General features: G+C 44.6%; 5 protein-coding genes across 5 annotated transcripts in view; 3 read left to right on the forward strand and 2 right to left on the reverse strand.

Moving 5' to 3' along the window:
- Window positions 1–9,875: 9,875 nt before the first annotated feature.
- LOC131281678 (cytochrome P450 4d1-like) lies at window positions 9,876–11,616 on the reverse strand. Its single transcript, XM_058311026.1, has 4 exons — window positions 11,454–11,616; window positions 10,995–11,378; window positions 10,286–10,918; window positions 9,876–10,216 (listed from the first exon to the last, which is right to left on the reverse strand). The coding sequence occupies exons 1-4, from the start codon at window positions 11,614–11,616 to the stop codon at window positions 9,876–9,878; spliced, it is 1,521 nt and encodes a 506-aa protein (XP_058167009.1).
- Window positions 11,617–19,661: 8,045 nt separating this feature from the next.
- Window positions 19,662–108,307, reverse strand: LOC131293501 (kinesin-like protein CG14535). Its single transcript, XM_058321577.1, has 13 exons — window positions 108,294–108,307; window positions 104,159–104,243; window positions 102,483–103,960; window positions 70,801–70,984; window positions 37,449–37,715; window positions 35,292–35,385; window positions 33,192–33,398; window positions 23,036–23,230; window positions 22,739–22,959; window positions 22,289–22,658; window positions 20,782–22,117; window positions 20,597–20,701; window positions 19,662–20,454 (listed from the first exon to the last, which is right to left on the reverse strand). Exons 1-13 carry the CDS (start codon window positions 108,305–108,307, stop codon window positions 19,662–19,664), a joined length of 5,349 nt encoding a protein of 1,782 aa, XP_058177560.1.
- Window positions 58,079–59,826, forward strand: LOC131284945 (cytochrome P450 4c3-like). Its single transcript, XM_058313838.1, has 4 exons — window positions 58,079–58,241; window positions 58,322–58,705; window positions 58,776–59,408; window positions 59,486–59,826. Exons 1-4 carry the CDS (start codon window positions 58,079–58,081, stop codon window positions 59,824–59,826), a joined length of 1,521 nt encoding a protein of 506 aa, XP_058169821.1.
- LOC131285051 (probable cytochrome P450 4d14) lies at window positions 72,462–74,218 on the forward strand. The gene is made up of 4 exons (XM_058313942.1): window positions 72,462–72,624; window positions 72,694–73,077; window positions 73,154–73,786; window positions 73,878–74,218. Exons 1-4 carry the CDS (start codon window positions 72,462–72,464, stop codon window positions 74,216–74,218), a joined length of 1,521 nt encoding a protein of 506 aa, XP_058169925.1.
- Window positions 108,308–138,101: 29,794 nt separating the features above from the next.
- LOC131293502 (uncharacterized) overlaps window positions 138,102–144,179 on the forward strand; it is a 7,460-nt gene continuing 1,382 nt past the window's right edge. The window contains exon 1 of the mRNA XM_058321578.1: window positions 138,102–141,848. Within this exon, the coding sequence (XP_058177561.1) occupies window positions 138,102–141,848 (3,747 nt within the window). The remainder of the gene's footprint in view (window positions 141,849–144,179) is intronic.

Here is a 144,179-nt window from a genome sequence, read left to right on the forward strand (position 1 = left end):
CTGGGTGGCGATTAATTTGTCAATCGTTGACAACGGTTCGCTCACAGTACAAAAAAAAACACGAAGGTTTGAAGAAAGATGAGGACACGAGGCGGGCGGACACGATGTTTGCTGTCATACTTTGTGAAATGGCTTTTCTTCTTCACTGCGGTTTTTTTTAAATAAATGGAGATTTTAATTTCGATAATAGAATCCTTGTTTGTTCTGTGACTTTCCAACGGAGGTAGCTCACTTAGTGCGGACGCTTTTCTTCTTTGACATCAAACGTTTACTCTGAAAGACTTTTTGCTGGTTGTTTGAACGACACTTTTGTCAACTTTCTATCATTAAGGGGACATGATTAATGTTGGTCAATCGGAATAATTTCACGGATTAGCGCGGAACCGGTTGAAAATGAGTCGACTCCTCAAATGTGCTCCCATAGATCACTTTCATAATGCGCTGGACAAACTCATTAACGAAGCGCGAAGTGGATTCCCATGAGTCCCTCTTTCTGCCGCGTCGAGGTGACAAGTGAGCGTCAATAAAAATTCTCTTACCCCCTGCCTTACGTTTTCCGAATGGATCCACTTAACAGCCCCCTTTTGATGGTCGCGGCAAGTGTGTATGTGTAAAGGGTTTTTTTCCTGCTTGCCATCTTCCATTTATTCACTTCATTATCATAAATTATAATTTCATATGGGCAAACAAGGTTATTGAATTATCGTTTTGTCACTTGTTTGTACACTCTGTCGCTCCTTTTTTCCTCGTCCGATGCGCGTTGGGCCATATGGTGGGCGTTTTCCCGGTTTACGGGCGGTGGAATTCGCGTTTCGATGGAGACGAGCATAAATTTCATGGTTGGCCGAAGCCGATGGGGAATGGCATCCACCCCTGACAGACCCCCCGATACGGTGGCAAATGTCGCTAAAATGGAGCGCATAGTGGAGCTTATGAATTGTGCATGACTTTCGATGATGGCGTTCGTGCTGGAGGGGGGATGGCAGGAATATAGGGAGGCTTCGCTTGATCTGCACATTATTGTCGTTTTACGAGCTGGAAGCATTATTTTGCCCGTAAACGCCAAGGCTCGTGTGCATGTGACACTTAATGTGTGTGTGTGAATGTGACGACCGTAAAATGATCTTCGTGACGTGCGGGCGACATTTGATGATGCGCTTCCTTACTCGGGAAAGTCAAGTTAACCTATTCAACCGACACGGGTTGTGTAAAGGTAGAGTGTAGCAACGGATAGGTAAAAAAAGCACCAACAGGAAAGGTTCAAGCTCAGGATATGAAGTGACGATGTTTATGAAAACAGAATTGCATGCTGTTATGATAACATCAACTCAACACCGGTACCGCATGCATTGAACTTTGTTAATAGTTATTCATGCATCCATTTATCTTTTTAACAGGTTTGTTAAATGGGTATATTTTGCACACTTTTATCAGATGAAATATGACATTATGTTGACAAGATCATTTTTTAGAGGTTCTGGGACAAGAAAACAAAAGAAACACTTTCAGTGAATGTTTTTTCATCACACAAGTGACAATAAACTGTTTCTTACGAGAAAAGATGTCAACAAAACAAAAGTTTTTTAAGTTTGTTAAACTGTCATTAAGTGTATAATCTACAGCTAAGCAATTAAATATATTCGTCAATAATGTCTTACGCACATAAAGAAAGATAAACAGAACGGTATAACAGAATTGTTTAGTTAAATTAAAATTAAGTTTTGTTTAGTTATTTATAACATGTATATCTTTTAAATATGCTATATCTAAATTCATAGTAATTCATTTAATTCAGTTTTCTTTTTGTTGAAAATCTTCGGGATGGAAACCCAGCATGACGAGCAGCATGTAAGCATGAGAAACCTTTCGAGGCAATTGTTATAGCAATTGGATATTTTATGCCTTCTACATACGGTGTGGTCGTCGACAGCTGTAACTAATCCACTGCATATCAATGGTTTCACTGGTTTTCGTCTCTCAAACTTTTTCTGCCTTACATAGGCATCTGCGGAACTCCCATTGGGACTTCAAATCATTAGCCTAATTATGTGCACTCCAAGTGACCGCAATCGTTCATTTCGAAGGAAGAAAAACTACTTCTGAAAGAAAGAAAACTTGGCAAACGTTCATTGACCGCCACGTGAATGCCATGGATGGTTGGGCTCACACTTTCCCAGCTCGGTGGAAGTAATGGAAATAAGTCGAGTTTTGACATTTCATAGCCATTCCGTAAATGGAATCCATAACTCACGCCCACTGAGCAGCCAGTGTGTGTGTGTGTGTCTTTGGGAGGCTTTAACGTTTCCGGAAAGGCGGCAGAAAAACACTCGACCACCCCGTGGCGTGCAAAACGACGTGGTTGGATGTGCCACAGCGTTTTCCATCTTGTGCATGCTCCACTTTCGATGAATGTTTTCCGATTGCCATCGATCCTAATGAATGCAGTTGGGTATATGTTTGTGTGTGTTCGTGCCCGCCCTTTTTACGCCTTTACTTTCTCGTCTTTACCGTGCACAGTGGAAAATTCCGAGACGCTAATGTGGAACGCTAACCATCAGCAACCCGGAGGGTCAGTTGCATAAATGATTGATGCTTGCCCTGGTCAACGGTGTTCCAACGGGTTTCAATTACACACATTTTAAAGGGCGAGTGGTGGTGCAGGTAACAAACATGCAAACGTGCAACCGTTCATCAATGATCCGATGAGGTTTGAAGCCCTTTGTGGTGGCGCATAAATCTTGCCGCTGATGGTTTTTTTTCTTAACATTTTTTTGTCCTCCCCAACCGCAATGATACATGAGCTAGCGCAAAACGTAACACGTTCGGACTGCATATATGCGTCAGTATATTCCGTGACGGGTTTGATGTAAGGAACAAGAAACATCACTACTTGAGGTCCCGGTAGCCACGACACGCAAACCGTTCATTAAAGATGATGGATGGTTTGGGGAAAGATTTGTGAAAGCATAAGGAAGTGGAACCGTCGTGTACCTTTCACCTTTTCCTGGGCTGTTTCTGTTTCACGCCATTACTGGTTTAATTATTTTCTTTTGCTAGGAATGACTACAGTTTTGAACTGTTATAGAAGAAACATTACCATTAGAACAACATTACAGTTGTTTTGTTTGAGTGTTTTTCTGTTTGATGTTTTGTCAAACCAAATGTATTTAAAAACGTTTGACGAAGTCTTTCAAACTAAGTGACTAGTAAATTTATTTTTCATTTGAAAAAAGCTCTCATGGATCAGACTTTTCAACGGGATGCAGGGGGTTACATTTTTTTATCTCCTTGTTCTTTTCCAATATTCCTGTTTTCTATTTAACTCTTCGTTAACAGCTGCACAAGTTGTGTTTGCAGAACTGTATCGAATCTTTCCCTCCATCTTGAACTGTTCACAAATACCCCTCTTAGTAAAAAACATTTTACAAATCTCCCTGAAAAAAACGATAGAGCAACACTAGCAGCGGCCAGAATAAAATCAGTGTTTTATTGTTTTTTCCCTACCTTTCGTCGTACTTCGTGCCTGGCTGACCATTTCCCTCGTCCCAATAATATTGGCCAAAGCAAGCGTCGTAAAAGCGAGTTTTTCTCTTTTTATTTATCAATCATTTGATAGCTTTTAGTGCTCGGTGCCAACTGCCGGGCGCGTTGAGTCGAAGGATATTACGATCGGAACATCCCTGATCCGATGCCCGATTTTATTGCCACCCAACGAGAGACCCAAACAATTGTACTGGAAGCATCGATTCGGCTTAAGTAGTGCCACCGATACCGGCAAATGGTGCCCCGTTTAGCCGGGCTTAATAAGTCGTGAAAACTCCAACCCCACACCAACCCCGGTGGACGCAGGGGACCGTTGGGTTTTTCGTTTCTTCCTCTTTATCTTTCCGCGAGCAGGATGTTTTCTGCTTCTCGCCTTAATCGCTCGATAAAGTGACGAAGAGCAAGTTTTTATACCACCTCGCCATATGGCGGGAAGAGCATCCGTGAGCGGCGGCCTGGCTATGACCTGCTTGAGTCTGGAAAATCTTTCCTCACAGCGAGAGAGGTTGGGAAATTTCATGTAAGTTTCCAACCGACGGCAGCAGCCGCTACGAGTTCCGAGGACCGGGGCGTTGAATTCACACTGCCACACAGTGGAAATAAATCAAAATGTAATAAAATACGCAATTTACGCTAGACTACTGTCAGCTGCGATTCGCGTAAATCACACGGGATGGCAGAAAAGTTTCGCCCGCCCGGCCATCGGGCTTTTCGGCAGCCGGCGGCCACGGGTAGCACCGTTGTCACCGGCTTACAGCAGGATGAGTGTTATGATGCTGTTAATTAATTTAGGAACTTTCACCTTTCTCCGCAGATGTGCCATTCTGCGGGGGTCGGGTCGAAAGAGGAATGACAGTGAACATCGGAACAAAAGCCAATTCTTTTAAACATTACCTTTTGAATTGAATCAAAAAAACTGATAAATGGTTGGGGTTAATCTGCGTAACGGCTCTTTTCTGGTGTGCTGGTAATTTATTATGGTTTTGGAAATTCTCTTTTTTTATGCGAAAGTCGGTAAGCGACTCGTACCATACGGTAGCAATTACTTGAATCGTTGAGACAACGAATTAAATCAATAAAAAGTGAGAAGATATTTAGGAACTCCAGATTGAATTCCTCCGCAGAAAATTTTATTTGCGAAAGAAAACGCTTTCAAATTCAAATGGCATCAACCTCAAGAAGAAAACCTTTATGCGCCTTCCGTTTTCTCATCTTCAGTTGCAATATTTCTTCTCGCCTGATGGCTTAATAAATTACCAAAAAGAGAAAAGAAAAAGTTAAACAAAATCCCCAAAAAGGGAGCGGTACAATACTTACAACAGATATAGAAATAAATTTTAATGGACGCAGTGCGAATGGATGGGAGGAAAAAAGAAATATACCGTGTCCTGTAATTTGATGCAACGGTAATGCGAAATCTTCTTCACCCGCTGGGGGAGTAGGCAATAATCGTAATAGAGAAAAGTTTTCATTTTCACTTGATGTAAAGTATTTTTTTTTCGTTTTTCCCGCATCGCGTCTTTTATTTTTTTTTGTTTAGGGATGGAAAAAACAACGATGACGAAGGTAACCAAAGGACCAATCTACCCTTAGGAGCAAAGTAGTGGAGCAAAGGGCAAAAGTTGGGCTATTCTTTTAAGAAAACGGTCATCCGGGTGTCCTACTGCAGGGGGAAAGGAAATGTAGGGAAAACAAAAATTAAGTGCCTATTACGGTGTTTAAACGAATGATAATGTTTGATAAGTGAAGGCAACGTCGGGATTGACGTGGGTTTTTTTCCTTTATCTGTTTCGTATTCATTTTCCTCTCGTAACGCCATGCGCTAGGTGGACGACGTTGGCATTCGCCGTTCCCCCCGCCCAATGGTCGCCCCAATTAAGCGCTCCCGCACACGGCGGCAAGCAGGAAACAAATATTATTTGCATAAAATTGAAATAAAAATATTAATAAAACGCGCGCCCACCGAAAAGTTTGCTCGAAAGTCTGCATTCATAGCTGGCACGTAATTGTTTCTGATAGACACGTTTGGCCAGCCGGTGTCCGTCCGGTCTTCCTACGCCCGGGAAAATCATGCCTCCCACCGGGGTGGTCAGCCAAAGCTGAAGAAAACTGTCGGCCTGCTCAATGGAGGAAAATTTTCTGAGCGGAAAAGCAACGCGTGTCGGGGGCAGAGAACGAAAATAGAGCTGCCTTTTACGAGGCTCATCATCATAAAAAAGCGTTCGTTTATGCGCCATCGAGCGGTGCAATCTTCAGATGGAGCAGAAAAATAATCAGGAACCGCTAGCACGGGGCGCAGGAGTACGACGACATGGGTGGAACAATTGTTATTAACGACTGTTGTTTACACTTCTATGAATCTCTAAGGTGCCACTTAAGAAGTCGACAGCCCTTCTTTTCTCGGAGTACGCTCGAGGTGCGGGTCGAAGGCTACACTTCTGCCAGCAAACAGCCAGCGACGGATGACGCTGGCCCAGTTTCCTACGCTCAGTATTATTTCCTCGCAATGACGCCCGTGAAACGGATTTTCTGTGCATAACCGTGCGCCGGAGCACGAAATGGAAAGGTGAGTAGTAGTAGTAGTAGAAACCGTATATTTGGTTGTAATTCAGTATGGTACATAATACAATTTTAGACAGATTTTTTAACGGGTTCGATCACATCTTTCCTCGTTATTTGTAATAACATTTGAGCTAGTCAGTTGGAAATGGTATGCAGCCTGACGGCGTATTGATGAAATTCAGTGGGAAAATTGGTTAGTTTAAAAACCCACATGACGAGCAAAAGAAAAAAAAAAAATAGTTATTTACTTCAATCTATATCCTAAAACCTTATACTAGTATTTGATTGGATCTTGATCGTGATCTGCCTTAAGTGTATACTTTTGTTTGAGGGAAATTCATAACGGTAATGGATGGATTGGGAGGGGGTGTATAGGACGAGGGAGATATATGAGGAGGGGAGGTATGGTATGGGGTATTGATTTTAACCAGTTGGGTGGTTTGAGTTTATGAGATTTCTGTTACTATAGTTGGATGATAATTTATTAATTTGTTGTTTGATAGTATTTATGTTGCAGTAACTGTGAACTTGAAGAGTTGGGTACCACGGTGGGACATCTAATATTGCCTTTAGATACTTGTTTTGTACGGTTTGAAGTTTTTTCTGGTGCGTTTTGGCACATGTTATCCAGACTTGGGAGGCGTATGTTATAATTGGTCTGATCAAGGAAGTGTAGAGCAGCAATTTGTTTTTAAAATTTAGTTTTGATTTCCTGTTTAGGAAACAGTACAGTACACGAAATAGTTTTTCGCATTTGATAACCGTATTATCTATATGGTATCGAAAAGTCAGCCTTTTGTCCAGAGTCAATCCTAAATATTTGATATTTTAAATGGAAAGGTGACAATGCAGGGTTAAGTGGGCAAAATAATGCTCATAAAAAAGTACATCCCTTGAAAGCACTTGACTGCAAGTGTTGCCATTAGCAGGATTGTTCAAATAGGGATGGGATGTTTAAATGAACATAAGGATTGGCGTTTCACGTATGATGGTTAAACTGCTAACAACAGTAAATTTGTCAAGGTTGTCTTTTTTATACTAAAATGAGTTTTTCGTTATGCATCAATACTTTCTAATATATTTTGTTTAACGGGATTGTTTGGAGTCACTAATAAGCTTCGGAAATCGTATTAATAAGTTAGATAAATTCACTAAAAGCCTCGGGCAATGCGCTAAAATATGTTAAACACTGTGGAAAATGTATTCGACTAAGGTTATTGATCTCACATTTTCAAAATATCAATTCAATTTACATGTAAAAAACAAAAGCAAGAGTCTGGAAAGTCGATGCCTCTGAAACACCTTTTGTTGAGGTCAAGTATACTACTTGAAATGCAAACAAGACTCCTCTCAAGAGAATTTATTAAACCCGAAATCCCTCCTATTTTCAATAAATCTCACGAAAAGTGTATCCAACTGGTTACCGGGACATTCCACCATTCTCGAAGATCGAGCGTATAATACAATGTTTCTACAGGTGAGCTGTCCTCTTCCATCCTTTTCTCACTATGTATGTGTGTACGTCCCCATTACGACTGCACTTATCTGCAATATTCATGTAGCCCGACAAAACCGCTCATGGCACGCTACGGTACGGACGGTTACTACCATTGCACATTCATCACTGCACTTGAATCGTCGACGATGTTTGCACTCGTTCGTTCGAGATCCGGCGCTTGCATTCAGGTGAGAAAATAATAAACAAATACATCCTGTAAACCCTGCAGATTCTTAGCGGTCGCTCCAGATGCATGGGAAAATGGGCAGAAGATGCAGATTTATCCCGGCTAGAATGGAGTCGAGATTCAGAGAACGAGCTTTACTGTAAGCCGTCGCGGAATGCTGCCAGGACCTCCCGGCGGGAGGCAGCTTTTTCGGGTATATACTAAGGTTGCGTGCCAGTGCTTGCGGTGGTAAAGTTATCTATAATGCAAAAAATGTACCTTTGCTATAAATTTTGCAACCTAAACCAAACCTGGTGCTGCCGAGTTTTGGGGTTTGCATTGCGAAAGGTTAAAAGCGGTTCTTAGCGCGTCCGGGTTAACTGTTCGTTTTCCGGAGCCTTCGCCGAAATAGTGCTTGGAAGGAGGTTGTATTTGAAAGCTACCAACACGTGGAGAAAACGGACGGAAGAATTAGAAGATGCCTAAGAAAGTGAGTACCGTTATCGTAGAACACTAATAAAATATTCACTACACGAAATGGCTCGTCGGCGTTCTGGAAAGCTTAGAAAATGGCGGCATTTTTCGAATGTGTGCGTGTGTGTAAGCCTTTTACGTAGTACTCGATACGCACGACTGCACTGACGCTTGGAATTTCAACGTTAATAGAAGGATGAGAAAAAACAAAACTTTCTTCACCGCGAGCAAACTGTGAAACAATCCACAATTATGTTATCCACTTTCGACTTACTTACGATCCAATCATAATCAAACAAATTGGATCAGAAACTTTGCTGTCGCTTATCATGGGAGATGCTCTTGATAAACACCGGGCATTCGGCACGCCCAACACAATTATATCAATCTGCAGTGTTTGGTTTTGTTCTGTAGGGTATCTTCTTCTGTTTCGTTGTACTATTTTTTAGCAGGTGTTGGAAATGGGCTGGAGAAAGCAATAAAAGATTTTAAAAACATCACAACCTGGAATGCAGCTTATGAACTTTTTTTTAATCTTTATTTATAATAGTTTTATTGAAATCCATTTTCGTACAAGAATTACTATTTTATTTTTGATTTCTCTTTTTATTTTATTTTATTTTTTCATACAACATTAAAACACATTTTTAGGCTACATAATCATTAGGATAACATATGACAATTATGTACAGGATACAAGTTGTTTTTTTTGGTAACAAACACCTGCAGAATCGTGATACTTCCGAGCATCGCCTCATGGGAGGATCGATTTCCGGGGCCGGCCACATGCCAGCAGCACACTTTGTAGCTACTCCAGGCGGAAATACACAATATTTTCATTCAATCAACCATCCATTCATCTGCCAAACCGGAATGCGGAATGTGGTTGGCGGTCGGTGGTGGTGAAAAAAGGAGACGAATCGGAAGCCGGAAAAAAGATGAAACTGCAAACTAGGATCCCTTTGATGACTTTCCGCTTTTGCCGTTGGGCGTTAGGTCGATATGTAGGGTGAAAGTAAGGAGAAACAAAAAACCAACTGCCGGGAAACAAGTTTTTGCGGACGTGCCGCACGCAACCGAGGCCGGCGACGACTGACCGAGCCCGAGAGCAAAACCTAACAACCTGACCAATTTGAAGCACAAACAGGCGCTACACGGGCAGGTTCGCCTGTCCGAAAGCCTCGAGCTTAGTAGTTGGTTTTGTGCGTTGTGCAAGAAGCGATATTAGCTCGGTGATGGGAAAAATGGAACTTGCGGAAAAAAGTTGATAAATTTAATTTACGAAACCGTTGTAGTGCGCTCCTCCCGGTCCCAGTCCGCGTGAGCGTCGTGTTTTTGCGGTTATTACTAGTTTGCCATACTTTTCCACCAACGACGTGTAACGTACGACAGCGCTGCGTACGCGATGGGAAGTCTTTTGACGTCGGAATAGTTGGGATTCGGATTGATTAATTAAATTATTATATTCCCTCCAGGTACCAGAGAGGCCATGCCAAAGTCTTATCGAGGGCGAAGCAAAGTTTACCGCGAATCGAAAAAAGAGAGGTAAAAGTTTCCCGCTTCATCCATTAACCTCTCCGGGGATCTGGGAGGATGGAGCTAATAAGCTTTTCTTTATTCCTGGATCGCAGTTTAACTTCTTTTCACAAGCTTCACCGGGATGCCGCAAGTCGGGCGAATCACGAGATCCGCCTTGTAGCGCACCTGATCGATGGATTCGCCGGGCAGGATGCGGTAGCTGGCCAGCAGCTTGACGAGCGTTACCTTCATTTCCAGCAGGGCGTACTTTTGCCCGATGCAGTTCCGCGATCCGGCACTGAACGGTATGTAGTCGTACGGGCCTCGTTTGATGTCGTTGTCGTCGGAGAAGCGTTCCGGGATGAACTTTTCCGGCTCGGGGAAGACTTTGGGGTTGCGGTGAAGGGCGAAGATGTTGAGGGAGATCGTGGTTCCCGCCGGGATGATAGTTCCATCTGATCGAAGCAATCAATTAATATTAATGTTTCAAAATTTAATCAATCTTTCCTTCCAGCACAACTCACTCATTTCCATGTCTTCAACAAGGGCTCTACCAATAAACGGAACGGGAGGAACGAGTCGTAGAGACTCTTTGATGACCATATCGAGATACTTCATCTCTTGCAGTAATGCGCTTGTAAGGAACGTCGTCTTAGCATTCGCGCCAAGCATTCCATTGATCTCATCGAACACCTTCTGCTGGATTTCCGGATGTTTGGCAAGGTTGAGAATAGTAAACGAGATCCCGGACGTGGTAGTGTCGTGACCCTCAAACATAAACGTGTCCACTTCCTCCCGGATGTCGGCCGTGCTCAGTGGTTTTCCATCGACCTTCACCTTGAGCAGCTGATCGAGGAACGTATCACGACGCTTGGAGTACAAATCGGTTTCGTCGCGATCGAACTCAACCTTACCAATCGCCTGCTCAGCTTGTAACTGTAGGCGTCGCTTTTCGATGACGGAGTTGGTGAAGTCGTGCAATTTTTTGATGACCCGTCCCTGCTCGCGCGCATAAGGGTACAGGAAGAAAAGTGACGGAAACTGGCGCAATAAACTGAAGACTCGTCGGAACATAAACTCCGACACCTTCTTGACACCCTGCGCATACTCATGGTTAGGATCGTCCTGTGCATTGATGTGAACTCCCATGGACGTTGCTATGCAGAAACGGTAAGAGTACATGAGTAAGGCGTAATCCTCGGTCAAAAAACAACGTTAATCTGCATGACTCACCACAAATGCTATCCAGTGCGTACAGGGTGATGTTATCGTAGATATCGAATTCTCCCCGGTTCACTCGCTGGGCCAGTTTGTCGACAAGAATGTCCGCCTCCTTGTTGAACACGTCCATGAACTGGTCAAGTATTTTGAAATGGAATGCCGGGGTGATGATCTTGCGCCGTTGGAACCATTTTTCGCCGAACGAAAGAAGCAATCCCGTGCCAAGCCAGGCCTCGAGGAAGTCGTAGGGGAACGACTTCTTTGTCGTCTTAGTCAAGAGCACCTTTTCAATGTTGCGGGAGCTAGCGAGTTGCAGTTCGAAATCGTTGAAGGGACCGATCAAACTGACATCTTCACCGTACGACTTATGGCATTCGTACAAGGCGTCGAACAGTTCTTACGGTAGGAAACCCCGTTGCAATAGATTATTACATTGTTTGTGATGAGGAATGGCAAACTTACAATACTCACCAGGGATCGATTTGCCCTTAAACATGTTCAAACACCCGAGAAAGTATTCCGGAAAAGGCCCATTGAAATGGCTAGCCATTTCAAGAATCTTCTGCCGCTTCCGGTGATAGTTTAGGAGCGCGTAGGTCAAGACGATGACCACAATAGCAGTGAGGACTAACATTTTGCACCGAAATAAGAACTCCGCTCAATCTCAGCCGATAGACACTGTCGTACTGCAGACGCGAATCAAAACACACCGTCCCACGGTTAAACTTCACAGTCGAGTCTCTTTTATACTTCTTATCGCATTTATGTATGTATGGTTCTGTGTTCTGTTATCTGCGCTATTGGTAAACGCTACGCTACAGTTTTGATTAGCGATTAGAGTGTTGTTTTGTGTTAGTGTAGAAACAATGGTGGTCGTGCTGGCAAACTGAATTCTCGTATGATGGTAAACAAACCATGAAAATAATCAAAATTTAACAATAGAATTCATTGCCTTGCTATGTACATATTCTCATGACCATGTCCGGTCAATTTGTTTGATTTTTTATTGTTTAGCTAGGATCTTTTTGAAGTTTTTGTGATCAGTAAACAGCAGTTTAGTAGATATTTATCGATTATTCACTGTTTTTTTTTATTTTTTGATACACCTTCCTTTCTTATGTGAAAAAGGTCGTTTAAAATCTAGGTTCATAATTGATGACTGTAAAATAACGCTGATAAATAATATTAAATTAAAAAAAATAGGTTTCGATTCTAGAACAAGGCTTATTGAACCATTTTTGAGGTATTCGAAACCGAAAATTGATAAGCGGTCAAATCGGTTGTAGTGCAAATTTACAGTTTTAATATTATTAATTTAATAATATTATATCTTGCATTCTTTACGCTACGTGGTATGAAACTTTAGCAATCTTTCTGTACTTGTAATGATAACTCTAATAAATGGTCAAAAATGCTAAGTAACAATGATATACAAAAAAGGTCTGGTTTAGTGTGTTTCAGTTTCTTTTTCATGCAGAAATCGATTCGTCATCCCGTAACATCGTTATCTGGTTGGATTTACTAACGTTTTGCAGACGAAAAATAGGAAAAAAAAAATCACTACAGGAATGCCGGCACTCCATGTTTACCCGGCCAAATCCCTTGTCTTCTCCCATTTGACCCAAACAAGCTGCTCTTGTGCTTGGCGAAGGACCCTCGGCTGCACCCGGGAATGATTGGGGCCGGGCACTTTTGGCCCAGATTGAGATTGCGACTGTGACCGGAACGTGACAAACCAAATCCAACATAATCCTTTTTGTCGTTCCAGCGTTGGTGAGGCAATCGGACCCTTGCGCCCTTGGTCAGCGGAGCCTGTCGGATGGAATCTGGTTCCAGCTTGGCCCCAAGCTTACGCGATGTTGACTCACCGAACGTTGATTCCTTTTCCGAGTGTGGGACACTCGAGATCGGAACAAGATAGTGCCCGAGCAGAAAGGATGCGATAAACTCCTCAAGAGCGAAATGTTCTCCAATGTTCGGAAATAGAAAGAAAGAACAAAAAGAAGTAGAGAAAAAAATCTCGACTGCTCAGCAGTTTAACGAGCCATGTTTTTAATGTCATTTCGTTAGGTTTTTATTTCGTGATACTTTCGGTCGTGAGGGCTAGGTGGCAGGAATGGGCCGAAGGTTGCGATAGAGTGGCCACTGATTCACATGTGCACATGTTCTTAGCTCGTGAAAAGGCGCCTTTGGGAAAGCGGTCGGTTGGTTACGGTGTTTACCACAGCCATTTCCGCAGAATCACCTCAAGAACACTTTTAATTCTCGGCCCACCACTTCCCCCGTTTCTGCTGAACCGGGCACGGTCGCAAACATTGTGCGACTATGGTAAGGAGCATGTTGGCAATAAAGGCATCTTTTGCCATCATTCCGCTGTAACAATTTCGTTCGTTTCCACCTATCGGTGGTTTGTATCGGAAATGGTTAACGTAACGTAACGTACGTTCGAGCTTCACGGTAGGGAGGGAGTGACAGAATGTCCTTTCCTAAAAACCAGCCCCAGAGGGTGTTGTGTTTTTAGATTTTCCGAGCGAGATTTACCCCCTGCCCCAGTTATACTGGGAGATGGTTTGTCTCATTTCTGGGAGGGGGAGCCAGAAACATTAGCTGCCCGTTATGCCGCTGCCCGGCATTGGCCGGGAGCGGTGGATAAAGAGCGTGAAACCTTCATCTTCGGCCGCTCGATGGTTGCGTCGAACGGTGTCGCCACGAAACCGGCAAAGTGCAAACGGGCGCTCGAGCAAATCCGCACGGATTAGTCGGGGAAGGAAGTGCTGCGTTTAATAGTTGCTGAAAGCATAAATAAACGGAGAGATAGAGCTAGAATCTATTTTAATTTTATTGTTTTGCAACCAACGATCCTAGAAGTGCTGCGTCTAGCGGGGGATTGTACACGGATTGTGTTAATGGGAACGATACTTATGGCAGTTGGGGGTGAAACCAAAAGTGCTTTCGTACGCCTATGATCTGGACGGAGGAGAGTCAGGGGTTCACTTTATGGCGCGCTAGTAAACAGATGTCCACCGTGAACGCTGAATTGCTGAACGTGTTATTTGAGGAGTTAGCGAGAAGAGGAGTTCTAATGACGATGAAAGTTTTCGTTTAATATTTCATACTGAAATGGGCGTTTGCTAAAAGCTTGTTTTTGTGGAGCACGGGGCATTGGAAATGAAAAAAACGGCAACTTGAACTTTAACACAACTTCACTGGCATAAAAGCATTTTGCTGAAATGTAAGATTGAAATTAAACTTGATCTCAGTTGTAAGGTCAAGTGAACCATACACAATTTTTATTTTAATGAACCTCCAACAATTCTCCAAACATTTAAACTAATTTTTTCAAATCTCCGGTATTTCCAATTCTCGAAACAGTATTTAACTGTAATCATTTGTAAACTTCACCTTTTTACTCAGATTCGATGCACTGGGGGATAGATGTTTATGAATGGGGCGAAGATGAGAAGTGTTTTGTGAGTTATAGAATTCCTCATCAAAAATCAGTTTCAGATTCATCGGTATATGCATCCTGTTGAATTGACATTTTAATTTAAAATGCTTCATAAATTCAAGAAGCCATCATTTTACTGAATTCTGAAGTTACTGATAAATGGAAAAAGGATGTTTCATTTATAAACTCAGACAAATACACCACTCTTTGACATGCTCCATCCAGTCGGCGACAGAAGTTGTCCTCCAATCACGATCGGAAGCCAATAAGCCAACCAATTCGTTCAATCGAGTACCTATTATCGTAATCACATTCTTTTCCGTGATCTAATTTCAATCCAGATCAATCTGAACGGCGGGACGCACAGAAATAAAGAACGGTCAAATGAACAACATGTCGTCGGTGGCAGTTTTTCTTCCTCGCCTTCCTATTTCCTCGTTAATCAGGAAAGGATGCCCAATGTTGAAGCGGTAAGCTATCGATCTCATCTCTTTAGCACCGGATGGATGTCGATTGGTTTGGGTTCTCGTTCCGTTTTGGTGGTCACTTCTTCTGTCGGTGACATCATTTATCTTTCACGATGATGACTAGTCTCGGCCGAGGAGCCAGACGCTTTACCGTAAGAAATTTGCCCCGTATGCCGGAAACAAAGGCCAACCGGAAGCGACGGAAGCGAGCATAAAGATGGGAAAGTTTCTCTTAATTACTATCCTCGCCACATTGATCACAACTAATGTGACTGAAATAACGTTTGCGAAATTAGATCCGATTTTATTATGTACGTTTGTGTGTGTGAGGATTGGGAAAAGTTGAAGCTTTCTATGCAAGAAGCTTTAATTGCTTTTGTGGAAGAAGATTTGGTTCCGGTTCGTGATGATGCTGAAGCAATATGGTTCCTTCTTTCGATCTTGTTATTGAAAGTATTTCATACATGACTAAGACATTGTTAGAAAAACAGAAAAACTACGAAATGGCTCCTTATTCTATTCATGTATAAAAAAATGGTTTTGTAAATCGATTTACTTGGTTTTGTGAGTTTCAGTTCAGTTTTTTTGTACGGCTTTTCCATCCCTTTGCAATGATATAGTCGACTAACAATATGCTTCCTATTTCTCTATTTTCCCATACCTTTAAGAAACATACACTTCACCCTTCGTGATATTATCTTATTCCCCCGGTTTATGCATCAGGGAGAGGAGAAAGAAAGTTTCACCGCTTCCGGCAAGGAACTCGTGTTCCGACCAAGGCCTAACATAAAACCATTACTATGATTATTATTAGCCTCAGCATTATGCTTCTTCAACTTTACATCTCGGGAGACTCCGGAGGGGAACCGAAACCGGAAGGATTCTTGTCGTGAATACGGAAGACCTGCATGATTCGTACAGGATCCGGGCGCTCTTTTTCGGGATGACAATAAAACGTAATAACAGGTGGACCCGACGGTAGGCTCGAAGCGAATGAGCATAATTCCCGCTCGAGCGGCATCGTATTTACATTTTTGTGGAAAACTTTTCCATGCGACAACGGTAAGGTTTGGGACAACGCTCGAGCAGATCGGTACTGATAGGAGCAATGCAATATAGAAATAAAAATAAAGCCCACAAGCAAACTTCGGTCTGTTTATAAACATTAAAGTTACATAAACATTGTGAGGAGAGTGACCTAAGCTTAAGCAGTTCAAGTTGGTATCTAATGCCCTCAGGCGGGGTCCTCATTACTCATTCCGCTTTCTCGCCGGGCTGGAGCACACACTTGGTTTCAAATGGGCTGTTCCTTTGATATTGGAAGTAGTTTACGGCCATCCCGAGGCAGTTGACTTTTGTCCGTTTTTATGACGATAGAATGACTCCAGGGGGAGCTATTTTGGGGAATAATGGTCCTTGGTCCAGGTAATAGGACTTGTCTTCCCACCGATGTCCGGAGCGGGTCCGAAATTGAGGTTATTTGTTGGTCCTTCAAATTATGAACATTTTTGAATAAATGTCTCTTGTAGTAGCATCATTAAAACAGCGAAATAACCATGCTGATAATTTGGAGAAATTAAATAACATAATTTTTATCACTCCAGTGAAACGGTTCCGTGACATGAACTCTTTGTCAAAACCAAAGCAAAGCACTGATTGCATATAATTAAAACATTTCTACAGTGCTTACCTTCTTTCATTAACTCAAGACTAATTAGTTACGGGTTACAAATCCTTAACCATTTTGTAAATTGTTATTTCAAGGAAATGTACTCACCATCCCCATTTCCTTACTTTTACTTCTATTTTATTCACTTTCTTCTCCCGAAAAGGATACTTTGTGTCGGGATAGACCAACCCCGTAAGGGCAGAGGCAAACTTTCGCTTTGTTCCACGGAGGTAAGGTTTAACTTTTAATTCCATCATAATTACACCGGATTCGTGCTTCCGTCATTGTCGTCGGAAAGACCCCCGTTCGCACCCATTTTGCTTCCGGTTTCCCAGGTTGAATCGTCTGTTTTAAAGACTTCTACAAATAGGTACTGTTTGTAGAAGGGTAGTATTACTTCCGTCAACAAAAAGGTGCACAAAAATGGTAGCTTACTCTCTCCCCCCTTTTTGAATGTAGGTCACTCGCGTGGAATGTTTGGATCGTCTTCAAGTATGTTTCATAGAATGAAATTGTAAATGAAATGAAAACTCTTCTAGATTGCTTCATTCTTCGACATCTATGACGGTGCTTCGTCGTAGTTTTCCCTCCTAAAGTCCCCGGTATCCCCCCCCCCCGGTTTACGGTCGATTGCCTTTTCCAGAATGCAGATAGCAGAAAGGATACAAAACGAGGCCACTCGAGAAGGAAAAAGGCTCAAGCCACCACATGCCTGAAGGCATTTGCTGCCCTCACCAGCAAAAGGCAACTGACCTGAACTTCCACCGGGTGAACTAATGTGGGAAAAAAGGACGAGTTGGAAAAGTTTTTACGATTGTCGTTTTTTCTCCCCATTTTTCTTCGAGTCGAATGGCATTGTCTTACCGGAGTCGGGTTCCGGTGAGTCTTTTTTGCGCGTGTCAGGTGTTGCTGGCAAATTACTATCGACAGCACGGGGAAGATGGAACGGCTGGATAGATGCTGATGAACTTTTCCTACGATGCAGATAGAGGAAGAAAATCACGTGCATCGTTAATGACGTTAATGATGCATGAAATGAAGGTAGAAGCAAATGGTGCCCTTTCTTTTAGCATACGAAAGGAAAACCGGGTTAACATCTGTGTTCACATTTGCAGCAGGTGAATAGTTGACATTTGATGACTAGTTTATTCTGTAGCTTTAACGAAAATGTTTGATATGCGTTTGATCTACTGATACCTTTGTCTGTAGCCTTACCTTTTGTTCGTATATTTGTGATATTTTTAATGTTTTCAAAATTGTTGAACAATGAAACAAAATAGTGTTTTTTGTATAAAATTATTTTCTATTTTGTAGATTATTTTCGCATTGCCGGTAGTGATTTTCCGCGTGGATGAATTGTCATCGGCACAAAACCCCTCACCCCAGAGTATCCGTAAAAGCAATAATAAAAGATTATACAATATGTCCATACAATGTAGTTTGCCGCAATAATTGTCATAATCGATATCGATACACGGTACACGGTCATATATGATATACGGTCGTAGAATATTCATGGATTTGGATAGCTAGCAGTTCCACCATCGAGCAGCCCAAGAGCAGCAGCTGCCTTGCCTATATACTTACGGCATTGCCTCTAGTGACATGCCTGGAAGGGCCCTGTTTGCACCTGCAGCCTTTGTAAAATACTCTAAAATTGTACCTGTAATCTGAACCGGGAAAATCTCTGCATCTCTCCCAAGAGTTGGAGCAGCTACATACTGATTGTAAAACAAATGTCGTTCGTTTGTAGGACAACATTTTCTCTACCTCTGTTTGTGCGGCCCGGGGAACATGGAAAGCCACGGTTTTGTTGGATTAAAATTCGTTTTTACAACTCTCGTGACGGTGCCTTTTCTCACTTCTTGCTCGCGTTTTTCGTTGCCTTTTTGGAAGTTATACCCTCTCGATTGCTGCTTCGGTTGAACATCCGAGTGCAACATCCTAACATAGTTATTTAGACTATTTTTATTTTATTTCGCTACTTAAGTACGCGCGAACTTAAATGGGCTACAATTATGGGCTGGCAATACATAGATTAGCACCATTCAACTGCTTGTAATCGAAATGGTTCCCTTTTTTCACTGATTATGTTCGGATTTTCAACATGAGATTTTCTTTTATCTCTTGCTGTTACTGGTATTTGTTTCGCGATTGTTGCTCACGAATATTATATATCTTTTTACCCTACCGTACCTAGCGTGAGCAGGCGTTATCGTGCAAATAAGATCAATAGCCCATTTAGCTGCGTACGGTTTGCGTAAAATGGTGAGCCTTAATTTGTGCCCCAATTAGAGCGTTAATGCGAGCGCCATTTATCATGCGTAAATGCGAGGCGGGTAAAATCCCACCAGGATGTAGTTGCACTGGAACACTTCATTCGATCAATAAATAGCCCATAAGCTGCTCAATTATGTAAAGACTTTAGAGGGAAAAACCCCGCGCTGCCATGCACCATGGCCATGGTATAATTAGGCTAATTTACAGTACTCCTCCAGTCTGCGAGTCTTTTATCGATATCGATTGGGTTTAGCCTAACCTAGTCTGTACAATTTACAGGCGGTGGATCATCCAATCAGATGAGATACCGATTGGAGGACAGGATTTAGAGGAGGGAATGAACAAATTTGTTAGCTTTTTTCGTGGAAGTAAATATACGATAACAATTTAGATAACAAACGATCAAAGCATGAATCCTCATCGACATCTGCGTAACGGCTGAGAGTAGAGAACGGGAAGTTGTCAGGTCAGGTCTAAAAAGGTCCATTAAAGAATTGTAGGGATTTTAATTGAAAACTCATAGAATTTCTGAGGTTTAAGCGAATAAGGGAAAAATAACTTGAGGCTTCAGCGAGTAGCTTGTCTTAGCGGATCAGTAAGATTTTGTTCTGTACAGTCGAATTGGTTCCATATCGGTTGTTAAGCGATCGTTTTGGGTTTATTGTCAGCATTAGGCAGTTATCGCATTTTTCAAGGCTCCAAAGCACACAAAGAGGGGCACATCGATCGAGGCGGTACAGTCCAAGGTTTGCTCGAAGAAAGCCTGAAGAAATCATAAAATTAGCTAAAGCGCTTCCTAGGCGGTCGGTTTGGCTCTAGAAGTCACTGATTTCACCCTCCGTGTCCGGGTAGGTACAGTTGAACGGATTCCGCAGCCAGTGGCAGAGTGATTTGTTATCAGCCCGGTTGCGTTTTTTCCCCGTCCCTGCACCGGACTTCTGGTGGGCCCGCGATGCGGCTGACCCGAAGCTTGATTCATCGCTGTCCCTCACCGTACCGACACTGTGGTAGCCACTTTCGGCGCGTCGCGAGATCCCGGAGTGTTTCGATGTGCGTGGCGTTGAATCATGTCCACTATCATAAGCTTCCGGTGTCGAGAGCGGCAGCAGGGGCAGCGTTGGAAGGTTCTGTTGGGGTAGCAGCGCGACACTGGGTCCTTTCATTTGCCCATCGTCTTCGTCGATGTTACACAACATTTCGGCCAGCGGATTCTCGCGGATATGTCCATGCGGTAGCTCCTCCACGTCCAGGTATTCGTCAGTTGTTTTCTCCAACTTCGGTAGGTTCGGATCGGAGGCTCCATCCGGATGGCGTAGGGAAGCGTACTGTTCCATGCCAGCGATCGCTACAATCCCCGTCAGACTTGGGAGGGAACTTTGGCTGGGCGTGCGGGACATCGTAAGCGATTGCCGACAGTCCCGGCAGCGAGGACTCGGTGGACGGTACGCCGGTTCACTGCAAACACTTGCCGGGCCCGCGTTGAAACGGTACGCCGGTTCGCTGTAGACGCTGCTGGTATCTCCAAGCCGGAAGGAAGGTGTCACCTCGGCCATCGCTAGCTGGGAGGTGAATATCTCACGCAATCGCGCCAGTTGGTCGAATTGGCTCCTGTTAGGCAAGAGTACGTTTTTGGTATATGAAGCGTCAGTTACCAATTGAACGACGGTAGGACAGAAGGGAAGACATAGGTAAAGGCAAGAAACAGGTAAAGGCAAATTCTAGGTAATTCAAAGTGATCTCCCCCACTTACCTCATACTATCGCCGATAACACAATCACTAAAGACATCACCTCCAACATTGAAGCTCGAGACGATAGACAGCTCTCCGTGACTGAGGGCACTTAACGGATGCTCTCTGAAGATGTAGGTTAAAAGGAGCATAAAAACAGTTAGATGAGTACAGGATATGTACCACCAAAATCTTGACTGACTTACCCCTTCATGGCCTTGGCTATCTCGTCCTCGGTAACCTGCAGCCCACAGTCCATCATACCGATGTTGTGACTGTTGTGACTGTGCACACTCATGGCGTCATCTCTGGAGGCGTGCCTCGAGCAGAGCATGTGAATACTCTCGTGTGATATTTCCCTGGATCCAAGTGGGTCCATCAAGGGCAACGCCGGTGGAACTTCCGAGGGTCCACTGTCCTGGTCTTCCTCCTCCTGCGCTGAAGCGGGATCCGTTTGTTGCTGTTGCGTGTGGGACGCCCTATCGCTGGCCTGCGATGGAGCGCGTGATCGTTCGGAGTGATTGTCGTGAATTGAACCCGCCATGGAAGCGACGTTGTTAGTGGTGGTCGCGTGAGATGTTTTGGCCGCCGTGCAAACCGAGGCGTATACCGGCTGATGTAGCTGCGGCTGGATGACGGGCTGCGCGGCCGGGACCGCCATTGGCACTGGGTTTTGCTCGGCGTCCAGGCTGTACGCCTGCTTCAGTCCGGTTCGCACGTGGCTCTCGGAGCTGTTGGCGGCGGTTGTGGACGCCGCGGTGAATCCTCGCATCGCTATCGGGTTAACGAGCTCTTCGCCCCGGTCGATCTCGAGCGTAAGGAACCCATCTTCGTCCGAGCGACTCGGTTTGAATTTTGGCAGGCTGTAGGTGGCGTGGTGCTTCGAGTGCATCGGGGAACTGTTTGCGGACATGGATTGCTGGAGCAGCTGGATGGATTGATTCTCTACCCACTGACGAATCATATTCTTCTTGTGCGTATCCATGAACCCGTATCCTCCAGCGGCGTTACCTGCTGCTGCAGCGGCCACTGCTGCAGCTGTAGCCGCTGCGGCGGAAGCTGACGAGCCCTGAGGATTCTGTGAACCGTGAGTCCTCGGACCATCGACCCACGTTTCGCACTTCTTCACGTGGTTGATTTCCCGCAACAGATGTCGCGCTTCGTGGACCTTCGATTTGGAAACCCGTGGCCCATCGATCCACTTCTCCTCGCTGATCTGTCGCGAAGGACTTTCGCGAGCCGAGGTAACTCCAACGGCAGCAACGGTGCCAGCATTTGTCGCAGGACCTACATTGGAGCGCCTCATCGGCGACCCCTTTGGCGTTGGGATATTGGAGCCTTTACTGACGCCAGACACATGCTTAAAGGCTCCCGCTATCACTTTGGGCGAGGCGTGCTGGGACGCGATCTGTATGGCGTTCGAAACCAGCTCAGGGCCACCCAGCGCTTGTGACTGGTGGCTGTACATTTGGTTGCGCTTCAAACTATCGGTGCGTCCGGTGCCGACACCACACGAGGTTGTAGGATTACTCGTTGCCTGGGCTGCGATTTTTGGTTTTGAAATTGAAAAGTGTATGAAATGGAGTTGGTTAGGAGTGGTGGATAGCAAAGTAGACCTGGAACTAAGGAATGAAGTTCCTCAAAAGAACTATAGCCGATCTTAAATCTGACATATCAACCGTGACATATACATTGTATCTGTTTTCAATATACCTTTCGAAGTGCTCCCAGCGGAAGTCTTCTTCTTCGGAGACGGAGTAGCGGTCGCCGGTTTCTCTGCCACCGTCCCCTTGAGCACCTTGTTCATCGCGCACCGATTGTCGCCGGAGTTGAGACTCGGCAGGTAGACCGGCGGATGTTCCCCGTCCGTCGGATCGTCGCAAGGGCCCATGTAGATGACCGTGTCCTGCGAGAAGTCCGAGCTGGACGGATCGGGACCCTCGGACGAACCACCCGACTGATGCCCGGATGACCCATTGTTCAGTCCTTTGTCTCCTAGCAGATGATTTCGTGGTCGCAGTCTTCGACGCATCCGATGGATGCGGGATGCCAGTTGGATGGTGGTGAGTGTGTCTGTATGAGTCTGCGGAAGAATATAGATAAAAGAGTGTTTCGATGAAACACGCTTGGAAGGATATAGAATAGTAGTTTTCCGATAAGTACCTGTGAGTGTGAAACATGAGCAACGACCGCCACGTGGCAGGTGATGGGAGCAAGGCAGTCGCGAAGCAGCGGCGTCAGTGGATGGTCCCTATTGGGAGGATGCTTTTGGCCGCTCAGTATCGCCAGCAGAACGTTCCCGATGCCGGACAGTGGAAGACCTCCGTTCCGATTGGCACAGCCTCCTAGATCGATGAGATGTAAGCGACTTCTTCCTCCCTCGACTGTTGGATTTTAAAGAGTACGTAGGAACGGGGTGAGTTTTGGTACTAGTATATTAAGTTTTTCATCATCACTTACCACCACGCTTCCCCGACAGGCTGTACTGGTACACGTGCAGGGTGTATATTAAGGCTGGTTCGAAGTTACACTGCGATCGTCCCGTTAAGGCCAGGTCGAGGAAGAGGGCCGCTCGTTCCGCCGTCGGTGCACGCAGTTCCGTGGGCCTGCCGAGAAAGTCTCCCCTCAGATACATGCCGGGGGAATCGTCCGATTCTAGAAAGGAGTGGCAGAGCGAAACGAAAAGGTATGAAGAACCTTCCCAATAACCATCAATTGCGAAAAACAAAACCCTTTTTTTGTTTTCCCCTACAAAGTTGGGCTATTATTTTTTGCATTGGTTTGATAAACGCTCCCCAACCTTATCGTAATCGATTTATGACGAAATTGAAACTTGTTCCCATTGTCCCAATTCTTCGGCTGGGGCACAGGCTGCATATGCGTTTCGGAGGGGTTCCCTCACGTAAGGTTTATCGATTATAGCACACGTGCGATTGGACAGATTTCTTTTTCCACCCTTTTTTTTCCGGGTTCCGCAGCGACATCATCACGTGCAGGACATTTGTCGTCCGGAAAACCTGTGCCAGCCTCTACGCTCGCTTAAATGAACCTTATCAAAATTCCAAACACATACTCAAGCCAACCCTCCTTTCCCAAACTGTTTAGTTTTTATTCTTTTCTCTCTGCCATGGTGACAGTCCCGAAGGGAGGTGGGTTTTTTCACATTAGCTTCAAGCCTATAGACGGATGGAGGAGCGATGATAGTAGACTAGCCTGTGTTTTCCGTTGGACCATTCGTTCGGGGCGTCAGGTGAGTGGAATGTTTCCCAAATCAATCGCTATATCGTTAAGCGAAATCGAAAAGGATCCTGGAATTGGGTGGAAAAAGGGATACCAGGTTTTGTTTGGGGAACCGGTGTAACTCATCGGTTTAGCGGTGGGCGCAGATGAATTACAATCCCTCACTGGCCTGCTTTTGGGTCAATTACTGTTACTCCAGCAAACTTTTTGAAACCTCACGCTCACCCCATCCCACCTCGACCGAATTAGTCCCAAGTCATTGGAGTTCGTTAAATTTTCTGAAAACTCTAGCCGAATAAAGGATGACTGGTTCGAGGTTTCGCTCGCAACACACACGAAAAAGGATACACGCCATCCTTGGTGGAGAGTGGAAAAGACTAAATCGTTTGACGATTATGAGGGTTCTAACGAGGGTCGTGTGCCCCTTTTCAACATTCCTGGCCTGCGCTCTATGGTGTCTTCAGTATTTACCGGAACACAAAAACTCTCGAGCACAGGGACACAGCTGGATCTTTGCAGCGTACAACGTTCATCCAGAAATCCCTAGGATAGCTTTCGGGATGTTTGGGGGGAAGGAAAAGTTTTTGTCACTGTAACCTTTTTTTGTGTGCTGTTCGAAACAACCAAACTGGACGTTTATAAATGATTTGATTGAAAGGCAACATTGGATTGTTGGATTTTCACAAGAACCGCTGGGGGCGCGCAAGGCCGGGAGAAGTAAAATCAATGCCATCGTGCAAAACATAACTTGCGATTTTCCAGACATTTCGTTGCACATGTGGGACCATCTGCAGGATGTGTGTCGTTTCTTTCGAGTGTCGCTTCCTTTTTTCGTACGTCCGGTATCCGTTTGTCGTCTAGATTGAGTTGTTTGTTTACGTGATTGATGATGATAGCAGAGCATTGGTCACCAATGGCGACAGTTGGGATCAATATTACCGGACAACGAACTCTGGAAGATGGCTAAACTAATGTATTTAGTTTGGAATGGAAGAGTGAACTCCGTAGGCAAAAAGTAACGGAAACAAATGTTTAAACCAACCGTACATCCTGGATTTTCAGCAAAATTATCGCTCTAACAAGAACAAATCTTGAACATACAATGGGAAATAAAATCGATGAAGCGATCAAAATGTCTGTGTGTGTGACGGAGAGAAATGGAGCTGTCAAATGACAAAATTGCAAGAGTTGCCCGTGTCGTGTCGTGTGCCATCGTGGCTTGGATAAGTCAAAAGGGGAGCAAATGGTGTCGAGGAAAATTGCAACAATTTTTTAAACGCTTCCGGAAGCGATAAAACTGTTGACTACGCTGCACCAAAAGTCAAACGTCTATCAAACGGTGATTTCATTGCGAACGATCCGAGGCCATTAGCAAATCAAAAAGATATAAATCTTCATTTTCCTCCCGGAACCCGCCTGGACTCGCTCCGTCGCTGGCCGAATTCCGGATCCTGCCCCTTGCCTCCTCCATCAATCGATCGACCGGGGTAATGGAGTTCGCGCAGACGAATGACACTGATGGTATTTCCATCGGTTTCGGGGGGTTTGATTTTTCATCCATTTTCTTTGGCCGCTTTTCTGCTCCTTCGGTGCTGCGAACACGAGGGAAAAGGAAAAGGGGGAAGAAACGATCCACAAATCGACGCTTTTTGTCGTACCGCTAGTGCTTCCGTTGGTTTTGTTTGGCCAATTTGAGCTCTTCCGGGCTATCGGTGAAACTGCGGCCATTATTGAGCTCTCTGCTGCTTGGAATGGGCCGGGATTGGACGCCAGTATGATAATAGGCAAATCATTACCATAATGAGTTGGGAATATAACTCACTCCGGGGCTCATTTGAATTATTGAATAGTAAAAGATGCTGAAAAAAGGCTATGGAAGGATATTTTTCAATTCACCATTCAGCAAAACTGGACTGAAATCAGTCTTGGTTGGTCGTGGAAGGAAAACAAGTACAACTCTCCTGCGAGCCCGTTCCCATCGAAGCAAAATTAACAGATTCCAAATTTAAATTCCTGTAGAATTAGTTCATGTTTTTCCGCCCGAGCACCGCACCCCGGTCCCCTTGTTCGCATTTAACCAGTTTGTCGCGGTTGATTTCCTTTCATTCGATTGCCACTCGCCGCCGTGTCCGGGTTGTCGCAAACAATTTCGTGGCATGTTGTTCGCCTCCGAAGCGACGCAGTCACAGCGCGGCGTCGACCCCGAAAAACCGATGTCAACAGTAATGAAATCGAATAAATACAATAATTATTCAAGCGTCCTGATTGCCACCATTTGCGCCGTAGTGCCCACCCGCGGCATTGAGCTTCCGCTGCCGCTCGGGAGAGCTTTATTTACGGCTCAGTTCCGGGAATGGCAGGATACCACGGTACTGTCAGAGACAAAAGAACACCGTAGGGCACCGGAGTGGACACATTTCCAAAAACACACGATGCAATCTCGATTGCCATTTTGCAGGATTGCATGCATTGCGTGGGCAAACAGAGGACGAGGCCTTGCCCTGGTAGGAGGTATGTCGCGACACGACGATTGAACACCCTCCGGGGGGTTTGTCCTCTTGCCTTTGGAACCGAACGCAGAGGACGGTGGAGCATTGGCCAACCGGGTGCATCCAGGGAAATGATAAATGTTGATGCTATTAGTGAATTATTAAACAATTAATTTATACTCTCTTCAGTTGGCTCATTGGCTCCCGACTCGACCTTTCGGTCGATGTGGTTGGAACGGTGTGGGCAGCTTATCTAACGAAATTGTGCGTAACGCTAATCCCCTGGTTCCCTCGTGCCCGGTCCGAGCGGTGATGTTTCAGCTTGTTTGAGCTGTTCCTGACAATGAGGGTCAATTCAGGATGTCACCGGATTTCGTATCCGGTTGTTTTGTGCTCGAAATGGCAAATTACGGTTGTTTTCAGCGACAAGATCATTGGTATTTGCAATGTGGTGGGTTGTGGTTTGCAAACAATATCGATTTTATTTTTCAGCCCTCTAACAGATGTTTGTGATACAACCCTTTTTTCATTTTGAAATAATTAAATTAAATTATTGTTTTTACTTCCACCAATCGTTGACCTACACAAAGGATTTTCCTTCTCTCTACCGTGACGTGCCGCTAGGCTCAATGTTTCGGGCTCTGATTTGATGTTAGCACGCGGTGGATTGGTTCATTCGCAGGAATGTGCTAACCGAGTACAAGTATTTTAACGCGTAGAAATTATCGTACGTGGTCGATCAACCTCCGGGGGTTGCCTTGGTGCAGTTGGACAGACCTGGATTTGCCTTCCGGTGGAGCAATTTTAATTGGAATTTCGTCATCGTACTCCATTCTAGTGGCCGAGTCTGGAATGTCAATTATCTACTGCTACTCTCCACCACCTTCACCATATGCGAATAATTGTCAAATATTTATCTCACTCTTTTGCAGCTCAGATCTATCCTATGGATTAGGAAAATGAGTATTTTCTATTCGATGTTCGGTAATACAAATCGTTTCTAATGTTCATAGACATAGCTAGTTTTTTAAATTGATATTAACTTTGAGTATTTCAACTTTAATTTGAGCGTTGTTCTTACTAAAATATACCTTTAGAATAACTTTTTACTATTATATACTCTTGGGTTGTGTCTATTCATTCTGTTCGGGGGATGCAAAGGAGCTTGTATGATTTAGTTTTCCGCCGATAAGTTTGTTCGAACATTTTGTTACAGAAATCGACAACATTTTGATAATTCGGTGCAAAAAAAGACGCCTACTGCCCGCAACGTTACTAAACGTCAACAATAAACACAGCACGAAAATCGTGCAGCACGAGTTAAAATCCCATTTCACGTAAAATCCGATTCATTTTACGACCGTCCGCACGCTCGGCGGAACAAGCGGAAACAAGCGAACTGCAATAATATTTTATTATCGCATGAATTCATTATTATTATCATTTCGCAGTTCACGCAAACCACCGGTACGATGCTTTGGAACGCACCCAGAGCCTCGGTACGGATTTTAACCGAGCGGATGTTGAAACGAGCTACTTTCCGGCGCGGTTTTCCACCCTTGCAGCGTTTGTGTTCTTTTTTTACCCGTAACCCAAACCGAGACAGAATTAGAAACCGGCGGCTTCCGATGCGGCGTTGCGAAGTTCAAACTCGGCTCTCTTAATCATTTACTGCGGGAGCTTAGCTTTGCCGCCGTATCAAGTGGTTTCCGTTTATGAACTTCCGACCGAGCTTCGACCGGATGCGTGCCGCTGCAAATACCCTGGTGGCTTTTCCATTCCCCAGCCGCCCACCCTGGAAAGCAGATGGGTTGAGTAATTTGTTGGTTTTTACCTTACTCGCGTCCTGTGGGATCTAAGCAGTAAGCAAACTCTCAGCCATCCTTGGGAACCGACGCTCGCTGTAACCGTTTGAAAATGCGGTTGAAGTATGATTTTGCTGCATAATTCATTTAAGCAAGGGGAATATATACTTTTCCAGTTTGTTGTGGGTTTGGTTTTAAATACCAACATACAATGTTCGCAAATCGTAAGTATAACAAAAGGTTGAAATGAAAGTTGAAAGACTGATTTAAATACAGTTTTAGCGATCTTTTTCTTTTTATAATATGCAAAACCCTTATCACCATAATAATTTCCAAGCCACTTGCAAACTTTTGCTTGCTTTTCTGCGGTCTACGTTAGTAATATCTTAAATTTTTGAGAGGCCAAAAACAATTATCGGCATTTAAAGAGCCGAGTTAAACTTCAAATGTCTGGCGAAACAATAAATTCGTTTTAATTATGCCCTGGTGCTTCTGATGAGGTACCACGACTCTTCTGGGCTCCGACGAACCCGAAGACCACATTATTAGATCATTTGTTGGGTTTACGTTGGCCAAAAGTGGGCAGTAAAATGATATCATTGAACCAACCCGATTGCATTTTTATATTCGCCGAAATGTAAACGGTCGTAAAATCCGCAATCGTAAAAATTATGTTCATAAACTTGCACGAGTTTCGCCGTGCGTTGTTGTACTTTTGGAGCGATCGTTTGTCATTAGTTGGATGATGATATTTTATAGAGTTTTAATCTGTTTTCGCTATCTTCGCGCTCCGTTGTTGTTTTTACGGTGCGCGGTAGTAAAGGGCGAAAGCCAGAGGCCTCACGGTTGTAGCAGAAAAGAGCTGCTAATATTTTGCCGGAGTTTTCTGTGGTCTCAGGATACAAGGCCCCATTGTTTCGACTGATCATTGACCGGCCCTGTGAAGCGGGGGGATATAAAACAATTGCTTAGGAAATGATTGTCACAAAAAAGAGGAAAGGATTTGGCTTCCGAGCAATACTCCTAGTGGGCGAAAAGTAGTAAACATTACTACCGTTAAAAGGGTCCTCTGATGAAGCTGATTGCACGGATACCGGACGCACTTTCCGGCGAGGTTTGGGTGGAATTTTGAAGAATATTTGAGCTGCCTGTGAATGTGCAATAGGTAGGAGTTTCCTCGCTCGGAGGACCCCCGGGAATCACGAGCACAATGAAGACAAAACGCAATTAAAAGCAGGAATAGAAACGGCAATGGTGTGAGAAGCTAGCAGAAACCGTACACAAGAAGGATTCAAATTTTACCACACACAATAACACGCGCACACACACAAAGACACATTCACAGTGGTACTCTGGAAAGTTTCTTCCCTACTTCGCACCCTCGAGGGAAAACGTCGGCCCGAGCCCGAGGAAAACCGGGATTCGGGCGTAAAACAAAAGGGAAAACACTGCCAACCGTTCTGACTGGAGCGATTTTTACCACAGAGAAGGAAACGTGGCATAGCGGCAGCATAAAAGCTAATCGACTGATGGTGCCTGAAGGCGACGATGCCGATGGGGCGAGCGGGGAAAGGAAAGGCCGCCCTGCCGAAGGATGCATAAATGAATAGGAAAGGGATTATCATTGGCAGCATAATGCTTATTGTTCGGAGCTAAGTACCGGAGCGGAGGCCGGAAGGAAGGCGCCTCGAGAAGCAGCGAGGGGTGGCTGAAGGTGTGGTAATGAAATAAAATGTTGATTTTATTCATTTCGCTACCTTCATCGGTGCGGGTACGGTTTGTTTAAAGGTTTCCTGGGAATTGATGAATAATGGCTCCCGGGAACATCGGAAGACCGGATCACATGCTCGGTGGCGAATGACTTTATTCCGTTCTAATCTGTGTTAATTTTTGAGAAATGATACGCCTGGAATGTTGGGGAATGTATTACAAGATCAAGGTGCCAAAGTTGAAGAGATGTGTTTTTGAAATTTAAATTTAAAAATATTTCAAAGACACAATAATTGTTTATGAGTGATAGGAAACAACGTTATTTGAGTGGAATCAAGCTAGGGGAAAAATTAAATTTTCCCACAGGTTAACACTAACCCATGCCTGAGGGTTCTGTACCACCGCTAATGAGTCGTTCGGAGTCTGCTCCATACAACGATGTACGGCTTGAACTTCCACAAACCAACCAGCTGTTTACGTCAATACGTCCCTACATTTGGCACGCCAGGCAGCTTAAAGTATTTAGTCTTGGCGAAAGAAACTAATTGAAAATAACAAAACTTGCCCTGCTGTTGGAATGGAGGAGCGAATCGTAGTGTCGGGAAGTTGTAGTAATCGGGGTTTCGAGGGAAAATAGCATCCGACCCGGCCAGGAGGATGCTATATTTTCCCGGCCACCCCGCCTTCCCGGTTCGATTGGGGTCTCAAGTGAAAAGGGAGAAAAATAAAACATGACTTTGGAATTAAAAACTTTTAATCTTTCGTCTGGCACATTGAGATCGTTTTTTTCCGTTTTCATTTGTGTGTGTTCTATTTCCCAGTTGTGTGAGCGCGCTAGTTGCAGTTTTTCACCGACGTACCACTTTAGCTAAGCTGGGGCTTTTTTTCTGCTTCACTCGTTGCTCATTTTAGTTTTCCAGTTTCATCCTTGTTTTTTTGAGGTTAACTTTTGCTACCGACCGGGAGTTACAGGCATCGGAGCAACGTTTACAGCGAGCATACTCTTTATCCGTGCAAGTTCTTCTTTGCTGTGAAATTGGTACCAGTTTCTATCCTTCCCTCGAGATGTGTTCCGGAAAATTAAAGCATACGTAATTTATGAAAATTGCAAAATGCAATTTTCAGCCCTGCAGTGCAGCAAGCAGGAAAGGATTTTCCGAGAAGATCTTGACCTACACTAGAGATGAACTAAGAAATGCACTATCTGGTTATGAGATAAACCAAATGAAGTTGTCTATGTTCGATGTTAAGCGTTATAAAAATACTTGGAAGAAGTTTGTAACGTACACCGGAAAATCAAACACTATTCACTTCCATTTTGTAGCTTGATCCATCAAAGTTGTCAGCCAGGAGAAAAGATAAAAAAATGGAACCGTTCTTGATCCTTTTGCCGAGCGCCAGGGGGAAAAACGCAAACGCTTTCGGGAAACCCCAAAAACCGTATGATTAACAGGATACATGAAAATTCACTTTTATCTTTGCCACTTCGTCGGTCGGCTTGCCGGCGGTGGTTGTCACTAATCCAGTGAGTGGTTGGCGCGTCCCGTTCATGTCCGTCGTGCCGTGTGCATTCTGTTTTATCGATGCGATGATGTTAGCCGGATACACTTTCCTTCAATTACTTCCTACGCCTCCGGAAGTCAATGGCCGTCGACGGTGGGCGGCATCAGGTACTTTCACTTCGGGCAAAACAACAACCGTACCGAACCCAACTGCGCACGAACGTTTGCTGCGGCGGTGTAGGTAGGAGGGGTCTTTTTTGGCTCGGATTTTTCCCCCATCGAAAGGGATACACCGGTACCGGGTCGGACGGTGGTGTTGGTGGATGAGTTAACATGTTTTTCGAGTCTGCGAGACGGTTGAGGCATAGATAAAACAGACGAGCGCTGACCGATATTGGGAAGGGTACACGGAAGCCCGTTTGCAGCATCGGAACAACATCGGGCCGGGGCCATGGCGTCGTGTTCGGTGTGACAGTTTTCGACAGAACATGAACCCACACGGCGTACGAAGCTCGTTCCGGTTCATTGTGTCAGCGTAATATTTTTGATGTCCATCCGGTGCCCATGTACCCGACCGTATTCCTACTTCTGAAGGACGGCTCCATCATGTTGCAACACTTGACAAATATTTCGAAACTGGCATCCTCTCCCCCCTCCTCCCCCCACCCCGCCACCCGCAACGGTAGTACAGCTGGCTGCATCGGTTTACAGCGGGTGTGTATTTTTTGGGTGAAACATAAAATTAAGCAAAAAAATACTTTAACACCCCATTGAAGTTTCAGCTTTGGCTGGGCGAGGCGTTGTCCCAGGTTGTTGTTGTCGTTGAGTTTCCCATTTCAAATGGGACATGTAGCATGTAGCAGACAGTGTGGGCTATAAAACCCGAGACTGGTCCAGGGGATGCGGAGTCCTATGGCTAACAATTTGTCAACGGTTTAGCCCTGCCGTCATGCGTTGCTGGTGTCAAATTTCTGACAAATACAACATTTACATGCCACAGAAATGTGATACCTTATTGGAAATGGGCTTACCAACCATGGGGAAAGGGACACGTTGTTGTTTCTTTTATAGGTATCGAGTCAAAAACAATGAGCCAGATGTAAAGTGTTTCGTCCCTAGGTAATTGTACACGATGTACCATAGAAAATCTACTCAATCCTGAAAAGCTCCAACTGTAGTTGTGGAACAAAGTTATTCCTTCGCTTTGAGACGTTTGGAGTCCTCTCATTGATAGGACATTTTCTCCTTTATGTCTTGATTGGCATATGATGATATCAGGTCACACTTTCATTAGTTGATTATTGCCAGACTGTCGAACGTATTGTTCCAAATTCCCACAAGCTCCATTCAGTTGCTACCGCGTTGATAGGGTAAAGACCGGACTATCTGATGTCTTCCGACATGGTGCTGTCGTCGCTTGAGATTTCATTATGACAAGCCTGTCAACAGCACGCTGACACGATACATCCTTGCTTAACCAGCTTCAAGTCAACGATGAATAAATTAGCCATCAAAGAGCGATTATTACGAACAATTTGCACTGGAAAGGAGGGATAATAAATGTAAAACAAGGTTTTGCTACTAGAGAAAGCAAGCCGTTGCTATTGTCTAGGGTTTCCATTATGGTGTAACATGTGTTAACGAAAATGGAAAATATTCGCCAGCCCGTCCGGCTGACCAACGTCGACAGCTATGAGCCTTCAGTCAATGGAAAGGCCCCAATGGAAGCTCCAACCAGTGGCTTCCCGGATGGGCCTAGTTCTATCACCCACGGGTTTTTTGTGCCTCTCCACCTCCACAGGAAATCGATGGCACGGAGTGGCTGTGAGCTTGGCGTTAGGAAGCCCCAGTAGGATAAGTGATTAATTACCTGTCGCATGTCCGGCGAGCAAGTCCCTCGACGACGAGCCCGGCTTGGTCGCGTTCACGCCGAGCGCGCTGACGCGCACGGAGAACCGAGCGCCCGATTTTTGACGTTTCTCATTAATGCCCTTGTAGAGCCACGCGATGGCGCACGGGATCGCGCCGAGGTCTCCCGGGGGAGACGCCACCGTGCCGAACATGGTGCGTGATTGGCCTGCAATGGAAGAGTACGTGTTAAGTCCGTGACAATGATTGAGCAGCGTATGTTTATTACGGTGATGTTTTTCATGTGCCTAGTAGTTTCATGTAAACTAGTAGACTAGTATCGAATGAACAGAAGAAATTAAAAAAAATAATTAGAGTAATTGTAAAATGAAGCGAGTGTAGTTTATTAAAATTTTCTCTTATAATTTGATGTTAACGAAATCATATTCAAATACATAGTAAGGAAATAAAAAAGTAAGTGGAAATTCTCTTCCTACAAATCAAATCTAATCAAATTGCTTTTAAAGCATCAGATGGATTCAACTCTACGTGACACTACACCGAGTGTGCATATCTCGTATCCGGACGTTATCATACCCCAAAAGGCCTACGGACAGAGTCGAGTTGGGGAAAATGAAACAATTTTGTTCGCTTCACGTTCTTCGTGAGATCGAAGGAAAAAATGGGAAACATAAAACAAAATCTACTCATAGGAAAGAAAACTCCCAACTCGAGCAAAGTGCCTGAGGAGACAGTTCCATTTCCACCGTGCCCTCAATGGTGGAAAACCACCACAGAACACGCAAAACCGAGCATCCGAGGAAAATCGACACAAATATTTGAAAATGCAATAAAAGTGGGGAAAAAAGTTTGGCACAACATCGGGAAACTTGACGCGCGTCTACGTACAATGCGCCCAACATCGATCTATTAGGTCGTGTATTTTATCACACGCCATCCCGGAAGCGATATATTGACATCCCTTTTAAATTTGTCCGGCCTACGCCTACCGGGTACGTTGTTTGGTGAATGTTTTGTTTCTGTGTATTTTCTGTTTCTTTCATCCCTTGTTTCATTGCGGACGCCCGGAGGAATGGGAAAGCGATTTATCTTGCAGAGAAAGTGGAATAAATTTCCATCGGTCACCAGGCGCCTCCACCATGTGCCACGTGCGTCGGTCGCACATTTTTTAAGTGGAAGCCGGCTTGACGGGAAGGTTCGTCGCGTGTAGCGGTGTACAAGTGTAATGGCCGCTGTGACAAACTTTTGCGTGGCAGAAAGCAGGACAGAAATGTACGAGGAAAAAAACTTATGAAAACTCGTGTTTGTGAACGAAAAGAACAAGAGAAAAGAAAAGAAACAAGTAAAAGGACGAGCCTGTGGAAGTTTGAAGTAAAGAGGTTTTGCATCTTGCACATTCCCATTTCATGTGACTGTCGTTTTGCGATTGGCTTGGGTTTCCAGAGCCTTCGTACGATCCTTCACGGGTTGGGTGAAACTTTGCGATCAAACTTTTCTCTGTCCGCCTCCGTCCTCAGTTTACTCCGTGGGGCAAGGAAAATCAGTTTTCATCTACAATTCTGGTGCCGGTAATTGTTCGGGAGCGATGGAGAAAAATCATAACACCATGCACAGACACCGTTGCAAAGTGTCAACGATGACGGTTTGGGACAAGTTTTACAGGGTCCTTCTTTTGCTCGAGCCTCGAGCTGCTGGAGTTTTCCCGCAGTTTTCCCATCAGAGTGGTACGGGAGCGAACGAAGGTGCATGCAGTGTTATGTCGCCGACTGCAGATGCACTCGAGCAACGGTGGACAATCTTGTCGATGCACAGCTCGCCCGGAAGCAGATGCTGCGTGGCACTTTGTTGTGAAATGGTTAAGCCGTTTACACGTCCACAGTTCAGACAAGTTTTTAAGTAGTTTGGCAGGAAGGCAAATGGACGTAAAAGGGGATTAGTTTTCGATGTCGAGAGTACAAAAGGAGTTTGTTCTCCGTCTAGGATCTTTTATTGCGGAACGGTCGAGAACTGCATTCTAGTCGGTTATTTTATTTACAAAGTAAAACTGCACACTGCTTCGGCTTGGGAAAATGAAATTTGCTTGTTGAAACATCAAACACACCTGCTCCAGGGTAGCCTAGCGAAAGCAAACATCCATCGGAGCCTTCCAGGACGGCAGGAATCACCTCCGAGAGCGCCGTTCCGCATATGTCTTGCTGTAAGTAAAGAGAATCGAAAAGAGGGAAAGTTACAATAAAAAAGACAGAAAATGCATTAACAGCGCATTAATTTAACAGCCCATTGGAAAGTGCAGTCGGTAAAAACTGTCGTCGATCGGTAGGATTATAGCTTTCAGTTTAATCCCCGAAAATTGGTAATACTTGCTAGCAGTGGCTATCAGAAATTTCCCCAACCACACATCCCAAGGAAAGATGGAAGCGAGTGGAAAGTTTGCACCATCTGTAGCCTCCATCGAACCATAGCAGGGGAGAACCATCCCGTGGCACACCTTGCCGACATCGACAGGCGGTGTCAATTTTGTAGTAAGATCACGTTTTTCATTAGCCAACTTTTTGTCACCCTGGAACGTTATTATCATATCGCTTCCACTGGACGCGAAACGATGCTTCCGAAGTGGATGGCGACGACGGGAAAAACACCTTACCGACCCGATGAAAGGGGCTTTGAGAGAGCGTGGGGGAGAACAAAGAGTTCCAGCTCTTTCCATAAATGAAAAATGTTCCATAAGGTTACCGCAATAATGTCTCGCCTTATCTTCTCCGGCTGGTAGCTTAGTTCGAGGATGCAAGGGAAGAAAGCGGAAAGGCATGCAATAACTCTGTCGGGCTCATTGCAGGTATAGCAACTGTGGACTTTTCTCAAACCTCTGGGAAGCTGGAAATCGATAGATGAACGTGCTTAATGTGGTATTGATGACATTCGTAGCACTCAGGGCTTAGCAATGGTTTACTGTCGCGATTACCAATGGAAAGGATTATGTATTGGAAAATGTTTGCTTTAATTTATCATTTGTAAACTACAAATTTAGACTGCTTTTGATGAAATTTTGAAATTTTCCTTTGAGTTATTTGTTTTCTGGGAATTCTTTAAAGTAATATTTTCCAGAAATGTATTCGTTAAATCATTTCACTCGATTTACAGAGTCCAGGAACAACTCGAACAGTGATTTATTAGTTGCCAAAATGGTTCGCCAGTAACATGAATTTTCGATTACATCAATCGACGGGCCGCGAGAATGCTCCCAAACTCCGGCCCCGAAAACATGGTCCACCGGAACCGGATGATTATTGATGTGTGCAATCATTGCTGTCCCCTCGGAATCGATGCAAACGTTCAACTGTTTTGACAGTGTTAATGGACGGTAACGAACGGCGCACGCGGGGGAGGGCGGCACGCAAAACACTCTGGCCGGCACATTTTATGACCCGGACACGATTTCGCTTTAAATAATATCTCAAATCGAGCAAACGTATGATACCATCGTACCGTTGCTCGTCAAAAGCCCTTTTTCCACCCGGACTCAGGCGAAACGTTCGCAAGGGTTCGGTACTGGACGCGTTGAAGGGAAAAACCATTTCGCTGCCGGTACGGTACCCGAGGGGAGAGGGGTTTTTACCCCATCCGGAAACGAGGGCAAGAGGGCAAGAATGTGGAAGAGTGGAATTGAACCACTTTCGGGACTCGTGCAGTTTACAGCCCATTAACTTTGCCGAGGTGTGATCAGTGGGCACATCAATTATGCACCGTAAGTAAACTGGCGATGTGGTCAGGACAAGTTACGCACACAGCTACACTCGTATACGAGGGTCAGCATCGAGGGGTTGTTGGTTGACTTGATTGAATATCGTTGAGCATCGGTAAGAACATTGACGTCGGTCGAAATGTGCGTTCTAGGGCAAGAGTGGACGTTCTCTAAACGTAAGCGGGAAATGATTTGGAAGGAAAAATCATGTGCTGGACTGCGGACCGTAACCACTTGTACAGTAGTGCTCTCCGATTTAGCAACTTTAAAAACATTAACAATTACAAGAAAAGGCAAAAGTAATTCATTCTCGTTAAGGGAAAAAAGGAATATAAATATTATATCAACAAGTAAAATCACCATTTGTGTACTATTCTTTTCTGAAATTACCCTTTTTTCTGCAAATGTTTGGCACACTCTTGTTGAGCAAAGGAAGAAGCAAAGCAAACCAAAGAGCGCCGGTTGATTAGTTGATTAGATTTCGATCCCGTCTGCCGTGCCGTGGGGCACACCTACCTGCGAGTCTTCGGTCGTAAATAATGCATCGAATGCAAACATTTTCGGTGCGGACACCATCGGCCCTCGCTCGGATTGAGCGGTCGCAGCGCTTCCGTGCAGTCCAGTCGTCTCCGTGAGCGTCACCTGGCGCTTCTTCTTGTCCACGGTCAAGTAGGTGGGTGTGGCCGTGGTGGTGGTGGTGGTGGATCCTGGCGCCGGCTGGTCCTGTGACGTGTCGCCCGGTTGCCGCGGTGGGTCATCGGACACGCGGAGCATGACTTTGACCTGGCGAGATGGATGGAAAGTGAAAATTCGAGGGGTGAAAACCTTTTTCACTCACAATGGGCGTTGGGAACACGCATACAAATACAATTAAAAACGCTGGATAACAGTGGGTTGACATCTTGGGAAACACACCAACACGTATAAATCGAGGATATTCGAGAGGGAAAACCAGACGCTGGCAAACCGTACCGGAACGTCGGCTGAGATTCCCCGCGTGTGATCTCACGAATTAAAATGTTATACGATTAATGTCACCTACCGAAGCGGAGGGAAAGTTTCGGTGAAAATGGGGTCGGCCGGGTAGGGCACTGGACTGCTATTCGGTGACAGTTTATTTATTTAGAAGCAAAACTCGGCTGGAACTCTCCCCAGAGGCATTTGGTCACTGGAGGAACCCTCGATTGCTTTCTGGGAAATGATTTCATATGCCCTGTTTTTGGGCAGCAAAAACTGGCCAAGAGCGGTCGACCAGACGGCACCCGTGGGTCGTGGTTTTGGTAATGAAAAATAACCACTTTACTCGATATTTATGACCCAGCCGAGGACCTGCTCACCATTTTTACACCCAGTGAAGGGATGAGGGTTGGTCTAGGGAGTAGAAAACTGTGTTTGAGTGCTTGGTGAAAGTGTGCCGCTTTTTAGAGGCGTTGGATTGTAAATTTATACGCAGCAGAACATGATCCAAACGACGAAAAGTTAAAAAAAAATTATAACACTAAAAATATATGAAAACTTGTATGTTTCTATTTAAACATGAAACCACCATTTCAAGCTAAAGAAAATTATCCTTTGAAAGACATTGTCAAGAGAATTAGAAAAATGTAATTTATTGCAAAAATAACTGACCCTTCAATTATTTTTGAAAATTATCAGGAGCGAGCTTAGCATTTCTCACTAATTACTCGAGAAATATCGAGCGAAGCTGCTCTTTTCATGAACTGCGATAACCAACATGTTGCCAATTAACAAGCTCAAATGCGATAAACCAAGGCTTCATTCTAATGATTATTTCACGGTAGTTGATGTGAAGGAATCTTTTTTCCCTCCTTTTACCGAAGCAATTTTTACCCCAACACACTGACACTCGTGTGGCGTGATTGGTGTAATTATGCTTATGCTTTATGGTTATGATTTTATAAATACCACCTGCTGGATTTAATGCCACCTCAGGATGTCAGTGACATATTTCTTCGAAGAAACAACGTGAGTTTCCCGTTCGTTTCCCACCCTTTAAAACCTTGAAGCTGACGGAGGCATAAGAAAAAACCTCAGTAACGAGTTTTCTTTCTGTCCGTCAACCAAAATGGCCATGAAATGTAGGTTTTATTTGTTTCCCCATTCCTACTTCCGTATCGGCACAAAGGAATCGGCACACCTACAGCGTTCGGCGGCGTTCAAACCATCGTGAATATGCTCTGATCAACTGGCGCCATCGTTAATGTTTCGAAAGAAATCGCGGCGCAATTTTATGCCGCTTTGTTTACGGTCGTGTTTATGGGCGTTACTTTTACGAGAGAGTGTTTACATATGAATGGCTATAATTTTATGTCACCTTCTCATGGATGAAGTTCGGTGGCGAGGTGGTCGCCTATCGTTTTATCGTTCGACCAGGAACAGGTGATTTGGAAGAAAAAGCCGTCTGGTGGATTGAATTTTTCTGGTAAGGCGTCTTGGCTTCTTGAAAATTATGCTTCCTTTACCGGATACCGCACAACACACTTGAGCTACCTCAACCACCGAAGCAACACGTCTCAATCGATGCATCGATCGACTGTCTCGCAAACGAAATGTATGATTCCTTTTCCTTTGAGCAACGTTTTACGATACGGTAGCCTTAAAGGTTGCGGTTGATGCGCGTAGCTTCAACTGATTCACTGAATCGTAAAACCCCACATCACCAGGCTGTGGAGTGGAAAGCGAGGTAAGACTGGATTGCATGATCGAACGATATTTTTCATACCATTTGTTTGCCCATCTCTGCTTTCCGGACGATGCAACTCTCACGAGACACGGTACGTAAGGGACCCTAACAAGCCGGAAAGATAACCCGCCCTTTTAAACTACCCTGAATTCCTTCGGATCGATGCGGGACGCGAACCGCCCATCGATGAACAATGCCTTTTTAGGCGAGGGTGATTCAGTTAAACAGCCGACATATTATCAGCTAAATGGACAAGAAGACTGTACTCGGATTCGATTTCCGACTACGCCTGTCTAGCCGAAGAAACATCCCACCGATGCGACGAAATAGATTGATTTGTCCACACATAATTAACTTAATTCAATTAACTTTGTGGGTTTTCTTCTTCAACGCTCCCGATTGGGGTGGCTTTCCCTACAGTTGTTAGAGGGGTTGGCATCCCCTTGTCGGTGTAGCGGCGCAATGTAGCGTAGTTCAGACAATGATCAATCTTCAAGGAATGCACCCCCTTTTGTGTTCGTGGGTCGGGGGTGGTTTACGGTAATAAACGCACTCGATGGAAATTCCTTCAGGAAGACCCAGTCTTACAGTCTTCGACTTTTTCAGGGTGGTGAGAAAAACTCGAGGGTAGAATACTAACATACCATTTTACCACCACATAAGCTAAGTTCGTGCATTAGCTTACATATTACAGACCACCCTTAGTTTCATCGGAAACTTGATTTCCAGTGAATACCAGTGGAATGTATTTTAAGAATGATGCAAAGTATGGGTAGATTATAGTGCGAGCTTAAGTGTTCAACAGAGTAAATTTTGATGCATGTCTGGATATGTTGTTTGTTTTTTGCTAATTCGTCCATATTAAACTGTTCCGTACTCGTAAAAATGGATGTCTTGCATGCGCCAGGCCCTTGTTTCTCCGTGTTATATAGAACTTTGGCGTTATTAGTAGCACGATTTTGTTCTGTAAATTTACTGCTGGTTTTTCTTTGTTTAATAGCTGTAGTGGTGAATGGGATGTGTTGTAAGGAAATTGTATGTATCACGTTGCAATTTGTTCGACTTTGGTCAACAATAATGAAAAACCGAGACCGGAGGGGGGGGGGGGGGGGGGGGGGGGCGGTGCTGTACGAGGACTGATTATGCACATACAAAAGGCTAACAAGCCCTTCATGTGCTGGGATGTTCAGCAGATCTGCAAAAATAGCAGTATTTTGCAAACTGTCTTTGAAAAGTGCAACAGATTCTTTAAAAAATTGTTGGTATTGAGGCAAACTATAGATACAATGGCACTCCTTTGCAACCTCTAGAGCTTTTTTCTAACATAATCTTCTTCCTTCAATCACTTCTAACAATCAGAAATTATTCGTTGTGTTTCCCTTTCATCATTTTAAATATATTTTACTCTCATTTTATGTTTTTCAATTCCCTAATATTTCGTTTAGTTTTTCCTATTTACACCTTTCATTCCTGGGCAACTTTGCAATTTATTTTCGATAATCCTTTACTTTGCCTTTTATTAAGTTTTTTATTATTTGCCCTTGTTAACTGAAAGTGTGATTTGACGTCGTGACACGTTTGCAAATAAATTTATGGAAAACGTCTACGTAGCCAGTAGAAGTTGAAAGAAATAAAACTACCGATACGCTGTGATGCCACTGGAAACGGCGCGACCATACGTCGAGAATTGAAAACAGTGACATTTAGAAGACCGTGGCCAAAACAGGTAACCTTTAGTAGAACATGTTGGATAGTAGGCAAGGATGGAGCTTCAAATCTGACAAGGTGTCCTTTAAATCTACTTGTTTCTTTTCTTACACCATCAAAAAGTACCCACGAAGGACTGAGTATACGAAAAGCGCGCGTGCCAACGAAGTCGTACTCACCTTAACGTAAAAGAAAATTTAAAGTAATGGATTCCTCCCACCCTTCGGTCGGGCTGTTTCACCGTTTGCCAAAGTATGCGATTCACACAAAACGATGATTTGCAGGAAATCGAAACAGCCACAAACTGCAGAGTTTCCGAGACACCGGAGTAACGACACAACCGACCGTCCAAGGTTGGAGATTTAATTCGATGTTTATTTAATTTGAAGTGAGTGGTTCGAACTTTTCCGTCACACCTTTGGCGTTTTGGCTCGCGTGGCTTGCATTGGTGGAATGGAGGGGCATGGAGGCAACAGAAAATTGACTTCTGGTGGGAAGATCTTCAAAATGTCACATCTCGGAGGGTGGTTGTAAGGGGGGTTTCAATTTGCGAGTATCGCAAACGGAGCTAACTGTGTCAATCATGAGTTGGTAGTTTACGAGTTTAGAATGACATTACGATCACGGTACTTGGTTGTGCTTTCGTTGTGCATTTTAAGTTCATTGTAAATAAAGAAAAACAATTGGCAGCGAATGCCGGATTATGAGTTTCAGGTTAAGGTTAGTGCCAAGTCAAGAATTGACAAAAAAACACTTCCTAAATCGATTTAAATTGTTGTAAACGAGTTATAAACAGAGTTTACCATTGGATTGGTTTCATTTCATTACCTGCAAAGTTTTTAAAAGAGAAGAATAATCCTGTTTTGCATTACAGCACAGTTCAATGTTAACTTTACATGCTAAAGTTGGGGCAGAATGATGTCATAACCATCTTGTACCTCAACGATGCTAAGAAAGGGAACAATCAGATTGAACTAAATATCCCATTCAGAAAGGTTGGGTCGTTGTTATGTTTTCTTTAGAGCTTATTATTTTTTATCCGTTAATTTTTGGTTCATGGCTGTGTTTTGCGGAACTATGATCAACTTTTCCATTCAGAACTTTATCTGCTCCCTTGGCCGGCTAGAAGAATGCCGCCCCAGGCAAACTGTAGTTCGTAGGATGGTTGAGTTTGGTGAAATCTACCAGGGAAGATATATTCGACTCAACTAGCTGCAACAAGACGAAACAAAAAAAAAACAGAGAGCACAAATTCGAGCAGAAACTCCTTAGTTAAACAATATTCAGGAAGGTTTTACTTTGAATAAACAGTAAAGATAATTTTCTCATGAAAAGCTTCCCCGGTTCAGCGCGGATGTAAACCTTCATGAAAAAAGAATGCGAGAAGTAACTTCTCTTTAGTAACTTTGCCCACGCGTTTCACAATCATATGGCAGAACTGCAGTTATTATGAACTTTTTACCAGTAGAGTGGTCTCGTTTTTCGCCCGGTTACACCAGATAGGGCGAGATGATGCAATATTTTCGGCTCTTTATAAGGTTGTCCCAAACTTACGTCTCAAGAATCCGAGCTGGTGTACTCGGAGCTGGTGTAGTAAGTTCAAGTTAGACAAGTTCGAACAAAAGAACACATTGCAACCGAGGGAGAGAGAGTGAAATATGCAGTTGAGGTTTCCCAACGGCATCTAAACTGTGCTACTGGCAAGAGCAAGTTTGTTTTATTATTACTAAAGTGAAATCATAAATAATAATTAAAACACATGTCGAAAGTTCATGGTGGTGCTGAAAGCTCCAGTGTCTGGTTCGAGTCAGAGTTCGGGATGGTTTGGGAAGTGATGTATGGTGATTCTTTGGTTAACTCTTGTGCTTCGAAAAAGCTGCTTAACACACTGGTGTTAAGCGCCGTGTTTTCTCCACTGCTCGTGGCTAATTTATGAACTTGCTTTTGTTGAGGTGAATGCATTTGTGCACACATGTTTCGTATTGAAAGAATGCGTTTATTCTTTTTAAATTTTTCCTGATTCCTGAAGCTAGCTGACGACGAGTGTGAACCAACAGAACATGCCTTTACGAAAGTTATTTAAAGTATTGTTTTAGAATTGTTTAAAATCTTTTTGTTGGAGACGAATATGTTCAACCTAAGGCAAAAAAGGTCCTACAAAAACGTACCTGACTCAGAGCGTTTCCTGATTCAGTTGGAAAGAAAACTTTTGCGGTAACTTTTTTTAAAAACCAAATCTGGAAGTTAACAAGACGCCCTGTCGAGACGTGGCAGCATCGAAGCGGAAGCTAAATGTAATCAAATCCCGTATGCCGCAAAGGCCGCCACGGTGAAATGTGCGCCGTAGGCCCCGTTGGCATCGATCCACTCGCAGTGATATGCCACGTCGTGTTTGCTCCACGCCAATGCGAAGCAAGCCGTGGAGACATCCAACGAGTTCTGGAAGAGTGCGGTGCGGGAGGAAAACGACTTCCCTCCTCGGTATGGCCTGATGAAGATTTCGGAAGTCTTCCCAATACCTGATCCGGCAGGTGTAACGGGGGCTTTCCGAGGAGGCAGGAACTTTTGTATAAATTAGCCCGTAGCGATCTTATCAAATATTCCAGCCATTGAATCAGGCCGACAGAGGCGGTTCTGTCGCGTGGCACGGCATACTAGGAGGCACAGACCGGAGGGAGTCGAGCGATAATAAGGAGGAAGGAAGAATGGTGACAACGGAGGGGAGGCGGATTGTTGCTCTAGCCAGAGTCAGCCCGTTTTTCGGCTTTACTTCCCCGAGGGCCTGCAACCTTTAATTTGAAATTTAAATATAAATTTTCGGCTTATCTAAACGACGTCAAGCTCGCGGAAAAGCGAAGGCACAACGGGGAACTGTGCTTCGGTTGCTCCTTTTGGGTAGAAAGACTCGTTCGTAGGATAGCTTCGGGAAAGCTTGGCCACCGGTTTTGGTGTTGTCAATGCCGTGCTGAACCATTTTCCAACCAGCTACTTGTGGTCGAGTGTGACCATTCAGCCACCGGTCTTGCCGTTGTTGTTGCTGTTTAAAGGTGTGTAAACAATCGGATTTATCCGTCACAGGTGCCGGAGATTGGTTTTCCGGGTGAAAGAAACGTTAAGCGAGCGCATTTAATAGTATGCAATTCATCAGGACGCCGGGCGAGTTAAGGTGATTGACTATGGATTCCTGGATGGAATTGAAGGATTTTGCTAAAATGTAAATTCCTCCTTTTCCAGAGTGTCTAAAGTCGACGTGAGAATCAAACTATTGCGTTGCATGTGGAGGGAGTGCAATTTTCACGGTGAGTTTAGCTCCTTCCATCGGACCCGGGACAAACTTTCAACGGGGTTTTCTTAGGTACGTCGGGATGGTTTTGTGGTATTTGATGCATATAAAGTGTATGTGCGAGCGTGAACCTTACGAGGCTGTAACGGCAGGTAAATCCCGCTTTTTCGGCAAGATAAATTCCCACACATTGAATGAACTTCGAGGGTGAATGAAAACTCTCCCCGTTGTTCGAAGGTACCGTTGCGAAACATGCCTTCCCGTTGGTAACGTTCAGCTGACTGGTAGCACAAGCATCCGACACTGGTGAACATGGCATCCGTAGCCGCAGAAACCTCTAGAGAAAAAGTACCGTGTGGAGAAAAACGCCCCGATGCGTACGTAAAAGGATAATGGAACCTGGCACAATCGAGATTTGTGAGGCACCCGAAGTCAAGGTGATGGGAACCCCTAGAATCATCTGGTCTGGCCAAATTCCCACCCTACGGATCAGGATAACGATCTACCTATTCAAGGGTAGCTAAAGCGATGTCGTGTTTATATCGAGGCATCCGCAAAGGATGGGGAACAGCGTTCTCATCACGAACGATAGCTCGGGAAATGTTCTTAAAATAATCAATGAGTGAGTTTACCGTCGTTTTTCGGAACTTCTCTAGTCTTATTTAGACGTCTTTGGAGATCGGATTGAAATATTTAACGAAATCTGCATGTGGTGAAATTCTGAGCCTGAGATTGTGGTACCATGGTGGAGGCATGAATTTTGCATAATCGATGAAAATTTGATGAGTTCGTCCATGCAGTTAATCCATATTGAGGTTTTAAGAATCTAATGGGAAGAAAATGTTCTATGTTGTCCTGACGAATCAATGTACAGAAAATGCTTTACGTTGGTGAATATTTAAAGGTTGTGTTCAAACGATTTTTAATTAAGTATAAAAAGTCTATTAGGAAAATAATGCATAATAATATGTATTACTTGTTTTGCTTTAGAAAAATATTATTCATTCATTTTTATGTATGAAAAACCCACAATTACTTAACCTTCCCACTACTATTGCGCTTCCATGGAGTTGTTTGTTTTGACGAAGTTTGTTTTGAACATAGGACGAAAACTAAAGTCCAAACTATCAAACAATCGTCTTGAGGAGATTGTTGTCTTCAAAGTTGTACATTTCCCAGCGGGTTTTGGTCGAGGGCAAACATTCCGCTCTTGAGGCACGCTCCACGTAAGTCTGCGTATCTGAAGTATGCCACGATCCGGAGCGTCGGCAGGAAGCGAGTTAACGAAAACTGGCATTATCTTCATTCTCGGCAGATTTGAAACTCAATGATGTTTGACCGGGGTAGGTGGTTTTTGTTTTTTTTTTCTTTGATGGAACGTCCATTGAGGGACAGCGAGAAGGTTTAGAATGATGGCTGCGCATTCTCCCAGGATCAAACGGTGAACTTTAGTAGAATTTGCTTGTGAAGATGAAAGCATTATCCTTCAAAACAGTGAGCGGAAATACCACCGCCGTGCATCGTGCGGACGGAAAGGTGCGCTTCCGGGTTTGTTGAAGGATTAGGGTTTTGATGGACGGTTGGAGCGTTTTCCCCCGTGGGGTGTGGTCGGCAAAAAGTTTTCTCTTCGATTGCTTACTCCAATGATCCCTTTAAAGCCTTAAAGGACTCGACAGGGTTCGTCGGTTGGCCAGCATTCGAGCAAATCATAAGCCCGAGTGGCTGCAGATAAAAACGGGTCAATCAAACCGAGACTAAACGTGCCGACTCTGGCATCCCGGTCGGTTTTAATGTGCCGTAAATAAAAGAACGTTCCCGACAAGTTTGACGATAGGGACGACGATGATGCTGATGATGATTTGCAGGAAAAGTCCGTCATTCAAGGTAATGAATTTTTAAAATTGACCCCCCGGCGGTGGACACTTTGGAAAGTTATATGAGGCCGAATTCGGTGGGAGACCGATTGTTATCCGCCGGAAGAGAAGTGCGCTGGTAGCTTTCCATACAAACGTCACTTTTGACAGCAAGTAATCCTCCACTTCGGCCCCACCGAGTCCCGGGAGTCTGGCTAGGGAATTTTCAAATTGATGAGGCTTATGGCGTTGTTGGGTAAATTTCCCCAATCTTCCAACCGTTAATCTACGCCTGGCATACGGCCGTCCCTCCGCCCCTTATGACCCTCCCTTCTAGGGCTCCCCACTCGAACTCCGACGTCACCGACTTTCCGATTTTTCCAGCCGAGAAATGCGTCAGAATTAGTAAGTGCTCAAGTTTAATTAAGCAAATACACACCGGGCAGGATTTATAGTGTTCATGATGCATGACGTGAATAGTCGTAAAATGGTGCGTTTTCCTTCCCGCATCTCATACTTCCATTCCCGTTTCCCTGCCCACGGATTCCTCAGAATGAACGAGAGGACGGGCCAAAAAACACCACTGGGGCAATGGTATTTCAGCGTTCTGCCGTGAGGGATGGCTTGAGAGGGAGAAAAAGAAAAGCCCCTCCGGGTGGAAAAACCCGTCAACGAACGGTCGACCAAATATGGCCATAAATTATTTCTAATTAATTTCCCTTTTCCGTTGGCAAAGCCGTCCTCGGACAGTCTGTACGGGACTGGACTGAATTGTTGTGAATGTTGCGGGTGCTTTGGGGGGAAATTTCGAGTGCTTGTGTTGGTACTACAATGTTCCTCCCGTGATGTCATCCGTATGACACGTTGGGTCCCATCACGAGGGTAAAGATGAGGAATGTAATTGCCAAAGTAAAATCAGAAATGGAATTGGGAAACTTTCAACTGCGTTACTGCGGTCGGAATTTACGATTCGAGCTGTGAGAGGAAACGAATAATTGAAGGTGCACGATAAAGGTTAAGTCAGCCTCGGATGACGTTCCCTTCCTTGGGGCGATGTGAAGGTGGATCAACCTTCATTAACGGTAACAGAATCGGAAGAAATGTATCTTCTGGGGAGATTGTCTGCACGTAAAATCACGCGAAGCACAAAAGTGCCTCGAAACCGTACGGTTGAATCTGTCACTGTGATACCAACCCTCTATTTTCCACCTTTTCCCGTACCCTACCGTATCAACTACCATTTCTTGCTTCCTTGCGCGACTTATCGCGATCTGTTTGCACTCAATTACGGGAATAAATAATACTTCAGAATGTAAACAGTGTCATATCTAATTGTCTAAGTGACGGAAAATCGTGCCTTCACATGTCGCACTACAGCCCTCGTAGGTTTTCCCCATCCACCGGAAGCTGGAAGTTTTTGATGGTCTTAAGACGTCTGTCTCGCACTGGGGGCCGTGGGATGCGCTGGTGGTGGTGGTGGTGTTTGAGCACGTGCCGCATCGTTCGTGGTTCGGGAAGGGTAATTTGAATAATCCGTTGTTCTGCTCGATGCTTGGCGCTTCAAGCGGCTTGTGGCGGATTTCCATACGTTCCGGATGGGAGTTTTAACAATGCGACTAAACGTTAGTCATTTCGAAGACTGGAGGGAAGAGTGCGATTGGAGGAACGAGTGCGATAGTTGTCCTAGAACATGAATATGAATAAAGTGAAGTGTGCTGAACGATTTCACGACTGACAAAACAACAGCAGATTAAAGTGAGCTTCCGAGATATGGAATTACATGAAAATATTCAACTTGAGTTGTTAATTCTTAGTTAGAAATAGAAAGATTTATTATGTTTCAATCGAAATTATTGAAAATTTTGGAACGAAAGCTAACTACAACATTGAATATTTAAATTTAAAACATATTTTTGCTCAACATCTTGCACGAACAATTACCCGTTCACAGCTCACCGGAACCGGAACCGGTACGCTTCTCGAGCGTCATTCGTGGCATATTTGCACTCACTTGTGGCCACGAAACTGTTTGCCGAAGGCTCACTTTACCAAGCGGCACCGCGAAGTGATATACGAGTCCATTCATCCATCCAGCGCGAAACAGTTACCCAGTGCCAGGAAGGAGGAAAATTCTCGAATTGTCATCGTTATCGTCGCACTCAGAAGCCACGGCATGTGCGAGTTTTCCACTGGTGGCAATGTGTCAGCCGCTTGAGGGAGTAAGAATTTCCTACCGTGGGTGGTAGGAAGGAAGAAGTGAGGGGGAAGAAATGCTGGGAAAAGTGCAAAGTCGAGAGACTTTTCGCCTCCATTTAATTCACGACTTTCGAGTCGTATGACAATCCTCCAACCACCCGAAGGCTTCGATGGCGTATGGCATCTTGTGTGACGAGCGCTTCGTACACAAAAATACATTTTCACTAGACACGAATGGGGAGAGCGGCCCCCTGAAAGCGAGCGGGGCTGAAGAAAATCGGTACACGTCTCGCTTTTCCAGCCCTGAACACCGAACGGTGAAAATGTCGGCTCATTCCACGCATTCGCGTCAACGCGCGACGATAGAAATGCGAACTCCTACTTCGCGCCATGAAGCACACTAAATCCTCACTTTCGCATTCTGTTTGTTTGGTACTGCCTCCCTCTCTCAGCCATGAACACAAACACCCCCAAGCTACCGCCCGCTCGAAAAAGGCGTACTGCAAAACTCCTTCGCGAACGAGGCGGGCGATTTTCTTCCCATCGATTTCGAAAACCCAGCCGGATTAAGTGTGACAATTGGAATAATGTACGTCGTCAATCAGGCCAGGCCACGCTCAACCGTGCCGGGTTGGGGATGCCCGTGGAGTGGGAAAAATGGCTCGGAAAATGTCACGTGTGCACCGGTGTGCGGGATTGAGTGGTCGGCGGTATTCGCTCAATTCCGCGATGCCATTAGCTGTATGCCGTTCATTGCACGACAAGTGCGTTATGTTTTCCCATCGTTAGAAAGCAAAAGTCTTAGCGCAAATCGTTGAACATGTAACTGGCCGAAGGACGCAATGCGGATAAGATTACCTTTTTTGCATCATTGAAGTGGAACAACGAGTGGAACAAAAGGTCAAGAGGGTGTGAAATGAATTAGTGAAGTGTTAAACATACATATACAAAAGTTCATGCTTTTAAAAATAATTTGTGGAAAAACAATTTTTGTGCTTTTAAATTACAAACATCTAAAACACGTTATCTTTTCGACTTTTATTTTTATTATAAACAAGAAAAAATTGTTTTTTGCAATATTCTACTTATTTTTTATGTGACTTAAGCTAATTAAATGAATATGTTTGGTTGCCATTGACTTGAGCATTAAAAGTTTTTTCCTGTTTACACCTGCCTACAATATGTCTACGCTGATTTTTACAACATTTTCACAACCATAGTCACTAGTAGATATTAGCACAACCAGAGACTCTGATTCCCTGAAGACAACTTTCTCCATAGCGCGCTGTGAATTGAACATTCCAACGCAAACCAGCCTTTCGGCCCTTACATCTGCGCACACCTTGAGGTCCTTCTGGGGAAATCGCGGCTGCACCGTTCCCGTTAGGACGAGCCCTAATTTATTCACCGACAAGCAGACTTTTCACATTATGATTAATTGGGACACATTACGGTTTTATGCTAATGACTTCGTTAGAAGGTCGGGAACTCGCTGCGGCAAGTTTCGGGCGCTACGGCCGGCCAGAACCGGGAACGCATCCGCAGTGTGGCCATCTTTCGCCCTTAATGGTATCGATAATGTGCCCGGAGAAACGGCTCGTGCCACGGATCGGGAAGAAAGTACGCGGCGTGGCTGAGGGGGATGGGAATGGGCCCGAGGAAAACTTCCCGGCGAGTAGATTAGACCGCCTGGCGCATCGGAGCGAGCCCGCCAGAAGATGCCGGTTAATGAAATCATAACGGGAATATGAAATGAGATTATTAATTTAAAACAATGCGGGATTAGAACATTAGTGGCAATGAGGTGGCCCGCGGGGGTGGGGTAACACATTGGAGGAGATTAAGAGATTGTGCGATTAAGTGCGAGCATCGAGTGTTTCACTGTCCATTCATTTAGGGCCGTTTTGCCATGTCTATTTGGGCATGTCGGAATAATGAAAATTGTTAAAAAAAAACATCCAAACCCGAAAAGGATATGGGAACAGACGGGGATTAAAATGTGCTCAGCTGTAAGCGATAGGATTAGAGTCGGGTACGTCGAACGGAACGCGTGAATGCGGACTGCCGTGGTGGGTTGTAATGGTTGTCCTGGGGATTTTCGGTTGCGCTAACATCCAGCCACAAGGACATTATCACGATATAGAGAATGGCTAATTGTCGTTATGCCTGCTGCGGACCTCGTGTCTCGCTACGAGTGAAAGTCTTTTCCATTTCAGTAGCTCCAGATTTTCGTTCATTTCGACAGGAAAATGTGCAGAACAATGGAGATTAATTTACCCAGATCTTGCTTCAGAACGGCTGCAAATGGATAACATAGCGTTCCCAGTTGAAATTGGTGCTGTTGAAAGTTGACATTTTGGATACATCTGAAGCATAAGTTGTGCGCTATACTTTTCTCTCTTAGACCTATGTGAGAGTTTTATGACTTCAATTGTGCATCCCATTAGAGCTTTAATGTAAACCATAGTGAAGCAATTCAATGCATTAAATGCAAGCTTGTCTAAGCTTTTCTCCAGTAATGGGCAAAGTTCTAAGCGTGGAAGGCGATAATCAGAGTGATACAAATGTTTCCTTAATTTGCAATAGTAACTCCCCGGACCATCGTTGTCATTTGCTGATTACTTTATTTAATTAGCCAACTTTAGAGCAATTAGCTTGCACTCTCCTCGAACGTGGCGTAGAGGAGATCTAATGTAACCCTTCTGCTTTCAGCTTTCCTGGAGAGTTTCCTAAAGTTGTACTGTTTTTTGCTGAAAATCGTGATGTACAAAAGCACAACAAAAACAAACAAACAAATAAACGACACAGAAAAAGGTTTTTATTCCTTTTGAGAGCAGAAATGTATATCTACTGCAAAGCATGTTAGCAAACTCCTAATTGTCCTGTCCCGTTTTTCAAACCAGAACATCGGTTTCCTTGGGATGGAAAACTTCAATCCTATTATGACTTTTCCAAACGACTCCAAAACCGCATCATCAAAGTTCCGTCTCGGAAGGTTGAAACGGGTCATCGGAGTGAGTGAAAAAGAGTTTCTGTGTGTGTGTGTGTGTGTGTGTGTGTGAAAAGTGCAATGGTGCACTTCGGCATGCACGCACAGTGCACACAAACTCCGACCACCTACCGCCCGCCGTTCCATTCATGTGCTCGTTAGCAGACAAACAATCCCAAAACACATCCGAGAGCATCATTCCGTCCGAAGGAAAGTTCAGAAAGTTCGCCCGGAGGAGATAAATGAGCCAACTTCATTTGATCACGTTCTTTGCATACCCCTCGCCCATCTTATCTGTGGCCACTTGCCTGTCCCCCGATCGACTCTGACGTACGCTTTTGGTGGAGTGTCACCACCCATAATTGCCGGGCGATGTTTGCTTTCCCTTCCCCATCACAGGACGCCGTTTCTTTTGCATTTCTCTGAAGCTGGACCGGTTTTTTTCCATCGTCCCGATTGTTCCCAATCACTGAAAATAGTCCTCGTGCGGCGAGGGAAAGACACACTGCCGACAGAGGGAGAGCTTTTCGCATGTCAAAATTTATTTGCCATCATTAGACGACCATCAAAAGCGGGTAGTGGGTGTGTCTTATGAGGTCATGTCCGGGGTTCGCTCGTACGGAGTTCGATTTGCTAGCTCCAGATGACCCCCATTATCCGGACCGACCCGGAGGACACTTAACCGAGCGCATTCTTGGAGGTCAACGAGCAACGGAAGGATCCCGCCGGTACCCCATGATTCCGACTAATGGCAGCCTAAGGGTCGTTCCTAAGTTTAGTCTCCACTGGGCTAACTTTATGACTGCTCAAGAGTGACCGAACTTCTGCGGCGAGCTTCTGGAATCGTCCTTCTCGGCGTGTTCGGTTAAATTGGAATCAACGTAATAATAATAACAATGACGAAGTTCGGCACTGAATCGATCATCGTCGGAACAGCGCATAAAGAGAAGTTTCAAGCTCCCATTTGTCGTGTGGACCATGTCAGCAAAGGCAGAAGATCGATTCAGTTCCGCCGGGTGAAGGATGAACCATCCCAGCTCGAGTACGTGCGTCCCGATGAAGGATGCTAAAGTGGCAAAAGTAGGTGGATAGAGAGAGAGAGAGAGAGGGAGAGAAAAAAATCATCCATCTTGTACGAACTCCAACCCTACCAGCGAACTCCGGACACAAATTATGCTGCAGTGCGGCGAATCTTCTTGCCGACTTAGCCACAGCCCGAGTGTGTGACGACGAGAATGAAGGTGCAACTTATTGATATTCTGGCTGCGGTTTGTGGGCACACTGTCACCCCATAGGCGAGTGTCGAGTACCGCCGGCTTTACTCTCAAGAGTTCGTACCAGAAGATAATAAACTAGTGGACGTCCTAGACGAGTGCACGGAGGACGACTTTATTTAGCCAATATATCAATTTCTATCGATTTAATCTAAATCGATTTTGAGCCCATCCGCAATCATCGGGGCAACCACGGGATGGGCACGGTGGGCTGGTCCGATATAAATTGTCACAACCAAAGGCTTCTCCATTCTAGCAACCGCATCGGAACAGAGAAAAGGGAGACCTGTATGACCGGAGTCTGTATAAATGATGATGTCCCAGTAGGCTCCATCGGAACGCGGGGAAGCGATTCCACGAATGTCAGAACAATGGACTTCTGCGCTAGTTCAAGAGTTCACCCGTGTCCCCCGAGGGTTAATCGTTGCACGGACTCAGAAGCTACTCGACCTCGACGATGTCTTAGTCTTGGAACTGGCTACCCCGGGCTTGGAAGCAGCAGGTAGGCTCTGCAACGGCCATCTCACGGCCAGAATCGGCATCCGGTCAAACAACAATGTCGCAACCAGGCCAGGAAATTACCGTCAAAACTTTGGCTAATGGATAATTAAACGCAATCCAATTAAAATGAGGCGCCGGACGGAAAATTGTGCGGTGCGCATTTTGGTTTGATCGGCACGTGGAAGGAAGCGGATAGGATAGCGAGGGGTGATGTATATCCTTCCTTGGTGGTGTGCCTTGGGGCCACTCTTCTGGCGCAAGGTGACAGTTGGAAGATTGGGAGCATGACATTCTTCGGCTTTTCGGTTTCATTTCCGTTTTAATGAACTTCGGCTCGTACCGAGAAATTGTGCTTCATTAAGGTTGGATGCGAGTTAGCATAATCTTTGGTCGGCGCGAATGCTTGTTGGGGTCAGAAGCCATGAAATGGAACTTTCGATTAAATTGAAGAGAAATTTAAATCATTCTCTCGATCCTTAAGCTTGAAGCTATCCATATTGAATTCATTTCATGTACTTACTAAATTTGATGGTGTTCATTGTTATGTCTTAAATTTCTCTTGTCAACGTTATTATTTTACCTGTAAATAGAAAAACAAAAAATTGAAATTAGTTTAAATTTACTCAAAGTTATTGTTTGATATGCAGATTACTGAAGAGACAAGCGATTATGAAATTCAATCGGAAAGTCATTACAAACAGTACTTCCGATGAACGGAATTGTTGTCTTAACTCTCGCTGATGCTGCACTATATTCTTAAGATTTTCATGATGCAACGTGCGTTCGGAGTCGTTAGAAATAACTGTACATATTCTTGAAAGCATCCTCCGTTATCTGATCGATTTCATTCAATAGTTTTCCACAAAGTGCAGATTGTTTTATGGATTGATAATTTCAATAACGAGTGTCCTACACGTCCTCTTGGATGGAACAAACCAGGCCACTGCGGCAACCGGACCCTTTTTGCTCGTGAACGCCGCACTGTTCTAGTTAAAAGGTTCCCCATTCAAGAGCTGACCCGTGACAGGAGTAATAAATAGAACCGAGCCAACCGGGCACCAGCTGGTAAGATGCTCGGAGGATACATCTCAAGACCTTCTTCACTGATTGCACAAAACTGACCCCCCGAGTGACCGATGTACGGGACGATGTTTTCAGAAGGATTCTCCAGAACATCCCCGCCTCCCTCGGCGACGCTCCGTCCGTTCCACTTATCAGAAAAGTGTATCAGTTTGCAGAACCCGATGGTGGTGCCGTCTTGGCAGTTGGCTACGGAGTTCGGTTTCGGAGACAATAATGAAAAAGCAAACGAGATCCTCAGGAAAACCCACGCAGTATGGAATGGGAATGGCAAACAAACGGAGCGATGCAACATTTGCCAGCTGAGCACGAGTTTATCACAAAAGCCAGGGCGGGCCAATAGTGCAGTGGAGATGACGTGGAAAATATCCTTTATTTTCTAATCCTTTCAATCTTAGCTCGCTTCTTCGGTTGGCCAGCCGTCCAAGAGGCAAGTTCTAGTTACCGATCCACTTTGACATGACATTAGACAAATTTTCCGATAGGAAGATTTGTCGCAGAAGCCGGCTCCGGTTTTCCATTTAAAGGGTGACGGGGGGGTTGTTGCATGAAAGGAATTCCATATCTTAGTCTACACTGGTTTCATGATGGCAAACATGCAACAAAAGCTGCACAAGTCCTTGATTTAGCTGCAGACAGTCGGTCGGTTGACTTCATCGCCTTCGGTATGAATGGACAAAGGATTTCTTTATCAATCAGGGACATGTAAACAAGCTACAAACAATCTTGGAACAACTTCACCCCGGTATTTTGATAAACAACCGTTCCATCCTTTACTTATGCAAATAGAGATCATCGGATTTCGGATAAATGTTTACCCCTGAAGGAACATCATTAATATTTCAAGCCGATCCCACTCGCAAAGCGCATCACACGGCTGATTGCTTATGGCTGGCTTTAATTATCGCTTGCCCGCCGAATGTTTGATCAACGGCATCCAATTTCCGGGGAACGGGAACCGATGTCTTAAGTTCCACCGCGCACAATGCAGCCTTTGCAAAACAAAGATCAACCGTGTGCTACCATAATGGAAAATTTTAAACCCGGAAAAGCATTCATCCCCGGGGGGAATGATACAACCGTGGGCGTTATTATCAAACGGATCCGTGCACTCGCTGATGATGCAGCCGCTTGCGGATTAATATCGAACACCGTTTTGCCGTTCCGGAAGCGCCGTAAATCAAACGTGAATAATATCCTCGCCACAAATCATTCCGATGTGTCTTCCACGTCACCATCACCCCAGCGTGGCCCGCGTGTTTGTAAAAATACATGCCCCGGTTTAAGCATTGTGTACCGAAAGGACCTAAGCGCATGGAAAGGTGTTGATGACTTTTTGTTTTCGCTGTTCGTTCGCTCGTTCATGTGTGCATTTTTGAAACAGTTTTACACCGAAAACAGCCGGCTCGAACAAACAAAAGAAAAATTGGTTCCGATGCACCACATCAACACACACACAAAAAACGGTTGATTCAAACTGCAGCAAGCGCATCATCTCGCACCGCAACAAAGGGATCCGGATAATGTGAAAATCGAGGTTTTTCACCCACCGTATATTCCGAAAGCCGCCCCGATATGGGTTGTGTTTGGTGGTTCATGTTTTTTAACTTCTTTTCTTTTCAAGGTAAAACGATCCTGCAATCGGGCATGGACAAAAAAACATAAAGCTAACAGTAGAGGTTGGGGCTGAAAAATGAGGATACAGGTTTATGCCATTTTTTGTTACCCGGAGCGGTTTCCCTCGGGGTGGGACCTTTTTTCCGATGCACACTTTTCCGTTCCTTGGAGCCGTTCGTCAAACACGCTCACCGGATAATGGATAATGAAAAACACAAACAGATGTACCGGGGCCAGATTTTCAATCTTCGGATTTTCTTTTTTATTCGCTCCTGGCTTCCACAATATGCCGTGTAGTATATCGCACACTTGTTTGTGTCTTGTTGTTGTTGTGTGCGGTTTGGTTTTCAGGCCTATCGTTTACCAGCCGAGGACAACAGACTGTGAGAGGGCGGGGATACTTTGCAAACACACTTTGCTGCTCTGCATTTATCATCAAAGGAGTAAACACGTTCGGTATCAGTGTTCCCGGTGGGTGCGTGTGTGAGTTCGCTCGGGTGCTTTGTGATTGCAAGATCGGGTACACCAAGTGCAAGATGAAAGGCAGCTGGAAAATGAAAATTAAAGAGAAAAATCTCCTTTCCCGCCTTCATCGCATAGGGAAATCGTAGCAGTGTCGATGCTCAAGCAGCAGTATTTCATTTATTTTTTTCAAGCACAAGATTTTCAAAGAGCTCCCATTGTATAGGACTCTCTCTGTGCACGTCGTGCACTCCGAACTGTTTACTGTAAAAATGGTTAAAATCTATTTAGTGGTCTATAAAGCAGTGGCAGAGCTGAGTGAAATTAAGAGCGTACTTTATGCGAACGCCGAGCGCATCCGTCGAGTGATTGTGGATAATTATGCTCTCGAAAGTGTACAAATGAGATCGTGTTCCGCGTTTTTAAGCATTATTTGTATCATTGCATCGTCGTTACTGGCGTGTGCGATGCTTAAAAAAATTACTTACTTCTACTATGCATTGCAATAAGGTCGGTTTACGGTGGAAAAGATTAAAGCCGTGTCTACTTGAGAGTGCTTCAGAAGTTGCTAAATTAATGGGTCTCCCCACTAATGGGAAGGAAATTTTCCTACAGACAAATCATAATGCAGTGCAGCAAGGACAAAGATCTCTCTTGCTTTAATTTTTTTGAATAATGATGAAGCATTTTTTTCAAATTCGCTCTGAGTATAATTAATGATATTGGCTTTGATTAAAGTGAACTCAAATCGTACGACCTAAATTAATTTGGTATCAATCTAAAAAAATGAACATTTTAAAACTACAAAATTGACAGATTTTTCCTTCAGCTAAATCTACCAAGATCAATTTGATTAGGAAAAGAAACAGAACCCAAACGCTCCAAATGCTTTGCAAACCAAAAAAACCACTTTACATAATTTTGAAAAAGGAAAAAAACTGAAAGTGGTAAGATTGTAAAGAGAGTACAAAAGTTATTTGAACATGATTTTGTCAAACATAAAAAATTGCATTAAAAATTACACTAAAGAAAAGCTGGATCTGCTTTGCACCGATGGTCTATAGCCCTTAAATATTTTATTTTCTGGGGTACTTTTATTGCACTGGGATGTCCGCTTACATCATTTGTTGATCTTTGTTTTCTTCAACACATTCGATTTATCGTGGCCCTATTAATTAATGCTTATTGTGATGTTTTATCTGGACTTTTATCATTGCTCGATAATCGAGGTTTAAAGTACTCTCAGTTGAGCGATAAGACGGATTCAAAAAAAAAGGTAAAAGTATGGCAGAGTTCCATTGCACTCTCGGTTAGGAAGTTGATAAGATGAACCCCGTTGAGGTGATAAGAATAATTAAACCACAAGTCCACAGGTTAACTAGCATCCCCGCAAGCGCGTCAAGACTCAGTTGATGAGTGATTCTCGTTGGAGTCACACCTTCTTCAGTTGTGGAAACAGAGTTCATCGCGCGCGTTCACCATGTTTTGGCTAGTCACGCTGCTGCTCGGGTACATCGCTTATCAGCTGTACAAATACCACCAGCACCGACAACAGCTGCTCGCGATCCGCGATAAGTTTGGCGGGCCCAACTCAGACTACTTTCTGGGCACATTTTTTATGTTTAAAAATAAGAGCATTCCCGGTAAGTAGGAGAGGCGTTGAAAACACAATGTTTGGTTCTGGAATTAGATGAATATTGACCTAATTGAAATATTTCCGTAGATATATTCGATATCGTTGTTGGATTACACAAACGGTACGGACCGGATGTGGCCATCATAGGTGCCTTCAATGATCTGGTGCTTGACCTGTCCACTTCAAAGAACGTGGAGAAGGTGCTGCTCGCCAAGAGCACCAAGAAGTCGTTCGTGTACGACTACCTCGAGCCATGGCTCGGCACCGGGCTACTGATCTCGTTCGGCGAGAAGTGGTTCCAGCGCCGGAAGATAATCACGCCTGCGTTTCATTTCAAGATATTGGATCAGTTTATGGACGTATTCAACGAGGAGGCCGACATTCTTGTCTCGAAGCTGGAGAAGCACGTTGGCAAGGGCGAGTTTGATATTTATGACTACGTGACGCTTTACGCACTTGATAGTATCTGTGGTAAGTGTTACTTGCAAATTGGCGTCTTTTAAATGTGGAAACATTTCAAAACTGGCTTTCTTTTGCATAGCAACCTCCATGGGAGTGCGCATTCACGCACAGGATGATCCAAACAACGAGTACGCCCAGGCCGTCAAACAGATGAGCATTTTCTTCCTGCGACGCGTGTTCAGCCTGTTGCGCCAGTTTCCGGCACTATTCTTCCTGTATCCGTTCGCACGCGAGCAAGGGCGCGTCATCAAGAAGCTGCACCACTTCACCAACTCCGTGATCGAGAGCCGCCGCAAGCAGCTGGAACAGGAGCAACGCCTCGGAACGCTGGAGTTCGACGTGAACGAGGACCAGCTGTACTCGAAGCGAAAGAACACCTTCCTCGATCAGCTGCTCAAGGTGACGATCGAAGGAAAACCACTGAGCACGGCCGACATTCGGGAGGAGGTGGACACGTTCATGTTCGAGGGCCACGACACGACGACGTCCGGCATTTCGTTTACAATTCTTCATCTCGCCAAGCACCAGGACGTCCAGCAGCGTCTGTACGAAGAGATCGACCGAATGCTTGGAAGTGAGAAGCAATCGGTTCCGCTAACGAACGCGATGCTGCAGGACTTCAAGTACCTGGATATGGTAGTGAAGGAGTCACTCCGGCTCGTCCCTCCGGTACCAATCATTGGCAGAAAGCTCCTGGAAGACATGGAGATAAGTGAGTTGCACTTTTTTTTCATTGCTTTCTTTCACATTCATGTTTTCAATCTTCATTCTCGATTCCACCCCGAACAGACGGCGCTACGATCCCGGCGGGCACGTCGATTTCAATCAAAATCTTCAACATCCACCGCAACCCCAAGGTCTTCCCCGAGCCGGAGCGGTTCGATCCGGAGCGCTTTTCGGAGGCGAACGAAATCAAGCGCGGCCCGTACGACTACATTCCGTTCAGTGCCGGCTCGCGGAACTGCATCGGGCAGCGGTACGCGCTGCTGGAGATGAAGGTTACCATCGTGAAGCTACTGGCCAGCTACCGAATCCTGCCCGGGGAGTCTGTCGGGCGTATCCGATACAAGACGGATCTGGTGATTCGCCCGACGGAGGGTATTCCGGTGAAGCTGGAGAAAAGAATTTGATGGACGTGTGGGGATGAATGATAGAAGCAGCGCCTGGTTTGGCCAAGCAAATGAAATATTTCGGCATTTCGGAAAACCAACTATATTCACCGTGAGGTACAAATACAATGTTTATAAATTGGTAGGTTTTGTATAAATAAATTATGAACGCATCTAATGAAACATTTTGGAAAGCTCATCAATAAATTCAATGATATGTTTAAAGCACGAACAAATAGTTTTCCAAAGCCATTCATCCATTTCCATTTGGTAGCGTGTTGGAAAATTCGAATCCCGACATGGTCGATTTGTTTATATTTTTCCTTACTACAGGAATAATTTCACCGAAACAGCGTCAATATTTACCGGGCCGTACCAGCGGGAAGATAAATATGCTTTTATTTGATTTATCCTGTTCGTAATCCATTACTTACGGAATGGAACAACCGCTTCGATGCCGCAGGGGTGGAAAGAGGCTTCGGTTCGGTTTTCCATCGGAACTGGAAAACTCACACCGCAGCTTTAAGCTTTCGCAAACACGAAAAGCCAGACGGCCCAGGTTGTTGTGTCTTTTTTTTTGCCAGAGTCCTGCCAGACCCCATTTTCTTTACCCGGTTAGTGGTGGTTTTTCGCTATGACGAGCCCTTCCCCACACGAACAGGAAGCGAAATGAAGGTAGTGTCACGCATCGCTATCGATCGTGTCAGTGTTCGTCACGCGCATTCGTCATTTGAGGATATACAATTTAACTCACATTACGCTCGAAAACTTATTACACCTGGCACATATTTATGACAAGCGGGACATTTTTTCCCGGGAATCCTAACGTTCCGGGGTCCCGAACGACCGTTTCCCGTAGGCCTGTTGTTGACTTCCGGTGGAGCGGTGCTGGAAAAATGAACCACCATCGGATTTTGGCTTGGGGCCAGAGCCGACATGCGACACGTTATGCCATTGCGAAGGCTATTATTTACCGACCATCGGCCAAACCATTGCTCCCCATGCCCACCAAACAACACACCAACCCAACCGGGGCCCTGGGTTTTCCCTCGAACCGGAAAGTGCGAACATCGACATTTCAGACATGATTATGAGCGGCTAATATAAATAAATAGAGGAAAAATATCGTTCCGGGAAATACTTCACATTCTTGGCAGGATCAAGGGGAAGCGATCCGGGAAAGGTTGGTTCGAAGACTACAGAGGGAAGGACGAGAGACTCCTGTTACATATTTGGGGCTCATCCGGGAGAGAGAAAAAAAAGTGAAAGAAACAAGGCACAGGGGATAGTTGTTGGAGAAAGGTACTGTTTTCCCACACGAAGGGGAAAGTCAACCACCCCGCAGGCATGTGGTGGGTGTGCATAAATATTGTGAAGGAGTAATAATGTGCCCCTTTATTGCCCATTGTTGCGTAACCCCACATGGTCCGCCACCCCGCAAAACCGACCCTCCTTGCGTAGTATTGGAATGGATGAAGCCAGGAGAAAAAGAAAACAGAGTCATCTTCCCTTTCCATGCGGTTGTGACTGGTCTAGTGGGACAGTGCTACAGTGCGTCCAGTAGCATTGCAATTTATGCTAACCAACACACCGAACGGGTCATTGTGTGAAGTACGTGCGAATCGATGTCGTTGTCCAGCCGGTGGGACGTTTCGCTATGGTCCAATTGTTTGCCTCGTTGTTCAACTTTGGAGAGGGTGGGCAGGGAGGGACAGGATATCCTTAATTTCCAGAATTTCTCCCTATCCCCCCGCATCATAAACTCCAACAATCGTGGTAATGATCAGGCCAATGATGATTGTGTAGCTCAAAAGATACCGTCCTCCTTTCCCTGGAGCTGATTCTACTGATTCCACTGCGATCGATATTAATGTTATCAAGGTAGGATTTTTCTTGTCTGGTTTTCCATCCTTTCCTCTGAATTCTTTTCTTTTCAGATAGCGAATCACAGAGGGAGCATCATCATCACCGCAGCAGGATCCAAATCTGCTCCTAAGAGTATGGTCTTTTATCGCCCCTGAAAGTCGTAAAGGTAACCCACGGTGAGCGTGGCTGCACGCAGGAGCAGCTTTCTTCAATTTTATTTGCCCACAGGACGTCACGGGGAGCCTCGGATCGATTGCCTGCCACGAGCTGAACAACTGGTCCGCCCGAATTATCCCGCTGGGTATGTTTACCTCCAAAAGTATCCCGCCGTGGTCCTATGTTTTCCTACCGATCTATTTTTATTTTTATTATTTTTGGATAGTGTACTTCATTCGGAGTTGCCATTTTCGGGCATAAGGCACCACCGGAGACACCGCAGGACTCGCACCGCTTGCTCTTGCGTGTGTCGGGCGTGTCCTGTGGCGTGCGGTACTAAAACCCGCGTCGGCCGCTCGCTGATGTGCTGATGTGTCGTCCATAAATTCGACTGCTAACGACTTTTCAGCATACGAACGCGCCATAACAATAACTTTAATTGAGTGACTATTTACCGGTGCCGTTTGGCTAGGAAGTGGTAAACTGTGAGTGTAAGTCTTTTTTTTTCATTTCTAGTCCTCCAGCACAGTGTTCCCTTCACGAATAGCAAAAACAATTCCCAACGGGTCGGAAAACGTGAGAAGTTTCCTAGAACGGTTGGAAATTCCACCACATACTTCCCTAAAGTGCGAAACCGAAAAGCCGCACGCCACAGCAACAGTGAACCATTACGCGATGCTCGACTCCTAGCGATTGCTGTTTTGTCAGTTGATTTGAAGTAGGTGAAGGCTCGACTTGTGGGAAGTTCTTTCCAAGCAGTACCGGGGAGTACAGAAAGTTAAAACCTTCAAACTTTTCTCGGGGGTAAAACCCGAAAACGGAGGGCCTGATCGAAATTTCCCTCCTTGGTCGGTGTGGTTTATTTTTCCGATCTGGGTCATATGGCCGTCACGCGTCGGACGAGCGGCCCAGGGGGAAGCCCGTAACAAAAAGTATGGCCGGAAAATGGTCCAGTCTAGACCAATTTATTTCACTACCAAATGAGTGTCTGGAATGTAGCACGGATTGACCGCATTCCGGGCCAGAAAACGTGTTGCTGGAGCTTGCCCCACTGGAACAGTGGGGAAGCTTTTTTTCGAACTTTTAACGACGCAGTTTTATTGTCGAATTTAATGCTGGAACACATTACTCGATGAGAGCGTTTGTTCCTTTTTGGGTTGTTGCAGTATAAAACCTCACTTTAGGTGCTGTAGTTTTAATTATATAAATCGGTAAGGAAAAGGAGTCCCCAAATGGAAAAGAAAATTTAAAACGAGGCATTTGAAATAATAAAACGCAATTGTAATGATCTTGGGTGGTTTTATGTCTTCCCGGAACTAACGAGGCCGAACGCCCAACGATGCCAACGGGGCTAGAGAAGAAGCTTTCCCAGGGCATAGAATCCCTTCAAAAGAGGATGCTCCACATCTGTCATCTGAGGGTCGACCTTCCAGTCCCCATTCGGTGCCCCAATCAACCCGAGATGCTACGAGGAAATAGGTCGTGAAGGGTATTTACAAACTGTGTGGCAGATAGCAAATTGAAAATCACATAAATTATTTATGACATCCGTTTGTGTGGCAGCTTCGCTTCTTTCTGCCTTTTGTGAGACCTGAACCGTAAAAGGAAAAAAAGCAAACGAGGAAGGATAACGAAAGCAGCGGTGTCGTAGAAAGTAACAAAAATGAGGAAAAAAATGTACAAAATGGAAACTTAGTTGGGCACAGCAGTAATGGCGGTTGCTTCTGCTGCAGAAGCTGGTGTCAGCTTTGGCGTCCGCTTGCCGTTGGGTCGATTCTCAGCTGGATTTTTTTTGTAGTTGCTTCCTCTAAATAAATAAATAAATAAATAAATAGACATTCCGAACCGGGGAGCAAATGTCGGTGATGCTAGCAAATGGCGTTATGTTGCGAGGACGCCAACGCCAAGTCACATCACACAACCGACGGACCGTGCCGGAGCCCCGGCAGGTAATGGCGGTGCCGGCCCACGGGTAGGAGGAGTTTTTCCAAGGAAATGGCCGACAGCTACCGGTGCAGTGAACCGAGTCCCAGGTTGCCCAGTTAACAAACGTCAACAGCGGGAGCCCGCAGGCGTTCGCTTACGTTTTCCTAACAAGTCTGTCACCTTGTCCGCTGGAGCTTTGTTTGGAGGGCTCGGGACCTTTTTTTCTTTCCCTTTCCTTAAATGCTCCAATTTTCCTCTCGCGAGTCTCGCTGTCGGGGTCGGTTAAAGAAACCGAGTAAAAGAAAATCGCTCACATGTAATGTGTTTTTGCTTTTCTATTTCTATGGTTTGGCGTACAGGGCCCGAACCGAACGGAAGCGGCAAATAAAGTTTCCCAATCGAAATCAACCTGTCGAGAGGCAGCCGGGAAATGAAGAAAATGTTTCACTTGTTTTACACCTGCTCTGCCGGGATGAAAATGTGAACGAGGAATGGCTATTAGGGTGGTCCTAGCTGACAATTTATTTTTTCTTTTCGTTTTCCACCACCCGAACGTTGCTTCAACGTGGAATTTTGGCAACATTCGTTTCGATGAAGACATCGTCTTCGGGATTGGGAATCTCACAACTTTCAAGTCTAGGGCCTCAGGGCAACTGAGTGGTGAATGTGGTGGTTGTGCTTTCGGTCGACATCTTTCGGAAGCATGAAATTAGCTTTACAACTTACTTGCTACAATAACAGCAAGGTATGGTTGGAATGCTGTTCGTTTCGTGTTCCGGTGCGGAAAATTGTGACAGCGAAATTACGTGGACAAGTTCCCGATGAAAAAAAAGATAAATAGAATTGAACAGTACTGAAAAATCATAAAAAAATATTAGTAAAGTAAAGAAACTCGACTGTATTGGACGCGCAGGGGACGGCATTAAAAAGGTCCAGCAAATAAACTGTTATCATCTGTAGTTTTTTTTTGGGAGTTGACTTTCATTCAGGTCACACTTTTCGTGAAGGAGAAATGTTCCTAATCCTTTATTTTCCCAGCAACCATCTTTAACACCGTCCGTCATGAGAGAAAGGAGCAAGGATGTGGTAATTACTATTAAACTGCAACGACCGTTGCTCCCAGAACGGATTACGGATGTAATTATTTTGAAGACTTCCTGTTCGTGCACTCGTTTTTCTTTCACTGCTACTCGTTAAGGTAATTATCTTTCGCACAATTTGAAGGTTTTTACACTCAGATTTGGTTTAAAGAAAAACCATTTCATATATTTGGACGGCGTTTTTCTTATGCTTGTACTGAACCACACGATATACTAAACAAAATTACAATGTTCTTAATTAATTGTTTATATTTAATTTATGCGTTGGCATTTCATCAACGTTTTTAAATATCAAAACATCAGATGATAAAATTGAATCAGTACTGGTCTTCAAAGAGCGTAATGGATTACATTTGTTCTTAATGATTAAAAATCGCGTAAATTTTGAAGCAAATAAAATACATTCATTTGAAATACACTCAATTTCAACCATGAACTGTCAAAACATATGCGAAAGATTACTTCTTCAAACAAATCTTTAAAAAATCGTAAATATTTGAAGATAATGTTTACACCTCTGTACAGCTGTGTAAATGTGCTTTATTCGTCCGCCCCAAAGCTCCATGGCTGGTCATATATTTGCACCAAATGCTGGTGGCAAATTTACTGTTTGCTCAAGCTCCTCCGGGTCATTTGCGAGTACATTGCCGAACGCCCAAGAATGACCATAACCCGGCGAAAGGAGGAATGGTCACAATAGTGCCATGGTTAAATTACGACTAGCCAGCGCTTGAAATGCCTCACGTACGGTTGAAGTGAATGCTGCAGGATGGTCCAACGAAATGGCCACTCCCTTGCACAGACCGAACGCCCGGCCGAAGTTTAGCAATTTATGGAAACGTATGTTTGCTCCTAATTTATTCTCCGGTGCTGGTGTTTAAACTCCAGGAATATTTTATACGACTGACCCCGTCCGCGCGAGCGGGTGTAACTCTCTGTCCACCGTCTTGGGCAAACAAGCTCCGTTTCTTCGCATTCTTACGGCGTGCGTTACGTTGGAGGTTCCGAAGCGTTTCGCACTTGCTTCTCCGTACCGTGGAGTAAGGCAGCATTCCTGCAGCATGCAGACTGTTGAGGCATTCCCGAGCAAACCATACTCAAACACACACATAAACGCTCAACCGGAAGTCGTTAGTAGAATCTCCGGAAACGAAATGACCGTTTTACACGAGACCAAAAGCTCGCACCGAAGCCCGGGAACACGCTGCTGAGAAAGAGGTTTTCCGAAGGATCCAAAGTAAGCAAGCCGGAGTAAGGGGGAAGAAACGGATACAAATCATTAGCTCAACTGGAACTCGAACTCTCGGACAAACGCCGGGCAAACAGTGGCACAACACTGGCTGGAAATGTAGTTAAAGACGAAGACAATGGAGTAAAGAAGAAATACGAGCCATCGGAGGAAGCAATGAAAGATGGCTGGATCATGGTTCCTGTTCTACCGGAATATACCGGCACGTCGTGTCGGAGACGTTCTTCTAAACATGACACCGGGTTGGAATTCATTTCGAATGGAATTGTTTGGCCAATTAATTTTACAACTTTTCACCAGGCGAAGTTTCATGGGGAGAAATAAATCAACATGTAATAGTTTCGGGTTTAGATTTGAAAATAAAGCATGTAAAGAAAATCAGACACGGCAATCGTTCCCCTTTTCTGAAATAAACATGTCCAAAATGTATTCGAAATGTCACAATTAGAGCCACCGGATTTGCATGACAAATCAATGTAAATATTTATCTTTACTGCACACAATTTACCCACAATCACGAAAAACACTTAATACCTCCATTCGATCAGGTGATTAGCCAATAATGGAAATATCACCCGATTACTCTTGAATGGTGGTCGTAAGAATTCCAGCCCATTTCCGACGTGAGTCAACCGGTTCGGCAATGGCATCATGGAACACTTATTCGCCCACTAAACAAAAACTACATCAATAATCAGACCAATAATCACGCAGCTAACGGTTGTGTGGAAATAATCATAAATAAAGCATTTATGCATCCGCCACCAGATCCGGGCGCCCGGCGCCGGAAAACTCCGCCAGCAAAAAGCTGTGGAGTGGTTTACATATTTTCTGTTCGACACCCTATGAACAATTGAGAGGAAACCCCAACCCATCGCTCCCAGTCCCCGTTTTTTCCTGGCATAAGGGCTGAATAATGCAAATGGCTCGGTTTGTACTGGAGAACTCGACAAAAAGGACACACGCACAATAAGCAAATGGCACCGAAACAAAAAACAAAATACAACAAAGAGAAAAAAAGGCAAGCGACCCGCCTCTTGTTTACAGTATAATTTCACAATAATTTAATATTTATTTCAATTATATTTAATCACGCATTCAGTCATCCATTCACCGGGCCGAGCGGGTCTTGCGTTCGCGGGAGGTTTGGCGCTTTCCCGGCAATACTTAACCATATTGTTCCGCAGTTAAGCCTGCTCGCTTCGAGCTTACGTCCGGTGGGGGGAGGGCGCCGATTTTCCCGGGACGCCAGCGGAGCAATGCTAAGCTGGTGGCCATTTCCATAGACGACGGGTCAACACGGTTGTACCAATTACGTTGACTACGGGTCAGAATTTTATTGGGCCTTTTTTTTCCTTCCCCACTTGACGCAGGGGTGAAAGGACGCGCGTTGGTGGGGGGACATTCGGGTTCGGCTTCCAAATCGGATCGGAAATTAAAAAATCAGCCCCATTTCGGTGCGACTCATTGATCCCTCTCGAGGGTGTGTGTTCGGAATGGAATCGGAAAAAGGTGATGAAAAATGTAAAATGACCGCATCGACACCTCATCCCTCATCGTAGTGAAGGGGGAAGGTGTGACGAAGTTGGCGGGAAGTGGAGATCAATTTATGTTGGAGCTTTTATTTTATTTTATGCTCCTTCAATAAGACCGGCTCGGATCGGGCTCAATTTCATCGGGCTACACAATGGAAAAGCTGGATGGTGAGGGAGAACTCACCGTGCCATTCTTTCATTTGAACCACCTTTTTTTCTCTTCTCCTGAATAAATCGTCCCCGTTGATGCCGTTTCGCATCAATTCCAGGATTAAGCATTCATCAGACCACTCCCGAGTGACGTGCTGACGACTGAACGATTTCCCGGGCTGCCCACCCGTACTGGCCGGGTAAATTTTAATCCTCTCGAAAACGTTTATTTCGCTACAGGATTATTGATTACCCCGAGGCCAATCGATGGGGCAGCTCGGGGAACAAGAAGGACAGAATGGAAGTGGCCAAAAGGGGGCTTCAAAAGGCCATCAGGAAAGGATTTCTTTCGCCGCGAACGAGGAAGGTTACTTCCTTGTGTTTGAAACGAATCGATTCACTCAATATAACGTCCTTTTCGTTCGCAATTTAAGTCACCGACCGTAACATTCCCTCTTTGCATCGCGTCAGAAATCGTCGGCGAAAGGAACGGTTCCTTGACATTAAAGTTCAGTCGGCTCGTGGCGGAAGTTGCCGGACGCCCGAATCTGGGTGCCTCAGATCTGGGTCATTGATTTTTTCCTTCGACACGGTCGAGCCCCAAAAAAACAACCGTCAGCTCGAGCCTTCTTCTAGCCTAATTTGGAAAACCGGCCCCAAAAAAGGTTCGACCCGACCTGAAGCCGCGCCAGTTTGCTTGCGGTAATGTATGGACTTTACGTGCGACTTCCGCCCCGGAGTTTTCTGTGTTGGTTTGAAATTCTTCGGCGCACGCCTCTATTTCCGGCGTTCCGGCGGTTTTTGCCCTGGGGGCAACAAAACTTCCTTCCACTGGAGCACTGATTGGTTGGGACGTTCGGGAAGAAAGTTTTCGACCAAACGACCACATCCATAATCAAACACGTCTCGCAAGACGTTACTCACACAAAGTTGATGTTTTGTCGCCTCGAGCTTTTGGGCAGGAAAACTCAAAGAGTATGTGAGTGTTTGACCTTGCTAAGGATCGAGACGATACGATGGAACAGAAGAAATTTGTCAAATTAAATCGAGGAAGTATCAGCGGCATTTTTCCTGCACTTTGGAAGGTACAGGGGCCAATTGCAGATGGAAAACCCCTATGCACCTGCTAGTTAAGATAATCTGGAGTAACAATAAAGATATGTGAGTAAATGATTCGAGGTACTTCTGACGATTTAACAAAATTAATGGATGTAATAGATATCCAAATAACGCCGCATGTTAAATGATGTTCAAACATTTTTAATTATTTTAAACCACGTTTAACAGGCTTAAACCGGGCCAGAGAAGACTTTTCTAAGAATATAACAGCTTGTTTAGTTTTAAGAAAATGCTGTATGAAAATATATCCATGCTATTTTTAGAGCCTGGACAGGGGTTATAAAACGAATGTAAGAGTCAATATAACGCAACATTTGCCAACCAATACACGACTTCCGCACCATGCGACAAGTGGCTGTCTCGAGTATCTAAATGGATCTAACTTTTTCTCCATCGGTAGATCTGCAGACGTCCCTCTGCTTCCCCGAACTTCATGTTCCGTCCTTCCCCAGAAGCCGAAGCTAAAGTGGCCTATCCAATGTATCGAATGCAGTCCGGAAATTGAATCGGTACTTTGGCCGAAGCGGGCGGTGTGGTTTCGAGGACGAAGGAAGACGGTCAGCGCAACACAATTGATACCGAAACGGTTCCATAATGGAGCAATTGATACCGAGGGCGTTCGGAATGGTTGGCGGGTTGGACGTTTAGTGGAACGGTTATTTGTGTTCGCATGTGGTGGCACGAGGGCGCGGAAGGAGTGGGAGTTGGAAATGCATTGCTGGTGGATGGAAAAACAGGTTTCATCTGCCACTGTCTGGTCGTTTATAACCCCAAGGCTGATGTGGATGGAGAGGAAATTGCACATTTATCCTGCTTCTCCGGTTGGGTTTATTTATTTGACAACAAATGTGGACCAAACTGCTGACCAAATAGGTGAAGTTATGAGCAATTGTTGATATTGTTCTTTTCTAGTCTATTTTTCGAGATGGTGTTTTATTTTAAAACCTCCGTGAACAGCCGAAGGAAACAATTTGAAAGCGATAAATTTAAATTGAAAAGCTACCCCTGAAAAAGTGATAAAGGAAAGGATAAATTATCCTTCGATCGAACATCCTTCCTTCGCAAGACTCTGCAAAGCCTTCCACCAAGGAAAAGACTGTAGCTATCGATTAAATCCAATTTTAGATCCTCTAACCGCTCGCTGCTTGGGCAGCACGGAAAGTGGAAAATGGATTGCGTTTGGGCAGGAAACGTTGCTCGAAGGAAAAATCTCACGTACCGCAAGCGAAATGAAAAAAAAATCTTTTCCTGAATCAGCCCTACGTGAAAAGTATTTCAAGGCATAGAAGGGCTGCAATTCCGAGCCAAACTTCTTCCAAACAGTGGTGGATTGAATTTTCACGAGGAAAAAACAGGATGGCAAACGGAGCTTCGGAGTCGTCACGGAAATGTGAAGTGACGTGAGTGATGGGCTCGTTGAGCAGAAGAAATTTAAACACATCGTACGTTGCGCTGGTTTGAGCACATCATTTTTCCAAAACCAGTTGTTCTTTAAAAATAAGGTGGAGAAATTTTCGTTTAATAAAAACATAGACTATGAGATTCTGCAAAAAATGACAATACAAGAATGAAATAAGGTTTATCAAAATTATCAAATAAGTAATGAAACATTTCTGAAAGTTTCATACGAAGTTGATTACCAAATAAGTCAACAAAACTACAGTAGCGATTTTGCGTGTTTTTTCGTTTAAAGAATCACTGAGCCTCCGGAAGCATAGCAATCACTACGGGAAATGAATATTGTTTCGATATATTGCACCCGAATCAACAGTTTTTCAGTCATTAAAATAACATATTGCAGTGCCCCCCGGAAGCGAAAAATGCTTTACGGCAGCGGCAAAACAAAATAAAAGCTGCCGGACAGAAAAGTACCGAAAATGTCGAACGCGCTTACCTTGCCGAGGCCGATGTTTTCCCGATTCGCCATCCGGCGAGCCAGTCCGGCCGGAACCGGCGGTGGCGTCCGCTGGATAGCTCCACAGAAACCGCCGTTCGCACTCATTTCGGTGGGGCCGTTGGCGTTCGTAGTCAATGCTGCAATTTCACTGTTACCGCCGGAAGCCAATCGTTGTGCAGCTCTGTCGGAGAAAGAGAGATAGAAAACGAGAACCATAAGCGAAATGAAGGAAAAAGGATTGTTAATCGAATCCCTTTCACTAGCGGAAGGAAGTGAGAATCGGTTTGAAAAAAATACATCTGCGTTGAACCAAAACCATTGCGTGCGATTGTCATTGTGGAAATGAAAAATTATGTTTTTTAATCAAATGTTAATTTTCCAATAGCATTCTTTTTCATTTCGAGCTGTCGACGTGCATTTGCAAAAATACAGCAACGATGTTGCGTTGTTGTTATCATTTTTGTTTTGACAATGACATTTTGTAAAGGCGTTTGCGGTAGTCAATATCAATTAACTTATTTCATATGCACTTTCCGATATTTCCCAATGCATAGCTTGTTCCATTATGACAGTTTTGTTTTTCTTTTTGGTGAAATGTATGCGTTTTTTTTGTTAAATGATTTATATGTCAACCTATTACATATTTTAGCATTGTTTTTGTATGGAGTTTTATGTACACTCAAAACTCGACCAATACTAAACAGACGATTCTGAAACTTTCCACACATTACATAGTTTAAGCACTGCATATGGTGTAGAAGATTTGTTTGATCATTTTTTAGGATAAAATTATCTAAATTTGACAACTGAAACTCAGTTTTACTAACACAAACAAAACAAGTATGTTCTCTTTTGTCAAGGTGTATCCACCATAGTTATACAACAAGGTTTATACATTACAGGAGTAATAAGCGAAACATAAACTATTTTAAATATGCTGTTATTGTAAATATTGAATTAAAACATACATTGCAACTATTGAATTAAAACAACTCTCAAGCAAAATTTTGAAACTATAATTCTTTTTTTTCAATACCTTCTTCACCGAGCCGGCGATGCATCAAGTTAGTAGTTAGTATCTCATAGTCTTATGAAAAGATAGTAATAAATATGGAGGTATATTTTAGTGGAAAAAACAAGCCACTAGTGTTTCTCATGAAATTCCTAGAGGAATGACATTCTTTTAAGATCAATTATTCGAAACATACGACTTAACAATTGCCTATATATATCATCTTTTACTGCCGGCGCAATACAAGAAATGGAACATCATCGTTGCATCAACGTGATCGGTAGAAATTTTTGCTGGTTATCTTCTTGAACCTTTGGATACAACTGTGACTCTTGAACACTACAATAACCATATTGTTTTTGCCATTGTTTTGGTTTCGTAACTTTTACTATCGTATTGAAATTGCAAGGTAAGCATGACTTACACAAACTAAAAGCAGGTTAAAAGATCGTAATTTAAATCGTACCAACACGTGCGGAGCTACTGATAAGAAACATTGAAGCCAGCTGATACCGGAAGGTTTAAAACCTCGAAATCATTAATCGTTGGAAGCAGTGTCGCAGTGCCGCACCCAGTGGAGTGTTTGTTGGCTAAGAGCTATAGTCAGTTGTGAACGTTTGGACAAGAAGACACATTCCGCAGCAAGATGATGCTCTACGTAGCCATAGTGGTAGTTTATTTAAGCTACCTTCTGTTCAAGTACCACCAAAAGCGGCAGCATCTGTTCAAAGTATCCAGCCACTTTAAAGGACCCCATCCGGATTACTTTCTCGGTTGCTTTTACCTGTTTAGAAATAAGTCAGTCCCAGGTAAGTGTGGAGCTTTGCAATAGTTTACTTACGAAGATGATTAATAGAAAATTTGTTAAACTATTTTAGAAATTTTCGATATGCTTTACAACATGCACATACAGTATGGTGCCGACGTGCCAGTGATGGGTGCTTTCAACGACTTTGTGATGGATATCACCGGTTCGGAAAATGTGGAAAAGGTGGTCCTTGCAAAGACAACGAAAAAATCTTTTCCCTACGATTTCCTCGAGCCATGGCTCGGCACGGGATTGCTTCTTTCGTTTGGTGAAAAGTGGTTCCAGCGGCGGCGCATCATAACGCCCACGTTTCACTTCAAAATGCTCGATCAGTTCGTCGATGTGTTCAACCACGAAGCGGACGTGCTGGTGAGCAAGCTGGAAGCGCGGGCCGGCAAGGGCGAGTTCAATATCTACGATTACATTACGCTGTACGCGCTGGATAGTATTTGTAGTAAGTATCGTGTGTAAAGGTGAAATGAACGTCATATCGCGAGTTCCTTATCGATGTGTTCTATCGCAAATTGCAGCTACTTCTATGGGCGTTCAAATTAACGCTCAGGAGGACCCCAACAACGAGTACGCTCAGGGCGTTAAGCAGATGTCGGAGTTTATCTTCCGTCGTGTCTTCAGTGTATTCCGGCAGTTTCCATCACTTTTCTTCCTGTATCCATTCGCTCGGGAGCAAGGAAGAGTTATCAAAAAATTGCACAATTTTACTAACACTGTTATCGAAAAGCGAAGACAACAGCTGCAAGCGGAACAGGCAGTCGGTCAGGTGGAGTTTAATGCCGATGAGGAAGATTTGTACTCGAAGCGTCGCGATACGTTCCTCGATCAGCTGCTCAAGGTGAAGGTCGATGGAAAACCACTGAGCACGGCCGACATTCGGGAGGAGGTGGATACGTTTATGTTCGAAGGACACGACACGACGACGTCCGGGATTTCATTCACCATTCTGAACCTTGCCAAGCACCAAGACATCCAGCAGAAGGTGTTCGAAGAGATCGATGGAATGCTTGGAGCGAATGCAAAGTCCACCGAGCTTACGAGCTCTCTACTGCAGGAGATGAAGTATCTCGACATGGTGATTAAGGAATCATTGCGAATCGTGCCTCCCGTACCGTTTATTGGAAGGAAGCTTCTCGAGGACATGGAGATGAGTAAGTGACTCAAAACGATGATGAACCTAAAATTCATGGTATCCATTAAGAATTAAACTAACATTCAACTCGTTTGATGAAATACTTTCAGATGGAACAGTCATCCCGGCTGGCACAACGTTCTCGCTCAACATCTTTTCCATCCACCGCAACCCCAAAGTCTTCCCCGAGCCAGAAAAGTTCATCCCAGAACGGTTCTCCGACGACAACGACGTTAAGCGCGGTCCGTACGATTACATTCCGTTCAGTGCTGGATTCCGAAACTGTATCGGACAAAAGTACGCCCTGCTGGAGATGAAGGTTACTATCGTGAAGCTGCTGGCCAGCTATCGGATCCTGCCCGGCGAGACGACGGATCAGGTTCGATACAAGGCGGATCTCGTTCTTCGACCAACTTGTGGCATCCCGGTAAAATTGGTTAAGAGAGTGTGAATGCAAATTTATTCCTAGGCCTAAGAATTGTTACTTATTTAATATTTTGTAAATTAATAGAAAAACATGTATTTGTTAAATAAAATAAGTCGTTAAGAAGTGAAAATTCACTGAGTTCTATTGAAACATTTTTTTCAATAGTAATTTTATTCAAACAATGCTTTCGTTTAAATATTTCAACTTTCCTTTTATTCAATAGAAAACATTAATAAAAAAATAGAACGTTAAAAGAAAAATCTTTTCCTAGACTTTAGTTCTCTTTTCCTGCGGTCACCCCCAGAAAGTAGTTAAGCTCAAGACACAGATACGCCACGAAGCAAAAACAAGCGTAACCTCAAAACATCCGCCCGAAGCTCTGGTGGCCGTTGTCGCCACCTCCGCTCAGCCCGAACCAGTTGGTGGCGGGCCAAAGTTCTTCCTCGGAACGAAGAAACTTTTCTTCAACATTTCTCACCACTCTTTTTCCCCGTATAATGCTACAATTGTTAGCTGTTGACACTTGGGTTTTTCTTCGTTAGTCCTGTCCGTCTTTTTGGCACCCGGCCGCACTACAAAGGCTCAAAGGAAGGAAAAACTGTCCTCCGAAAAAATATAAAAGTTTTCTGCTCTCGGGGGCAAAAATCTGTGCACTGAGAACGCAAGTGCAGCGTGGCCAAGCACAAGGGAGACTGCCGAAACTTTTTTCCCAACGAGGGCGAGTGATAAAAACCGAATGTTTTTGTAACAACTTTTCCGAGTTTTCTTCTGTAAGGCCTCAAAAGGACGACAGCTACCGAGAACTGGAGCCGGATTTTAAGAAGGTTTTGTGGCAAGCAATATCGCTTCCGAAAGCCCTTGCCAGGTTGGCGGGTAGAGGAAAATTGTGCCTGGTTTCTATATCCCTGCTCAATCTTTGACCAGTAGAACATTTTATACTTTCCCGCCGCGGCACGCCATTCGTTTCCCTTTCAGCGGGCCACTAAGCCGATAAGGATAATGTTAAGAAGCATGAAACATAACAAATAATGCCGCTTACGGCGCACGGGAATGGTCTGTATGAAATAAACCTCGTGGGCGAAGCCGATGCTACATTGTGGTGGAGGATTTGGTGCAAAGTGAGCGCGCGGGGTCAATCCGTCTTCTGTGGGCGAGCGAAATATTTCACGGAAGATGTACGACCGAAGCAGCAGTAGTAGTGGAGCAGCGTGAGAATCCGACATGAATTTATGTGCTCGGGTGAGTGTTTGTATGGTTTTACCAGCTACACACCACACATTCACCCGGTACATTAGGCTTGGGTCCTTTGAAGCTGGATGGGAAACCAACGTTCCTGGACGATCCCTAAGGACGGCAGAACACTCCGAGCGGAAGAAAACTCGTCAAAATGCTGAAAATCCAACCATTTTCGGAGTCATTTTTATTTAAGCTTCGCTTTGGTGAAAATGATGAAAACTACACGTGACGGATGATTTTCGCAACAACTCGGATGGGAGGCACTGGCTTTACAAATGCACTGCCGGCTTGCTCCCATATATCTCTACAATACAATCTTCTTTCTGTCCGCTTCCTTTCTGTACTCGCACATCGTAAGTTCACATCCGAGAGAGGTTGGGAAACCGCAGTGAAAGGACAAAATTAAAGGACGTTATCTCCTGTCGGGTGGCTTTGAGGTTGGGCGGGTTTTATAATTAAACTGTCGACTGAATCCTTGGCGGCTGTAAGTCTAGCATTGGGGACTGTTTTGAGCGAAGTAAAAAGAATTCTATAAAACTTCAAACAGTGTTTATAGGTTTTGTAAATTTTTCAGGGAATTTTGTTTCATGGAATCTTTCTAGTTACACATGTTTAAATTGTTGAGTTACTCTGAAAGGTTCCACAGGACGTCCTAGTATACTTTTTCTTGTTCAAAATAAATGAATTATAAAAGTGAACATCGATGTTGCATGAACATTTTAAAACATCTATTTCTACACTCTCTTCAATTATGACATCGTTTAGTGAGAGTATCAAGCTGTGCAGAAAAATCTCTTAAAAAACAACACCCCCTTCATCCCGACCACGTGCGCATAAAAATTGACGATTATTTCGTGAACCCTTATTAAGACTTTACACCGCAAAAACGCTTTTCATTACAATTATTTTACGGCCCACAGCCAGAAACACCCTTAGCACTCAACGGTTACGGCATGCTGAAATGAGCAGAAGGTCTAACGTGGACATGGACTGGCAGCATACCAAAAACACGAGTTGCTTAAACTGTCGTTTTCCGCTGACGACATCGCTCGGTTTTCCGTTGCCGGTAGTTGGTCTTTATTCTGTTCCTTTTGTTGCCAACCGAGGCAAACCAGCAAACGGGCGCGGCTGCATGCTGCGCGACAAGAAACCAGCCGGAACACTTCAGTGGAGCTGATTTTCCTTCGCTGACGATGATGGTATTTTTCCTCATTTACAACCAACGTTTGCAATGTGTGTTTGTGTGTAGACATGGGAAGGCATGGGTAGGAAAACATGTTTGAGAAATTTCTCATTCACTTTCACCTTCGTTGGCCTTTTTTTTCGTAAGGACCCGGCGTACGGTGGGGAACGGCAACGTGTCTCTAGAGGGTGGCCGAGGGACGAGACGAAATTCAAATGAAAGCAGGCAAACTCTCCAGCATCCCCTTCATTTATTTAATAAACGAAAAATGAAAAGCTTTGTAATTGCAAGTCAAGGAGCGAACTTTCGTCCCTTTCGGGTATGCTGAAAAACGGTGTGTAACGGGACCTTAGTCTCCTCAACGGTCCCAATGGCTTCGGTCTGCACACCTTGAAGTGACCGGAAAATGCTATCCTCCTCAAAATGTGCCTGTTGTTCTCGTCCATTCAGAGAAAGACAATAGGTGAAATGTTCACTGGGAAGCAAGTGCTTATTGCTTTCTAAAAGTGAGGGATAAAACACCTCTGGGGAGTTTAAGGGGAAGCTACGAGGATGAGGGAAGGGAGGAGAGAGAGGTTAGGTAAAGGGACTCTATGCAGATGGCTCCTTCCCTCGAGATGGAAAAGTGTACTGGGAAGAGCGACGGGCCCGGGAAGGAAAAGTACGTGATCAAGTGGAAAGGTTTCGTGACGTTTGGGAAAATCCTCCGAGCGTGGAGGTGGGAAATATTTTGGGGAAACTGATTTTAATGTGCTCGAACGGCCCATCGGGCTACGTGTTAGGTTCCGGAATTCTCTCGACTGAGGTGTCCTGCTTGCCGAAGGAAGGACATCTTCTTTTGCCAGTTGCTTCTTAGAACGTTTACTACTCTTCGCCTAAGGTTTTAAAGGAGGATTGCGTATAAGAGCTGTCTCGGGAGTTTCTAGAAGTAATTAAATTCCGTAACATGAGAAGGGCCTCCGATTCAAGGGACGACGTTCCACACTTCCCTCGCCTCCCTTCATACACGTACGTTTTTGCGAACTGAATACATTTGGATAATGCGTTCCATTCGCTTTCCTTTGAGCTGTCCTCTTTTTTGTCAATTAGCCGACGGACGTCGGAACTTCGGAGGCATGTTGTCGAGCGTAACATCTCACTTATCCCGTAAGACATTTTCCTACCTACTGGAGGCATTTCCATGCACCCGCCTCCGAATAAGAAAAAGGTTGAAAGTTTATCCGACACCATCCTGACTTATTAACCTTTATTAAAATGTCAACTTCGTTTTGCCACACGTTAGCTAGTCTACGTTTGACCGCTTCCCTATTAAAAAGACATCTCTCATCGGCGCAATTGATTATTCTTGGGGATCAATTATGAAACAATAGTCGGTAAATGAGCGTTTTATGGGAAAACTTTAGACCCGTCACTCGGAGCTGAAGAGTGCTGCGAGCTCACCCTTGCCGAACCGGACGGCTAGAGTTGATAAAAGTTTCACCATGATCCTTTTTTGCTTCCATGAATTTATTATGGATTATGTTCGGTCTGTTTAGCATCTCCGGTAAGCGGTGGGCAGTCGGAAACCGATGGTGAAACTGGAGCAAAAGCTTGTTCTGATTGAATTTAAGCTTATATTTGGGGTGTTTAAAGAGGAATACTGGAAAGAGAAGCATATGGCTTTAAATTTTTAGTTGCTTTTGCTAATTATCACACTGTACAAAATTTGAAAATAATCCTTGAAAATTCTACGTGAAAAGTTGGGGCAAATATTCAACTTTTACTTTTTGCTGCTTTACTAGATTAAAAAAAAAAATCTTTGTTCCTATGCAGATGAAAAAAAATGATCTTTTTTATCTTTACTAAAGCCATACGGATTAGGATAATTACTAATTACTATTAATTAGTATTAGTACTCGATAAGTTTAGATCGTAATATATTCCAATAAATGTAAAAAAGGTACCTTGATGCTGTGTTTTTCAAAGCAAAATTAATGCATAAGTTTATTTTGAATTGCTTTGCTGGAAGCATGAAATTGCTTATGCTTTGAAAAGAAAGGCTTATCGAGCAGAACCCATACACATTCTGGTTTATCTTTCATTTCCGTTAAATTGCTTTCAATCTATCTGATAAACTTAAAAAAAAATTCTCAGCCCGAAAGACGTACGACAACCCCACTCGAAACTGACATCCAAACATGCATGCATACATACGTCCCAGAGAGCAATCCGATCTCACCGTAAGCCGTACGTTATGGGGCGCATAAAAGTAACAATGAAAGCATACGCTCCGATGTTTTCTTTTTTCTCTTTCGTTCGCAGATAGTGCTCCCTCAATCTGCCCTAATCACAACAATCGCACGTCCACCGGGTAGCAACGGGTCCTGTCAGTTGAAGGAGAAAGTGCCTTTCCGAAAAAGTAACATATTTCCACCAGGGACATAATCGTTTTATGCTAAAAGTAATGGCTGAAATATTCAAATTTTTCCTCCCCTTGCGGACCTTTCCCGTGTGGGCAGAAGGGGAGTGTGTATGCGCGCGCCCGAAACCAGCAGCCAAGTGATAATGGTTCCCCGGAAAAAAGGCGCTTCTTATTGAAACTTCTTGAAGTGTTCGTGTCACCGACAGCAGCAGTAGCAGTTGAAGTAGCAGAAGTTGTTCGTACTTCGGGACCGGATTTTAAGCGGAAAAGCTGCAAAGCTGTTGGGTATAACAACAATACACCGAATGCACGCAGCGGAGCATATGCGCGGATGAGGCGTGGAGTGGAAAATCCTCACTTGATAACAGGATCGAAATGGTAACGCGGCTGTTTTCCCGTTCTCACACTTCATCCCTCGAGCAGTAATCTTGAGTCCGGAAAAGGGACGAGCTTTTGTGCTTCCTACACCCTCTGGAACCCTCGGCAACATTGTACTAAATGTGACACTTCCGGTTATGGGGTGGGACCGCCCTCCTTCTTACTTCCTAGGCAGCGTGAGCAAAAGCCAATAAATTTATCTAATCTGGAAAATATTATTTGAATAAAAATGCGATAATTCTCGGTTAAATCTCAATTTCCACGATAAAATCAGATTACCACCGTTGCGGGCGGGCGAGAATGGCTTGGGTCTGCCATTTTCCGGACAACACAGCAAGCAAGAAAGGCACGCTAACTCGCCGTAGGGGCTGATGGAAACCTCACTTGATGGCGTTGGTGGTGGAGGATTTCCACAGGAAAACAGTTTGGCAGTTTGTCACTCCGTCCCGGTTGCGGCCCACTGTCGCCGTTCGGTTCGTATCCGTTTTGTTTTATACTCCGATCCGAACCGCACTTCCCAGTTTCCGCCGCCTACACTATCGGTTTCAGGCGAATGTCTTCGAGGGAAAATCCGTTACAAGATGGAGTGGATACACATTCCGTACTTTTCCTTTCGTCAAACGGAAAGAAACAACCCGGGAAACGATTGCTTAGTGGTGGCTTCCCCAGCGTGGCTTAGGAAAACAGAAGCCACCCTTCGTCACTCCGTCAACGAGGATGCGGGCATTGGTGACACACAATGAAGATCGAACGGGAAAACGTGTCCTGGTGTGAGGTTCGAAGGAAGCAGTAGAAACCAAAAATGGCGGAAAGGAAACCGCAGTGTACATCGGAACAAACGAACGGGAACGGACGGGAACTGGAGCGCATAATAAATGAACGAAATTATTTTTCACATTATACTGCACCCCCACCCTGTCGAAAGAAAAAAATAAGCGAAAGAACCTCCCACCACATCCGGAAAATCGTCAGACCAAATCGAATGGAATCGAGTCTCCAATCACGACAACCGACACGGATGAGGATGAGGTCACAGCGTAGTGAAAATTATATTTGCATAGAAAATCACGGCACTGGCGAGGCCACAGCACTTTCCGCATTTTGGTGTGATTTTCCCAAACCCCTCGTTGGCGTTTTCTTCACTCACACCCTTCGCCAACTTTGCCCTAATCCTAAATCTTTGCCGGTGCGTTAGCGGTGCTCTAGTTTCGCGTTGCGTACCCAAGGAAGAGGGAACCCTCTGGCCCCGATTTTCCCTCCCCGCGAAAGGTTCCAGCCCACTGCCTACGATTTTCCTTGGCCCCCGCTACCGAGAGGAGCAGTAAAGGTGTACGGAAAAATATTTATTTTATGCGAATCTGGAGAGTTGGAAATATGTTTTGAATATAAATGATAATTTTAACGCAGTCGCCTATCTTTTGCCTTTCCATTGCCCCGCTCCTGCCCGCCTTATTTCCACCACCCCCATAGCGAAGGTTTGGGGTAAAGTCGATGTCGTCTTTGGTTCGCTTCCGGTTTGCGGGTTTTCCTTCCCGAGCGACCTGATTCAGACCCGGTTCCGAACGTGGGGACCTTGTTTATTTTGGGCAATGTTTATGTAGATCTTGGCACACTCCAGGGCGTGATATGACGCGGGAGTTTCAGAGATACTAACACGACAACTATAACTAGTGTCATTGCAGACTTTTCTCACCCCGTGAAGTGAACTGTGCGTGAGGGGAAATAAGACACACCTTTGGGTTGTTAGGTTTCTACCTCGATGTCCTTTGAATCCGCGGAGAGTTCATCCTGAATCTCATCCAAAACACAGAGAAAAACATAGTCCCAGTTGCGTGGCAAATGTGTGTTGCTTCAAACTCATTAAAGAGCATGTTTCGCAAGGTCTTTGAAATGGTCTCTTCCCTCATTCCCCTCTTGCTGAATTCCGGAAGCTTTTTGATGTCACTAGGAACAACCGGTTTTCCGGGGTTGCTACCGGAAGTGAAAATGCTGCCGAAAGCCCTCCGCACCGAAGCACCATCATTATAGTGAGTAATTACGCCCCGAAAAGGATGTTACTCTGAAGAGACTGTGCAAATTAAACATAAATAATTTCATCCCATTTTCGGCCACCGGTTCCTGGTGCGGTAAAACGCGGTTGGGAAAAAGCGGTGAAAATACCGACCGACCGTGGGAAAGATTCCAAGGATTTTACCAAACGGGACCTTCTCCGGGACCGAGTCGAGTGTGCTAGGAAAATGTTACGCATGACCACCAAAACGGGAGTCCCCGGTGTGCTTTAATTTGAGGGCGAAGCAATTGAATTGCTTTCACCGTGCGGTGAGTGATAGTGGCACCCAAAATTAAATAGCAAACTAATTAAGCAGAACCGGGTGCGCACGCGATCCCTTTGATGTGTTTCACTATTTAGTTTCCTCCCAAACGGTCGGGAGATGACGTAGGGAGGGTGTTGAGGTTTCCGGGGAGGGACAATATTTGGTGGTGCGATAAATGAGTTTTCGTTATGATTTGATTTATTTACATCCTGAACCGATCGAGTTGGGTAAATATGTTTGAAACAAGTTCATGGGTTTTGGTAGGACAATGTTTGATCTACAGCTACTAGCAATGCTGGGAAATCAATTTGAAAGTTCGCGTAACTTATGAAAATAATAACAATTTTATTGAGCAGTGCTGAACAATGTTGTTTGCAGATGTGGAGCAAATGTGGAAAATGTTTTTCGTTCCATCGATTAAGTACCACTAATAATAATAAACGAGTATGTAAGAGCTTTTTGATAACGTGTTCATGTGTTTGAAAAAGGATTAGGAAGCTATAAATTCAATCATCAAAAGCAATGCAACTTTGCGACATAAAAGAAAAACGTGTCGAATGTCGAATTGTAGCAAAACCCCTCTGACATCTGACGTGCACGTTTTTTCCAGCGAATTGACAGAACATTATTTCGAGCATAACACATTCATTGAGAGAATACCAGAGGGTGAAAAATAAAGAAAACTTGCCCCCACTCAAAATAGAAAAAAGGAAAGTGTTGACAGTTGACGCAGAAAAATAAATCCAAATGGCGTTGCCACCATCGACGCTGTGTCTGCGTCTGGATGAATAAACCGAGATGAACAGCGCCGCCATATGTGTCCATGTTCAGTTTCGCCAGTGAAAAGCCATTTCCCCAACTCCCGCGCACTGACACAGTCAATGCATTCCCCGGTCCGCTTTGAAAAATAAACACGAGTCAGCCGTGAAAGCAGCTGCCAAATGGTTCGAAAGGTCGCATCATCTTCTGCCAGATGAAATCCATTTCCACTCACACGGGGGAGCTAACAGAAACACACGCAATTCGAGCATGTGTTTTTCGTTCTTCGAGGTGTTTTTCCCACTCGATTTCCCATCGAATCGATCAATCGCCAATTTCTTTCGCTGAGTACGCGTGTGACAAAAACGAACTCATTAGAGTACCATTAAACCCGTTTTTCATCGACGTTGCGCCGATATAGCACCTCATCAACCTGAAACATTACCGGAGGTGTTGAGGGAGACACTTACGGTCGAATGCTGTGGGAAAAAGAAAAAAATCTTTGCCACATTTCAACACCCGGTACCAGGCGCCTCCACTGCATTCGCTACGATACGTCAGAGTGTGTGTCATCATTTTTTCCAGTCATGAAAATAGGTACAAGAGGAGCGCAATAATGAAAAAGTACACCATTAGCAACAAGCGGATGGATGTTTCCCGTCGAAACCTCCGGTCGGGTGTTTGTAAGTGCTGAAAAGACTGCTTGGGAAAAGGTGGTTGGAAAATCGACGTCTCAACGCCGGGCTGGATGGATGGATGGATGGGATAAATTTAATCAATTTTATGATTGGCTATAAAATTAATTATGTTTAGAAAAGAGTTCCACCCGGGTTTCGATCGTGTTTGACGTGGTTCGGTCGTGAAAAATCCGCCCAGCTGTACGTCCGTCCGTGTGCCCGTGATCGTTTTTCAACATCAGTCGCCTTTTACCCTCGCTCGGTTTGACTTTCCCTGCCCCGGCACCGGTTTATCTTTTAAACAAACACGCAGCAGCGTAAAATTGCGTTGCGTAGTCGGGGTGTATTAGCGCGGTTGTTAAAAATAATGAAAACACTTGTACCCATCACCACATCACCGGACATTGTTGCTGGACCGGGAGAATGTGCGTGCGATTTAATATTATTTCTTGCATTTTTTTCCCATTTTATGTGCTGAGGCGTCAAGGAAGTGACTTCTTGCTTCAAGATCATTTTTCACGACTTCTGCTCGTTTGTTTGCGCTTTATACTTTTTTTTTCCTCGCCACGATGGAAAAACGAGTGATTTTCAGCAGATTTGTAAATGGCACAAAGAAAGTAGCTGCCTTTGGAAGTGGGCACCGAATCTGATGGATGATATTCTAGCCCATTCTCCTCACCGTCTGGTAGATCGGTTTTCCAGGCAGCTCAGTTCCAGGCGGCACTCCATGTCATCCGAACCCGCCACCCCCCCCCCGATGGTGATGGTACGCTGTTTTTACAGCCAGTAAATTTGATTTATTCCCGTTCCCACAAGCTGCCTCACCCCGTGCCCAGCCCCGTCAGTCAAGAACCTCACTCCTTTGGACACTTGATGAGGTCGCTTTTAGCTTCGGTGCCCTCTTCCGAGTCGTCGCCCTCGTCGCGCGCCGTGCTGCAGCGAAAGTATTTATGGCGGCGTTGGCGAGAGTGATCTCATTAGCGTTAATTGAATCCTGCTAATTGAAATTAGTACCGTTTCGACGAACCGGTCGTCGGCGTCGCTGTCGGAGCGCAAGTCCTCCGGGTGCAGCACCTGCACCGGAGCGCCACGGCGCGACTTTTGTTACGGGTAATTTATGGTGACAACTTCACTTAAGTTAATTTTGTAGTGATACGTTTAAAGTAGCGACGCAACTTTGGAGGTTAGACCTGGCTGCTGGCCGCGATTATGTAGTTAGCGGTTAGTTTGAAGGTACGCCGCGTTTGCTATAATTGCTGGCATGTCATGCGGATAGTGTAGTTATGATGTATCGGGTTTCGATTTGAAAACCATAGGCCACGGGAAGTGGTGAAGCAAATTTATAGATTACAATTAATAGTTTGGATGCTTGAGGCAGAGCAGATAAAACGATGCTTTCAAACAACATTTTTCGTAATTTTGCCGGGCAGATTTATTTTAAAGCCACTATCCTGAATGACCGATAACAATAACGCAATGGTAATATTTTTTCCATCCCATTTTCCACCACACCAATCGCGTACCGTGGACAGGCAGAAAAGCTACCGAATTGTGGTTCAACCTGTTCCGGAAATAATTTTGTTTGATTTTGCTGATCCGAAACCGACTCGGGGCGACCGTCACCAAAAATCAATCCCCATTTTACCCGCGCTCCAAACCGCTGAACCGAATGACAGAACCACTGACCGCAGCACGAACCGGAACACGCAAACGCATTTCCGGTCCATTGACTTTCTCGCGTGTTCCGCGCGTTGGAGGTGTCCTCGGAAAAGGTGTGTCTGTTGTAACACGGTCCGGATTGCCACAGCGAACGTTGGCCCGTCACGGAAAGGTCTGTGTTTGGCCTGTTAGGTTTTCGGTTAAAGTTTCCGAAAAACCACATCCATTTCGTGGTGGAAAAAAAAGTGCAGCAGTGTTTAAGTCCGTTTTGAGTCGGAGTGAAAGCGTCAACCGTGGTTCAAATCGATTGAAAATGTCGACTAAGGTTGTACCATACATTTAAACAAACTCTCGCTAGAAGTCCATTTAAACAAAAAACAAAAATAGAAAACACACTCAACGCAAAAACAATAACTCAGTTGGTTTACGAGAAAAGTGGAAAAAGATTTCGTATGCAAAAATCGAGTCCGTTTCATTGGGCGGCCAGGAATAGTATGGTATGCACTGTTGCGTCACGCTTATCCTTCTCTCGCTCGGGCCACCGAAAACCGATGGAACAACCAAAAACCCACGCGAATCATCCAACCGACCGACATTTGCATAAATAAATTTCGTACGGAAAATCAAACTTTACGTGCAAATAAATGCAAAACGCCGAAACGCGCCGCCATCGTCATGGGAATCGAATGTGCCTGTGGGTGTGTGGAAGCGGCAAGTTTTGTTTGTTCAATTTATGGGGAAAACCGTTTGATGTGATAATCTATTTTTACCCCCTCCCCCGCTTGCTTCCACAACGACCGTGCACAGGTCCTTTATGGGGAGCGTGTGAAAATTTGCCTCTATGGGAAACGGATCCGACATAAAACGGTTTTTTGGGCCATCTTTTTTTTCCATCCGCTTCTTTTCATTTTGCGTGTATAGTGCATTTGACATTTTTGCTCCGGACAGGATGCATCGTTTGGGGAAATTGGCGTCACGGGGTGTTACCGCAGCCGAGTAGAATTAATGCACCGTACGCATCAAAATTGATTACCTATCAATTATCAGCTAGAATTTATTACCCAAACCGAGATCAGCTGGAAAAATGGTTGGTTGCGATTGATGGCTGTGCGTTCTCTTTTCCATTTAAATTATGATAGCTGAGACACGGTAGATGCATGTAACATGGCATTTCGACGCAGCCAATGCAATAAATCTGCCTTAAGTTGCCTTTCCAGCAGTATTCAGTTGCAATAAAAATGTACTTGGGTTTAGAAATTGGTGTGGAAAAAGATTTTAGAATATTGAAAATATTTAATAAACAAACAAGACATATTAGTCGGAGCATTTAACACGAATAAGAATTACTTGGATGTATGGATCTATAAGCCAGCTTGAAACTTAATCTCTAAGTCAATTCTAAACCACTTTCAAGATGATGGTTTCGTTTTAAAAATTTTCATTGCCATATTATTAGATTATTATGTTGCAATAGTTTGAGATATTTCTCTTGTTTAATTTTTCTGTATGAAATTTATTTGTTTGCCATTAAAGAAAATGTTGAGAAAACATGTCTGCTGCAACATGCCCTTCCTCGAAGTAGAACAACGTGCTTTCTTAGCTGACTTATACTAAAGTGCCGCTCACAGGTGTTCTATTCGGAGAAAAACACTTCATCCATCCGCCTCTAGTAGGGAAAAGAAAACGTTGGTGAAAATCGATAAACAAACGCATTATTTATGCCTTTCTGCGTTCACATTCACCTCCCGACCGTTGCGAGAGAAACGGATTTGTTTTTTCTATTTCTTAAGACATTCGGATCTCTTTTCTTGCCTTCAACGGAGCAGCTTGTCCATAACGGCTGACTCAGCGCACCATCTTCGAGCTGACCTTTCCACAGGAGCCAGTCTGGTTCATTTCCTGGAGCCAATTATTGTCGAAGCGAAACGTTGTTGAGACGTATATGGAGCAAGCTAAGAGCATTCAGGTGAAAGACCAGCCACTTTCGCAATCATAAACGTTTACCAACGTCCGTTTACTTCGGAGTGCACGGGGCGGAATAATTTTTCATACCATCATCTACGATTGAGGCATGAAAATAAAATACATAAACATCATCATATCATTTGCGAAGAGCAATTAATATTCTGAACAAGGAATCAATAAGCAAATAAAGTGTGGCTACTTTACATTTATTATTTTTCCTAAGATAAGTCACCTCAGAAACAAAAATCTGAGTAAATGGAACAACAATTTTCATCAGACGAAACGATACTTTATTAAACACACATCATTGCGGAATGTACTCAATCAATAAATGTTGTTGAGCCCTTCCTGTTCATTCAACGGGTCCAAGACATTCCAAGTTAGCAAGGGGAGCGAAGCGTTTTTTTTTAAATTGATAAAGCCAAATTATTTCCTAATAAAATATGTTCCTATGAAAAAAGAAAATTCAAATACCACAAACCCATTGCAAGAAGTCATAAAGCACACATGACACAAACTGGAAGATGCTTTGCAAACGGAGCACCGAAGTCGGGCAAAAAGAGATGATAGGGTAGGAATCGTCAACATTGGCAGGCCAAGAAAATACCCAACCATGTCAGAAAACCCGGTAAGGCCTCTTATGTGCAAGGGAAGGAACGGCGCATAAGATGATTCCAGAGAAAACCTTCCAAAAATCCCATTCCCAGGAGGAAAAACCTTTCGTTTGCCGTTTTCATGCTTAGTGCCCTGAAAGTGTCTTCTTTTCTCAAACCATGGGAAGGGCAGGAGGGCGGTGTGGCTGGAAAAATGTTAATATACAGCAACCTTGGAAATAATAAAATCCTATTATCCTTTTGAAATTCCTGCATGAGACGGTGGCTTCGACTCTCGGCTTGGCCTCCAAGGGTGGAGAGTGTTTTCGTTCACCCCAACCCTGCCGATATGTTGCCCCGGCGAAGGATGTTCTAGGTTTCCCCATTTCCCGCAACCACCTTCATCCTCCCTCCCGGCGGCTTCGTCACATGGAAAAAACCGTGACACAAATACACAAGAACTTAGCCGATCTTCTTCCGGTGGTGTGTCTTCACTTGCGGTACTCCGGTCTCTATCTTTCACTCGGGATTGTGCTGCAGATCGTAACCGTTTCAATACTGCGCTACGGATACCCAGGAACGGAGGAAAGGCCACGGGAACACGTTCCGGATTCGACAGTCAAAAGTCTAAAGTCAGCAATAATAATTTCATGCAACATATGTTTCGTACGGAATGGCTTCGGGCTCAGCAGTCACGACTCGGCGGAAAAGGGAACATTTCTCCCGCTGGAAGCGTGTTTCTTGGCACCATTTCCCCGCTCGTTTCCTCCGGGTTATCCGAGAAACCACCCCCGGGAACACTCAGGAATAGACCATCAATATATGAACAAGACACAGTCGGATGATATGTTATCCTTGGATTCCGGTCTCGGTGAAACGTAACACACTGCCCTGCAAAAGAGCATTCGATATTTTTCCACGGGAGAAATTTTCTTTCTTGACTATTTTATGTCTGCTATCAAGCATTGACGTTTGAATATCATTTATCGTTTTCGCGTTCAACGATGGAGATAATCCTTTACGAGTCGTTTCGAGGATGGAATGTTGTGCTTGGAAAATTCTCGTTGGGATCGGAAGCCCTTTATAGCATGACTTGTAAATGCCATCGGTATGTGTACGTTGCTTGTCCCAGGTAAGAAATATTTGCTTTTTATGATGCATAAAAATGCTAGCATACGATGGTAAAAATAAATAAATTAATAGACATAACTACATCTCTGAAAAGGAATGAATGACATTTAACAGGCATAATTTTCAATCGAGGAACATAAATAAAATTCCTGCTAATGCTACCTGTGTTTAAAATGTCACAACATGCACACGTTGACTCGCCAATGGTCATGATATCGAATCAAAACAGTTAACCAATCGCCTGACATGGAAATTTGCTCGGCATAAATGCGGGCATGCTTATAATATTCATCGTGCATTCCAACCCTACAGTAGCGATGGAAAAACACGCGCCCAATCGAACGCCAAAGCCTGGGAAACTGCAACACTGCACTGGTTAACATCATCGGGTCCGTTCTTCGTGTCATTTCGAATGAACCTCGCCGGCATGCAATGCCAAAACCACTTTTCCGACATTATCGTTACACCATTATCGGCAGGGCAGGCGACGGGCGGGTGTGTGAAAGTGGTCGCATAATGCATGCCTCGTGAGGACCGCCGCTTCATACAAAGCGCCGGCGGTTGGCATGCACCGGGCTTTTATGCCCGCATACATCATATTTGCATTCCTCCGATTGGTCTACTGTGGGCCGTTTATTGGACGCCAGCGCGCCAGGGTGGTCTCATTTTCCAGTTTTCCCCCGCCGTGCGGCCGGGACGGAGGTGGACCGGTGGACAGGACCGGAGTGAATATAAATTAAAATCGATATTTTCCGAGACGCTCATTATTACTCCACCACCTCCCCTACCGCAGACAGGGAGCGAGGCTCATAGTATCGTCACGTCGGAGAGCTTGCAAGCCCATAACATCTGGATAGTGTCCTTTCATTAGGGTGTCTCATTTACGATAGCACCAAAAGGACACTTTTATGACTGCGCCTCCATCCGAAGGTTCGCTGCCGCCTGGTACGCAATCTGATAACGGTTCCGGTTTCGGTTCCGGCTTTCCATTCATTCCCCTCAGAAGCGTTTTCGCACATACACACATACACACACACATAAACTACGCCGGCAGGATTATCGACAAGCTCCCTTCCCTCTGTTGCACCTTTTCGTTGGGGGGAAAATTTATTCACCGGCCGGCGAACACCCCTACGAATGCACCGGGTAAGTCATCGATTCCGTGTGTGACCGTGTGCTGTGGAAAGCGGTCGGAAAAACGGGAACCACCGTTCGCGCAATGCCCGGCTGAATAAATGTTGCCACGCTGAGATACGCTTCCTGCGTTCACTTTTTATCCTTTGCATGTTGACAGCTTTTCGTACGATGAGCGGAAATAAAATGGCGAGTGGAATTGAAAAAAATAAATAAAGCACGGAAAAAGGAACCCACACTTTCCACGTACGTATTTGCAGGGTATCATAGCACCTCGATGAATGGTGCAGTCGTTTTGTAAATAAAGGCTAACACGTCTTTCATCTACTAGTGCTAGTGTTTTAATAAGTAAAAGCTTCCATTTTCCTACTGGAGCAAGATGATTTCAAAATCGTGCTTAATGTTACAGTTGTATTACATTTACCTTATTTACTCACATCTCTTTCGTAATCAAATATTATGTAATTAATTTTTTTAAATACTTTCATAATCTCAATCACTGATAGCGTTTTGTTTATAATTTCTCTTGAAATATATTACAAAAAGAAAATATTATATGCTGACAATAATATAAAAGAAAGATGACTTTGGCTTTGAAGTCTTAAAATGATAGTTTCAAGTTTTCTATATTTATTGAGGCAACATAGTGGCATCAATACCAAGTTATGTGATAAATAAAACAATTTTTCAGCAACGTGGACCTGAAAAATTAATTTACTTGGGATTAAATTTCCCTCAAATGGATTTTTATATTCCCATCTCAGCCAGTTGCAAGTGAAATCACTTATTTTACCACAAACCATGATGGAAACGATTTCCCCGATGTAGACATAAAAATCAATAATGCTATTTTTAATGCATTGTTTGCCGGACCCTGTTGCCATAGTCATCATCAACATAATCATCATCATCATCATCTGGCAACGTCCTCCGCGCGACGATCCTTGTTGCTCAACCTTTTGGCATCCGTTGAAATGAAAGATGCCGGCCGGCAACCGGAGAAAAACCGAACAAACGAACCAACGGAAATGATTTCATTTTCCTCACCCTCTGTCGGATTGAAGCACCCTTCACTGGACCCCGAATGTTACATCCGACTGTGTCTGAATGGGCAAAAAGTTTTCCAACAGTTCGCCCCGAGAGTGGGCCATCTCCGGGGGCTTAGGGTTAGTTGGTCAAAAAATGGAATGGCAGAACGAAAATTAAAACCAGTTTTTTTCGGACGAGCTTTAGCTCTGGATAAAATGTAAAATCGAATGCAAAACAAAAACGCCATTTCCATCTTCTTGAATCCGTCCGTGATGAATATGCACAAGTAATACTCGCTTAAGAAGGCCACCGAAAGTATTTTCCCGAACAGTCGCACAAATCTCCGAATTTTTGAATGTTGCAAAAACACCATTGTAAATCTAGCAACTGCAAGTACAAGAAAATTCACTTCTCGACGTACGGAAAAACGAACTGAACTCCAACCAAGTGGGGGTAGAAAATGTAGCGAAAAGCTAACAAATTTGAATAAAAAAGAACCAAAATCAAGCTCTTTCTGACTTACTGCTTTCCCGAAAGCTGCACTTGACTACAAAACACACGTTGCTCGCTGGTTCACGCTGGCTGCCGGTGGCTTAATCTCCCGGTTAGTTATTTTTTCACCGACCCGAGATTCTTGTCGATCGTTTTTGCTATCTATACTTGAATCCGGGCGCGGGTCCGCTTTCGCTTTTAAGCCCCGACCAGAGGTTGGTTGTTGGTTGTGTTTTTACCCCTCGGCTCTCTTCCGTAGATAATGATTTTCTAACTTTTTCTACACCGTTTCCACATTCCAGCGGGTACCGGTTTACCGGTTTTTCCGGGCACCAATCTGCGATCCCGTGAGCCGCGCGGGTTTTTTCCGTTTATCTTCAATTTAATGATTTTAATTGAGTCCAGGGCCGGTCCAGGATGGATACTGTAACAACAACATACGGTGGAGAGTGAACAAACACAGCAGCAGCACACTGACTCAAGCACGTGCCGAGAACAGACGCTCGTTTTTCCGCGAGCGTTCTTCCAACCACAACGAACTTGGGCTTGGGCTAAAGCTTGCTTCGAGCCAATCGATTGAAATGGGTTTAGGTTGATTTCCTTTTTTTTCGGTAACTTTATATATTCTCCCAGAGGCTTCTCATTTGCCTTTGTGGCTGGTACTGACACGAGAGATGGGCAAATCACTTCCACTGTTTTCACCGGTTGGTGGTAAATTTTCCTTTCCAAAAAACAAAACAAAACGCAGATTGAACCTCTGCGATCGCACTTTAACACACCCGCACAATCACCCGGGAGCACATGGAGCCTCGGGAAAGCGGCGAGCTTGTAGCGTTTTCCACGAGGGCACGACTTTAAAACCCGCCAACGTAATCAGCACTCGGGATGAGGGGGTTCCACTCGTTCACGACACGGTATTATCATCGACATCATCATCGACGTCGCTGTAATCGAGGTCCTCGTAGGTCGGCGCGTCGTTATCATCGTTATCCTTGTGGCGCGGCGGCCGTGTCCGCAGTGCCTCTGCCAGCGTCCTCGAGCGCTACCGGGAAGTGGTAGCAAATCGTCAACTCTACCAACACCATCAACATCACCATCATCACCATCGTCATCGTCACTCTCTGAAGCGTTTCATCAAACGTAGCGAATTTCGAGCTTACTCCGGTTCGTCTGCTTCTGCTGCTGCTGCTTCCTTCCGGTTGTTTCCGGGTTCATCCGGATGTGCCTTGCCTCAAGCTTGAACTCACCGGAAAGCTACACCAGAACTACTGCCACGGCCGGCGAATGGCGAGATAAACCTAAACCCGCACGTCGGAATTTATACCGGCTTTCACGTTCGGAACCGATTGCATGGGGAGAGGTCGGTTCCCTGCTTCCCACAGTCGGATGGAAATCATTTGCTAACGAAAATTTTTGCAACTTTTCCCTCCTTTTCGACACACAAACACACACACACACACCCCCTCTTGGGTCACGTTCTGTAAACTTCTCCGGGAGGGAAAGCTTCACTGGGTGGAAACTGGTTTCCGAAAAAGAAAAGAGGAACACACGAGACGGTTGGAATTATGTGATCGATTTGGTTCGCCAAAATTTCACCTTTTCTCATCCGTGCAAACAGACGCACAAACACTCATAGACACAAGCAGGAACACATAAATCGGTAGGGTGAGTGTTACGTTTACATTCACGAAAAGGGATTACGGGATGGGTTCAAGATAGATTCGGAACTATCTTTCGACTTTCGTTCCACAACGGTTTATTCAACGGTTCGAGGGAACCGGCGTCTGGTGGGGAAAGGATACTCTTACCGAAAAATCGTTCGTGCGAGTCCCGAGCGGAAATCAAATGTAACTTTTCGTCGGAAAGCACGTTGGTCACGTTTTCCGACCGTACGGTTTCGAACGAGCGGTGAATTATTATCCTCCTTTCCGGCTGTAATTTGGTGGCAATTTCTTCACTGATTTCCACTCCCAGTTTTACTTCATGCTTTCGTACACTTTCTTCAAACACTGCACCAACTGTTTACTGCACTAGGTTTTCCTAATAAACATTCAAACTTGCACTAGTAAACGTCCCCGTGTAATGCCGTAAACGGAAACGGAACGAAAAATACGACACTCGCGATGCCTGGCAGAAACCCGAGCTCCAGGACGAATGCTACGACGAGCGCGTCTCGAATGCAACTGAAGCGGTGACACCAAACCGGTTCCGGTTTTTCCGACCCTACGACGCCCGTCGATGGGTGCGATCCTTCGCTCGGTTTGTCACGAGCAGTACGCGCGAATGAGAGAGAGATAGTGAGAAAAAGAGCAGGAAAACGTATCGTTGGGATACGTTCCCTACAACCAAGCGTACCCTTACGGTTAGGGGAATTCTGTTCGGAAAATCGCGATACATTTTCCTTCGCCATCTCATGTTGCGCGATGCTTCAGTCTGCCGAAGGAATGTGTTGCAGGGTGGAAAATCTCTCTCACGAACATTTAAGGGAAATCTGTGCACGCGACAACTTCGTCTTCGGAAAAATGTATTTTCTCTCCCGTTAGAACGAATGCAACCGAAAGCCGATGTCCGATGGAATGTGTTGCCCAGTGGTGGCGAGAAAACTTCTATTGTTCGCAAAGCAAAACAAACCCACGTGATGCGCGGAGAGTAGCAGGAAAAACTGTAAACATCCATCGAAGTCGCTAACGTCAACAGAGGAACTCCCGGAACAGGGAACAAATCCCGAATCTACCACTCACTGGAAGTCCTTGGAAATGGCACCACCGGTGATGGATTATTACGCCTCCCACATCCCCTTCGCCATTCCGGACGGAATGCGCTCTTGGAATGTCGGCTAAGAAGGGATTCGAAAAGCTGGACGGGCCGGAACAGGCGGAAAATGGAAGAATGCGCAAGAATGACTCCCGTACAACTCGTGCCCGTAATTGGTCAGATAAAATGCGCACTCGAAGGAATAGAGAAATTCCGTGGAAAAGCGTTTCCACCGGCGAACACCCTCTTACGAGCAATCAGCGCAAAAGTGGCCCGCATTGTTTTACCCCGGTCATCATCATTTGCGTTGGCGTGTGGCAGGCTGCTTTACATGGAGAGTTTATACCTCATCCTTCATACTTAAGGACTGGATCGCACTTTACAGAGAAGGAGAGATTACACTTGCTGGCATCGATGGAACATAAATAAACAATGAAAATTCTTGGAAGATCTACTAAAGCCGGATAATATTTGACGTAGCTAGAAGAATAAAAACAATGAATTTACATCTTAAAACCAAGACGTACAGACAACAGATTGTTTTTCTCTGTAAGATTACGCATTTAATTTTTATCACCAACTCGGCAACATTGGTCGGAAACGTATTTTCATCGCTGGTCACATTTAATCACTCGTTTCGTTTTCCCTTAAGGGCCCGTTAATCTTCGTTGCTACGTTTCATTTGCTAGCGGGAAATTTATACAACTTCGCAACTCTTTGCTTGCAAGAGCTCAAAGAAGATGCGTCGTGAAAAACTCTCGTCCGTGGAACATGGTAGAATAATGCGTTTCGGTAGGTGAAAAAAGCCAGACGCCACATTAGGGTACACCATGCGAGAAGCTACTATTAATTATATCACTAATTAATGAAGAAAAATGAGACTAACGAGTGTGGTCCTCGGGTGGGCTCTGAACCGTACCGCGGAAGCTGCACGTGAACTGAAACATACAAAAATACACAGGATGACAAACGCTCGGCAAATAAAAAAAAAGATGATCGCCGGATAATTATCTTTCGTTTGGGGGCGCGAAGAAAAATGGCGAAAATCCGACGAACGCCAGGCGAAGAGTTGCATTTGCCATCATCCGTGAGCATCCCGGGTGAAGCATCTTTACGAAACCATTCGCAGGCAGCTCACAAACAACCGGATCACAATGACCTACTTTGGTCGGAATGAGAAACCCCCGGAAAAGGGCTGCTTAGGAACACCAAATACCATAATTGATGAGGGCCTTAAAAACTCCGAGCTCTCTTCTCCCCTCGACTCGTTGGCAACCTGTCCGACGTGGACGCCAACATAGGCCACCTTTTGCCACCCGATGCGATTTCTTGCAGCCGGCCGTGCATTGTTGCGTGCGGCGTAAATATTTACACTTCAACCTGAGTCTTTCGTTTCCTACAGGCACTTGAACTCGGTAGAAGAAAATGCATCCCACCACTTTTTGTTTTATTTTTCTCATTTGGTTCGGAGAGGATTAGTGACCATTCTTCGGCCAGAGCGATGAAGGGCATTCCGCTACCGTACGGGTTTACCACAAACACCATCTTAAAACCAAAAAAATGCAATAGAAAGAATCTCAAAACGACACTCGGGACGGGACGCAGACGGTCAACGTGTGGCAGTTCATTTCTTCCCTTTTGGGAAGTCATAAATCTGAGCTTAATTGTTGCTAAATTAATACCATCCGAATCGGTCACCTTTGCCTTGGGCAATAGCGATTCGTCTGCGAACCAGTCTACTGTACCACTGCAAAAGCCAGAGTACGAGTTGTTTTCCAAATCATAAGGTGTAGTCGGCAGAAGATTTGTCGGTATAAGGTTTGTCTAGATGGTACGGAAACTCACAGCTTGGTAAAGACGCGAACGTTTGCGGTTTTCGAACGGAATCGGCTGTTTGGTTAGCTGGAAGACAAATGGTATTGTTCTTCAATCAATAATCTACTGCACCTTGAATTTTATCGCTTTTTCGGAATCAGTATTGTAGTGGTACTATTATTTTTATGCCGTGTTTGGATCTGCTTACGAAAAGGTTTGGGGACACTGGGCTAGTATTTATTTAAAAATCGATTTTAACCAACGGCTCACGTGCCTCCTTTATTGCGCTGCAGAAAAATTTATTACTGCAGCTAATTGTACGGATGGAACTGATCTTTTATCTTACCGAGTAGTGTTGTCGAAATGATTTTCATTCTGGTGCATCATGTACTGTCTCAGTTTCTCAAGGATATATAAAATAATATCGATTTGCGATTTTAAAGACCCATCAATGATGGAATGATGTTGACAACGAAAAGTCATCAGCAATAACACGTGTCCAACTGCACTTCACTGTTTTAAATGTGAAAATAGATTTATCTACCTTCAAACTCCAACGAAAACATGAGCTGCAACTGGAAGTTAGTTTAAGAATCTAAAGAGTTACCCATAAAAATACTTCGTTGAACCACTTCTACTACTTTTCGGCGTTTCCAAGCGACTGCTTAAAGCCGCCAGGAGGTAACCGGAACCCATTCGCAATGCCTGCAAGCAGTTGCAGGCTCTCCAAGGCAACCCCGTGACATGATTTACGAGCCCGGCTTTAGCGCTTTTCGGAAGCCGCCCCAAAGTGAGATGATTTCGAGGGACAAAAAGGGAAAATCACACACCGCACGCACATATGGTGTACGGTTTTAAAAAATGATGCTATAAAAGGAAACGTGTCAATTTTAAAACGCAAGAAATGGAACGAGAAAAAAAACCTCTCACCCTAAGAAACGGGAGGCCGACGTGACTCACTCGGAAGGGCACGGATTTTCCACCACCTTGGGAGATTCGGAGTTGGGTTTCCTGTTAGTAGCGCGCGTTTTGGGCACGTACGGGAATTTGTGTTTATGATGCAACGCTGGGAAACGAATGATGGTGATGGTTGGGCATTAAATTATTTTTCCACTTTTACATCGCACTGAAAAGCCCGATTTTCCGATACAGCCACCCGTGGGAGTGTAGAACCGCTTGCGGTCGTTTCGAACGGATTGCCCATCAATGGAAAAGAGTGCCTTCGAATTACGATGATGAGAATAGGGAACGAACATTGTTCGATCGAGAATGGTTTGGAATACGTGTAGAAAGATAAAATCGATTTTTCAAACCCTTATTCATGTTATTTCGGCCTTAAACTATAACACCACTTCAAAATAGTGGCATGTTGCGTAAGTTGGTAACAGAAAATCAGAGCTACTTTTACGTATCATTAGATTCGAAAAGTACTTCCAAGATGAGAAAGTGCTACACTCTCCAAAAACATCCGCATACAGTCACGTTTGTCCACTTCTAAGTCGCTGCAAGAAAGTGCCACTTTACGCTGACCTTAACGATGGTGTTTTACCTCCCATCCCCCATCGTGTTGTTTGCTGCTGGGACAACCGCAGATGAAAAGCGGATAAAACCATCGTTCACCGTCGGGACCGTCGGGAAAACCCCTTGCCACAACCTGCACGATTGCACCTGTCAAGTAGATAAAACCGTTCGACAAGCACCATTGGAATGTGTAAAAAAGAGGTGAAATAAAAACACGCACACACACAGGGTCAATAAGTGAGGCATAGGATAGACGAAAAAACGATCGCGCTAAACCTCTGAGTAGGAAAAATATAAATTCGAAATCAGTTTGACAAAAACAACTGTTTGCCGTAAATTTGTTTATTCGTTTGAATCGACGGGTTCTTTCCCATTTTTTTTTTTTGTATTTATCCCTCCCTCTCTCTCCACCACACACACATACACTGTGTGGCATCTCTTCTTCCCGATGGGTTTCCAAAGCAAACTTCCTCCTCCATATGCTGCCGAACACCTATTCGGGTGGTACTTTTGAAGCAAAAGTGTACCATAAATTTTCACCACAGCGATAATTCGGATTTATGGGTTCCGTTATGTGTTGCTTTTTCTCTTTTACTTCTACTTCTGCCCCACACCGGCCGGAAAATATAACTCTTTTTTCGCTCTCGCATCGAAGCCTGATCCCGCACCGGTTGATGGTGGAAAAGGAATTCGTAGCGAAGGTGGTGAACTTTTTTACACCCTCTCATTCGTCGATGGAAAACTTCTTCACTGTTAGACGAAACACAGCAAAACAACCGTTAACCCCTGCCGCAGAAGTGCCAGGAAGGACATATATGTACTTTGTGCGGCACTTTGAAACGGATTGCGGTGCAATGGTGAATGCAGTTTCCAAACATTTCCCCCACCGCTCCGGGCGGCACGCATGAACGGTATCGGTTTTCCGTTCCGGTGTGCAACCATTTGCTTCCCGTCTTTTGACATCACAACCGGAGAGCCGAGAAAAAAAACAACGCACGAGAAGGGTTCGGGAAAAATCGAATGCCGAAATGTTGATCAACATCGAAAGCGAGGGAAAACCCAGGAGCTACTTTTATTGTTCCTGTTTTTGGAGCGGTTGTAAAACAAATGTTTCTAACACGTACGCCGGCAAATGCTAACTCTCATGAAAAGGGTGTAAAGTATTGATTACCGGTTAATTTCGGAAACCCGTAAAACTCGAAGGGGATCATGCGCTGCAGCATGTTATCGTAGGTGTAGGTGTCATGTTTTGGGTAGTTAATTGGAAATAGGTACCCCAACATCCAGGCAAGTCTCACGCAATGAGACAACATGGGACAATATGGGAGTTCAGGTTTCTTGGTAAAATGTTGATTGGGGTCTTACGAGTGACGATAGAAAAGTGTAGCGGGTTCAAATGTACTTTATTTCCCCTTATGTTGTTGATTAGTGTACGCTGTAAAACATACAAAACAAAAGAATTACATGAGCATTTGTAAGGCGATATTTTCCCACTTTTATCGATTTCAGGCAGGCAGTATTTCCATTTGAAGTCTGTTTTAAAGGAGTCAAATATGTGTACGCTTATTGACGACAAAAACAAAATAAAATTTCTTTGATTTTTTTCGACCACGTTTGGAATAACATTTTCTTTAACGAAAGAAACTCCAAGCGAAAGCATGATACAACAACAATGTCAGCTTTAATAAGGTCTAATATTTGGTATCGCTGTCTTGATCACGGAATATTTATCTCCTGCGTATCTTCTTCAGGCATTTCAAATGAAAAAGGCGCCACTGACAATGCGCAGCTCAACCCATTGCTCGGATGGCTTAATTCGCGCTATGTTAACATGGTGCGATCGACTAGCGCCACGCGGCCGTAATTAATTTTTAACACTGGTCGCACACGTCCCGAATGCGCACCACATGTTTTTCCCGAACAGACACAGCCATCCAGCGCGTTTGTGGAAAAGACAACATCAAAACAAATATGCCAAATGCGGCGCGGGATCGTAAATCATTCGCGCGGGACTCTGTCACCCGACCTTTCGACCAACTATCGACCCACCCCGTCGTTCGAGATGTGTGCACACAAAACAAACTCATCTTGAGTGCCCATAAAATATACAATTAACAACATTCATCATTTTTCCACCGGGGACGAGGGTAATGCAGTGGGAAAAGCGTAGGCGGAAGTGGGGGTTATTTCTTCATTTCATGGAACACCGAACACCGAAAATGTATTAATCGAAAGGAAGTGCGGCACATTCCAGGAAGAAGTTTAAAGTGCACTACTCGAGTGGTTAAGGACATGCGATAAATTGTATGCGCTTTCTATTTATAGAAATTATATTCCAACGTATTTGCATTCGGGTGACTCATTTGGAGTCTGATCATTTTTTAAGCGACCGTACGAACAATGTCGCTTTTATTACAAATATCACATAAAAATCCGGTAATCCAGCTGTAATCCAAATATTTTTATACACCAGCGATAAAATAAATATTTCCAAGCAGAGGAATATGGCCTTGCGGTCATGAAACTATGCACACCACGGATGACATCACAATAAACAATGCTGTCGCCGCAGCATAACTCATACCGGCTTGCCTCGGGGACGCTTCAAAAAGGGATTTCTTTCCGAAAAAAAACTGTACCATAAACCACGCCGAACGGATGAACGTGCACATTACAGATTAAACGAATTTTACGTTGCCGGTAGCCAACGGTAAATGCAAAAAACGACCATGAAAACCGAGATGTGTAAATGGCAAACTTTTATCAGATCATTCGTTGGGCTCCTTTCAGACTCTTTTTGGTTTTTGTTAATTTTTTTTTGGTTCCTCCGAGCTATTCTAAAGAAAATCGTCATCGCCATAAATTTGTCCAGCAAACAGTTTGTTTTGACGTTCATGAAACAATTTTTACGACCACCAACGGACGAAACGGGACCGGTGACCGCGAAACCGGTCCTGACGTCGCCATTTGTCAGGATGTGCCGGTGCGTTTTGCGTACCGTGATGTCTCGCAAGGATAGATGTCCTCTTTGTGTTATGTTTTTTTTCGTTTCTGTAGTCCTTTTGAATATGACAAGAAAGTCGCTTTAAAAATTGGATCTCCTTTGCTTAAACGGAGAGAATTTGCTTCTGAGCATCGTTTTTCTTTTGCAAGCAGAAAAATGCTGCATTTCTATGTTTCATCACATAAATGAGGTATTATGCGGTGGAATAAAACTTATATTTTTTATTCATAAAATTGGTAAGTTTTTTATGGACCTAGAAAATATAGATACTAATTTTTAAGTTAAAATTATTTTACAAGATTTAAGTCACAATAAAGGCAAAAAGTAATATTTTTTTGAAATGCAGAAAATATTCTCCTTCGAAGCTCCAGCTCGCTCTGAAACGGAAACCCTTCAGCTAGTCAACGTTTGGTCGGGTCGAATGGATTGTTTGTACTAACCCTGCCAGGCCGTAGCCACCCGATTCCGACCCGCATTGTGACAAGAATTGTGAAAAACGGTGACGGCCCGATGACAAAACATATCCACCGACGTCATGAAATATGTGCCATCGCGACGGATTTATGACTCCTTCACTGCAGCCGACCGACGAAGTGCAACCAATCTGGATCTACGACCCGAAAGAGGGTGCAAGAAAATGGTTGGAGTGGTAAAGCAATTTTCACTTTCCACCTGCTAGCGCTCGTTTCAGAAGGCGTCTCATTCTTACCCAGCCGAGCGCATGGCTGGAAAATCTGGAAACGGTTTTCCCCGACGCTCGGGAAAGCCGCCACCACCGGTGCAACTAATTGAATCGAACAGTGTGTAAATTTATTGTGCTGTTTGTTGGTCGCCGGGCGGAACATCGGGTCGTGTCGGGCAGGAAAAGTGACACTAATGTAGCCTTTTTCCGAAATTAGAACCTTGTTAGCGTGAAGCTGGTCGGGAGGAAGGGGACGACGCGGGAAATTCTGTTTGTGGTTTGTCACTCGGACGCACAGCTTCGTCCTCCTCAAAGGTAATGGAAGGGAGGGCGCTCGGAAAAGTCGTCACGATTGCCTGCTGGAAGCGCGTGTCGAAGCTGGGAAAACAGTGGGCAATCTCGAACCGTCACGGTTGGGCGGTTACAAATCTGTATCGGAGTTGAAGTGTCACAGCATTATGAGCCGACATTAGCCGTTATTTATTTGGACTGCTTAAGCAGTCGTCTCTTTGTTTCCCGAAACGGAGTCGGGGAGTTTCCCGGGGAGTATTTTTCACCTCTCTCGGTGAAAGGTATCACGCCCTTACCGCGGATCGATTGTATACCATAGCCCTCTGTTTCTAGTTTTGGAAGAATACCTTCTCCTTGTCCCTTCTCTCCTGCATACCGATTTTCAATTTTCCGAAACTAATCGCAACTGAGTTATGGGCTTCCGCTTTAGCGCGTTTTGTCGTGTTTCGTGGAAAAGTCGCGCTCCGTGGGCGGCGGATTTTTCGGCGGTGTAACATGATTATGTGCTTTCAAACATCGAAACGCATTCATTTACGCGCGATGATGGTTTAGGCCGGTGTTGCCATCGTTACGGCTTTCTGATGGCGCATTTAGTGTGGTCGGGTTGTCAGATTTTCTTACCGCGAATTGCCCATAAGCTTGTCGGGAGCAGTATAAAACAGAAGAAGATTTATGACATGGAACGAAACGTTCTCTGCATAGAGCTGGTGAATCAGGATTAATTTAAGAAACTTTCTTACTTCTTTTACTTAAACAACAGATAAACTTAAAATATAATTTTCTAATTTAAATTTTTACTTTCCACCATAAACACGCTTTTTAACTCTTCGCAAATGAACAGTTATTCAATAAGCAACTGATAACTCCAAAAACTATGGTAACTTGAACTTAAATTAAAGTTTCTTGTTTAATTCAACAGATTGTTTGAAATAATAAACAAAGTAAATTCATACACTTTCAATATTTTGTCTTTGTTGCTGTTAAGTTAAATGAAGCAAAAGAAAATTTATTTAGCATCAATAACTAGTTAAAATTTTTAAATTTTTCCTTCAGGAATTTATTCTACTTTGAGGTATAGAAGCGTTATAAAAATAGAAGATGAAGAAAAGATCCCCAAACTTTGCAATCCGAGTAAAATATTTTTTCATTTGAGACACCAAGAAGCAAACGTTTGAAACTGTCAATCAGCAATGTTTGAAAATCCAAAAATCTTAACCATGGAGTTTATAGAAAAAGTGAAAGGTACAAGAGTAAAAAGCATCCACTTACCTTTCGATGTATGCTGCCGTTGCGATGGCTTTGGCCGTCTCGAGCGCAATGTTGACTCGGTCGGTTCGTGTGCTTCCACTGCGTGTTGGTGGAGGCGCCCGATTCGTCGACGTTGGAGGCAACGGTGGCCTTTCCTGAATCGGCGATAGGGTTGAATTTCCAAGTCCGCCCGATGCAATCATCTTCACCGGAGTCGCATTTTGTCGGACGGGTGGAGCGGGCGGAATCCGACCGGTCGGTTCATCATTTGCATGCGGATCGATTCCTCCGGCTGGATGTGATTTCGGGCGCGGGTGCAAGGGCGGTGGCAACGGGCCCGTGGGCTGAGGTGCGACGGGACGAACGTATTGCTCGAGGGTGGCCCCATCGGAAGGAAGCCCACTGTGGGAGGATCTTCGCGAGTCAATCTTTTCGTAGATATGATAATTGCTTCGCACGGACTCATACAAATTATCCTCGGTTGGTCGGGTGTTGATGGTGGTGGTGGTGGTTGGTGGAGTGTTGCGGGCATGATCGTAATTATGAGCGACCGCCGCTGTCGACGCGCAGCCATCCTTCGTGATGGAACCTGTCTGAGGTGAGCCTCCGAAGGTGGCAGCAACTGCACGCAACCAGGTGTCACTCTTCGTTAGCGTTCGGCTCGCCGTTTCGGAGGAACCGTGTTTGGCCGGCGAGTTGTTCGAAAGTGCACCGTTCGTCCCAGCCGAGCCCACCTCGAAAGTGGTCTGGCTCAACAAGTGTTTCTCGTAGATGTCATTCAGCAGTTTTGGAGTTAGTTTACCGCCAGCGAATCGAAGGCTGCCGGAGCTGGAACCGACCGCTGCAGGTAAGGCCGACCGTCGGGTTGAATCTACAAGCCATTCCGTGGGCGCGGGAGGAAGCGGACCAGCAGCCGAACTCGAGCACTTTTGATTTACGCCCTGTCTGATGGCGCCAGACTGCAGCGGATAATCAGTCTTTTGTGATACCGGTGTCTGCTGTTGCTGTGGCGCTGCTGGGAACCTCTGTAGCTGATGTTGCTGCTGCTGGTGATGGTGTCCGTAATGTGACGAAGCTGCCAGACCAGCGGTCGTTACCGATGACGCTTGGGCCGCGTGAGCGTAAGGAGGATTCGGAATCTGCACCGGCAGCGGAAGCGAAGGTTGATTAAATATTCTGCCATTGTTTTCACCGGTGACACCGGAGTCAAGCGGACGCTGAATTCTACCGAACGCCGTCGGGTCCTTGCCGGACGACGGTAGCCCGGCTACTTTAGCATTCGATCGCGCCAGCAGGTTAATTCCGTACGGTTCGCAGCGCAAGGCTTTTCCTCCCTTCGGCTGCTGAGGACGCTGCTGCTGATGATGCAGCTGCGTCCGATCCGTCTCGGTTCCGTAGATGGCGAACTGCGACGGCTCTCCACCATCGGCTGCATTCTGACTGGCCGTTCTTTTGATGGCCGCAATGCTGCTAAGCTGCCGGGGTCGGTGTACGGAGGCCTGGAAAGAATTTAGTTTAATTAAAAACGACCGGGATGTGGGAAAGCGGCGTGTCAAAGGCCTACGGTGGCAAGGAATCACGACCGTGCCGTGCCTCGGACGGCTCGAGTACACCAAGAATGCAGTCCGACTCGCAAGAGACGGGTCGACATTATTTGATGCGTCGAACAATAACGCCTGACAAATATGCATACTCACAAAGTTGGACGGATGCTGCTGTTGCTGGTGCTGCTGCTGCTGCGATACATTGCTGTTCCAGTCGATTTTTCCTCCCGTTTTCGAGCTGGAGTGAAAGAAACGTATTGAGAGCGAGGAAAATCGTTGCGCCTGCAAGGTATGCAATTGACGCGCACCGAAATTTGAATCTACAACGTGAGTTCGGTAACGTTTGATTTTCAACATTTCGAGTGCGGGCCATTTTTTATCGTTGCTTTGAAGACGAATTACTGAACATTAGATTTTAAAATTAGACTAACAAAACAACACAGTTAGAACAGACTTTAAAACTGCGTGTTTTATAACATTTACAAACTTACTCTTTTGATTCGGTTGCAAGCAATCCTGTGTTCGTTTTGGTTGACTGCTTCCTTCTGTTGCTGTTACAAGCCGAATGTTTTGGACCATTTTTTCGGTCCATTTCAATTAATGAAAAGAGTTGTAGGTATTCTGAAAAGAGTAAACAAAAAGGGTAACATAAAGTAATCTTTCCAATAACTTAAAACTTAGGTCAACATTATTTGTTGTTGATTCGATAAAAATTAAGGAAATTTTATTATTATATTAATAAATAAATATTTATTACGAAGAAACAATTGTTCCTTGTCTTCTTTTTGTAGCTTGATTTAAATTTTCCTCATTCTTTCAAAGATTAAGCCACGCTCGGTCTATCGTGATTGACAAAAACCAGATTAGCACTAGTTTGATGATTCGATTCACAGAACTCGATTGCTTCACACTGTGTTTTCCTCACATACGAGACACCCTCTCCAGATCTCGTAGAGGACGATTGTCACTTTCATCAGGCAGAATTCTCGATCACACTCGAGCCTACCCTCGTTCGAAGCGATCTTTGAAGGAAGAGGTCGGGAATGTTTCGAGTGGTTTTTCAATTAGTTCCCCAACCATTCTCCCGTTGAGCAATTTCCAACATCTAGTTGCCAGGAGAAGGGGTGCGTTATTGCCTATTCTGGAACAGAGACACATGCAATAGTCTACAGTATGTTCGTTCGCTGCTTGCGATTCGTATGCAAACGGACAGAGAGTGATGCTAAGCAGAGACCTGGCACTAAGAAACTCTACCATATCGTGTTCTGATTTATGGAGCAACTGGCACGGTACGTGCTTTTGATTAACTCCGTCGCGTTACGTCTCGTGCCGTGAACGGAGCATGAATCATCCGAGTAGACAAAAAAGACCGTTGACCGGGAATACTATTTTATTATCTTCTATTTCAAAAGACGCGGGTCGTGTTGGGTAAAGGATTTCCCAATTTTTCCCATTTTCCCAGCTACTCGAACACCCTTCCCTATTTTCTTCCTTAGACCCGATCGTGCTACTCAAATTTCACTGTTTCCCGGCTCAACGTCCCCCGACGATGCAAAGCGTGACCGATCAGATCCGTTGTTGAAAGGGAATGGAGGCGCGAACGAAAAACTAAAACGAATGATCGGTGAGAAACCTTCCGACCTCTTTCGACTGGCGAGGGAGACTTACAGGTCCTGACCTCCCTGGTCTGGACTGGATGTCAAGAAATCAATCATCGACCAAAACGTTTTGCCCATTCACAGGGCTTCAAGTTTATCGTGTCTTCTGTTCCATTTCGAGTTGTGTCCGCTTTCCTTCGGAAAATAGCACCGCGCCACTACGTTCACGGAACTATATCGAATAACCGTGCTCCCTGGTCGACCCTCGCCGTCACGAAGCAGACGCCAAAGACAACGATCTTGACAAGTGCTGAAGTGTTGGAAGCCCGTCTTCCGTCTCGGGTGTCTGCTGCCGTCCAAATGTATCCCGCCCGTCGTCCGATGGCGGGACGACGGATTCTACTCGGTCGGGGGGGTCGTTGGCTAATGGAGGTGGTTTAGCGATCAGCCGTTTATGTGGCCTAAGTGCCATATGTTTTCCCTAATGCGCAACGCCGAGTGACGATGGTTGGGAATCGTTCGCGCCTTACTTGTGACACGGTTTGAGATGTTGGTGATAAAATTAAGACACTGCTTGGTTTGCAACAGGATTTTTGTTGAGGAAGGACTGGCAATGGGGGTTCACATAAACAGTGAAAACGAAAACCGAAAAGAAAAATATAATTAAAGTTTGATTATCAAAAATCAAATAAAGTACTTTCTAAAACAAACTCTTCAATACACACTCGACTGCTATTCAAACACAATAAGATGTCCGTTTACTTTTCACTTCAAATACTTCTCCATCAATAAAAAGTCCAATTTTATGGTGAACCCTAAGCAAAGGGGCGTTCCCTAGTCGATGCTGGGCTGTCCTCCCCTGATGTGGCAACATGACACCCCTGGGCTCAACATGACCTCCATTCCGGATTGGCTCGCATCGAAGGTTGCTCGATATTATTGCAAAAGATCACTTCACGCTTACAACGGGGTCTAAACCCTAGGGGCAACAAATAGAAGAATTAATATTCGCTTTTTTTACGCTCGGCATGATGATGTCTTATTAAACATTTTAGCGATTTGTATTTTGCACCAACAGACACGCTGTAGGGTTGATATGACAAATGAACAAACGGTTCACTCTGGTATGGACAGTTGAAAGAAAAAAAAGCATGATTTGAGTAGACGTAATTTTTTAACAGTGAACACCACAGACACGAAAAACAACATTCAATTCACAGCTCACGTGACTCCAGTAGCTCGATTCGCTACCGAAGCCAGCGAACCTCCTGAAGCATCTCGCCGGGGGCTGCAGAGGAATGGTAAATAAACATTCCCGATACAGCCAGATCAAACGGACGACGATCGACCGTGTTGGAGCTGGAGGATGAGCTGCCGACGGGATGGTAGTTTGCTTCTCTGTCGAGTAAACAAATCAATCACCATCACATCGACCGGACTTTCCGCGGGCTGGGCTTCCTGGGCGCGTGAATGATTCAAAGGAGTTCATCATCATTTTTCTTTGCCCATATTCGGGGAATTATTGCATTTATTTAATCATGTCTGTGCGACCGCTAGGCCGTGGCATTTCCTGGTTCTGGAAGAGGAAGAATCGAGTAATGTAAATCCTCGGGTTGAAAACTGTGCTGATGATGGATCCAATCTTATACTCTCTTTATCAAACACGAACGTTTCAGAAAAACATTTCTTGTACACAGACGGATAGAAACCTTGTGGGAAGAGAAATCGATGTCGTTTGATATTTTTGTTTCCGTACATAATGCTCAATCAGAAACAGAGACAGATAAATTATGTTGTTGCTTAATATTTTTTAAAGTTATTTATGTTGGTTTCTTCGGTCTCTGCTAGGTTTTTACATATCATAACACGTTTTTCAAAAAATTTAAATTATACTAATGACCTAGTTGCACAATTTCAGTATGAAATGAAATCGTTAAGGGTCACACCTATTAACTTTTTTATTTTAAATCATAATAAGTTGATTAGTGTACTTTTTTCTTTTAAATTCAGAGAATCAATAAAATATTGTTAACAAAACTGTGTTACTTGAGTTAATATACCTGAACAAAATCCGAAATTGGTTCGATGATTCAAGTAAATAAGCAAAGCTATCTTTTCCGACATTAAATGAAGCATTTATTAAATGAACAAGAAGCACACCGTATCGCTTACGTCAAAGCCAATTTACGGCAGCGTGATCCGTCCAGTCATCAATTTTAATTTTATTAGACCATTCCAACGAAAAACGCTCATTACTGCCACCATCGTTCATTCAAGCTGTCGAGCAACGATTTCAACAATGAAGAAGCTTGTCCTGTCCAGCCAACCCTTGACGGTCCCGGTTCCACTTCACACTGGAATAGGTTTTACAATGTTGCGAACCGAGCCGAGAACCATTTTAATGATCACTGAAGTCCTTCTAAGGTGCGTTGCATCACCTCCTCCGGTCTTTTGCTGGCACTCTGCTACTATCATCCATCGGAGGCTCGGTGGATCAAGCTAATCGAAATGAAAGGGACGTCCATTCGTCTTCACCTATGCACGGCGCGTTATCCAGGCGCCCTTCGATTTCAAACTGTCTCGGATGGTGGTGAATGTTTGCGAAAAACCGAAGGGCATCTCCCCCGAGGGCCCAATCGGAGCGATAAATTATGAATATACGCGTAAGGTCTGTCCTTTTTCGCACTCACCGCATTAGTGTCATTTTGCTTTGACGCGCATCTCAGCGGGGTTCCGGGCAGTGTGGTTGAAAACCGATCGGTAACGAGTCCTAAATCCTACCGGAGGACCGCAATCGGAGGTTAGCAAGCGAATGGCCAGAGTCGAAAGAGTGTTGCCCAATACCGTAACCGGTGCATTTCGAATGCACAATGCACAAATGCGCCGCGTTCCCGCGCTCTTGGGGTTAAGCCGCTTTTGGGAATTTTTCGCTGGACTCCCAACCTCCCGCTGTTTGGTGCCCCTGTTTCTCCTGTCCTCCGTTGGGGTCGTGCCTGGCTGTTTACGGATGGTGGCCTAATTTAGGCAGACAGTGATTTACATCTCACTTCGACGAGTTCGATGGTTTCGCGATCGGACCGCGCGAGAAGCTAGCCCGAGCATGTGTTATTTGTTTTTAGCGGTTTATTTCCCATATCACACACAGACTGTCTTGCACGCTGCCTCGCAACCGTCGGACAGAAGTATTTTTTAAGCTGAATTATTTCACCTGTTAGTAAATAAAACTTTTAGATAATCCATTATACTGACTTTTGTGAGCAACCAAACGAACAAGTTTAGTTGAAGAACACATACAGTATTTAATTTGACACAGTTGAACAGGAGAGATATATTTATTGTAAACTTGTTAGGAGTAGTTAGTAAACGTCACATTCTATAATCATTAAAAGCCAGCATTTTTTGCACAGCAAAAGTAACAGTTGAACAAGAAAGATGGAGTATTTTTGGTTTTGATGGAGATAATAATTAACGTTCAATTTTGACCGTCATAAAATTAGTGCAGACATCAATTGAAACTTAATAAACAGATTCGGTATTGCAAGTTGCACCAAGAACTACTTGCAAATCTTGCAAAACTTGTATTAATTAACATCGTGCACGGTTACTGGAAAAACTGGAAAATAAAAGAAACTCCATTGGAATCTGATACCATACAAACCAATTTCCGCCTTTTAAAGATATTAATGAATGAAAAACTAATGTACTGAGAAAGGTGAAATATATAAACTTACAAAAAATTGTGAATTTTCTTAAAATTCATAAAAAATCTTTTAAACTTATTTAAAATTTTAAAAAATCCTTTTCAGAAGAACCAATTAATGGACTACCAACCCTCGGAACACAATCACTGTGCCCCTTCAGTAAGCCACCGGGGCCGTAGGCGCAATAGCAAACAGAAGAAATATGGAAATTCGAAGCATGAAACGCAACCGGGAGCGTGCAATAAACGTAGAAGAAAAGTAAGAGATGTTTGCATTTTATGCTTTCTTCCTTCGCAACGCCGTCGAACGGTTTCCGTTCCCGAGGGAGGGTAGCAGGGCAAAAGTTTATGCGCACCGAAACGATGCCCCCCAGCACCCAAGATGGAAAATCGCATCCCGCCACCAAAGGGGAAATCACAAAACCGCTGCTTCACGAGCAGTGCCAGAGTGTTTGGTCATCTTTTATTATTTTTGTTATGTTGCCTCCCTCGTTTGAATCTCTCTGTGCGATTGCAACATCGTCCGTGCGGCCGCAAACATGCCAGACTCGCGTTTCGATTTCGTTGCATCGACCGCATTTCGGCATAAATGGGCACTGGCATCTCGCGCGCGCATGTGTTTGTGTGTGTTTGGTGATGGTGCGTTATGCTGCACTGGCCGATCGCCAAAACACCAAACACCAAAAGGCTGGCGCGCGTGTTCGGCCGCCCAAACAGCGATCCGAACATCCGTAAAATAAACAAACACAATTTAGACGACTCTAAAACGCGCGTTTCCTACTGCCGGTTCCGTGCTCCCCTGCCCCTCCTCGGGGGAACGTTCCGTCCCCTTGCAGTCTAATTTCGACCTCCCAGCGGACGGGCCCGAGACAACGGACAATGTTCCGACCGAGCCAACGAGATCTTATCACACTATTCGATTCGAGGGCCGACTCCAATCGAACAAATCCGTCCGATTACTCCGGTCCTCGAAACAGTTCAACACGACCCCACCGATAGCTAATCCCCGGCGTGATCTCCTGCCGGGCAAAAGTGGACGTTTATGAGTCAATTAAAATGTTTAGACGTAATCCGATTAGCGGGAGGAGAGCGAAAACCGAGGTTTGAGTTTGTCTGAAGAAGGGAAAAAACGCTCAAAAAGGGAACGAAGCCTCGAACCGAACCCCGCCCAGATTCCGGTTTCGGGTCACGAATATTCGGGCGAATCGTGAGAATCGTCGAGCCGGGCAAGTGGTCAACCCGTCGGTGTTACACGCGAAGAAGTTGACCGAGATTTTTTGGGCCAACTTTTCGACTCGAGACTCTCTAACGCCTCGTAAACGTAATCTGCCAGCTGTGAAATCACTTGCTTCGGCACTTCTTTTCCCCGGGGCGTTTGGAAGTCTGTCGGGGCGGGCTGGCGGGTGGAATGAGGTGGCTGTCGGGTAAGTTCATGTGCAAGTTGACCCCGGTGGCGTTCGACAAATGACTCAATAATCGAATCTGGCGGTATCCGGCGGCATCCTTCAAACGCGGCCCGTTCCATTTAGGACCGGCTTCAATTGAAGGCTCGTGGAATGTTTGATGACTGTCAATTGCAGCGGAATGTGTGCGGAGTTGCAAGTGCCCTTGGATTAGATGAGTTCAGCAAACGTGCACATAAGAGAATCAGTTCAATTCAATCCCCGCAAAGTCGTGTTTTACTTGAGTTTTAGGGTATATTTCACCATTTGCCCCACTTAAACAGTCATTCACGACAGACGAATGTTTGCTTGTTTTGTTTTCCCGTCAATTAACAACACCACCCTCGAATGCATACGCCTTTCATTTCTCTTCCGACAGACGTTCTATTTATGGTCCAGCGGAAACCATACCATTATCATGATTAATGTGTATTTATTACACTTTAATTGCCTTCCGAAAAGTCCGCGCAGAAAACGAAAACTGTGTCACCTTGCAGCCTATTCCCGGCCCTGTTCCCATATTTTCTTTCCTTTGGCCAAAATGACGATTTAAATGAATATTTGACACGAAACCGAATACGCTCAATGGGAGGAAGGCGCATTTACAAACATAAAAAGAAATAAATGGAATACAAAATAAATGCACGGAAAACTTTGCCCAAATGGAATCCCAGGGCGCAAAACAGTCATCCGTCAAGCTGGAAATCTGGGTTAAGTCCTGGTGTTCGCGGAGTTGTTTTACCTTTTCCTTTATCCACCACCCCCCGCGTAAACCAGTTAGGATTGATTGGCGCTGGGAAGCGATGGTTGGTGTGGGGTTTCTTGGTTTGTGGAAGTGCGCTTTTTAGGGCGCTAATGGATTACACGGATCGGCCCGAATGGTGTGATCGCGCGAATCGTCGATGCAAATTTATGGGAAACTCGTATTTTTTAAAGTTGTTTTGACTTGGTGTTCGATGGCGAAGCACAAGCACGTGTTGTGGTGAAGTGAACTGTATCAATTTCATCTGACAGAAATGTAGAACGTCCCAAAAATTGCCAAGAAAGCGGATTGTTTATCGAACACTATGCAAAAGATGTATTGAATAAGTAAAAAAAACACATAAACATAAGGCAACGGAATAACAGAACAAATCGATCTTGTTTTGGGAGGTTCCTCTGAATGAATTGCAGAATTGATATTACCATGCAGATGCGCTGGGCGATGCGAGTAGTTTAAATTACCGCAAAAAGACACTCTCCATCTTATCGCAATGCGGAGATCGCCGAATACGGAAAACAAAAAGGAAGGAAAACGCACCGAAATGAATACGAAATGACGCCGACGGTCGTTATTGGTTGGGATTGTGCTGGTTACTGGTGGATAAATAACGACAGGATTGTTATTAAAATTATTCGTAAAATTTATGTCGCTTTATTTCCACGCGTGGTTCCTTTTTCCTCGCATGTGGTTCGTGGCTGGTGGCTCATTTGTTTGATTTGACAGAGACAGATTTTGGGGTGTGGAAAAATGACGCCTCGTCGGACACTGTCGTGTCGTTCTGGGTGGTTGTGGAAATTGACGGCCTGTGCCAAAGATGAAGTCGCAGATAAATAAACTCTGTCTTCTCGGAATATGGCTCGCTACTGTTGGCAAATGTCTCAATTTGTTCGCACTGTCGCAAGACGATGGTGATGGTGAAGAATTTATGGATATGCTCCCGGGTTTCGAGGTTATAACAGTTTTGCTGCATGATTTGAGCATAAATAAGTGTCACTGTTTTTGATTTATGATTCATTTCGTTCATCCGTAACAGTGAAGCTTTTGCGGAAGAGTTGAGATGTTTGAAAAAAAGGGGAGTGCTCTAATCACGACAATTTGTGACCATAAATAAAAAGTTACATAGTGATAAGGCATCTCGCTAGCCAAACTACGGACGAAACTGCGTAATACTTCGAAAAAAATGATTCAGCAAACAACTTAATTAAAAATCAAGTTGGTATTCAGGTTAATCGACCGTTAAAACCCGCTCAAATAGGCATAAAACTGATTGCCAACCTGCTGATTAAAAATCGATTTGAAAAAATTACATTGTTGCCAATCCATCGATGTCGGGCATACACCAATCGAACCACTTCACAGTTATTGCTTGGCCACTTACGCAACCATCTACAAATCGTAGCCAATTCTCGGCAAACGGCGTTCATTTTGCATAACCCTCGTTACCGTTTGGTCTCACTGGGGGGGAAAAATGGGATCAGCTCCGAAGTGGAACCCGGGTTGACCAAGGATGAACGCTTGTGTCCTCGGTTGTTTCCCCACACCGGCGCATACCTTCGCCACCCCGGTCGGGGACATTAAAACGGAATTTATGAGAAAACATTTGCAACCAAATTGAACATTTGCTGTGACAAAAAAAACAACATCGAAGCACACTTCGCACACAGCAGGTACGCTTGTGACCGCAAATTAAGTTCATCAACTTTGCTGCAACCATTGACTTGATGGGGCCAGGATGGCATGGGACGCATGAATGGCCGTTCCGGGACGGTCACGTGCAGTTCGCACAGTGTCGAGTGATTTACATCCACTCACTTGCCGGTGGTTTTAATTCGGGAAAGTTAATCATCCATCGCCTCCGTCGGGTGGGGCGGGAAAATAATTTTACACCCTTCCGAAGCCCTTACGAGCTTTACAGGAGATCAGCTTGAACGCGTAAACACTGTGGCAAATAGTCGCTAATCGCTGACAGGGTAAAAAGCACCAGGCAGTGGAGGGGATAATGGGTGGAACTAGTTAATGCCAACCGGTGGCCTCATTAAATGGTATTATCAACCTTTTCCAACTGACAAACGCGCACCGCAAAGCGGGATATGATGGGTGTGCGAAAACCAGTCAGCTCATTTCCTGCCCCAGACAGCCCGCTCCCGAAGTAGAAGTACCGATAATGTCGGGTCACACCCGGAAAGCGATTAGAGCGTTGCTTGTTATCAAACATCATTTCCATGACACCGTGACACGCCCCATCCGCTAATGCAAGCAGGAGGATTAGGAAGGATATTAGCTTTGGTTTCGTTTTTGTTTTTCTGGAAAAACTAGTCTGAGTATTAATCGGTTTAATTATGCCATTAAATAAATGAAAACATATTTTTTTAAACTTACATTATTCATAAATTGAGATTTTTTTCTGAGATGTAAAAAACAGCCAGCTCAAGTAATACATAATCGGTAAATCACTCCAGACCCTCGTCAAGTTAAAACGTATTGCTAAATCAAACTGAGACCATTTAATAGTCTCGTACAATTCAATCGAAATGGAAACGAGTTGAAGACAAATCTATGTCAGTCTGCTAATCGTTCACGCTAATGATCCCCATCTGACTCAAATTAGCTTTGCCATGATGCAGTAATTATCGAACAAATTCAACGTCATCCTCCCTTCCAACTCCTACTCCCGTCGACCTCAAGGCGAACTCAAGATGCTGCCAAAGTTGGAAGAAGAATGCCACCGAAAACAATTAGTAACAGATTCCGATTTGTCTTCCAACCGAACGGACAGCAGCATGGGTCTTTTTTCCCATCCACCCTAGAATTGCTTCCTCCTTATCGACCGATCCGGAACGATAATTTATCAATCCACCGTTCAACGGTTGCACGATTGATCAATCAGTGGATATGCGAATCTGGACGAGCTGTAGTGTTGCGCCCGATGGAGATTCGGACTCGGGAGAATGAAGCACTCGACACTGCTGCACTCGAGCGAGATTCTTGGAACGCTTCTCCGAAGAAAACGCATCGCGATCATTTATCATTATTCTAATTATGCTCCTGCGTATCGCTTTCCGCGCTTTGCACTCTTCGGTCGAGGCTCTCGGGCAACCTCTGGCACCATTTCTTCGACAGTCCGTCAGTCAGCGTAACTGTCATGGTAAGGTCAGTCCATGACACGGACCAACCGCAAGCGATTGGTATTGAAATCACTTCCCTTCGGGGAAGCGGGACCTTAATCTTCACGTGCACGTGTCCATCGGGTGTCGTTTTCGAGTCCAAATCCATTCAACTCCGCTCAGGACACTCCAATATTAATGTCGTTGAGGCAAGCTCGTGGCGAAAGTGGGACAGACGCCGACAGAATAGTGACGAGCCACGGCGGGGTGCGTGTACCAGATTTCGATTTCCCAGCGGATGCGTCTTAATTGGATCTTTGGTGCGGAGTCATCGTTTATCGACGTGCCGATGGATGCAGTTGGCAATTGACGCTAGGGACAAGGGTGAACTAATCATGAGCCATCAATCGCTTCCTGGCGCACCGATCTGATCATTGTTAGTCAAAGGTTTTTCTCCATTTATGTTTTACATTGAATCGTATTTTTCAGCAAGCTTTTTATTCATAAGTGTGTATGCCATTTCCAATAACGTTTCCTTAGTATTAAACATTTCACATCTTTTTGATCAGTTTTACGCACCATTTATTTCCCATAATCCATCATTTGCAAATCCAGACGCATATGAAAGGAATAGGATTCTTTCAAATCCAAATTTTCTTTTCCCGGAAGCGGATCAATCCGTTTGGGGCCCCAAGTGGTTGGATAATCGGGGCCCTCCAGACATTTCCATTGCTCTTATCGTTTCTATTCCTATGGTCAAAATTGGACTTATTTTTTAAAACAGCATTTAATCCTTTATACATGTTTTCAGCATATATGTAGACTATATGCTTCATGCTTTTCAATAGGAATAAATTCTACACATCTTTCCGGTACGATCCATAACTTCGTTAAATAGCTTATAGTAAATTTTTAATTCACACAAAGAATCTAAAATAAATAAATAAATTGATCAACAATAAAATGTGATAGGTAACTTACATATCCTTTTGTACAATTTGCATGTTTTAGGAAATCAGATATTAAAACTTCATTAACCAAGTTAATAAAATTCCTTTCTTTCTGTGTTTTAGCTTTTGAAAACTACTAATTATAATATTTTTCTGCAATAAATTTCATGTTTTTCTTTTTTCAAGTGAAAACAAATGTAGTTTACTGTAAACAGATTTTTTTATAGGTGCAAATAGGTACCGTGTGATAATTTCATTTTTCAAGGATTTTTAAATCACTCTCATATGATTTAATAAAGGTTGCAAACTTTTGCAGGTGGCCCGTAAATTAAGAGCATTTTAAGTCAAACGGAAATATAAGATGGAAAGAAGATTGATGAAAACTTATTCTGCAAAGGCTTTCGGTGAAAATTAACAAAGGTTAAGTAATATTAAAGTATATCTACAAAACCTTTGGTCAAAGTATGTATACCACTGCGAGAATAAATAAAATCGGTAGTCACTTTTGAGGTCTGGGGTCTTCATCACGGGGCCTCCTAAACTTCGGGGCTTCCGCGGCCGCTCAGTCCGCTCACAGGTAGATCCACCACTGACTTTAGCATACATTAATGAAGATGTCCTTCTGCTTCATATCAGGTTTCTGTGTAAATGATTCTCCTAGAAGATTAACTTCACCAACATATCTGTTTACAAATTAAAGTAAAATGTACAATCTGCCACAAGTTTTCGGTAACTGCCCATGCGGGTAACTCACTCACATTATGGCTATTCACTTTGCTCATTTCGGTTTCGATGTAAAACATGTGACATTGTGCAACCCAATCAAGCTCCATCCATTCCGCTGCTTGCGATTGGGTTCAGCAAAATCCTGTTTCAAGCAAATGATCTCCAACTGACAGGTTTTTTTAACTCGATTCAAACCAACCCCCTTCCTTTGCCACCCGTCACGTCAATCGTGAAGTGGATTAACCTTTATCGTTAAGCATCGTCGATAGCGCGTTGATCGAAATGCAATTTTCATGCCTGTCGCCGAGGAGATGCTTTGAGTGGAATGTGCCCCAAAGGGAAAGGAGTTAACGGCACGACCTTTGGATTCGCTTCACGGAGTTTGGAGTTTTCAGGGTCTTCGGTAATGGTTGGTTTATTTTAAAACATATATATTTGCTTATTACCAGATCAGGATTGCTTTTATAAAGTGCACTCCAGGAAGACGATTTGTAAGAATTATTTCTTGCCAAAAACGGGGTTGAACATTCGGTTGCCAAAAAAGGCGTTACAGTGCCGTACCTTCGGTTTGATCGTAAGTAATTTCTTCCATTTTAATACAATGTACAAAAAATGAAATCCTCGCAAAAGACGTCCTCGTCTCCTACTGAGCAATCTCAAACCGACGACTGCAAATCGCTACGATAATCCTCCAACGAGTGATTCCTGCACTCAATCCTTCGATCGTTAAAACCTATCGGTAGTGGTGTGCATACGAAGAGATGTTTTCTTCGACATAAACTAAAAAAAAACTATCCGTAAGGCTGGTACTCAGCTTTACTTTATTGCACTTTAATTGAGTCCTGTCCGCTGCGGCGCCGGGTTTTTGAATGACGTTTCGTGCGCAAACGGTTGTGCCCGTCCGGATTTGCGAAGCGTGGCGAATGTCCAATGGGAACCGAACACGTTACGCCCACCACACCGGAGGCAATAAAATGACGGATTCTCACTGTTTTTTTTATGGCGTAAAATTATGGGATAAAATGCACCGCAGAGAAATTAATGACACAAACGGTCAGCAAGCCCAGCTGAAGGAGAAAGCGTTCTTCGAAGGTGTTTTCGCACTAAAAATGGCAACATGGTAAGTATGTAACAGAAGATTTTCCCAGGGGTTATAAAATCAACCTTTGTATGCAGATAACTTGAGCAAAGAGAACACTCAACAAAACAGCTCAGTAAAGCAAACAAAAGTTAAAAATTATTCCATGCATTTTCCGTTGAAACTTGTCGAAGGGTTTGTTACTTGCCATCAAAGGTTCCTTTACATTGCATAGTTGCAAGAAATCACTCACTAATGGAAAGGATGCATGGTTGCACATCGGTTAACCATCGATATCCTGCTAACCAACCGTGTCTCGCCTATGTTTATCCACCAACACAAATAATGAATAGCTGCGGCCCGACCGACCACAACCATTGTAACCGAAATCTATGATTATCCCGAACCGCTTTTACCTCGCCCGTCCGGAGATCTTTCAGCGCGCTCCAGCAATCGCCCGTCCAGCACTTACATGCTTAATTTATCACCAATTATGCAGTGACTAATTGTCGGTACGGATGCGGTCGTGCGGGTGAGGACAAAGAGCCTAGTGTTTGTGGCGCAACACTCCCAAGACGCACCGGACGGTCTATGCATACGTGCGAACGGTTTTCTTTTTCCACGTTTCCAGCTTCTCGGCTCGCCAATTTAGTATCTATCGAAGCCGGCTGACTCCGACCGACCCTTGGTTCGATGAACGGTTTGTCTCCGTTAACAGTAAACATATGGCCGGACGGTATTCTTCCGTCCGCCCTCAAGGTGCTGGTTTTCAAGTGGAAGTGGCACCACTTGCGACCAACGTTCCTTATGCCACTCGGCGTTACTTCGAGTAAGTGCAGCGCAATGGCGAAAGCATCCGGCGAGAGATGAATCAGAATGAGGACGGGTTCGCCTCTATTTCCGTTCGCTTTCTGCCTCACCGACAATCGTAACCATGTGTTGCGCAGGTTTGCGGACGTATTTGCCGAAGTCGGGGAAATGGAACCGGGTAAATATTTCGAGTGGCAAAAAGTTTCCACATACAACCTTCCTTTGCCTCAGGTTCAAACGATTGATGTTGGTGCCATGTCTCTTGCCGTGTTTATTAATGCACATTTCCTCCCAAGCGAGAACGCTGTTAAATTGCTGAAGTCGAAAAACGAAAGCGAGTTCGAATGCTAGAAGTGCTTGAGAGCGCTCGATGCAGGCCAATTAGCTGGCGGCGGAAGTTGTCACTTGATGGTGTCAAAACGGGAAAGGCTTGGACCTGAGCAAATGGACGTGGCGAGAGAGAGAGAGAGAGAGAGAGAGAGAGAGAGCGATCAAATTGAAAGAAAAGGACGAAATCGAACAATAATCCAATTTTTAACGCACAAGAGGTAATTCTTTTCCATTAAAAAATTCTGTTTAAATAAGCGTTCTTTTCAAACAAAGGAAATAGTTCCCTCCTTGCCGGAGTCTTTCTTTTGAACGTGGTGAAGTACGCCAGCCCTTTTTCGGATGGCGGTCTCTCGAGGACTAAGTGGCTGTTGACGGATTTATTGTGTGCGATATGAGAGCATTTTATTCGCGATAAATTTTCAACGCCGTCCATGGCGGTTGAGAAATGCCTACGTGTACAGTTCTCAGGGAATGAGGAAGGCGAAATAAATTCCCTAAAACCTCGCGCAACATTGGATAAAGGGTCGCTATGAATAAAAATATCATTAAACTAATTCTAATCCGCAGCCCGCGCCGTCTCCACATTGATGTGCCTGCCCTCAGCTTCGAATGAAAAACAACCCGTCCTTCCTCGCTCGAGTGCAATCATACAATCATCGATAACGATCCAATTAATCTTTTCCATCAACGAAACCGGCAATCCCGTCGATTCTTTGCCGTTTCTTCGCATAAGCAGGGTTTATTTTTTTCCCTCCATCCGCGCACATAATCGAACGTAAGCAATTCCAGTAGAAGGAAGCTTTAACAAGATTATTATACGCGAGCACCGCACCTTCGGCACTGGCACCAACGACGAACGTCACAATTCCATCTTGAGGTGGGTCAGGGTCAAGAGGGAAAATCGGAACCGCGCGGAACGTTGTGAGCGAGATTAAATAAATTATTATTAGCGACTCGAGAACCCATTCGCAGCCCTTTTGAAGCATTTGATCGGTGAGGGTTTAGACCGAAGGAACACAAATTCACACATTTTGAGGGGGCGAATAATTGTGCCACACCGATCCGACGAGGGATGATTATTTTAATCGCATGATGAAGACATCGTCGACCCTTCTCGCGAGCCAAAACGGAGAGGGAACCTTTGTTTCCGAACAAGGGATTTCACGGAGGAGGTTTTATTTCAATTTTTTAAGGAACACTTTTGTACGATTAATGGAATTCATTTCGATGAAAAATTATTTACAACCAAAACTGGTTATCGCAATCTCTTCCCTTTCCCAAGCAGCCTAGCGGTTGTGCCCTCGAGCCCTTCGGCCCCGTTAAAGTGTGTTATCCCGATAAACGTGTTCATCTCATAAACAATCACCTTTATCGGGGCGACCGCCACGTCGCACTCGACCGTATTTCACGCTTGCGCCCGTTAACTGGATGAAATTGGACATAATGCCGCCATAAACATTGCCCCAGAAGCAGGCGGTCTGTATCGTATCGATTAAAGGAAACGGCTGGGAAGATGGAAAGCAAAAAGGATGGGAAATTGCTTCATGGCATCGGGTTTTTGCACCGCCCTGGCGCCTTCGGCGTAACCTGTCCGGTGACAGCTAAATTTACTGGCATTACTGCGTGGTCTAGGTCAGTGGCGAGGCCTTTTTTAAGCTGTCCGGGGAAGCTGAGTGTGGAAAACTTTGGTTGGGCAAAGAAGGAATTCAACCCTCTCGGCGAACGAAACGACTCCAGTTGGATATTGTCGCGAACGCTGCCTCCAAGGGTTCGGGAAGGTTGATTTGTAGTTATTTATGGCTTATTGATATCGACAGTGGACAGGGTTAATCGAGAAAGAGTGGAAAACAGCTTCTCTTTCGGTGTTGCATTGCATTAGCATAAAATCCTGCTACCGCCGGTTGAAGATGGGTCCGTTCCACGGGAGATTCCACAATTTACGGTAAGGATTTTCTTCGTGATAACGTGTTCTCAAAGTGCTGAAGGATAAGCTTCGATTTTTTGGCTTGGAAGTACTAAATGAACTTGAAGTTTTTTTTACAGTCCCGATGCGATGTTTTTATTAACCCTTCAATATTGCTGATTACTGAAGCAAAATGTATAGAAAAAGTTCCCCTTCAGCAAAATTAATAGAATCAACCTGCAACACCTTCGAAGAAAATTGCATTCTTAATTGAATTAATCAACACACACACAAGTAACCAACGTAACCTACCCCCACTCGACTGGGAAAACTCGACCGTAGGTTGAAAACTTTCCTAATTAGTGTTAGTGCTACAGAAACCCTCCTCTGAAATTCTGATTCAACCTCGCTAATGAGTCCAAGTTGAGTTCAAAAGTCGTCGGAAATCCCCAACAAGACTTCCCCACCTCGAATTCCATGCGCCTCATTCCCTTGGTGGGGGGAAAATCGCACGCAAGGAAAACATCAATTATGAAATGAAGGTGAGAAATAGTACACTATCACCTCCCAGAGCAAAAGAACGTCAAATGGGGGTGTCAATTTTCGGTCGGGTGATTTTTCCCCCATGATTGAGTGCATTTTTCTCGTGACATTTCCGTGGACTACTAGTTACTTCTCATGATCGTTTATGGGCGCTCGCCTTGGAATGTGTAAGCATGGAAAATTCGTAATTAGGTAATGAATAAAATAATGAAATGTGTTGTCCCATCGTTGTGGTGGCAGAAAAGACGCCATCGTTTCGCCAGTGCAATGGAAAAACGCAACACCTTTCGGTTAACCGAATCGATCTGCATACCTTTTTCCCCCGAACGACTTAATCTGCGCGGAAAAACATGAAATGCGCGATGTAGTACAAACGATAATGAGCGACGGTTATTTTGGTTGTTGAACAAAGTTGCAGCAGCTTTTATTTCATTTCCAGTTTACGACCAATCATTTTTGGGGTTTTTTTCCTTTTTCTCTCACACCTTTTTTTGTCCAACAATGATAGCAAAGCCACCTGTCGCGGGGGTGGGAGGCCACTGTTTGTTGAACCTTTATCAACGTCTTGTTTCGGAAGCTCATAAAACCTTCTGCGAAGCGATTGTTATTTAACGACCAAGGGAATGTGGTTGCTTTTTTTCATTTTATGTCATTTTATTTGTTTTCTAATGATCCACACGCTTTGTATGCTAAAACGGACCGGAGGAATCCAGACACGGCCGGGGCAGATGACACCAGCTCCGTCGCTGCGTGTTATCGAACGTGTTATATCAACCGGGCCGAATGCAATCATGCTTTCCATTATGCGCCGTAAAGTTGTTAACACTCGCCAACAAGATGCCATCTGAGAGCTGTGGGGAAACGGAGGCTTCGGAGGACATTAAAAGCAGGCGTAGGGCAATGTGAAAACCTGCACTCTTTTTCCATGGAAACCGTATTGTCGCTGAATGTTTCAGGTTGAATTTATGCATGAATGTTTTCAGCTACAATATTTACTAATTAGTCTCAAAACAACATGTAGAAAATATGCTAAACGAACAGCAGGAGGCGTAATTTAGGAATAGGCCACATTTTTCTCAAATTTCTTTCCCTTACGATTGTAAAAAAATTCTTCAGCTATGCATACTATTTAATGTATGATTTATGAAACCTTATTTCAGTCTTCACCCCCATTCTAAATCCCATCAGCAACGCATCCATCGCTATTGTTCTGACCGGTGCTACATTTAGCTATCTTTTATTCATCAAATAAATGAGCTGGACATTCACTGTGATGAAATCCATCCACCCGCTCAGCATCGCAACAGTACATTAACGACACGGACCACCTCCGTCGGTTGTGGTTTGTTTTGAATGGTTTATTTTTGTGGGAAAAATATGATCACTCCATTAATGCTGCTGGTTCTTGGTGTGCTTCCATTCTGGAGGGCAAAAAGTCAAATGCCCAACCGAACCGAACCGAATCCGCAACTAATAAGCAAAACCTGTTGAAGATTGACTTATGTTGTGGCCTGCGAAGTCAAGCTCTGTGGTTTCGATCGAATGATTTTGATAGCAAAAAGTCAAAACGGGGCTCGAACAAGTTGAAGCAGAACATGTCTTCCCAGGAGGCTTTTGTGAAGGACTTCTGGACTTTGAAAATTCACACGATTTTTCAACTGTTCGCCATTGCGCACCGGAGCGGAAATGACGATCTTAATGAAGCCAGTCAGATGATGTGTTTTGATGTCCAAGATGCTCTGATAAGTACCTTTCAGGGGGGAATGTTTTCTCAAGATGGAAAGATAGTGGAAAATTTAGAATTATACCAAATAAGTTGCATAAAATTAACGTAGAGCTATTACTGAAAAACAAAACACGAGTATTATAATTTCTATCATCACTTTTTTCTATTGTAATATGATTGATGATGATGATATGATCAAAACGGCAAAAGATAATGAAACCAACCCCCATCGATTTCAAACAATTTTAAACCAAAAGATGCTTTTAAGCAAGCAGTTCCTTGCTAAATTGTTTATCGTTTAACACCCTTATGAACAGTCACCAAAAGTTCAGTTGCAGTTTAATTCCTCGCAATGATCCCACATGCTCACTTATGTCGAGTTTGGCAACGATAAATGTCGTAACACGGTCCTTCCCTTCATGCTTTTCGGTGGGTACTGTCCTTCCGCAGCTCACCGACAGGTCTTATACGCATGTCGTTAGGCACGTCGACAAGCGATAGCGGGCGTCATCGCGATAACACCGGCCCACAAATGGATGCTGTCCCGACTCCGAGTCTTATCTGTTCCGCCGCAGGACGAATTGGACCGGTTCTCGAGCAACCGGTGAAAAATACACACTCCCTATCTCTTGTTCCCTCTCAAACACACACACACACACACAAACACACACGCGCAACAAAGGGAAGGATTAATTTCCATCTGAATGCGCCTACGTTTTGCCATCGCACGACACGCCGAGCTGATGCGGGACAGCCACCGCTCCCGTTCCGGACAAATGGAAGGAAAATAGCTTCCGGCATCGGGAAATTGTGCCGGTGCCATCTGATAAAAGATTGACATCTGAAATGAGCTTCCGTTTCTTTCTTTCTTTTTATCGAACCAGAGGTTGAGGTTCACCTGCTTATGCCCTTTCAGGATCGCTTCTGTCCGGTGCAGAACCGTACGACATCGGGAAATGGTGCATGAGAGATAGTGCGCTGGCGTTCGCTTCGGTGGTTCCGTTTTAAATACGTGCGCCACTCGGGATCCGCCACCAGAGCAGTGGGACGCCAGCTCATTACCCCGACCCACGGCTGAGCCGAAGGGGAGTTCTTTGACCGGGTTTTGCGGTGCAACCCGTCGCTACCGTGTCCTTCGGGTTTTCCACTTTCCTCCCTCCTGTCACACGCTGAAAAGCAATACCATCTGCTTTGACTCCCGATCGAGCGAGATTACACTGCGTTGCAAAATGGGCTATGAGTCAAGGACTATCTCTGACCCCGGGGCTGTTTGGAGAACTAAGCGGCCATTTTTGTTTTTGTGACCGGCCTTTTCCACGAGTATCGCTAAGAATTGGTACCGCCGGGTTCATGGACTGAACGTTTGTAAAGGGCCTGAAATGTCAATGTTTCGCATCCGACAGCCAGCCAGTTGCACAAAATTAATCCATTAATGCTCGTTCGGCACTAAAGAAATCATCTGTCGGTTCGGCAAAACGGAGTTGACAGTACGGTGAAAACACCTGGGGCCAATGGTGTACGATATGAGCATTGATAGCATGATTTTCATTTGTATTTCGCAGCCTTTTATGAGAGGATTACATTCAGCCTAAATGAACTGTCTGACTGCATGCCTTTTAAATATTTTAATGACGCCGCACAGACGGCTGAAAAGTGCTAGAGAACGTATTCCAACACAAACACGATCATTTCATTTCAACTAGATATGGTTGATTCAATTCTGAGTCTCCCAATAAATATGCTTTGCAGAAATACAAGTATTTTTATGTAGATTGCATACATTGAGGGGTTTTTGAAGAATTTAGAATTGGGTTGATTTTTTAAAAAGATTTTTTCCTCCCGCCACACGAATTCATGAAGCCCCGAAGGTAAACAATCGATTGAAATAGTGCATTGCGGTGCAGTGCTAGTGGCAATAACGCATATGCATATTTAAACACTCGCCCCGGACGTAACGGACGGAAATAATGGCACGCCGGCTTGATGGCGAGCATTTAAAGCTATTAAAGCTAAATCAAATGCCACACAAAACCCATCCGACTGCACTGTCCAAACATTCGCATAGTTTCCCCCGGCCAGCACACTCCGCCCCCCGTGGTACAGTATGCTGCAAAAAATAATTTTCCTTCCCATCGGCCCTTCGGTTCGACCTCGTGGGGCTGTGAATGAAATTTATACCGTCGCCCGGGCCTGGAGTGCATATTTTATTCAATTTAACTACCAACTTCATCTACGAACAACTACGACCGGCGTCGTGCGAGTCCGATCTGTGTTTTTGTTTGTGTGTGTGTGGTTGCACCGGGACATGCCGGGATGCATTTGCATTCCTTTGGTGCAGGCTGGTGCAAAAAGAAAGCAACCTGCAACGGGGCAGCACATGACTTGCCTCGATAGAACCCGTCCGTTGTATTATAGAAGAACTTTGGTGCATGAATGGCGCATACACACACTCACACACGGTCCAGTCGATCCGAAAGGTAACCCAAAGAATGGAGTCTTGCGAGGAGCGGTCCAACTAGATCGGATCGTCACGATAGCCACTGCACGGGGCTGTTGTCATACACATGGAAATAAACATCGTTTGCGCATAGAATATGATATGACGGACAGGCACTTGTTCGTTTCTTCCATGGTTCCCTCTCTCTCTTTCTCTCTCGTTTAGCCATTATTATTGCGGAGGCGGTATCCGTGTTCAGGTCGGTCATCTGGGAAATCCACCGCCGAGGCCACCCGCCCCTCCACGGTGCCCGATTCGATGGCTGCTGCAGAAACTTGTTAACGAGCCTGTAAGAAGGCTCCGTATCACTTACTTTCTTGGACAAGTTGGCACCTGCCTTCCACAACTGGCCGATAATGTATCGCAACCTCGGGAACATATTTTCACATTCGTGGCATATCCACTTCGCAAACGCTCGGCAGTAACAGCTTATGGTTTGGTGCCTTTTTTTTCAAACGTCCCCACAGTGTAAGACTGTGAGAAAGTGGCACAGGAATGAAATGCATCAGCTTGTCAGGTTGCAGAATATGTGCCACAGCAAACATAAATCTTTTTGGTGCGCTTACCTGATATCTGATATGCAAGCCACATTTGGTCAGTTTAATATTTTTAACTACCTCCAACTCTGAAAATATGCGACAACCTCCATCAGAAGTGTGGTTTAAATGCCAATGTTTAATAGCTCGGTAGTTTAACATCAACAAAACCGACATAGAATCACGTAAATTATCAATGAAGCATCCCAAGGCTATCATTTCTTTTTTGAAACCACATTGAATTCGTTTCAAATAACTCTTCCAGGAACTCCTCCAAACAGTCCTTTATCCTTCGTTCGTGCATCAACCGTTTCCATAGCTATGCATACGGAATTGTCCATCGCCCGCCGGATCCCTAGGGACACATAACACGCGTTGTTGTCCAGCCATTCGCTCCTTCGCCCGAAGCACTATATTATGCAAAAGATCGCCAGCGTTGGAGCCAAAGGGCAGCTACCGGGCTGCGAGGGGGGGTTTAAAACAAAGCTTCTGCGCAAAAGCATAAAATTAATAATTCCGCACCGTCTTTGCTTCTAAGAAAAGGAATGCAGTTCAGTTTTTGCACGCCACGTTCGCTCGCCCTAACTTGCGTCAAATTGTCGTCCGATGTTGGATTGTATTTTTCTTTTCTTCTTCTTCTTTTCCCTTTTGTGTTCGCACCAAGTTCAGGTTCAGATTGCAGAACTGTCGCGAAGAAGTAAAATTAATTAATTTCAACAAACGTACCCGTTGCTCACCGAGTTAGCTATCGTCCGTGCGCGCTGGGCACATGCCGGCTCCGAATTTCTTTTCCTTTTCTGGTCGTCTCGTAATGCAAACAAATGCACCAATCTGGGGCTGGCCAGTTGCAGACGGGTGTGAGCTGTAGCTCGCCTTTTGTAAAATATTCAAAAGGATGCAATCCCACTTCGCTGCACGGAGCGGAGAAAACATAAAAGTGCATCCGGACCGTCTTAAATTGTCTCTCCCCCGGATTGGGTCGGTTTTTCGACCGTCTTTCGTTGCTCAATTTACGAGTAGTTTTATCGCGCAAGAAACTTTACTTATCGCTCTGTATTATCTCCACTCGCATAAACTTCTGGCTCTGGCTGAACGAGGACTGTAAGTTGCAGTGCAACTTCTTGCTTTTATTTTTCACACACTTTTTTTCTTCCTCACACTCTAAGGCTTCGAACCAGTGAAACGAATATCGAGCAGGAGAGGCAACCCAAACTAACATAAAACCACTAATTTGGGTGAAACACCAAACTACCATCCGGCTGCTGATAAGGATCGCAGCGTTCACATAAAATAGTACACTAATTATTGGGCTCCCGTTTTCGGACCTCCCATTTAGGAAAGGGGATAGGGGATGGTAGAAGCTCCCTTCCCGACTCACAATCACTCACAAAATCACGCCAATTCCAGCCCTCACCGAAACGCCTGCGAGGTCAACTAGTGTGCATATAGTATGAAACCGCAAATGAAAAGAAACGACACTGACCGATCGGTGCTATGAAAAGAACAAAAATAATATCGGTAATAAAACGAAGAAAAATTTGTAATAACGATGGCCGTCGTAAAGTTAAATGCCAACATCAATTTCACCAATCACATTGCACCATCACCACGTCACTGGCGCGCCAATTTTATGAACGCGGCACGTTTGACAAAAATCAATTTTGTAATCATCCTCATCAAAGGCACTTTTATTCATCTTTTCATTTTTATTAGCATAACCATCATCGGTTTTTAACAATATTTTCCATCGGCACAATCACTGTTGAGCATTCACATAACATCTCCTGTTGCTCCTTCGCTTCCCCGGTCGTCCTCCAACTCATCGTGATCAATAATCAACGGCTGCAGATGACATTCCACCGATCGCTTCGTACGTAAACCTTTTCGCGCCAACAGACATGTCGCATGGTGGCAGAAATTGGCGTGCGCAGAAGCAAAATGAAAACAAAACTAAACAAAACCTACAAGTGTTTCCCCCTAACGCGCCTCAAATACATCCATTCCCACAAAACTACGATCACCAACGCACGCACGCACGACGCAAAATCACGATCTTTCGATAACAACACGCGTTGTTCGGCGCACACAACAAACACGCACGGTACGCACACTCGCTTTTACAACCCGACCCGGCGGCCCGTCGAACGGAGACTGTCGAAGCCGGAGCCGGAGCGATTAATTTAAAATGCATTCGCCAGACTTTTTAAAGATTTACCACTCCCTCCCGAGACCGCGCTCACTCCCTCTCGGCGCGTCTCGTCGCGACCCAGTCACTCGGTTTCCCCCTTCTGGGATTGCGTTGATGATGGTTTTATGCTCCGTCACCCCGTCGACTCCGAACAGAGGCAGCAGCAGCAGCAGCAGCATGCAGCATAGAAATGCCGGTTTCGGTCGGTATTCAGTTCTGGCCAGATAGGAGAGAACGAGGAATTATGGACCATCGCGAGGCTCATTCAGACACGTGAAGGATTTTCAGGAGAGCAAAACAGTCTTAGAACTAGGATATCGGGTGTAGGATGTTGCTGTTGTGCAGCTGATTTGGTGATTACGCTGATACGCCATATACGCTGCTTTGGTGATTTGTTGGTGACCAATTGTAAAAATCTAACTCCTTTTTGCGTTACGAAAAGTTGCTTATAATTCAATCAAATAAAATTTGCAACAATATTTTTTACGAATTCATATAAAATTCTAGGCTTCAGATGAACATGACAACTTACTGGATACTGGGGAATTCAAATGAGCTTAAGCATTTTTGGTTTATCATAAATTTCTACGAGACACATCAATTCAAAGAAAAAAAAGTTATTCAAATTTTCTTACCAACACATGGATTGTTTTGAAAATATTTATTTCGTTGCTTGCGATATTTTTATGTTGTTTATTTTCTTGAAATCAGGGCCTTCCCATCAAAACATCATTTGTTTGAAGAGCTAAATCTTTCGTCTGTATGGTCTATGCCACCCTACAATCCTTTATTTACTCCCCCTCTTTTCGGGCAGCAGGTTCGTAATGTTCCTCGTGTGTCGCACTCACTAACACCATGGCATGAAAACCCTCCCGTTTCCTGGAGGTTTCAGAGAATTTGTTTACGGCACTCTTAAGGGATGGGGAGAAGACTTGACGCCGCTACGTCGAGCATGTTCGCTTGCAGGCAGCTTCATTCAGCCCCAGCTGTGACGGTGTCACCTTCCGAAGTAGGAGAGAATCGCAAATCTCGGACCAAGGTTTGCTCTGTGGCCAGGTCCGGGTTTCGGTATGGGTTGACCTTAGTTTTGCAACCGGTTGGCACCGCGGAGGAATGGTCAAGCAAGGATAAGTGTCAACACACGGGTCTGGAAGATTTAGAGGAAGACTTTATCAGATTTGCAAAGTTTGAAGTGTTTTTCTAATTCTGAACGTAAAGGTTAATAATTTTTGAACAAAGAATTGTTAATTTGATATTAATGGAATTAAATCTAGAAATTGTATGTTAATTTGAATAAATTTCTTACTTGAAAACACTACTTATAGTTCTGTAGTATTTCATTCCTATATTAAAAATTGTCTCTTTTTGACATTGCCATACTGCCCATTGCCCACTGTTCATTTGGTCCATTATCGTATGCTGTGTATGCTGCGAGTCACTCAACAGATGTAGCCGTTCTCGTTGGCAGCATAGATTCATGCACGCAAATACAAGCTCCCACACCGCAACAAAACTGCCCCACTCGCTCGCAAGCCGTTTGCGACGCTTGTATGTGTGCAAGCACTCACGGGGCATTAAAGATTCCGCTGCTTCGATCGTCTCAAGTGATGGTCAGTAAGCGTGACGCATATCCCCCCCTCAAAGAAAGAAGGTGTCGATGAAACCGCGATAGCGCGATTCATGGTTCGCTGATCGCGAGATGTTGCTGACGCGATCGGACGCTCGGTATGTGAAGCATAGTTTGCCAAGCGAGTCGCGACCGGTTGCGCCTCGTGGCGGGGTGTTTTAATTCATACCTTTTAATGCGCTGATAGCCTTACACAGCTGGCACTCAGATCGATCTCGTGCTTCCCGTTGCGCACACATTAAAAACATACTCCTTCCGAGCTGCTCCTGCGTGCTGAAGTTTTTTCCGGCAACAACTCCTCGCGCAACGGAACAGATTGCAAAAGAACGATATCTGTGACATGCTATTTGGGTCAAAACAACGTATGACGTATGGTCTGTCGGAACCGGCATCGCGGCATGGCGTTGGAAGTCTAATAGAATTAATTAAAAACTTTCTCCACGCCGAAAAGGGCCCAAATAAGATGGAGGTTTGAAGCCTGGAATTCCGGCCACGGGAATCAGGAGGGGGGGGGGGGGGGGGGGGGGGATATAAATTTCAAATCGAAATGATCGGACACGCATTAAGTGTGGCATCAAAGACTCCAAACAGGCCAAGAGTGATAATTAATTGGTGCTTCATCTTTCCGAATGGTATTCCATGGTTTGATGTGATACACAACATTTCAAAAGAACTTGTTTGCTGATGTACAGGTTAAATTTTCAACGAATAACGCCACTCTTGGAAAATTTTCAAATTTAATTTCTTTTCAACTGCACCAACCCCTTTTTTCCGGCCGACGGTGTGTCGGAGTCCTTTTGTTATGTATTTCCATTGATCTCTTTCAATGCTATTTGCATTTGATCTTATAATCCAATAAAGGAAGCGAATGTTGAAAAATTACTTCTCATACTCCATTCGAAAAAACTGCGACAAACATTGCTTGCCTTTGTAGCTTTTTCCTCGTGCACTCACGCACTAATCCCGTGCACACGCCGATCGGAAAACTCTCGAACTCCGGTGTCTGTGTCGTGTCGGAAACCATTGTCCAAACACTTTGGCAAACACTTGCCCTCCCGCTGTAGACCGTTGCCATTGGAAGTAATTGAAATGATCTGTAATTCGCCATTTTGAATCCGACGAGCAGCGACGGTGGGCAAGAAAAGCGTTGTGGCCGGGTGGGCTGAGGTATGGAGGAGCAATGCTGTATGTACTTTATTTAATCTTCATCGAGCACGCGAGAAGAAAGAAGGGCTTAGCGTGACGCCGCATCGACGAAAGTCACGTGTTTGAGCGTCGTTCGAATGTTGTTTTGGGTGTTGTTTGGGCTCAGGTCGGGCCGGCGTTTGCGGCTGCTGTGTTGGTCCGGGGTGCAGTAAACAAATGTCCATCACCCCTGAAGAAAAATCTTCTGCCAAGGCTGCACTAAAGCGACCGGGACGCTTGAGCCGCGAACGAACGTGTCTCTTGGAATTGGAAGAAACGTCGCCATTCGCCAACGTTGACGTGGCTCGTGGAGGTGGGTAAGTAAACAGACAAGTGCAGCGGAGCATTTATCTATTAAATTTGTCTGCAGCCATCGTTTTCGGCCGGTTTATCTCCCGGCAAAACGACCTCCCCCATCCCAATCACCTTCGGGGGCCATTTTTCAGCCACTCCTCGGGGCGCTGATGGGCTCGAGCGCAGGAGGGGCCGGAAAGCAATTCTTCTTCTTCGGGTATGCCAACAAATTGCTCAACCACTTTCAGCCGCAAAACGACGGTGGGCTTGACAACGAAGCAAGCATTGGAGACAAACAGACAAACACCGACACCGAGACGTTGTGCACTTTAACTTATTGAGTTGCCCCGTACTGCGAAACCTACCTCGGCCGAATTCGTCCAAAATCGCCAGCGGAACCGGGAAAATCCGTTTCCACCCTCCAATCTGTGGTTTGTGCACTTTACGGATGGATTGCTTGCCCTCCTCCCGCGCGGTCACCGAAGATACAACTCACAAATGATGGTCATTTTTCGCTGCTTCAAAAGTATCTATGTTTTCCCTCGCACACCCGCACTAAAAGGAAGTAGTTGTTTCTTCCTTTGTCAAGTATGACATCATCCAAAGAAATACTGGGTGGGAGGTGCTGTGCAAAACTGGAACCATTCAATCCGGCATCAATTATGCTCTTATGCATCATCATTATCGCTCCTATTAGTTGGGTGAAACCTCAGATAAACGACGATCGATCATGTTCACCGCCCGGTTGTGATTTTTCCAGATTAAGATGAATCTGTTCAAATTATAACTTTTCCCTTTATCTTCTGCTATGTTTTCGGCATGGTTTTTGCCTTCCTTAGTCCTACAATCATTCATTGATTTTCATGGAAAATAGCAATCGATATAACTAGCGATTTTAGAGTGCAGGAATACGTTACGTTTAAGTTTATCTAGCTTCTCAAGTGTAATGTTGTTAACGATTATTTGAAGAATAATTTCATGAGCAAATACAATATAAATTTCTGTAGGAAATGGAAGTATATACATTTTACGGTATTGTTATATGGTGTTAGACACAAAAAGTTGTTATGTTCATTTTTTATGTTTGGTGTTTTTTTTGTTTTAAAAACGATTGTAATCTGTGTTTTTTTTTCTTCAATTAATAAATGACAATATTAGAACTGAAAAATATGCTATTTTATAACATTTTTTAGCCAAATGGCAGCTTTTCCCATAGTTCTGACCTACTCAAACAACAACAACTGTTCAGCATGTAAACCGGCATATTTTTATTCTATGCTGTGCCAGTAAGCAATAAGAGCATGGTTATAGAAATGGCAGATACTGCAACGTAATAAATAATACTAATTTGAAATATGTCCAATTCCATTTTTTACCGTGTACAAATTCGTATCCCTTCCCTCCCACATCGTGATAGGCGAGACGAACAACACACAAAACAAAGAGTAAAGCAGCATGTACACACAGAGCAAAGCAAACAAAGCAAGTCAACATTCGTCCGATTAATCGGCCTGTGTACTGTTCCACCGTGTTCTAGATTATTTTTCCATATACAACCTGCCTCACGCAATCCAGCGAACCCTCTTGACCGGCGTGTAAAAGGGGTGTTTTAACCTCTGGCCCCCAGCAGGACACAACTGTTTATCCGGACCGTGTCTAATGTCGCGCAGTGACGTAACGCTTCCCTCCTCGGCTGTCGTCGGCATTGCGCCCTTGGACAACTCGTCTCGCCAATCACGGTTGCGAATAACAAAAAAGAGAAACACTCATACCCACACAATTCAATTCGATAATAACCGTCGAAAGGCACCGGAACCAACAACATCGCATCCATCCTTCTATCTAGGCGAGGGAATCTATCAAGCAGTCGAAGGGAGTCAAAAATGGCAGTGAAAAATAATCTGGAATTTGAACGCGTGTACAAAGGGTCCCTTTATGCTAACGCACCCTCCTAGGCGGATCGTAAGGAGGGTTGGAATCGGGCGTAAAGTAATCATCACTAATCACGTGACCATTTTCCATAACCTCCCGTCACCAAACGGGACTGTTGGGTTAGTGTTGTGTGAAAGAAAAAAAAGGTGTTTAAAGTTTTATTCCACATTTTTATATTTATATCATATCGCTTCGCTTCGAGGGATGCAAGGGATGAGCCGTGTTGCAACGTTCGAATGTCAACGCACTAAATCGGTATCATAATCTGATTTAAATGTAGAATCCTGCCCCGCAAACCGTCTCTCCCATTGAAACACCAGGAATCGTTCGGGAAAGTGATCCGATTTTGCTTAATTGAAAAAGATTCATCACATACCGCACCGCATTAAAGCACACCGATTTTTGGGGATCTGTAATTGGCGAAGGTAGCATAGGATAGCCTTTGTTTCCACATACCTTAAGGAATCAATTATAAAAGAGGAACTGAGTGACTCTGGGATATTGACAAGATTTTGGAACATTTAACTAGTGGATACCTGTAGTGGCAAGTAGTCATGAAATCTTTTATTTTATTTCACAATCTCTTGCTCAACGTTTTCTTTCACATCATGATTTCACCTGACCAGGGCCTACGGATTCCTCAGTACTCAATGCATACTGTGATAAAGGGCTAACGAATGCTTGCGAAGGAAAAAGTTCAGATGGCAAAAAAGCTTTTCCAAGCAGAATAAAACCAACTGCTGGACATTTTTAATGGACAAACGAGATAATTGTAGCAATTTGACCTTGGTGATAAAGTACGCGTTCTAGAAACAGATGTTAACACCTTGTTGACGGGAGACGGACTTGTCCATCCTCGATCAGTTGAACTATGGTGAGAGAAGACCGGACAAGTCCTTCATGACGGGCGGCGAACGGACGTACTGCAAACTTAGCCCCAGTAGACCAGCAGTAAGTGTTGGGTAGCAAGCGCCCGACACGTCACGCCGAATTGCAAATATGGGTACCTAAACATTGTAAAAGGGACTCTTTTCGGGATGCTGCGACAGAAACATTGACATTCTCGCCAGTGTTCATTCTAGTCTTTGGTTTTTCTACAGAACTTTTTAAGATTGAACAATAAATAGAGAGTTCGATGTACGATGTAATGAAAATTAATAATGCACTTTAACAACATACCTTGTCCCGTTGTATGGGTTTAGTAAAAATCCCACCAGGGATTTTAAACTTCGCTCGCCCTGCATCTCGACACATCGATGAACATTCCTAGACTCAATTTTATGCGTGGTTCAGGTAGGGGGTTCAAAAATCTGGTGTAAAACCAAAGTGTTCGCTAACTGGCAGCTAAAAGGGTACTGACAAAAATGCTCCACGTTCTGATCGAAAACCGATCGATCGTCTACCTCGAGTTCAGCGCTCCACGTATAGGCTTCTCGGCTCGGCCAGTTGTTTGTTGAATCGGCAGTTGTTTGTTGAGTCTGTCGGGTTGCAAGAAGCTTCCAACATACACAAACTCGTACTAAAGCATGTTCAAATATTCAACCAATGATGAGATTGACGCAGGAAAAGCTGAGTTTTCGACAACCGCGTAGAACTAAAGAAAACTAGTAAAGTAGTAAAAAAGATGATAATTTTAATATGAGCAGTTTGAACATGCAATATGACACGACTGAGATGGAACCTGTAGATAAGTGCATCTGCTATCGAATATGTAGCCAAAGCTTTGAACATCGAACGAAACGACGAAGTGACACAGTTTTCGTCAATTTGGTTGTTTCTCTTCGTTTTGCAACGTAGCCTACTCTATTTGAACAGCCTATACTTTTCCAAGAATCCATGATAATGCCAAATAATATAGCCGAAGCTTTGAACATCGAACGAATCGACGAAGTGGTACACTTTTCGTCAGGGTTTGGTTGTCTGGCTTCGTTTTGCGACGTACTTTATTTGAACAGCCTATCGTGGATTTCAAGAATCCATACCTTTTCTCAGAGGCACGTGCTGTACAGCGACGTGGTGTGCTTGCGTTCGGTTCCAGGAAAAACCCTACGTGGATTGGCCTTGGTGATAAGGTACACAGACCGGTGTGCTGTGCCTACGGTTGGTTCCAGGAAAACTCCTACGTAGATGGGCCTTGGTGATAAGGTACACTTTTAAAAACCAGACGTCAAGACACGTCACGCAGATGCAAATCTCCATATCTCAGCGGTATAAAAGGGATACGTTTCGAGAGGTAGTAACAAAAACATTGCCATTCTCGCCAGTGCCGATTGTGTTTCGATAGGCCAATTCTTTAGAGCACCAGTAAGATGGATAAATTAGTGTTCTGTAAGTATGGATTGTATCGTTTGTCTTTTGAAGGCAATCTTTTTATTGCTCATTTTCTTTCGTTCATCTATTCCTTCCACAGCATGTTTTCTCCTTGGAGGGCTTATTCCTGATCCAGGTCCGACGGACTCCTGTGCTCTGAATTCCTACTGTACCGCTGGGGTTACGAACGTCGGATGCAACCCACCTTCAATCACTGGAGGACCGGCCTGCGATGCAAAAAGTGCAGAAGTAGTACAGCTTCTGGAAGAAGAACAAACTCGCATTCTGTACCGTTTAAATAACCGACGCAATTCAATTGCCTCGGGAGAGGCCGGAAATGCTAAAGCTGATCAAATGTTCACGCTACAGTGGGACGCGAATTTAGCCACACAGGCCGGTCACAATGCACGTTCTTGCACCGTCGCGAGAGATGCTTGTCGGAATACTGCAGATTACGCCAACGTAGGGCAAATGGTAGCTACTTACTCTGGCTCGACAGACTTCGTGGGAGGAATGTCCACTACGACGAAAATCGATAGTGTATTTATCACTGGCATCAATTATTTCCAATATTTGTATGGAACAGGAACATTCAGCAGTTACTCGGCATCGTAAGTGTTTAGAATTTGAAGCTACTGTCATGTGCGAATGAAAACTCATTACATTTTTTTTATTTTACAATTCAGTACCAACACAGAAAACGAGGCAAATATTGTGAACGATCGTTCAAAAACGGTGGGATGTGCTGCAATGCAATGGACCGAGGACAATCAAATTACCTTTTACCTGGTGTGCAACTTCTCTAACAACGTCATCGAAGGCCAACCAATTTACATGCCTGCAGCTATCGCGGGCACGGGATGTGCAACGAGAGATATGACAAACACAGCGCTTTGTCTCACCTAATATTGTCATGAGTCTACACGTTAATTGCACAACCAAAATGCGGTCAAATCTTCGTTCGAATCGATCACGACGCTACTTGGCGCATGCTTCTTCCCGGCCTCAGTCTCTGTTGAATCATAGCCCACATCACGATGATGGGCTTTTGAGTTGAAATAAATGCAATCACCCTCAAGCTGATAAATTGTGTACCAGACTAGCTGATTTATCCAATTTCACCCGGAAAGAAACAAATTTCAGACGAAAGGGTATTTTTATTCAGTACTAGCTGATTAACCCGATTTTATCCGGATAGAAAGACAATTCCAAACGAAATAGTGTTTTCATTCAGTATCTTGAGTTTTACAATGTTGAGAATGGTGGAGGTTTCACACTTGAAAATTGGCTTTCTTATAAGTATGTTTTGTGTAAATTTGTTATATCAATTTTGTGTGATTGAGAATATTTGTAGGAGAAAATAAAAGAAGTCTGAGATAAGATTGATCAATCAAATTGTGACCATTCGACTTAGTGACCCCAAATACTACGAAAATGATACCCATATTGCATTTCAACCATTGTTCATCTATAGCTGTAAGATGGTAGCCCCTCTTATCCCTTCCTGTACATGGATGAAATTTTATTATAGGATGGCTACATATTTAAGTAGTATGTGTACCAAATTTGTAAAAACCCATCCTATAATTGTTGAATTATTATTATTTTTCATCATTTTAGGTGTTCGGTGTTCGGGGATAGGGAAAGGTGTTCGGTTGGGGAAAGGGATGGAGGACTTTCGAAATAATGAAAAATTAGCTACACTCCAGCCTAGTTTGGTAGACTTAGTAGATTATGCGTTGAATACATGTGATCAGAATTGACGCTTTTTGTTTTGAGAATTGCTATTGTTTTGCTGGAGAGAAGGACGGTAGTGTAAGTCTGAGCTAAGACTGAACATTAACACTTTTGTTGCTGCACCAACGAGGTGTTTAAGTTAGTTAAGGCTTAGTTAAGAAATAAGCCCACCTTTGGATAACTGTAACATTTCGGTAACCGGTACGATCGTTGATCCAAATAAAGAACCTTTCCGAGAGGGACGCGACGTACCGGAAACCAAATGCCCAAACAAGTTAAATTCGATTTCGCAAATAGAAGTTAATTTCGATGGCTGCCGCCGTGCTGCACCGTGCTGCATCAGCGAGTTAAGTGCCGTTCCGGGCGACCCGTTGGCGCGTATTGCTGCGTCAATACAACCCACGGCGCACCAAGTGTTCGGCTAGCGCGCGTTGCTGCGACGGCAGCCCTCGATCGTTGGCAGGCCGGCTTACTGCCCTACTTATCAATAATCGATACACCCTACGGTGCGCCAAGTGTCCGGCCGACGCGCGTTGCTTCGTCAGCAGCCCTCCGTCAACGGCCGGCCGGCTCGTTGCTCTACTTTTAAAATCGTAAACAAATGCGATTTTTGGGTATATAATGGTAAGAAATTTTAGAATAAACCAGTGTTAAGTTGAAACTCAGACGATTCACTTCGTAGTTTATTTTTGACCGCTACACTCACTGCCATATCCGAAAAGCTTGAAGCGCCCAGTCCCCCCTTTCGAAGCATAGGCCTCCTCTATACGCAGAGGCAACTAGCTTGAGAGGTAATAGGGATCCAGGGACTTCAGCCATTAGCCGGCAGCAATTAAATTCACTTTCTCTCAGTTGCTCACCCTAACCAAGCTAGGAGGTCTTCCTTCGCGGGACCTGCTTGGTTAGTCGTGAAGTAACATTGGTGGCTCCAGAGAGGAGATTCACGAAAAGTCTCCTCAAACGTTTGAATTCTTGCTTGGGTAACCAGGACCAAGAAGAATCATATCAGCAAGCTCTCTGTCGATCAGAATCGTCAGAGAGATAAAAAGAGTGAAGCTTAGGCATCGGGAAAAAACCCAGTAGCTTGACTACGCCTTTTCAAAGCCACTCAGTAAAGATGTCGACCGCGACCAAGATGTCACGACGACCGAGCAAGTATTTTGTGGACAATAAGAATGGGAATTGTCGGTTGTGCGACAAACCCGATCCGAGCGATTCGCACATGGTCCAGTGTGACGAGTGCGATCGATGGTTCCATTTGACTTGCGCGAAGCTAACAAAGTTGCCAACAGCAGAAGAAGAATTTATGTGCATCAAGTGCAGCGCCGACCGAGCCAAAGCGCAAGATGAAGCAGGACCATCGGGAGGAGAAAAAGGCGATAGAAAGGAGAAGAAAGCTAAAACCGCCGAACCGGAAGTTACCACCATAGCCGAGCTGGTAGCAGCATTGACCGTTGGTAACAAGGTCAACACAAATCACTTACTTCGAATGTCGCTTAACGACCTACCCTACTTCGATGGCAATCCGAGAGATTGGCCTGCATTCGACAAAGCCTTCAGGGAAACCACAGAGGCAGCTAATTTCAACGACTTAGAAAATATGAATCGACTGCAGAGATGCCTGAAAGGCGACGCCCTGAGGAACGTCAAGGCACTTTTCTTCGATCCCGAGAATGTCGACATTATAATCGAACGCTTAAGAACTCTTTTTGGTAGATCAGAGCAAGTATACCAAGAACTCTTAAGAGAGGTTCAAAGGAAGGCGGATCCAAACCGGATACCAGATTTAAGCATCGCACTGGAGAATTTAGTGGCGAACATAAAAACGCTGAACAAACCTTCCTACCTTAGCGACCACCGACTCATCAACGAACTTGCCAGCAAATTGCCACAAGACAAGCAGCTGAAGTGGCTTAGAATAACGGATGAATTGGAAGAACAAAGAGAGATGCCGACATTAGAACACTTCAGCACCTGGCTAGCGAACATCGCGAGTGAACTTCGTCGCCTACCCAAAGCGATCGACCGAAAACCATTGCATCTACACGACACTACGAAGCCAGCAAAGAATGTAAGTCCAAAACACGAACGTAACATCAAACCGAAAAAAGAGCGCAAGGCATGCCCGAACTGCAAAGGCAGTCACAATATTCTGAATTGTGACCAATTCAAAAGCAAGACGCCTGCAGAAAGATACGAAGCCATAAAGAAAGAGAAACTCTGCTCGGGCTGCCTTCGATCCAACGGCCACGAAGAAAAAACCTGCTGGTTTGCGAGGGAATGCGGCATCAACGGGTGCAAGGAGAGGCATCATCGCTTGGTACACGTCTCGACCGAAGGGCTAATAAACTGTCACCATACCGGGTCGAAGGTCTACTACCAAATCATTCCTGTGGAACTACGAAACGACGACAAGAAGATAAAGACTTATGCCTTCCTAGACACAGGTGCCTCCTCTACCCTCATCGACGCTGCGACTGCAAATCAACTGAACCTAAAGGGTGCAGTCGACCCCATTACCCTTACGTGGACGCAAAATCTATCCGTGCAAGATGATACCAGCCAACGCGTCCAATGTAAGATAAAGGGGCAAGCAAGTCAAAAAGAGTACTCACTTCAAGGTGCCAGAACAGTCAAAAATTTAAAACTACCCACTCAAACAATCGATAGTGCTTATTTGCTGGAGAAGTACCCACACCTCCAGGGAATAAAACTTATGACGTTCCACAACGCTCGCCCAACCGTACTGATCGGTTTGAATAATGCACACCTCATGGCTCCAATAAACCAACGCTACAGCAGCAACGACACTCCAAGGGCGATGGAAACCAAACTCGGCTGGACAGTATTTGGCCAAGAAGTACTGCACAACGAATCAGTCGAGCACATCATGATCCACAGGGAAGAAGAGAACATGAATAAGTTGATCAAAAGCTACTTTTCCATCGAAAACTTCGGAGTAAAGATAACGAAGCCACTGCTGACCCGCGAACAGACTAGAGTAAACAACATAGTTCAGGAAACCCTCAAGAAAAAAGAAGACCGGTACGAGATAGGACTACTATGGCGAAAGGATAACGTAGTGCTACCTCCAAGCTACAAGAATGCATTCAACCGATTGCAATTCCTCGAACGACAGCTGAGCAAAGAAAAAGGTCTTCAGGAATGGGCGAAGACAACATTCAGCGAGTACCAAAAGAAAGGGTACCTAAGAAAGCTGTCGCCTGAGGAAGCATTAACAAAAACTCCTACTACGTTCTACCTTCCGCACTTCATCGTAGTAAACAAAAACAAACCTATCCCGAAACCAAGACTAGTGTTCGACGCGGCTGCAACGGTCAACGGCATATCACTTAACTCAGAGCTGATGTCAGGTCCGGATATTAACGCACCGCTATTTGGAGTGCTCCTAAGATTTCGAGAGGGTGGAATATGCGTCACCGGCGATATAAAAGAGATGTTCCACCAAGTACAAATTCGCAAAGAAGATCAAGAAGCTCAACGAATTCTATGGAGAGACTGCGAAAACCGAGAACCTGACACATACGTTATGCAAGTAATGACCTTCGGAGCAACGTGCTCGCCAGCGTGTGCCCAAATAGTAAAAAACCATAACGCAGAGCAGCACAAACAAACACACCCGAAGGCACTGAACGCAATCACACGACAACATTACGTGGACGATTATCTTGATAGCTTCATGAGCATTGAGGAAGCTATCGATACCGTCAATCAAGTCATCAACGTTCATGCAAAGGGAGGATTCGAAATACGGAACTTCAAATCCAACTCAAAAGAGCTGCTCCAAACGATCCCCGACGATAGAAAAAGTTCGACCAGCACAGTAGTGACATTGGAGGAAAAGGAAAGTAACGTAGAAAAGGTCCTCGGCATTTACTGGAACACCGATACGGACCAGATCGGCTTCCAAGTAAACTTCAATGGTTGGGATCACGCGCGCACACCAACAAAACGACAAGCCTTGAGCTACGTTATGAGGGTTTACGATCCGTTAGGCCTCATTAGCCATATCACTATACATGGAAGACTTCTCACCAGATCAATAAACCAAGCCATGAAGGACTGGGACATTCCAATACCGGAGGCCCTCCAACCTCAATGGCATGAATGGAGAGAAATGGCGCTAAAGGCTAAGGTGATCAACATACCTCGTCCAGTAATGCAACACCCAACAAAGACTGTGGAGCTTCACACCTTCGTCGACGCATCAGAAGAAGCGTTCGCAGCCTGCGTATACGTCAGAACCAGATGTGAAGGTGAAAACGTCGTGAGATTTCTCGTCGGTAAAGCCCTTGTAGCACCTACACCGATCATCTCCATACCACGCTTAGAATTGCAAGCAGCAGTTCTGGGGGCTCGCCTGACCGACGCAGTCAAAAAAGAACTTCGTCTGAACGTAGAAAAAACGACCTACTGGAGCGACTCACAAACCGTACTATCATGGATAAACAGCGTGAATCGAAAATATCACCAGTTCGTCGCGATCAGGATAAGCGAAATCCTGGACTCCTCAACTATGAGCGAATGGAGATGGGTACCTACAAAACAAAATCCAGCCGATATAGCCACAAAGAAAGTCGCTGACGACACTCCCTGGCTCAAGGGTCCAACATTCCTGCAGCAAGACGAGACAACGTGGCCAGTAAGCCGAGCTACGTACTCAACTAAGGAGGAAGAACGAGTCTTCGCGTTCCATCAAGAAGCCGTCAGCATCATAGACGAGGACCGATATTCCTACTGGGACAAGCTGGTGAAACATCTCACCTATCTAAAGAAGTTCGTCAATTATCTACAGAACAAAGACGGCTTCAAATCTGAAATCAATCTACGGGACGTAGAGCAAGTAAAAAATGCTCTATACAGGAAGGCACAATGGCAAGGTTTCCCGGAAGAAATGAAAGCCCTTGTCGAGAAGAAAGATTTTCCCAAATCTAGCCCCCTGAAGAAACTCCTTCCTTTCCTCGACGATGATGGTGTGATGCGATCACAAGGCAGGCTCGAAAACATTACAGCACTTCCACCAAGCGCTAGAACGCCAATTCTCTTACCTCAGAAGCATCGAATCACAAAGCTGGTGGTAAGACACTTCCACAATAAAAGCCTGCACCAAGCCGATAATGTCGTCATCGCCAACATTCGACAACAATTCTGGATACTGAATCTCAGAACAGTCCTAAAAAACGTTAAGAAGTGCTGCCAACTATGCATCCTCCACCACGCAAGACCTGCTGCCCCGCTCATGGCGCCCCTACCAGAATTTCGCGCGACGCCATACCTCCCACCGTTTACACACACTGGAGTGGATTACTTCGGCCCCCTGGAAGTAACCGTCAAACGGTCAACCGAAAAACGATGGGGAACTATTTTTACCTGCATGTCGACCAGAGCAGTATACATAGACTTAGCGGAAAAGTTGGATACCGACAGCTTTTTAGTGTGCCTAAAAAGTATGCAAATTCGTAGAGGAAAGATAGCACACTTATATAGCGACAACGGGACCAACTTCAGAGGTGCCGAAAACGAATTACAGCAACTCCTAGAAGACATCAATCGGCACATGGGACGCGAAGCAGCACTTAAGTACGAACTACAATGGCATTTCAACCCACCGTCTGCTCCACACTTCGGAGGTGTCTGGGAACGTCCGATCCAAAATATAAAGAAAGCGCTCCGACACGTGGCTAACGAATGGAACAACCGCAAACCCAGCCCAGACGTATTGCGCGCCACCTTAGTTCAAATAGAGGCCCTACTCAACTCAAGGCCTCTAACACATATACCATTGGGCAATGAAGAAGATGAAGTCTTAACTCCGTATCACTTCATCATCGGAAGGAGCGGAGAACACGTGCCCCCAGCTGCAGTATTCTCAACGAAGTTGGACCGCAAGCAATTCCAGCTGGCACAACACTACACCAAATTGTTCTGGGATCAGTGGAAGAAAGATTATCTGCCTACGCTCATTAAACGAAACAAGTGGACCCAAAAAGTCGAGCCGATAAAGGAAAACGACATCGTCGTCCTCACGGACGACAACGCACCCCCAGGTCAATGGATCAAAGGCAAAGTTGTCAAAACACACGTCGCTCCGGATGGACAAGTACGATCGGTGGAAGTTAAAACAGCCAGCACCACCCTCAAACGTCCAGCTGTCAAGGTTGCAGTCGTGGATTTAGAGCAAAAGGAGCACCTACTTCTGCACTCTGTATCCACTGCGCCACCGCCTAAGAGACCCAATAAAACACCACAACCCCTACCAGAAGAACCACCGGCCAAGAAAAAGGTAAAACGCATTGCGCCATGCAACTGGGCTCAAAAATTGCTACTGACACTCCTAGTACTCGGCGTCGGAACCACGGAAGCCGTCAACATTCAACCGGCGAACGAAGGCGGAATCTTCTTCAATCATCTAGGCAGCTGCTTAGTTCAACGAGGAATTCTACAAAGACGCATACCGCTGGACATCGTCCCCAGGGACGATATAGGTCACATGCATCAACTCCGTTTCGAGCTGCGATCGTTGTACACAAATTTCGCCAGTAAAAGTCACCCAGCGAACGGCGGTACACTGAAAATCGAGCAGTTTTTTGCCTTTTTCTTTCGGACCCCCCGATTTCCGCTTAACGGGGGGTCGGATGACACGCACACAACGTTGAGTCAGAGGTGGCACTCACACATCGTTAAGTGTAGGAGATGTCACGCACACCAACGCAAATGGCGTGAAAGCAAAAAAAAACATTGTATTAAGTTGACGTTCAACCTGTAGGTTATGTTGACGCGTTTTTGCTCAAGCCGAGGCTTCGCTTCAACACATCTTGCGGCATCCCTTTTTCACTAGTGTTAGTCTTTTAGATATCTGTGGAAGAGGAGAAGAACTTTTTATTTAGTGTGATTAGTTATATTTACCAGGTTTGAACTCATTTCTTTGAATTCGAAGATCCATCACCATACCACGCCGCTACGCCACTGCAGTGATTTGTGCAGTTTATTAGTGGGGTAAAAATCCGTCATAGTTACGATCCATGAACATAATATGTTCGATGCTAAAAATAGCATATACCGGATCGTATATATCATGGTGATGTTATTCATTGATTATTATATTATATTGCAGGATAATGGAAGAAAAACCAGCAAAAGCGACACCTTCATCTTTAAACCGTACCATTTTGTA

Source organism: Anopheles ziemanni, chromosome 2 (assembly GCF_943734765.1).
Source record: "Anopheles ziemanni chromosome 2, idAnoZiCoDA_A2_x.2, whole genome shotgun sequence".
NCBI classification, from domain to species: domain Eukaryota; kingdom Metazoa; phylum Arthropoda; class Insecta; order Diptera; family Culicidae; genus Anopheles; species Anopheles ziemanni.

What these genes read in the sequence shown, in the direction of transcription:
- LOC131281678 (XM_058311026.1), bottom strand. Translation starts at nt 11,616, where the DNA reads ATGTTAGTCCTCACTGCTATTGTGGTCATCGTCTTGACCTACGCGCTC. An exon ending in TAAGGGCAAATCGATCCCTG is followed by an intron (nt 11,379 to 11,453) that starts GTGAGTATTGTA and finishes TCCTACCGTAAG; the next exon opens with AACTGTTCGACGCCTTGTAC. An exon ending in CGCACTGGATAGCATTTGTG is followed by an intron (nt 10,919 to 10,994) that starts GTGAGTCATGCA and finishes GTTTCTGCATAG; the next exon opens with CAACGTCCATGGGAGTTCAC.
- LOC131284945 (XM_058313838.1), top strand. Translation starts at nt 58,079, where the DNA reads ATGTTTTGGCTAGTCACGCTGCTGCTCGGGTACATCGCTTATCAGCTG. An exon ending in TAAAAATAAGAGCATTCCCG is followed by an intron (nt 58,242 to 58,321) that starts GTAAGTAGGAGA and finishes ATATTTCCGTAG; the next exon opens with ATATATTCGATATCGTTGTT. An exon ending in CCTGGAAGACATGGAGATAA is followed by an intron (nt 59,409 to 59,485) that starts GTGAGTTGCACT and finishes CACCCCGAACAG; the next exon opens with ACGGCGCTACGATCCCGGCG.
- LOC131285051 (XM_058313942.1), top strand. Translation starts at nt 72,462, where the DNA reads ATGATGCTCTACGTAGCCATAGTGGTAGTTTATTTAAGCTACCTTCTG. An exon ending in TAGAAATAAGTCAGTCCCAG is followed by an intron (nt 72,625 to 72,693) that starts GTAAGTGTGGAG and finishes AAACTATTTTAG; the next exon opens with AAATTTTCGATATGCTTTAC. An exon ending in TCTCGAGGACATGGAGATGA is followed by an intron (nt 73,787 to 73,877) that starts GTAAGTGACTCA and finishes AAATACTTTCAG; the next exon opens with ATGGAACAGTCATCCCGGCT.
- LOC131293501 (XM_058321577.1), bottom strand. An exon ending in AGCAGCATCCGTCCAACTTT is followed by an intron (nt 103,961 to 104,158) that starts GTGAGTATGCAT and finishes AATTCTTTCCAG; the next exon opens with GCCTCCGTACACCGACCCCG. An exon ending in AAAACATCGGCCTCGGCAAG is followed by an intron (nt 37,716 to 70,800) that starts GTAAGCGCGTTC and finishes CCATCTCGCCAG; the next exon opens with GTCAAAGTCATGCTCCGCGT.